This window comes from Rhinolophus ferrumequinum, chromosome 17 (genome assembly GCF_004115265.2).
Source record: "Rhinolophus ferrumequinum isolate MPI-CBG mRhiFer1 chromosome 17, mRhiFer1_v1.p, whole genome shotgun sequence".
NCBI lineage: Eukaryota > Metazoa > Chordata > Mammalia > Chiroptera > Rhinolophidae > Rhinolophus > Rhinolophus ferrumequinum.
Genome location: NC_046300.1, coordinates 14,007,056 through 14,128,951, shown reverse-complemented (window position 1 = coordinate 14,128,951; position 121,896 = coordinate 14,007,056). Strand labels below are relative to the sequence as shown.

The 121,896-nt window shown below is 46.6% G+C and overlaps 3 protein-coding genes across 7 annotated transcripts; all 3 read left to right on the top strand.

Annotated features, from left to right (window-relative positions):
* Positions 1–1,098: 1,098 nt before the first annotated feature.
* Positions 1,099–45,068, top strand: XYLB (xylulokinase). 4 transcript variants are annotated; one of them, XM_033133126.1, is made up of 20 exons: positions 1,099–1,143; positions 1,856–2,065; positions 3,380–3,462; positions 7,602–7,671; positions 9,422–9,502; positions 11,612–11,698; positions 12,287–12,415; positions 13,248–13,313; positions 14,750–14,822; positions 16,511–16,629; positions 19,802–19,883; positions 21,583–21,623; positions 22,156–22,271; positions 23,006–23,121; positions 23,821–23,894; positions 25,830–25,926; positions 31,809–31,867; positions 33,371–33,458; positions 35,898–35,992; positions 40,204–45,066. In XM_033133126.1, exons 2-20 carry the CDS (start codon positions 2,009–2,011, stop codon positions 40,279–40,281), a joined length of 1,611 nt encoding a protein of 536 aa, XP_032989017.1. In that variant the 5' UTR covers positions 1,099–1,143; positions 1,856–2,008; the 3' UTR covers positions 40,282–45,066. The 4 variants fall into 4 exon arrangements, with proteins under 4 accessions (XP_032989017.1, XP_032989016.1, XP_032989015.1 ...); XM_033133125.1 differs by having other exon boundaries at positions 1,138–1,214; XM_033133122.1 differs by lacking the exon at positions 1,099–1,143 and having other exon boundaries at positions 1,823–2,065.
* A 3,401-nt stretch (positions 45,069–48,469) lies between these two features.
* ACVR2B (activin A receptor type 2B) lies at positions 48,470–80,202 on the top strand. 2 transcript variants are annotated; one of them, XM_033133246.1, is made up of 11 exons: positions 48,470–48,591; positions 69,618–69,825; positions 70,186–70,295; positions 70,467–70,594; positions 70,675–70,818; positions 71,337–71,480; positions 71,798–71,946; positions 73,396–73,510; positions 74,240–74,378; positions 74,465–74,595; positions 76,028–80,202. In XM_033133246.1, the coding sequence occupies exons 1-11, from the start codon at positions 48,540–48,542 to the stop codon at positions 76,220–76,222; spliced, it is 1,515 nt and encodes a 504-aa protein (XP_032989137.1). In that variant the 5' UTR covers positions 48,470–48,539; the 3' UTR covers positions 76,223–80,202. The 2 variants fall into 2 exon arrangements, with proteins under 2 accessions (XP_032989137.1, XP_032989136.1); XM_033133245.1 differs by having other exon boundaries at positions 70,443–70,594.
* Positions 80,203–89,123: 8,921 nt separating this feature from the next.
* EXOG (exo/endonuclease G) lies at positions 89,124–115,457 on the top strand. The gene is made up of 6 exons (XM_033133228.1): positions 89,124–89,299; positions 90,921–91,070; positions 94,859–94,998; positions 96,599–96,675; positions 98,523–98,637; positions 113,022–115,457. Exons 1-6 carry the CDS (start codon positions 89,128–89,130, stop codon positions 113,481–113,483), a joined length of 1,116 nt encoding a protein of 371 aa, XP_032989119.1. The 5' UTR covers positions 89,124–89,127; the 3' UTR covers positions 113,484–115,457.
* Positions 115,458–121,896: the final 6,439 nt, after the last annotated feature.

Genomic DNA, 121,896 nt, shown 5'->3' with positions numbered 1-121,896 from the left:
CCTGCCTCCAGCTAAATAAGTGACTCATGTAGCTGAAGTTAACATTTTTAAAAGCTGACTTTGTGTTGATGTCTGGAGAAAGTTTGATGGACTTTGACGTTTAAGCAAAACAAATTCATTCCAAAGAGCTTTGTGAAGAAAGGTGCTTATTTTCACCAAAGTGGAAATACGCCTGTACTGTGTGTGTTTGTGTTCACCTCAGAAGCAAATCTGATTTTAGGAAAATTAAATGTTGGTGTAGATTTCTTCCATTTTTCTGATTTTTAAAGCATTCGTCCCTTGGTTTCTGCTCTCCCCCTACTACATAAGCGTGTGAGGCAGATAATTAAATCCAGGAGCTCTGAATACATGAAAGAAAGCTCTGGAAAATCATGCTCCAAGTTATTAACAATGATCTGTGGGAGTGGGATCTAGAAACTGGTGGTTAGGGGGTAACTTCTGCATTTTAATTTACTTTCCATAGAACCCCTTTTTTCTTCCCTAGGACTGTGGGCCTCCCCATTACTGTGAAGAGACACCTCCAGGGCAGTTTCTGCTTTGTTCCCAAGTCAGTGCAGGGGTTCTGTGCAGGGAGCCAAGTTCAAGCTTGAACCATGACATGTGAAAGACCAGCCTCAGGCCATGGCAGCGCTTCCCAAGGGTTCCCTGAAACCCCTCTACTACTGGGTGCCTATTTTCAGCACATCAACAGGAGGACAATGTGAGAATCATGGATATCTTAGAATTAGGATGTTTGTCTTCATTCCTTGCTAATGGATTGGATCAGACCATAAATATGCAGTCTCCTCATGAAGGCAAACGGGCATTCAGACCTCTGTGGTCACAGTGAAAGGGCTGTTACATGAAGAGAAAGGATGAGTCACCAGAATGGGGTAGGTGCCACAGCCCAAGAGAAAGGTACTCAGAACAAGACAAGGTCTCCCTGTGAGGCAGCTTGAGAAAGAGCCAGTGGCCTTGGCCTTCATGAAACGTTTGTATGTTGCCTCGGCCTTCTCACAAGGCTGCCTAGAAAACCGTTTTGTTTAGTGATTAAATGTGGATAACGGAGTCAAAGTTACTGGCTCTGGGCCCAGCTCTGCTACTGATCTTCGGACCTTGGGTGAAGAGGAGGATCTGGGCTCCAGGCAGTCCAGCAAGAGAAAGGTAGGTAATCAGACCATTGCATCAGGGGCTCTGATGGCCTGGAAAGTTCCTGGGAGGAGCATCTCACCTAGGTGGGTGTTGGCAGGGCTTCGGGCAGAAGTCAGTTCTGGGGGCAATTAGGTGAGGTAGAATGAGGGGAGGCAAATGTGTCCTCAGCTTTATGAAGAAAGGGAGTGGGTCTGAGTTTGGTTCTCATTCCCCCTGCACCATGCTGGGCACACATTAGACCATCAGTACTAGTTGACAGCAGGAACAAATGAGCCCCTCTGTGGGGTATTAGGAGTTCTGGTTTTAAATACAGAGGTGGGATGTGGCCCATGGTTCCCACTCCGATTTGCTGGGTCAGGACAGGGCCTGCTGGAGCCCAGTGCTTCCAATCCCAGGACACATTTCCCTGTGACCCCTGAGTCGCCACCATGAGTGGACAGCTGTTCCAGTACCCAAGACATGACCGTGTAGGTCTCCAGACCCTGGGCCACCAGAGAGACTGGCAGGGAAAAACTAGCTTCAAGGTGAACCCTCTGACCCAGATGTCCTTGGAGAGACACCAGGACGCGTTAGGGCGAGGCTTCTGCAGAGAGCACATTTAGATGGGGAGGAGGCCAGGGTGGGATTGGGAGGGAGGGCTGTGCAGGGGCCACGGACAGGTTGCACAGGTTCGAAGTTCCAGGCCCCGGGCCACATGCGCGGTCCCGCCCCCGTCGTCCGGCAGGCGGCGATAGAGTACAAGGACGCGGGTGCCTCGGCTGCGGGAGTCCGGCCGGGCGGGGCGAGGGGCGGGCCCCGGCGTCTCCGAGCGTTGGGGCGCAGCGACAGTAACGCCGCGGCCAGGATAGACGGGTGCGCTGCCGGCCCTTCGGTGGCCATGGCCGAGCCCGCCACTCGCCGCTGCTGCCTGGGCTGGGACTTCAGCACACAGCAGGTACTGCCGCGGCTCCGGGTCCGGGGGGGGCGGGGCCGCCTCTCCGCGACGCTGGGCGGGCAGGCGGGGACCCGGGTGCGGGGACTCCTGGGAGGAGCCGCGGGCGCGCCTCCCTTTCGGATTACTCGGGGATCCGGCGCCCCTGCCCGACGCCTCCTTCCAGTGCCGCCCTCTCGCTCGCAAGATGCGACAGCGACCGGTCGGCCTGGACCTCGGCCCTCCCGGAAATGGCGTCCTCCCCCTACCCCTCACCCCGTGGCGGGATCCTGCGGGCACGTGGCGGGAAAGTGCCCAGAGGAGCCAGGGGACCCGGCGGTCTCGCGTGCCGTCATTGCCACCGAGTGACAGGGACCCGAAGGAACTCAAGTACTGAAAGACGGGAACAGACAGACTGGTAGACATGCACACAGGCCCAACCAGTGACCAGGAACCAGATCACTGCTCGAAACTTTTTTTTTTTTTTAAGTGAAATGAGCACAATATACAAATGAACTTTGTTCCATCCTTGGTTGGCACCAGCATGCCTCCTCAACGGTGCCCAGCACTACTGGCCAGAGGGCGGGCTGTGCTGCTCCCAGGACCTGGCAGACAGGCGAACAGAGTCAAAATTTGCCTTCAAACTAGGCATGGGGTACCAAAGGGCTCCTCAGATTGGGAAATCACCACAGTTGTAGTCAAGCCCCTCATCTCACATGGCTCAGGAAGGCAGGCCTCTGACAATCCGTGACCACTAGACCTGTGGGACCTTGCACTAGCGAGGTTACCTTGCTGGGCCTCAGTTTCCCCATCTGTCCAGGAAAGGACTTGTACTGCTGAGTTTGGAGGTCTGCTGCATTAAGACACTGTGTCTCTAGCCATGACCGTGGCCACGGCCTATGAGAACAATAGCCCAGGGGCCTTACCTGGTTTCTCAGGTCCCTGTAGATGTGGACCCCCAGAAATACCTCCGAACCTTGCCTCCCATTCCTTCCGCTCTATGACTTTCTGAGGCCTCCTTGCCAGGTGCAGGAAGCCAGCTCATCTGTGAACATCTGTCTCTAAAGGATTTTGGTGTGGCTGTTTGGGGTGAGGCGGGCGGAGATTCCTTGAGCTACGTGGGTCTCAGCTTCTTTGTTTTACTGCATCTTTGGGCAAGTCCCCAGATGAGGCTCTGTTGTCACAGTTACAGTGATGCACCCCAGCTTGCCAGGAGATCTCCAGGCTGAACCACTCACTCCCTAGGGGGCTGGGCTTTACCTGGTGATATTTGTACCCCTGGACCAGTGTAGAAGCTCAGGAGAATTCTGTACACCATTTTTGAAAAATGCCTTCCAGGTGAAAGTTGTCGCTGTTGATGGAGAGCTGAATGTCTTCTTTGAGGACAGTGTGCATTTTGACAGAGACCTTCCAGAATTTCGGTATGTACCTAGTGTACATGTGTGTGGCGGGGTTGGTTTGGGGTTCCTCACTCAGTCTTTTACATTCATTAACACACTGTTATGGCTTCATCAAACTACAAGAGTGGTTGTCTCGGTAGGATCCTTAGCACTTTTTTTTCTATGCCCGGAATGGTCTCTTCTCCATTCATGCCCAATTCCTTTCATTCATGCATGAATAAATGTAGTAGGTATCAATTGAAACTTAGTTTGCGTCAGTCCCTGTGCTGGGTGCTGAAATTTGATGGTAAACCAAAAGGAGACATGCTCTCCCAGGGCTTCCCTTTGAGTGTGGAGGACTGCTGTTAATCAAAGTATCTCGCAAAAGAATATTTGGTTATAAACTCAGAAAGCCACCGAAGGAAAGGAACTCACTTCTCTAAGTGCTTCTTATAAAGAATGTCACCTAGACTTAGAAGGGAGCGTCAGGGAAAGTCCATAAAGAAGTAGTGATAAGCCAAGATCTGAGTCATTGGAGTTAGCCAGGGGATGGAAGGGAGAGAACATTCCAGGCAGAAGGAACAGCATGTGCAAAGGCCCTGTGGCAGGAAAGAGCCGTGCTTATTCATGGAATTGAAGACAGCCAATGTGGCTGGGGAGCAGAGAGGGAAGTGGTGGCTGTGCTGAGTCATATAGACCATGTTACAGAGTTTGTCTTTATCCTAAAAACTATGGTCAGCTACTGAAGGGCCATCTGGATGGGGGTGAGGTGTGACACGGTTATGTTTATGTTTTGAAAAGGTCTCTGGGTGAAGTGGGAGAGCAGATGGGGGTGGCCAGAGTGCATGTTGGGAGATCATTGAGGAAGTTTTTCAAGATCATCTGGATGAGAAATGATGGTGGCTTGGAGGAGAGAGAGCTTGGTGGTCAAATTGACAGGTCTTGGTGCAGAATTGAATGTGGGATGTGGTGAAGTTTCTGGCTGGCCTTTGGGATGGATGGTAGACTGTGGAAGAATTGGTTTTGGGGAGAAAGGTCATGAGTTTAGCTGTTATATTGATTTGGTAGGGTTGCCAGAACAAAGTATCACAGACTGGGTGGCTTATACAACAGAAATTCAATACCTCACAATTCTGGAGGCTGGAAGTCCAAGGTCAAGGTACTGGCAGGGTCACTTTCCTCTGAGGCTTCTCTCTGTGGTTTGCAGATGGCTGCTTTCTTGCTGCCTCTCATGTGGCCATCCCTCTGTGGGTGTGCACCCCTTGTGTCTTTTGGTTGTATTATCTGTGTCCTATTCTCCTTTTATAAGGACACCAGTCATACTGGTTTGCTGTCCACCCTAATGACCTCATTGTAACGTAATCACTCTTTAAAGGCCCTAACTCCAAATACACTCACATTCTGAGGAGCTGGGGGTTAGGACTTCAACATATGAATTTGAGTGGCACACAGGTCAGCTGTGGACTTACTGCTTTTGAGTTAGCTCTGAGAGTTCCTGGTGGAAGTGTCCCTCTATGTCTGTTTTAGATGTCACCTCCTTCTTGAAGCCTTCCCTTCTGACCATTTGTGCACCACTCACTGCCCATCGTGTTGTATTGCCACCTCTCCCCCAAGGCTGATGTACCTCCTTTGAGCTGAGGTTGGAAGCCATCTTGCTTTCATATTTTGTATTACTGCTGGCCACGTATGTTTGTGTCTTTCAAGGAATTGGTCCATTTCATCAAAGCTATCAAATTTGTAGCCATGGAGTTCTTAATATTCCTTAATTGTCTTTTCATGTATATGTGATCAGTAGTGGTGACTCTTCTATCATTTCTGATATTGGTAATTTGTATCTTCTCCCTTTTTTTCTTGATTAGCCTGGCTAGAGATTTATCAACTTTATTGATCTTTTCGAAGAGTTGGCTTTTGGTTTCATTGATTTATTATTTCTTTTCTTCTGCATGCTTTAAGCTTAAACTATTCTACTTTGTCTAGTTTCCTGAAGTGGAATCTTAGATTATTGATTTTAGCTGTTCTTTCTTAAAATATGCATTTTTAATGCTATAAAATTTCCTCTAAGCACTGCTTTTGCTGCATCCCACAGATTTTTTGTTTGTTTGTTTGTTTGTTTTTGTTTTCCCCTTCCTTCCACCTCCCTCCCCCCACGGTTCAAGCAGTTGTTTCTCAGTCTAGTTGTGTAGGACACAGCTCCCTGTCCCATGCTGGTATTATGAGCCTTGTGGCTCCCCCTGGCTAAGGCAGTCGGTCGCCAGTGTTTGGTCCCAGCTGCTCACAGCAGCTCTCGCGGGCCACTCACTCTGGCTGCTGGCCACTCATGGCAGCACACAGTAGCCCACAGCAGCTCACTCTGGCTGCTGGCCTGAGGCAGCCCACCCCAACCTCTGGCTGCTCACGGCAGCCCAGCTCCAGGGAGAGCTGTTGTTCACAATCTTAACTGTAGAGGGCGCAGCTCACTGGCCCATGTGGGAATCGAACCTGCGACCCTCAGCGTTAGGAGCCTGGCCAACCACTTGAGCCACGGAGCCATAGGGCATCCCACAAATTTTGATCAGTTATATTTTCATTTTTTTTTAAGTTCATTTTTTAGTTTCTCTTGAGGTTTCTTTGACTCAGTATTTAGAAGTGTATTTGTTAGTCTCCACATCTCTAGTTATCTTTGAGTTGTTGATTTCTAGTTTAATTCTATTATGATCTGAAACCATACTTTATATTTCTTTTAAATTTTTAAATTCTCTCACCCTCACTCTTCCATTGACTAAGTCAATCAGTTCTCTTCATTAGACATCTTTGGGGTGGGGGGAGGTATCCATAACCAAAGTACTGTATTTTTTTTACTCAAAGTTAACATGTTTAAGATCTTTTAAACCAGATACATACATACCTAGTTCATTCCTCCCTCACCCCCAGATCACTTTCTGGTTTGGGTCTTTTTTCTTTTTTTTTTTACAATTTTATTGAGGTATAATTGATGTAAAATAAATAGCGCATATGAGTATATAAAGTATACAGCTTGATAAGTTTTGAGATATGTGTTCCTCCATAAAACTATCACCAAAATCAAGATAATCAACATTCCTATCCCGCAAAGGTTTTCTCATGTCCCTTTGCAATTCATCCCTCTTCTCCACCCCCAACCCCTGGAAATCACTGGTTTATTTTCTTATCACTATAGATTAAGTTTATACTTTCTGGAATTTTATATAAAGGGAATCTTAATTATGTACTCTTTTTTTATCTGACTTTGTTTACTCAATGTAATCATTTTGAGATTTACCCATATTGTTACATGTATCAAAAGTTTGTTCTTTTTATTGCTCAGCAGTATTCCATTGTATGAATGAATCACAATTGGTTTTCCGTTCACCTGATGAGGGACATTTGGGTTGTTTCCAGTTTTTTTCTACTATGAAGAGGCTGTGAAATTCATGTCTTTGTGTCAACATAAGCTTTCATTTCTCTTGGAAATGAAATACCCAGGAACAGCTAAGTCATATGCTAGGTGTACGTTTAACTTTGTCAGAGATTGCCAGATTATTTCCCCAAGTGCTTATTTTAATAACAATATTTTGTCAATAGGCATTGCATTTACTTGGTACATAATTCAAAAGAAACAAAAGGCAACAGTGAAAAGTCTTAATCCACCTGTGATTTCATCTTTCCTCCTGGCTTTTTTGTATATACTTCCAGTGTTTTATATTGAAATATCAGCAGATACGAATGTTCTTATTTTCTCCTTTTCTTACACACAAAAGCACCTTTACTTTGCTTTATTTATTTTACAACAGTCTGATAGCCAAGAACTTTTCCCACAGATGCAGCACTTCCTGTAGCCACACCTCCTCTACCTCTCCAAGTCCAAGTCCAAGTGGATTTGGGCTTATCCAATTCCACGCTCCCCCAGTCCCTTAATGGTCACTGCACCAAGTAACATCATGCCTGCCTTTCAGGGTGAACCCCTCAGATTTAGAAGGCTTGTTTTTGCTGGTATTTTCTGAGACTTGCCACTCTGGGCAATTTCTATGCCTTCTCTTTCCATTTCACGCTGCATTTGCACCTGTTCAATTTAGAGTGCCACTTGAGGTTGGGGAGGAGGCGTGTCCACAGGAGGTACCCAGGATCTGTCACCGCTGGGCCCCCGCCCGAGCTGTGTCCCACATTCTCTCTTGTTTTCCTTGTAGCACTCAGGGTGGAGTTCATGTCCACAAGGATGGTCTGACAGTGACTTCTCCGGTCCTGATGTGGGTCCAGGTAAGCCCAGGGATTCCTGTACCTCACCTGTCCCCAGCTCATCTCACCAGCAGACCTAGTGATTTGCTAGGAAGCCCAAAGGTGGCAGCTCATGAGAGCATTGTTGAGACCAGATCTTCATGGGGAAATGGAGTCTGCATGGTTCCCAGGGCCAGCCTCAGCTGGTGTCAGTACTCCCGAGCTGAGAGGACTCACAAAGGGCGTCCAGGTTCTGGAGCCACGGAGGCTGGGAGGTCCTCACCATCTTTAAAATACCAAAAGCAGACCTTTCCCAGACACTGCATTCAGCCCCTGTGGGCAGCCTTGTACCCTGAGACCCAAACACAGCCTTGGGTTCTTAGTGCCGAGCCCCCAGACCCCTCATCTCCCAGGGCAGGGGCCCTCAGAATGGTGGCTTGTGACCTGCCCCATTGGGCTTAGATTGGTCCCAAGCAGGTCCGCCCACTCAGGACCATTGAGAAAGGAAGATGCCTCTTGCCAGATCCAGGTGGCCCATGGGGCCACAGGACCAGGGGTGTGGACAGCACAGATAGGCACAATAGAGCTGGGGCTGCCTGTTGCCACAGGGGACCCCAGGCCCTGAGACCGGGCGCCAGCCAAAGGCAGAACTTAATGTGTCTGCCAAAAGCTTTTCTAATCCTCCAGTACCTGTTTAACCAATTCCCTGCACTAAATTCTTTCTGTAAAGACAACTGGTATGATTTCTGTTTTATCAACCTGACCCTGACTACTAGTGGAAGAGGGGGGTAAAGGGTGGATTTCCACCAGACAGCCTGGCTGGAATGTACTTCAGAGCGCTGAGCCAGAGCGAGGGGCAGTGATGGTGGGGATGGGGGTGACAGGCAAAAGTTGGTGTCTGGAGGTCCCTGTGATGATGTCGAGAGCTTCCGGTGAGCCAAGGCCTTAACTTGGGGAGGTGAGCGGTGGGTAGAGAGCCAGGCTTGGGGTTGGGACCAGGGCGACTTCCAAGTCTGAAAAGCCCTCAGGACTGGACCTGTGCCAATCCCTGCCTGATGTTTGGCAAACTGGGCTAGAGTTCACAGCCATAGTCAGGACTATGAAAGGAGCCCTCCCACGGGGGATGGCAGGGTCACGCAGAAGCTCAGGTAGCTTACCTACCCACACAGAAAATCCAGCCTGGGGTGACCAGTTCCTGCTGTGAAATCTTAGGGGAAGTGTCAAGCTTTGCTGGACAGTGCCATCCATCCCACCCACCCATGGGGTCTTGGTAGAAACAAGATTCCAACTGGATGGTGGAGGGTGGAAGGAAGGCTTGGAACAAATGGCCACCAGCTCTACCTACTTTCTCCAACCTCACGCTGCTGGACACAGGGAGTGTGGGCCTGGAACCCCGTTCCGGTGGGAGCTCTCTACTTTGCTCTTCACTTCTTCATTGCAGTGAAGCCACGTCACTATATGGGGGGTCGAGAATGCAAATAAACCAAAATTTGAGCCACCTTGTTTTTGTTCTTCCTGAGTGCATGGAAGTCTCAAATTTGGGGAAGCCCAAGTTAAGGACTGGTGCTTTATAATTCCACTTAACATGTTTGTAGCATAGTTCACCTTTTTTATGTGATTGATGCCTCCTTATTTAATTAACGTATTCCAGTGCTTACAAATCCCAAGGCATCAGTTCTTTCTTTGTCAACTCCGCTGCAACGACAAGCACTTCCATTTCAGCTTTGAGGCTTGTGTGGCTGCCTAGTTCTGTGGTTCAGTACAGTCATGGGGATTCTGCTTTTCTTCTCAGGCTCTGGATATCCTCTTGGAGAAGATGAAGGCTTCGGGCTTCGACTTCTCTCAGGTCCTCGCCTTGTCTGGGGCAGGCCAGGTTTGTCTGCAGCAGCCTCCGTCGACCAAAGGAGGGCGGATACCTTAGGCAGCGGCCCGGGTGGTGGCTCCGCTAGAGGGAAGGTGCTCGTTCTTGAGACCCACTGCACACATTTTGTTGTCAGTAAAAATCTTTATAGCTGTTTTGCCTTGGAGGATGTATGGCTTGGCTCCTTGCAAAAGGATCTGAGAGAGTTCGTACGATTCTACATTGTTCGAAATTGGACAGTGGATGAGGAGGAACTGGGGAGAGGTCTGCTGAGGGATGGAGGGAGCAGTTGACATGAATTTATTATGGCTGGGGGCACTAAAACTGCTTTTCTATTTCCTGGAAGTAAAACAAAGTCAGAAATGATACCGAAGATGATAGCAATTTTAGTAGTAGAGATATTAGTAATAATAACATTGATTGAGCACCTAGTGTATGGTGGGTGCAGTGCTGCGCCTTTTACGTAACTTATCTGACTGAATCCTCATAACGATTCTACGAGGTGGTATCAAGGGGTAGTTAGCACAGGGGTTCTGGCCAGGCTGCCGGCTCTGTCATTTACAAGCAGTGACCTGCGGCCCGTCATCCAGCTTTCTGGTGCCTCTGTACCCTCATCTACCATAGGTCAACGTGAGTGCTAAATACATAGAACAATGCCTCGTACACAAAACCTTACTGTTTTTATTATTGCCATTTACATGGAGAAACTGAGGTGACGTCAGAGAGGTGACGTCACTTGCCCAAGGTCCCATAGCTGCTAGGAGGGGAAGCCAGGACCCAAGGGCAGGTTGATCCTCTGAATCACTTTGCTCCACGCTGGACTGGCCCTGTTTTCACATCCTTGTTAGAGAGTGCGTACTTATTTTTCTGACGATGCCTCGTCTTCCCCTGACCTAACAGGAATTTATTGCTCCTGTCCTTGTTAAACTAAATGGATTCCCTGGGCGATCTTGTCTCATCTGAACCCCAGGCCAGACACCTTCTCCCTCCTAAGGCATCCCCGTCACACCCATGGCCAGGTGTCCTGTGAATACCTCAGACTTGTCATGTCCCAGATGGAGCACCCATCTTCTCCCAGACCTCCTCCTCCTCGGGTTCCCTTTCTCGGGGCATTCTCCCTGTCCACTCAGAGCCACAACCCAAGTATCATCTCCCCACTTCATTCAAGTGTCCCCATGTTCATTTGTACACAACTGTTCTCCAACTCCGCCTCTGTTGCCCAGGCCCAGTGCCCGCCATTTTTCTCTGGGCCTCTACTTCAGCCTGTCTGTCTCCAGCCTACGTTCTCCGACTCCCACGGGCCCCTTCGTACATGTAGCCCTGGCCACGTCTCTCCGCTGCTAATCCAGAGTTCCCACTGCCTCCGATACAAACCCCAGTCTCCTAAGCAGGGACATCAAGGCCCTGGTGCTGTCACCTTCCCTCCTTTCCCTCTAGACCCATCACTTGCCTCTCGCCCTGGCTTTAGGCCCACTGCTTAGAATGCCACCCTTCCCTGCACCTGCCAAGCTCTCTCTCACCGATGGTTACGCTCTGCATGGGCCACCCACACACTTAGCTCTGGGGTCCTTTGCCAATAATCACATCACGTCTTCCTGTCTGTACCCCCGCTGCTTAGCTGCTGCTCCTCTGTGTCCCCACAGCCGTCACTACACCTGCAGCATTTTGTAATTTACATTTGTGTCTTCTTTCCTGGCTCAACTCCCATGTCCCACAGAATAGGGACGATACTATCGTATTTATCTGTCCCATGCCTGGCATGATCTTTGGGCTCAATAAATGTTTCAGTGGGTAAGTGAATGAATGAATGAGCGAATTTCAGGTGATATTACGAGCAATAAATATAAATATAGTTTAACAAAGGCCCCCAATCCAGACCAATCGTTTGTTCTTGGGGTCTTCCTACATGTTGGGAGGTGGACGGGGCACAGTTCCTTCCCATTTTATAGACAGGAAATCCAAGTCTCGTGAAGGGGATGGGCTCTGTGACTAAGAAGGGCAGGGCGGGCCTGGGGCCCAGTTCTTTGGCGTGTGGCCCGGCGTCTTTCTGTGTCTCCAGGAGGTTGTGACACCCAGCAGTGTGTGGCCTCACGACTGTGTACATGGGTTTCCCTTCGACAGCAACATGGAAGTGTGTACTGGAAAGCTGGGGCCAGCCGGGTGCTGACAAGCCTGTCACCAGCCCTCCCGTTACATGGGCAGCTTCAGGTCAGTGTGGCCAGGTCACGGGAGTCTGAGAAACTTCTGTAGACGGGGAGAGGGGCCCTGAAGTCTGGCTTTTTTGTGCATTGTCAGGGTGTAGGAAGGTAGCTTGGGCAGTAGTCCTTCGAGCATGGTCTGCCCTGCCCCCCTGTGATGGGTGTACCTGGTGTCTGGAGCAAGGTTCAGGTGCTAACAGCCCTCATCACACAGGCCCCTTCCTGCCCCGCTCGACTCTGACTTATTCCCCTCTCGGGAACCTCCCCTTGGGACAGGATGTTCCTGTTGATGCTGGAAGGCTGGCTTGGCTTCTGCTTTTCTGCCAGACTCCAAATACCCCAGCGAAGCCGCACTTCCCTGTTCGTCACTAGTACTGTCTGCGGTACTCGGGTGTCCTTATCAGAAGCTTCAATTTCGAGCTTTCTGGGCCAGGCCGAGGTTTGGGCGCGAAGGTGCTTGCCCATAGGTCTTCCAAGGACACATGCAGAGAAGAGGTGCCCATTCTTGCTGTCATGGGCCGTGTGACCACCAGTGCCCAGGTGTCTCCCAGGGTCAGCAGGCAGAGCTCAAGCCTGAGCCTTTGCCCCTTCTTTCCAGGCCTGTTTCTCCATCAGCAACTGCCCAGTGTGGATGGACTCCAGCACCACAGCCCAGTGCCGCCAGCTGGAGGCCGCTGTGGGTGGGGCCCAGGCTCTCAGCTCCCTCACCGGGTCCCGCGCCTATGAGGTAGGTAGTGTCTGCTGTGGGCTGGGGACTGGGTTTGGTCCTGGGAGGAAGGTCTGGTTGTTGGCTCTGGTCCCTTCTCCCTGGGTGTCTGGGAAGACACAGCTGGTGGCCTGCCCCTGTGGGGGTCACGTGAGGCCGTGATGAGCCCTGTGGTGTCACCCCATGGAGCCAGGACTGGGCACTCTGGCCCCTGGTTCCGATCAAGGCCTTCCTGCCTCCTGGTGCTGTCCGTGAAGCAAGGGCAGGCCTCCCCTTGTATGTTCCCCGGTCAGAGCTGAGGTGTAAACATGGCTGTGCTCCTCACGTCAGCTGTGCGTATCGAGATGATGATAACACCTGGCTTTCAGCCTCTCAAACCTGGGGATAAAAGTAGCCCTTACATTTTGGGTAGTTTTGAAGCTGAAAGGAAGCAGTACATGTAAGATCTGTAATGCAATTCCTGCAAAATAAAGAAAACGCTGCTGGTGTCAGCTGCCGTCCCACACCTCCCACAGTGTGGCCACAATTGGCCCAGCTTGGGTTGTGCTACCCTCACTGGAGTAAAGGTTTGGGGGACAGGGCCAACCCTACTTGGGCCACCTGAAGTAAGAAGAATATGGGTGAGGAAAATACCTGAGTCCCCTGCACAGGTGCCCTGGGTCACAGCAGTCCCTGTGCTGTGTGAGGCGCAAGGCTTATTCACTCAGGGTGGTTGGCAGATTTCAAACATTTCCGGATTTGAGGCCTTTTTAAAGCTTTCATTATGCTGACTAATATCCGGAGCATACCACTTTATGGAGTTGATCATTCCACGTAGGATTCGGGTTTTTAAGAATTTGCATTCTTTTTCCAGCGATTTACAGGAAACCAAATTGCCAAGATTTACCAGCAGAACCCCGAGGCCTACTCACACACGGAGGTTGGTTAAACTGGTTAAGCGTTCCTATTTGATCGAAAGCTCACAGTTGAATTCCTTTTATTAATATAATACTTGCCATTAGCATAAATACATCTTGTGTGCATTGGCGGAAAACATTGATTTGCAGACATTAAAACTGATGTATTCAATTTGCTTTTTTCTCATCGTCACGTGGTTTCCAAAGAGGAGGGAAAGAATAGAATTGTGGGAAAGAGAAGTCGGGTTCTCCTGTCCAGAAGGGCTGGCCGTCAGGGTCAGGGTGGGAGCAGCAGGGCTGGCCGTCAGGGTCAGGGTGGGAGCAGCAGGGACTCGCGTCTTCCTGGGACGGCCTGAGTGGGAGACCTGGGTGCCCTATAGGCTCTGTCCACTCAGTTTCCTGTAAGGGAAACGCAGGATGGCTACTACCAGGGTCTCGATCGGTGTAGGGTCAGTGTTTTCTTAGGAAATTCGTGAAGCTGGACTGAAGTGTCCCCAGCGGTGGCGCCTCAACCAGAGCCTGTGTCCAGGAGCCCAGATTCATTCCTTGATGCACAGTTGCTGGAAGTCAGTACTTAATGCCACCTAAAGAGTGGCATCCCTGCACCCTGGGAAGTGATTGCCATCTCTGAGTAATTGGGAAAGGATCAGCTTGTGTTAAACCAAAGTGCCTTCGTAATCTCGGAAGTTAACTTCCAATTTCTTATTTAATGATTCAAGATTACTCTGCAGCATTAGCCATGTAGATGGGGGAGGAGGGGTGGTGAAAAACCCTCTCCAATTTCTGTGTGAAACAAAGGACAAAGGTGGCCTGGTGAGATCAAGAGGTGCCGGCATTCTCTCCGCTGGCCCAAGGGCTCCTGATTTCCGTGTGGAAGCGCAGACCCTCAGGCTGACGTTTGAAATCCATTATCAGTTCGTGGGGCTCATGTCTGGCGTCTGTGGATTCTGAGGGGCTGGCTTTCGCTGATACTTGCTCTGAACCCCTGAGACTATCTCGGTTGGTTCTGAGTCCCGTGGCCACACATCTCACTTCCCTTGTAACTAGACATAAAGACCACAGAAGTAGCGGAAGGAAGTCAGGGCACCATACTCCCCGGATTCCTGGTGGCAAACCCGCTGCCCTGAGCATGACTTTGTCTTGGGGCTTATTGCTCTTTGTCTGTGTTGAACTTGACAGTTTTATGGCTTTTCAGAAACTGCAGAGTGAGGTGCTCTTCCCAGGGGGTCAGTTCTTGGTATTCCAGCTACTCAAAATGCTTTCATTATTGGAGCTCCGCGCTCACAGTTTCCACTTCCCTCTCCAATTTAAAACGCTTCGTGTGTGTGTGTGTGTGTGTGTGTGTGTGTGTGAGAGAGAGAGAGAGAGAGAGAGAGAGAGAAAGGGAGAGAGAGAAGTATTCAGTTGCTTAGGATATATGGAAGTGAGTCATAGCTTACTGTGTTTCTCTCTTTTACAGAGAATTTCTTTGGTCAGTAGTTTTGCTGCTTCCCTATTCCTTGGGTCTTACGCCCCTATTGACTACAGTGATGGTAAGACTTCAGGGTCCTGGGCGTGTGCCGGTGCAGTGGGCTTGCGGGGGCTTCATCCACCTGGGTGGGTGTCAGTCTTACAGCCTTGTCATCTGTTGCCAAAAAGACAGTGTATTAGTTATCTATTGCTGTGTAACAGATGAGCCCAGCACTTAGCAGCTGAAGACCACAGAGGCTTATTTGCCCACAGAGTTTCTGAAGGTTGGTAATCTGGGAGCAGCTTAGCCAGGTGGTTCTGGTTCATGATCTCTCATGAGGGGCCAGTCACGCTGGCACTCAGGGCTGCAGTCATCGGGGGGCTTGACCACATCCAGGGTCATACGCGTGACTGCTGGCCCCAGTTCCTCACCATGTGGGGCCCCCATGGGGCTATTAAGGGGTGGGAGAAGGAGAGAGCAGCCAAGTAGAAGCTGCAGAGTCTTTCATACCCTAATCTTGGATGTGACACGTCATCACGTCTGCCGCAGCTTACTGGTTGTACAGACCTATCCATGTACAGGGAGGTGGAGACCTCACAAGTGTGAACACCAGAACTTGGGGATGAGCAGGGGTCCTCTTGGAACTTGGTTCTCACAAGGAGTCACATTGAAGGTTTTGTTCCCATTTGGGGAACTTGTGACAATTGTGAGCTTCTGGAATCAAAACCTGGACAACAGTAAATGCAAATGGTACCAGTAGAGAAGGAAAGCCGGGGGGAGATTGCTAACGGGGCTCTTGGATGAGGCCAGACTAAAAGGAGTGACCAGAGAGGGGAGCAGAATGCACAGCGAGAGCCCCGACCTGTGACTGTGGCTTCCGAAAAGCGTTGTGGAGTGCTCTGAGCCTCCTGGGATTCCTCTGGAGTTTTTGAGTGCTGTCGTGTGCCAGACATTCTTGTTTTCAGGGATATAAAGTAAGGTGACTAAGATGTGGTCCCTAAGCCTCTCTCAGTTTGGAGAAGACAAGGTTCCTACAGCTGACTCCATAGAACTCAGACCAGGAGAACCCAAACCTGGACTAGCGTGAGTGCCCACCTGTGCTCTCCACACCCACCTGAGGCTGTTAAGTGCTGCTGGGGAAGGTCACACCGCTGCTCCAGTTGGCGTTCCAGGGGGTCACATTCTTCAGTCTCCCTCAGGCCCTCCACTCCGCTCCCCTCGCTCTCACCCGAGGAGTCACCTCCTGATTTACCAGCTGTCTATCCTCCTTTCATGGGCATCTGCATCCCAGCTCCTCTCTGTCTGCCTCCACCTGTGCTGGGTTCCCTCCCCTGCCCCGTGCCAAGGAGAGCCTTGGGAGAAGTAGATTGTTTTAGAAAAGGCTTAGTGAGCTGATCTTGGTGAGAGCGCAAAGAAGTTTGGAGGAGCCTGAGCGCTCTCCTCCGAAAGTTAGATGTGATCGGGAAGTCCCGGAGGCCTGACACACATTAGCACCAGGCTGTCCCTGAGTAGACACCTTGAAACCCCTGGGGACACGAAGAGCAGGGCAGAGCCTGTGAGGAATTTTTAGAGGAAGTGGTGGGGCCATGTGTTTCCAAGGGCCCTGGTGGCCTCTGCTTCTCTGGTTCCAGCATGACCCAGGCACATCCTATACCTTCCATTGGTACAAGTTTGCTGCAAGCAAATGATCTTCTCTCTGCCAGGTTTCTGCATTTTCACAGAAAATCCTTTTTCCAGGTGCTCCTATTTCTTGTGTCCTTCCTTCCTTAGGTTCTGGAATGAATCTGTTGCAGATCCAGGACAGGGTATGGTCACAGGCTTGCCTCGGTGCCTGTGCACCGCGTTTGGAGGAGAAGCTTGGCCTGCCGGTACCGTCATGCTCAGTCGTGGTAGGTCTCCTTTCCAGTGATGGGCTCCTGCAAGAGCTGGCAGCTACTGGGGAGGCAATGCAACTCGCACGCGCGCGTGCACACACACATTCATTTACACGCAGGGTTGGGATTTTCAGCTTAGTGTGAGATACGTAAAGTTAGATGTCTGGATTTGTGCCTTGCACTCAGGTACTCAGGTGAATACTGTGTTTCCCTGAAAATAAGGCCGAGCCGGACCATCAGCTCTCATGTGTCTATTGGAGCAAAAATTAATGTAAGACCCAGTATTATATTTTATTATATCAGGTCTTATATTAATTTTTGCTCCAATAGACACATGAGAGCTGATGGTCCGGCTCGGCCTTATTTTCGGGGAAATGTGGTATATAGGTCACTGTCTTATGGCAGTGCAGTTGGGGGTGGGGGACACTTTGTAAAATTCCAGTAGGAATTATTAGAATAGGAAAAAAATTGAAGGCATAAGTTCTGGGTGGTTGCGCATCTTAGTAAAAAATGCATAGCATGTTGCAATTCTAGGCCTAGGGACCACCAGGGAAGCTTGAAGCAGGCAGTCTGGAGAAAATGGAAAGAAATGCCAGTGAGTCTGGCAGAGCACAGGCCCTGGTGCCCGATGCCCAGGATGGAATCCTGGCTCTGTCCGTAACTGGCTCTGTGACGTTCCTCTCTGCCTCAGTTTCCTCATCACTTCTGTTATTTCTGGAACAATGAGAATAACAATACTTTCTATATCATCAGGCTGTTGTGTAGAATAAATGCGTTGATACTTGTAAAGTGCTTAAGTGCTGGCCGGTTTGCTCAGTTGGTTAGTGCGGTGCTAATAACACCAAGGTTGATGGTTCGATCCCCACATGGCCACTGTGAGCTGTGCCTTTCTTAAAAAATAAAAAAATAAAGTGCTGAAGGTAGTGCCAGGTCTTGTTGTAATAGTAAAAACATTTAAGCATCAGTGTGCCACCCCATTCAGAATAGACACTGCCTGTGCATGCCCTGGTGTGCCCTAGTGGGCCGGCTCAGTTTTGGGCTATTCTGAGGGGAGAATCCAGTCGAGAGAGACCTGGGCCCTGCCCTTAGGGCCCTTTGGCGTAGAGCACAGGCCACACAGCCAGGGCAGTCAAAAATCCTGAGTGGGACAGTGTTGGGTGTGAAGGAAGAAGGAGGGTCCCCGAGGCCTGGGGAGAGTCATGGGGCTGGAGAGGTGGGCCCCGAGGAGAACCAGGCTATCACGAGTACTCCCCATAGGGAGTCCCGGCCGCAGAAGCACTTGTCTGAGATCAACAGCGATACTCTGAAAATAGCCTTTGCCACCGTGAGCAGAACCACAGAGCCACACCATCACCATCCGGAGGGTGCCGTGAGGCCAACACACAGAGCTTAAGGGAGGGCGTCCTGCCCCTAGAAGCAGACATTCAGGACCCGGCCACACTGCTGCACAGCAGAGACAGAGGCAGGCCGAGCAGAACACAGCCAAGCCTCGGGGGCTTTAGTTTCATGTGAGATGGAAACAGCGTTTTGTCCACGGCAGCAGGTTTCGCTGGCTTTATGCCAAGCACAGAGACCTCCGAGGGGAGCCTGTGCAGATGCTCAGCTTGCAGAACAGGATTCTAGAACGGTTCTGGGTTTTCATTTGTAACATCTGCACCATACGATGGTGATGGGGAAAACAAGCGAAATCCATGTTTTCTGTCTCTTTTTTTTAATTTTTATTTTTTAAATTAGTTTCAGGTGTACCAAACAATGTAATAGACATTTACACCCCTCACAAAGTGATAACCCCTGTCCTCCATCGACTACCCCTCTGGCATCGTATGTAGCTTTTACAGTTCCACTGACTCTATTCCCTATGCTGTACTCCACATCCCGTGACTGTGTATATATTTAATTATAATAGTCATTCAATATTATTCAGCTTCAGCTTCAGGTGTCATCTCTTTTTTTGAAGGTGGTGTCCGGATAGCTTTCTGTTGTTTTCTCTAGGAAAATATTTGGTGATGGATTGTAAAGGACATTTCTGGGGCCCCACCTTGCATCCTCCCAGCCTACCTTTTTCGTCGTCCATCATCACCTGGCAGCAGCCTGCCTGAGCTGCATCCATGTCCGTCACTTGCCTCACGCTCTGGGATTTCTGTGACTCCACATTTGTGCTTTGCAAACCTGGAGGCACAGGGAGGACCTTGCACCAGCAGGAGCCTGTGGAGAGCTGCTCCCCTGTCCTGTCCGCAGGCGGGCAGCCCCAAGTCCGCTTCACGCAGCTCTTCAGACGTTGCCCAGTGGCTGAGCCTAGTGGTCCGTGGTGCTGACCAGCTCGACATTACACCCCCGAGGGGCTCTCCCTCCTTCCCTGTTTCACTCTTCCTGGTTCCGCTTTCGTTTCCTGGGATCACTTCAAATAAGCCCCCTGCACACATGCCCAGACGCAGACTCTGTTTTCTGAGGCAACTGAGGGCAAGGCCTCTGTCTCCCGGGAGGTGGCTTATTCTGATGTCAAGCCGAAATTTTGCTGGGAGGAGCAAACCTTTTCTGTCAGACACTGGAAATCCCATTGTTTATTTTAAACTTTTGGAACTAAGAGAAAAGTGGAAAAAAGCTTTCATAGCTATACTTTCTAAAAATTCTCTGTCTGGCCAGAGGGTGTCCCTGCCCTCTGATCCCATAGCCATTTTTGGAGGAGCCCGAGGGTGTGGTTCCTGGGGGAATCCCTTCCCCCACACTGCCTTTTGGGGTTTGTTTTCTTTAGAGCGTTGATCTCTGCATTTATGCGTCTGGTTATTAAATCCGATTGCTGGGCTGATAGACCGTGCATATAAGGGTTTATCTGCTCCTGTGAGTTTGCTTACTGGTGTCCTCCAGTTATCTATTTATTTTGAATGTTATATCCAGACTTTGGAGCTAACACAGCACATAGAAGTTGGGGATTGGTTTGCCCTAGTGACCTTGAATCTCAAAATCAAGTGGCCTTCAAGGCAGTGCAATGCCCTCATGTTCATGGTTCCAAACCTGTGCTGGGCTCCTCGGGCTTTTCGTGAACAAGAGGGACATTCCTGGTTTGCCGCAGGGACTGTGTGACTCCAGGCTCAGCGACCTGGAGCCTGCAGCGTTCCTGTGGCCTGAGGTGTGTGGCCGGCGCTGCTGAGCAGGCGGTCAGCAGGGCGTACTGTCTTTTTCTCCCCAGGGAGCCATTTCTTCCTACTACGTCCAGCGCTATGGATTTCCTCCAGGATGCAAAGTGGTGGCCTTCACGGGGGACAACCCAGGTGAGTGCCTTGGGGGATTTCACTCTCCAAGTGTCCTGACGTACTCTGTGCCAGTCTGGCCTCGTGATGTAGCCCTTCTGTGGCGCGGCCCCTCCCTCCAGGGCTGCTCCATGGCTGAAATCTGGCTCCTAGTACCTGTCCCACCTTGGCCCTGGCTGCTCTCAGAGCAACTCAAGGCTGCCCCTCCACCCCACTGAAACCCATCAGCGATTAAGGCAGGCGGTCCTGCCCACCCCTCCTGACCTACCGATTCTGTTCCAACCTACATCTCAGTGCCTGCAACCCTTCCTCTAGGACACCCCCATCATTTGATCTGTAGGTATGACTCACTTCTCATCCAAACACCTTGCTTTCCTTTCAAAATGAAAATAACTTAATCAGGTCTCATTAGGAACATGGATTAGTTCTTATACCTCCTCTATCGACTAGAAGAATGTCAGGGAGAATAACAGGCCTGTTTTTTAACCCTTGAAGTGTGAGCTTCTGGGCACATTTGAGCGGGAATGACACAGAAGCAGGTTTCTGTCCTTTTGGATTTTGGTTTCAGGCTGACTGTTGGAGATACCAGGCTGGTAGCTCTCAGCCGATCCAGCCCTAAGTCTGACCTTCAGTTTGCTGTTGCCTTAAATAATACATTAGTTGCTCCTTCATTAAAATAACAACAATAAAAAGCAAACAGACTAACAAAAGGCTCATGCTTTTTTCCTTACTCACAAGGGATACCTCTTCATTGCAGAAAAAGAATTTTAAGTACTAACAAACCAAAGGAAGGATATAATGATCGTTTATAATCCCATAACCCAGAGATAACCACAGTTAAAATTTTGATGAATATCCTTCCAACCTTATTTCTATGCCCATAAATGAGCATATTTTGTTTTAACGAACCTGGGCAATATTTTTCGTGCAATATCATTTTAATGGTTGTTTGGGGTTTGGTTGTCCCAGCATTTATTTCACCGGTCCTCTGTGGTAGAGGTTGGCCTGGCTTCTAGTGTTTAGGCAATGCAAACAACGTTGCAATGCACATCCTGTATTGTCCCTTATCCCTGTAGGATAAGTGCTCAGAGGGGATTCCTAGATCCAAGGCTCTGGCACACTGCTGATTGCACCTCACCAGCAATGTTTTGAATACGCCGTTCCTCCTTCACAGTTCCCCTTTCGTTCATGCTCTCAGTGTTTAGTGAGCACCTACTACATGCCAGGCCTTCTTTCAGTTCCAGAGTATATCAATGAACAGGACAGATAAACATCACTGTCATGGCCCTCACGTTGAACAGGGGCAGAAGCAATCAATGTAACCTGCCCCTTTTCATACTGCTGGGGTGAAGGAAAGCCCGTCACTGCCGCCTCCCCTTTGTCTTTCTCTGCAATGTGTGTCCTGGTGTCTTGACTTGGCCCCCTTGGTTCTTCAAACAACTGGGAGCACCAGACAGTGGGCAGGGAGTTTAGACCCCTTTAGGGAAGAGGTCCTAGCCCCAAATCAGAGGCCGTGACCACAGAGACTCTACCTTCTGACCCCTGGGCCCTCCTTTTGGGACCTACTAAGCCCTCAGCTCACTCTGTTGCTGCCTCTACCCTTAACATGTGGATTCAGGTGGGAGATAGGGTCTGTATTCCCAACTGGCGGGTGATTGTCATTTGCTCTGTGGCTCGCGTATGACCTCCAGCTAACCAGAGGCTCCCCTCCCGTTCTCAGCATCACTGGCAGGCATGAGGCTGGAGGAAGGTGACATTGCGGTAAGGTGACCACACCCACAAGTGCAACCAGCTCTTTCAGCCCTGGGGACTGGGATTCTGGGCCTGTCAGAGGGTTTGCGGGTTTTAAAAGGCAGCTGAGAAAGGGGCTAGGGAGACCCAGGCCTTTGCTGAGTCCCCCGTTGGCCTTGACAGTGGTCAGTCTTGGTGGGCACAGTGGCAGACAGGTCAGACATTGGGCCAGAGGACTGTGAGCTCCCCAGATAGATAAGGAAGACGTCAGCCATGCCCTCCTGGGTTTAGTGGGAAAGTCATTCGGGGAACCAGTCATCACCTACACCGTTAGCTAGACGCAGTTGTGGTAAGTTCTAGAAAATCCGTCCGTATGATCCATGACAGCCTGTATGTGGGGCGCTGACTTTGGGCTCATTTGGTGTGGGAGGGTCAGAGAGGTTTCTCTGAGGAAATGGCATTTAATCTGAGGTCTGCAACACGAGAGTGAAGCGATGAGGAGGTTGGGGCGGGTAGAGCTGGGCAAAGACTGAGGTGCCTCCCCCTGCCCATGTCTCCCCAGGTCAGCCTAGGCACCAGTGACACCCTGTTTCTCTGGCTCAAGGAGCCCACGCCTGCCCTGGAAGGCCACATCTTCTGCAACCCCGCTGACCCCCAGCAATACATGGCGCTTCTGTGGTAGGTGGAGTGGGAGGAAGGTGGTTCGGACGGGCCTCGCCCCATCGGGAGCGCCCCAAGTCATTCCTCTTGTGGGCAACTGAGACCCGAGGGGCTCTGCTGCCAGACAGCAGAGCTGGGTGGGGAAGAGCCCAGGACCTGGAGTCCCCTAAAACCCAACCCTACCACCCGCTTCCTGTGTGGCCTGGAGCAGGCAGCGTATCTGAGCCACAGTTTGCTCTGAAAATGGGGAGAATGAGTGTTTACTTCATAGTGTTGTTATGACATGCTGGGCACATGGTAGACCTTTAACAAATGGTAGTAAGGACATCCTACTTGCGTTCTCATGAAAGGGGTGTGCTCTGTGCCCTGACCACAGGCCTTTGGAGAAGCTACTTCCAGCTTTGCTGGAAGCTACTGAGTGAGGTTTCGGAGCCTCTAAACCCCAGGAACCGCTGGAGAATGTGTAGGTCTAGTAAATCTAGCTTCTCCTCCCCGTTGTCCAGGTGGTATGGCCTGTAGAAACCCAGCTCCCTGTCCCTCTCTGAGCTCCTTTATGGCAGCCTCCTCTGTAAACCGCTCAAGACAAGTGACTCCAGGGACAAGAGGAAGAACTTCAGATCCCTGCTGTACAGCATCTGGACTTGTGGTCCAGCCTGACCTACAGTCCTTCTACTTGGGACTTATCATGGAAACACATGGGTCCAGTCAACAAGTACTGGGTCCCTCCCTCAAAGTTGTATATACTTCTGCAGCTTTAAAAATGGCTCCCTCATGAGAGAGAAGATCCGTGATGAGTCCTCTTCCTGTTCCTGGAGTGAGTTCTCTAAGGCGCTACGGTCCACGGAGATGGGGAACGGCGGAAACCTTGGTAGGCTGTTTGTTGATGCCCAGGTCCATGAAGGGGCAGCAGCTCGCTGTGGGAGGGGCAGGGCCTGGGCCACCATGAGTTGGGGTAGAAGAGGGCCAGGGAGAAGCCAAGGGGGTCCCTGTCTGTCTGCACTTCTAGTCCATGGGCCTTACAAGCTGGTGTGAGACCCCGTGTTCTGAGTGAGGTGGGCCATGAGGCTGTTCTTGGCTGCCACTCTGTGCCTGGAGTGGGAGACCAGGCCATTGCTGCATCCTCTGTTGTCCTTGCCCCTGGTGACAGCATCAGAGATGGCAGCACAGCACCTACTCCACTCGGGTACATTTCCATGCACAGCTTTCTGCCCCAGACACAGGGTCCTGTTAGGAAAAGTGCCCGGTGCCTGGAGCAGGCCTCTGAGCTGGGAGGGGATCTCCCTTGATCAGTCAAACCTGTGCTGGTGTTTTAGGGTTAGTGGGGCAGCCACCCCTTGACCTGGCCTGCAAGGTGAGTCTAGGAAGAGCTGTGTAAGCAAAGCTAGCCTTGCCCTTTCCCGTGCCCTCTCTCCTGCCAGAGAGAAGGAACTGAGAGTATTCGCAGGTCTTATCCAGGGGATAGGGGGGCCTGGATAAGTCATTCCACCCTGCCCTTTTCTAAGTTGGTTTAGAAACTCATCTTTTGATTTTGACCAGCAAAAGCTAATCTCTTCCGGGTCTGTTTCAGGTTTCTATTTTGATGTAATGGAGATCACCCCTGAAATTATCGGGCGTCATAGGTTTAGTGCAGAAAACCATGAGGTATGTGTGTTACTGGTATTGGAGCTACATTTGCTCCAATTTTGAGTATTAAATGGAACAGTCACCAGTCAAATTACTTGTGTGCTACTTTTAGGGACTTCGTTCATTCACTCATCCATCCATAAAAGAAACATTTTTGATGTGCTCGAGTGCGCACTAGGTGCTGGGGAGTCAGCAGCATGTAAGACAGAAGCCAGCCTTTCAGAGAGGAGTGCAGAACACCGCAGGGCTCTCCCCTGAGCTAACGTGCTCTCACGGAGAGTCAGAGTGTCATAGAGCCTGTTTCCTCGGTGAGCTTAATCCCACACCACAAGAACTCACAGAGCTTGAGATCATGAATTTCCTCCTTATCGAAAGAGCCTCTGGAATGAGGGGCACTCACATTTGTCAGCATTTATTGGGCACCGTTGAGTTCCAGGCGCTTTGTTGGTGGTTTTCTTTATCTTCCTAATTTATCTCTCAAAGCAACTCTCTGAGGGAGGTATTATCAACTCCTTTACAGATGGAGAAATGGAGCCCCAGAAAGACTAAATAATGCACACAATTCACAAGGGCTTAGGTGATGGAGGAGCTCAAACTGGGTCTTCTTTGGCCCTGAAATCACTTTTATTTTCCCCTCCACCATGTGGTCTTTCCCAGGAGGGATTTGGTCGTTACCTGCTGCTTTGAGGTGACTTTTCTGTGAGATAGTCAGTCACCAGAGTCATCACCACATTTTGGGTGGGACGTGAGAGATGTTTCTGACCATAATGTCTGGGGCCTTCAGTCAGTCTCTGTCAGCAACTGTAACAGAGTTGGCATTGGATTATGTGGCCGATAATGGCGTTCCATGTTAGATTGTAAATGGAAAGCTTCATGTGAAGTGAAGGGGTTCATCTCAGTCTTTTGATGGAAGATCAGTTTGGTTTCTGTTGTTCATAGAGAGAAAATATGCCCGTTCTCTTTTACGTAAATCTGTCTAGGTTTGTCAAGGAGAAGGTAGTTTTCTTCGTTAGTTCCGCCAACAGATACGTATGATTGGTGCCAGGCATTGGGGTCGCAGAGGAGAGTAAGGGACCCTGTTGCTCGCTCCATGCAGTTTATTGCCTCGGAGGGGATAGATAGTAAACAGTGAACAAACATGTCTAGGACGAGAGTGCGTGACCTGTCGAGGAAGGAGGACAAAGTGCCACACGAGAAACCAAGGGTGAGCTGGGGGAGTTGCCCTAGGTGGGGTGACCAGGTGTGGCCTGTCTGAGGAGGTAGCCATGAAGGATGAGAAGGGTCCCCCCGTGGGGAGAGGGGACAGACGTCCAGGCAGAGGGAGCTGATTGAGGAAATGAAAGTAGGTGAGTCAGGTTGATGGAGTTCGTGAGGGAGGGAGCGTCCATCACTGGTCTCAAGCTGGAGAAACAGGCCAGGCTGGAGTCGCCACCCACCGTCATCGGCCTGAAGGACGCCCCACAGTTGTGGTTCTCAGCATAAGCTCCTGGCTCTCACTTAGTATCAACGACAGAGACCAGGCTTTGTTGTCTGATTTGATCATCATAACAGCCCTGAACACAGGCACCACTGTTACCTCAGTTCTGTTAAGAAAGAAAATGGGGCTCAGCGAGATTTATGACACGTATTCAAGATCGCAGAGCTGAATGGCAGAGGCAGAATTTGAACCCTCAGTGGCCTGAGCTCTCTGGGGCTCTGACTCCCCAAGGTGGTACTCATGTAAGTCTGTGAACACATGTGTGCGAGTTGTGTGTTTGTGTCGAGTGTGTGTGACGAGCAGTTAGTGGTTCAGGAGCCGAACTCCTGCATGAGCTTCATCGGAGGCCTGAGTCGTGAGTTCTGAATCTGGGCAATTGTTTAAAGAGACCACACACACACACACACACACACATACACACACACGAGTGGACAATGAGAGGTCTTCACTCTGTGCCCACTTTTTCCTGGAGACAGGTCTCAGCATTCCCCAGGGACGTGGAGATCCGAGCACTGATTGAAGGACAGTTCATGGCCAAGAGGATTCATGCCGAAGGCCTGGGCTATCGAGTCGGTGAGTGAGCTGCTGGTGGGTTGTGTTCTGGGGTGGGGGCCCAGGGTCCCGCTCACACTTTGAGGTTCTTGAGACCCTTCTCAGCCTTCAGGCATGACCTGGCAGGGCCCTGCCTTTTAAGGCTCCATCAGAGGGGCCTCATGCAGAAGGGAGGTGGAGCCTGGCAGTTGACTGGCACTTGTGGGCAGGCATCCACTAGGAGACGGGTTGTTCCTGCTTCTCTGCTCTGTCCCCAGTAGCCTGATGACCTGGCCAGGGGCTGTAGGACATGGAGATCTTTCTGTAACCCTAAGCTCCAACCTGCAGAGGGACTGTTCCAAGCTCTGGACCCTGAGGCCATGGGCAGCACATAAGGGAAGGGTCTGGGCTGGGGGCCATGACTAGACCTTGACTTCTAGCCCGGCCAGGCCCCATCTGCCTGGGGGTGCAGTTCTGGGCATTTCATCTTGGACAGGAAAGAGTGGGGATGTGGAGGTCTGGAATGGAGCGGCAGAACCAGGCCTGGAGGAGGCACACAGAGGGAGAAGGGATTTCTGGGAGCTTAAACTATGGAATGGGCAGCTTCAGGGGGTGAGTTTCCCTTACTGACGGTGTTGGAATGGCCTGGGGGTTCTGCAAGGAACTTGGAATCCAGGTTTCTAAGATTTATTTGAGCTTTGAGCAGCAGCTATTGTCACTAGAGAAGGTGGAAAACCCCTGACGCCTCTTTGCCGGCTAGCCTCCTCATGGTACTTTGGTGGGCAGTCTAAGTTCTACGTAGTATATGTGTTACGTCTTTGAACCCACCAAGTGAAAAGGTACTTTAAAAATAAGCTTTGGGGAAACCTGAAAACCTGTTAGGCAGCCCTCAGCTGCATCACACGTCAGTGAACACATGACAGAACCGTGTTCTCCAAAGACGTACAGGAGACCATGCATTGTGGCTCTGGGCTTGATAGCCCCACCTGGGAAACAACCCAACGCCTGTTGACAGTAGACAGAATAAATGCGTTGTGGGTCTCCAGCCATGTGACCCTGCACAGAAACGAACACAAAGCAGCCTCGACTACACACAACAAATGGAACTCAGCGAAAGAAGCCCAACACAAAGTCCATATGGTAGGATTCTATGTGCATCCGATTCAGAAACAGACGGAACTGTTTGCTGTTGTTGGAAGTCAGGATGGTAAGCAGGGAACTTTTTGGAGTGGACACCTGAGAAGGCTCCTGGGTGCTGGGGATACTCTATGTCCTGGGCTATCAGTGTTTCGTTTGTGAAAATTTGTCAAGCGGTCAGCTAATGATGTGTATGTACATTTTCTAGGATGTGTGTGTGTTCGATAAAATTTTAAATGTGATCATGTGCCACATAATGACGTTTTGGTCAGTGACGGGCCGCAGGTAGGACAGTGCCATCAGATTATAATGAACCTATAAAATTCCTGACATCTAGTGAGGTCGTAGCTGTGCTCACATCATAGCACAACACATTCCTCACGTGTTTGTGGTGATACTGGTGTAAACAGACCTGCTGCGCTGCCAGTCGTATAAAAGTGTTGTACCTTTTATGGTTAGGTAACACAAATACCGTTGTGTTACAATTGCCTACAGTATTCTGTACAGTGACGTGCTGTACAGGTTTGTGGCCTTGGAACAATTGACTCGACCCTACAGCCCAGGTGCGTAGTAGGCTGTACTATCCAGGTTTGTGTCACAGCAATGAAATCGCCTAATGATGTTTCTCAGAACCTGTCCCCTCATCAAACAACGCATGATTGTAAATCAGTGAGCATTATAAACATTCCCATTCCTCTCCATCCTATTATGCAAACTGAAAAAGAAATTCCCCCAAGGGCTTCAAGACTTCAAAGTTCCCTGAGAAATGAGATCAGTTGAGCCGGGCAGGGATGTGCTGAGGTTGGCACCAAGTGCCTGGCATAAAGGGTCCCCTGGCCGTCAGGCGGGGGCATTGGTGGAGGGTGGCCCTGACAGCCCAGTGTTTGGGGCGAGGCCGTGAGGACAGAGAGGTCCTCCTGGGCTCAGGAGGGTAATGTGATCATGTCATTATTCCCAGCCTCTAAAGCATTTCCTGTGCAAAACAGCATAAAATTACTTATCCTCTTAGCAAGCTTAAAAGCAGAATCAAACCTGTCTTGCCAGCTCTGCTGGGTTCCTCTCAAACCAGATCATGTAAATGAATGTGCTTAGGAACACAAAGGGCCGTGCAAACAAGAGACATCATTCTCCCCTCTGCTGTGTGGATGGACCCGCTCAGGTTTCTGTTCATCAACCATAACTTTGTTTTAATAGTGTCTAAGGAGAACAGTAAGACTGGGGATCATGATCATTTTAACTGCCAGCATTTATTAAGCGTCCACTGTGTGCCTGGCCTGGTTCTGTGCACTTCCTCCTTATTACCAACAGTGCCTCTGAGGTAGGCGCTGGTATTACTCCCGCTTCACAAAGTAGGAAGCTGAGCGTTAAGTCACTTACTCCAGGCTGGCAGAGCTTCTGAATGAAGCCAGTCTGGCTCCAGACTCTGGGTTCTTAACCACTGGTCTACCTCTGCTTTACTTAAGGAATGACGGCTCTCTTGATGTTGAGATACTACCAGACATAGGCACCCAGCTGGGCTGGGCTAAAGCCATGGTGCCTTTTCAGCTTATGTTCCTATGTATATTTAATTTTTCTAAGGTTGATTTGTAAAAGCAATAAAACCTTATCATAGCAAGTTTGTAAAAGTAAACTACTTACAGTCCCATCCCATCTTCCAGCCACTTGTCCTATCTTTCCTCAAAAAAAAGACCTAGCCAGACCATCAGATCTAATGCATCTTTTGGGGCACAAATTAATATAAGACCCGGTATAATATAATATAATATAATATAATATAATATAATATAATATAATACCGGGTCTTATATTAATTTTTTCTCCAAAAGACGCATTAGAGCTGATGGCTAGGTCTTATTTTCGGGGAAACACGGTATTATCTGGAGTTTTTCTAGTCTCTTTTATGAGTTTATATTTACATAGCCATAGTCCTATTTCCTTTGTACATAGAAACCCTAAGGTTTATCAAAAGCCTTCTTCATCGGCAGGATTTTGTTCTGGTTGGAAGATGAATCCAGCTTATTTCTCTGATGGACGGAGCTGCCTTCTATGTCTCTATCTCTTTCCATCTCGACCATGGCTGTTAGTTCAGTGGCACTTGAAGTTCCACTTCTCTCTCAGTCCCTCCAGGTAACCCTCCCCTGGTAGAAGCTCGCTTTTGCTAGAGGACAGTTCTTTAACTTGTCAAATGCTGCTGCTTCTCAATGTCAGGGGGTGGAGAGAAGAGACTGAGAGTCGTACAGTTCTGAAGTCATTAGTCTCCTCTCAGCAGCAATGCATGCCAGTGCCTGCATCCAAAACACTCCCCATCAAGCCCCTTGCAGTCTTTTGCTAATCTGATGGGTGTAAACTAGGATCTCAGTGTTGGTTTAATTTGTGTTTCTTTCATTAATGAGTTTGAACAGCTCTTTGTAACTTTGGTTTTTTCCTCTGTAAGTTGGCTGTTTATATCCTTTCCCATTTTCCCCCATGTTGGATTTCCTATCTTTTTCTTACAGATTTGCAGGAGCTTATTGTGTGTTTCAAATATTAGATCCTCATCAGTTTTCCGTGTTGTAGGCTTTCTCTGTCATTTGTCCATTAACCTATTTTAGTGTCAACAAATTAACAGAATTTTGATTAAATTAAATCCACCCATTTTTCATCTTAAATTTTGTGCTTCTGGGATATTGTTTAAGAGGTTTTCCCGTATTCCAATGCCACAAGGATGTTTTCACATTTTCTTCTGTTAGTGTAACTTCCACCCTTAGGACTTTGGTCCATCTGGAGTCCACCTTTGTGAATGGTGTAAATTGGGATCCAGTTTAAGTTTTTTCCACATGGTGGCTCAGTTCTATTTTCCCCCATTACTTGTAGTGCCCTCTTTATCATTTACCAGGTTCCTATATATACATGGGTCTCTCTCTGTACCCCTTTTCCATTCCATTGGTTTATCGGTCTGTTCTTGGGACAAACTGTATAATTATAGCTTTGTAGTATGTCTGTTATTAGTTGGCTAGGGCTGCATAACAAGTACCACAGACTGGGTGGATTAAACAATTTCTCTGTCTGCGTATGGTCTTCCCTCTGTGTGTCCTCATTTACTCTTCTTACTAAGACACCAGCATATTGGATTAGAGCCCACCCTAATAACCTCATTTTAAGTTAATTACCTCTTTAAAGATGTATTTGCCTTTATCTCCAAGTACAGTCACATTCTGAGGTACTGGGAGTTAGGACTTCAACATACGAGTTTTGGAGGACACAATTCAGCCCTTTACAACGTCTTAATATCTAATATAGCAACAGGCTTATAGCAATAGGCCTCCTCACTTTCGTTTTTTCAATATTGTCTTAGCTATTTATGGGTCTTTCTTTTTCGATAAGTATTTTGTAACATGTTTGGTTCAGTTCCTTAAAAAAAAAAAAAACAACCCAGTTGGAATTTTTATTTAGGTTGCATTGAATTTATAAATTAATTTGAAAAAATTGACACTTCTATAATGTTAATTCAACCCATCCAAGACCCTGGGATATTTTAAAATTTATTTAGATATTCTTTTTTGTACTTTAATAGCGTTTCAATTTTTTATTCATAGAGATCTTTGAATTCTTTGCTAAGGTATTTTGTTTGGCTGCATGACATTTCTGGTTGCCATTGTGAATGATAATTTATTTTTTATCCCACTTGCTAGTTGATTATTGATAGAAATGCCATTGATTATTGTAAGCTGATTTTGTACCTGGCAACTTTACTAAACATTTATTAGTTTGCCTATTTTTAATTTTTCTAGTTGGCCTATTGTTTGTAAATAATGGTAGTTTTATCTTCCTTTCAATCCTTATACATTTTACTTATTTTTCTTGTCTTATAGCACTGACTGGAATAACTAGTACTAGGTAACAGTGTATTGGGTAATACGAATCTTTGTTTTGTTCCTAGTTTAGTTATCTATGGCTGTGTAACAAACTACCTCAAAACGTAGTGATTTAAGACAATAATGCACATGTATTATCTTATGCAGTCTCTGTGGGTTAAGAATTCAGGATTAGCATAGCTCATTGGTTTTGACTGAGGTCTCTGCTGAGGTTGAGGTCCGTGTGTCATCTGGGGCTACAGTCATCTGAAGGCTTGACTAAGGCTGCAGGATCTGCTTCCAAGGGGCCCTGCTCACGTGCTTGTTGGCAGGAGGCCGCAGAACCTCTCCCTGTAGACCTCTGCATAGCTTGAGTGTCTTCAAGATGTGGCAGTTTTAGCTTCCCCCAAAGAGAGTGGTCCAAGAGAGGGTGACCTACAACAGAGCACGGTGTAAGTGTCAATGTCTTTTAAGACCTCGTCATGGAATTCATGCTCCATCATTTACACAACATCCTGTTGGTCACCTGAGTCAGGTGAGAGGGGACTACATGAAGGAATGAATATTAGGTGGCAGGGATCATTTGGAGGCCATTTTGGGGATTCTGGAAGGCACACTAGTTTTAAAGAGAGTGCGGCTAAATGTTTCTGTTAATTTAGATATTTGTAAATTTTGGATGTGTGGCCTTTATCAATTTAAGTACGTTCCCATCTATTCTTGCATTGTTGAGAGATTTTGTTTTTTAATGATTTATAAAAATGAAAAGGAAGAGGTGGGGCAGCAGCCTCACAAGCAAATTACATGTGATAAGCCCGCAGAGACAAAGCCAGCTCTGGATCTTTCCCCCAGTCCTGTGTGAGAAGCAAGAGGCATTGGCCCAACACAAACCCTTTGTGGCTGAAGAACTCTGGAAAACAAGCTTTTCTGCTTTTTGTCTGTTCATTTTCCTTGCAGTGTCCAAGACAAAGATTTTGGCCACTGGAGGGGCATCTCACAACAGAGACATCTTACAGGTAAGTGCCTGTAGCATGCCCTGCATTCGGACCTCTTCTACATCTGTTACTTCTAAGAGCTAGACACTCAGCAGTAAGGACTGCCTCTGTTCCCGCTCCTGCAGGGACGGGGAGCTCACAGCTCATACTGTCCCAGGAAGCCAGTTCTGTTTCCGTATAGCTCACAGTGTGAGCAGTTATCTTATACTGAGATAAAATCCACTGCCCTGTCTCACTGCACTCTCTGATACCAGCACTGGCTTTTCAAGTCACAAAAAAAGTGCCCGTCCCACATGGCATGGCAAATCTGACATCAAATGCCAGTGTCGTTGTCTTCCTAAAAGTTTCTCCCTTCCAATTTAAAGACCTCTGATTTTCCCAACCATTCCTCTTACAATAGAGTTGCCAGACTTCGTCACTGTCTTTCCGGTCCTCCGTTATGCTAGAAATAGATAACCAAAAGTGAAATCAACCTGCAAATGTCTGACAATCAGGCTATTACATCTTGGGGCTGTAGAGTCCTATTGGGATTACTGAGTATTTTTGGATGTAGCCTGAGGCTGCCTTAGCTGTTTGAATAAGCGCATCTACTCTTGACTTGTAATATACCTGTCTTAGGTAAGATTCTCTAGAAGCAGAGTCTGAAATGGCATTTTGTATAAGTGATTTGTTTGAGAAAGTTCTCCAGGGAGAAAGGGAGGGATGCAGGCAGGGCAGGGGAAGAAGGGCAAGTGAGGATGCGGTTTTGGCTGGAGTGGCTTCAGCTCCATCCCTTGGGGTGACACGGAACATGAACTATACCACAGACTTGGTTCCACCTTAGGGTAAGGGGTCCAACTGGCTGCCCTGGGGAGAGGTGAAAACAACCTCTTGTGAGAGGCAGCCTCTGTTGAGCCCAGAGCAGTTCTTTTGAGGAGGGGCACATGTGAGTTATTAGCAGCCAGTACTCACAGCAGGGGCGGGGATGCGGGGGGGGGGGGGGCACACGGTCCAGTCAGGGGATCTGGACGGGGCATCAGCAGCATCTGCTACAATATTTCTGGTTAACTTAAGACCCCCCCCCAAGGCTTTTCCATGTGAGTTCCTCTTTGTATACATCCTCCATTCTAACTTATGTAATTTATTTCGGGGACCTAAGTGGAAAAGTTTATCCCTATAAAACATGCCCTTGTTAGGTATGTTTGTTTGGGCTTGTTAATATGAGTCTGATACCCAGCCATCTCCACCTTGACTGTTTGCTAAGCATACTTCCTAAAGCTTCCTCGTTGGTCTTTGATAAAATGGTTAAACAGTGCAGGGGCAACCTGGCCTGCTGTGGCTCTCCACGAGGGGCATCCCCTAGGTCATCCTGGTAATAGTATCACCCGGGCAGCATGGCCGGGTGTCCTTCCTTTAGGGCAGCAGAGGTGAAATGAAAGGCATCAGAAAGAGTATGAGGAAAGAGAGCCTGGAAAATGCTTGCCAAAATGTCTGTGTTCCCTCTGAGGAATGACTCACCACAGTAAGAATCTCTGTCCTTTCCAGGTGCTTGCGGATGTGTTTGGCGCCCCGGTGTATGTCATAGACACTGCCAACTCAGCCTGTGTGGGCAGTGCTTACAGAGCTTTCCACGGTAGGTGATGGATGGGGAACAGATGCCTCTGGAAGAGGTTGGGGCACTGGTGGGGCTGAGGCGGGTGGAAAGGGGAGCTTAGGATGTTTCCAGTCTGTAAGGACATTGGAGTCTTGGGGGCTGTAGCTTCATTTATCTCCCTCCCAGCACACGAGAACCAACCCAAACCCTCTGTTCCTTTATTCTCGACTTCAAGTGGAGACAAAGAGGCAGGGTCTTAAGTGAATGAGGCCTGGTCGGAGTCAGGCTGAGCACAGGGACATTGGGAAAGAACATCCAGCATGCTGAAGGCACGCAGACTTGGGTCTGGACTGCTCGTGGGCAGGAGCGAGGGATGAAGTCCAGAGCCATCTTTCCAGTAAGAGCAGGAAGTTGAGACAAAGGTGAGGGCTGCTAAGCCAAGCCTTTCAGGACCCTGGACAGCTCCATGGAGGCCCATTGCTTTGAAGGAGGCCTCGCTTGAAACTCCAAATAATAAAGGAATCTTTCCAATCTAGGCAAGTTCTGGCGAGAGCAGCACATGCCCACAAGGGTGTTCTTCCTCCCGTTGGGTCAGGTTGCTCAGGCTGCTCCTTTGGGCCACCCGTATACCTCAAGGGCTTTGTCTTCTCTCTCTAGAGGGTCCATTCTTCACACGTTTCCTCTTACCTTTTTCACACACCTGTTAAACTTCTATTTTTCTATCAGCATTGAGAATTAATCAGGGACCCTGTCCTTCTCTGAATAATTAATGTCTTTTTTTATCCCCCTCCCTCCGCACCCTGTTCACCTCACCACCCCCTCATGTCACCTCCTCTGTCAAGATCACTGGGTAATTTATTTTCAGATTGTTATGTTTTTAATTAAAATTTACATCACAGTGGATTTTACTTACATTTACCTATGAGGTTTTATTTCTTTTTTTTTTTTAATTCCCTTCAATTTCTTTCTCTTTCGTTTCTGTGCTAGTTTTGTTGGAATATACAACCTAGATATGTTTTTAAGAGGGACTTCAGTAGGTGATAATTTTCTGAGGTCTTGCAGGTCCAGAAAGGGCTTTGTTTTGTCCTCCCAAAGAATGTTACCTTGGCTGGGCAGAGGACTCTTAAGTTCAAAATACTTTTCTTAGAACTCTGAAAACTCTGTTCCATAATCTTCTGGCCTTAATTGTTGCCCATGAAACGCCACGGGTCCACTTCCCACTCCTCCTTCTGCCAATGCAGGAAAAGAATTACGCGTTGGGGACCCCACTGTTATACTCCACTGCATTTCTTTTTCGTTTTTCCTTTTCTGTGCCCATTTAGCTGTCAAATGTTACCCGAGGTACCACTCTACTCTGTCCCCCAAAACCAAAAAGTGAGCTAAGTCCTAGCAAACCAGTTCCCACTCTGAGGCCTGTCAGCCACTTTGTTTAGAGACCTGTTCTCCCCAGCTGGGTCCAGGGATTAAGCTCACATGCAGTCTGTGAATGAGAGGAGAGGGGACTGGAGTATCTCCATCAGTCTCTCTGCTGGCCGCCCTACCACTCATCCCATTTGCTCATCCGTACAGCTCTGAGCTGGGATATTCCAGCATTTGGTTAGACGACAGGGTCTCCCGTCCTCAGTGGGCCCTCCTTCACTCTTGGTGGTGTGTTTCCCTCTCAATCTGATATTACTCCTTAAATTGCCTAGAAATTCCTCACTATTTCTTGCCCACCTATGGCAACCTTCCCTCTTTTCCAGCTCTGCCACTCATTTGCTTGGTGAGTGTTGATTGAGTGCCTCCTGTATGCAGTCAGTGTGCTCGGCACTAGGACTCTAGTGGAGACCCAGTCCCTGGTCTCAGATAGGTTCCGGCTCAGCAAGGTAGGGACCTTCAGCAAACCTGTGGCCACGAATTGTGAGAAGTGGTCTGACGAAAATGGATGGTGCTTAGGGATGGAGGGTTAGGGAGCCTCCCCAACCAGTGATGGTCTCTGCTGCAGCTTATCGGAGGAGAAGGAAATAGGTACATGAGAAGAGAAGAACATTCCACATAGTGAAAAGGCTCTGAGGCAGAAGGAATGGAAAGATGGCCAGGGCGGCTTGCATGCAGTGAGCAATGGGAGGGCAGAGTAATGTGAGAGAGGAGAGGATGGCGAACCCTTCCCTTCTGTCAGATGTCAGGGGTCAGCCACCGATTCCATGACAGGTGCTATCAGTGAGCAAGACAAACTAGGCCCTGTTGAAGAGGCCTGCGTTTAAAAGATTTCTTTTCTCTCTCTTTTTTAACAGTTTTATTGAAGCACAGTTTATAAGACGTAAAAATTACCCAATTTTCAGTGTACAATTCAATGATTTGTACTAAATTTACTGAGTTGTGTAACCATCAACATAATCCAGTGTTAGAATATTTTACCACCCCAGAGATAAAATGCTGTTTCCGGTTAAAGTTCTCATTGCCCATGTGCACTGATGTGAAATGAAATTTCCCTTCTAGGCCTTGCAGCTGGGACAGACGTGCCCTTTTCAGAGGTTGTGAAGTTAGCCCCAAATCCCAGATTAGCTGCTACACCAACCCCAGGAGCTTCTCAGGTGAGAGACCATCAGAATTTGGTCAGAGCATTTGCATTGTGAAAACCAACCAGGTTCTTTTTTTCTAAAAGGTAAGTTTTTCTTTTTCACCTACATTAAAGTTGCTGTGCTTAACCAACAGGGAAATCCAACTGTTTTTTTTTAATTGTCGAGGAAACAGCAAAAGAAGCAAGATTGCCAACTGAGATTCACAGATGCTGCTGATTTTATAGCCCCAGGGGACAGATAGATTTCTGGGCATATCCTCATTGCTCCATATGCCTCAGGGTGGGCACTTCCATTGCACCTGGGAACAGAAGCCACTGAAAGACTGTCACTTAAGCACAGGGCATGCTGGGTTTCTAGCACTCACATCTGAAGTCTGGATCCAAGACAGCTATGCTATCCCTCAGGCCAGGAAATCCTTGTGAAGGCAGCCCCCACTTGTTACAGGTTGGGCTCCCCGGAAAGCAGACTCAAGGATGTCAGTTAGGATGCAGGAGATTTATGAGGGGGTGCTCTTGGGGTCTATGTTTGTGGAAGGGAAAAAGAGGAGGCAGGACTGGGTGGAGGGAGGAGGTAAGCTGCAGCGCCATCTCAGTGGAGTCCTCAGCTCGTCCTACAGGAAGTTCTGAAGCTGGGATGAGCCTTTAGAGTTTGGGTGCAGGGGCCAGGCCTTTGTAGCTCATGTCAGTCAGTCATTGTGTGCGGGCTGCAGGCAACCCCGAGATGGGGTAAGGCTGCTGTCCGTAGCCGAAGCCATCCCCAAAGTGGGCTGTTGCAGAGGTCAGGGGGAGGAAGTCCTCCATTCCTGAAGGGCCATCTGTGTGGTACATCACAACATCCGCTGCACCAGTCTCCCTGTTTACAAAGCATCTTGCAGCCCAGGAGCAGGGGTGGCTCAGACACAGGGCTCTATTCCTCACTGTCCAGGAGGCAGCTTGAGTTTCACGTTTGCCTCAGTTTTCCTTGGCCCTGAAGTGGGGTGATGTGGAGTGGGCCCAGGTGGGTACTGTGTACACCCTATGTCACAACTGAGGGACTCTGAGCTAGAAACCCCAACCTTAATGAAGGAGCTACAAGCAAACCTGCCCAACCTTTACCCCCAAAGGAGGCATTATCCTTATTATCCTGGTCAGTAAAAAAACTTTCGCTCTGCCCCCAGAGGGCAACACGACCTTCTAAGGCTGCTATACAAACATCCTTGGAAAGATAGTCTGGAACTAAAGCTGTCCCCAGTCATATATATAGAAGCACTGTGGAGAATTGTTCCCAGCATATCTTGGAAGCAGAAGCTCATGCTTTCCAGGTGACCGGATAACCCACACACATCGGTCTGCCCAAGCTTCGATTATCTTCTGTTGTGTGTCCTTACGTTTAAGAGGCAGCTCAGTGCAGTAGAAAGACCCTACACTGAGATAAAGGGCCTTTGGGTTCTGAACTTACTCTGCCTCTCCCTCACCATCTGACCTTCATGTGACCTCGAGCAGCACTCCTCAACTCTGAACCTCTGTTTCTTCATCTGTGAAGTGGGGACATCTGTCCTGCTTTCTTTCAACCTTCTAGTTGCGAGGCTTGAAAAGAATTCTTGACTGTAATGGCTTTCTTACATAACAGGAGGTCTGAAGGAAGCTGCCAGTGTTGGTTCATCAGTGTCAGGGCTCCGGGTCATGTTCCCTGAAATTCTCTAGATCAGCACTGGACATTGGGGACATCATGAGAGTCACATATGTCATTTTCAATTTTCTAGTAGTCTCATTAAAAAAAAAAAGTAAAAAGAAAGAAATGACTACTTTTAATAATATATTTTGTTTAATCCACCATGTCCAAAATGTTGTCATTTCAACATGTAATCAGTAAGAAAAATTGCTGGTGTGAGATTTTACTTTTCGTGTGTATGCGAAGCTTTTACAGTCTGGTGTGTACTTAGAGCAGTGGTTTCATTTCAAGCACTCAAAGGCATATGTGGCTTGTGGCTGCTGTGTTGGATAGTGCAGCTCTAGGCAGGTTTGTAATCAGATGGCACAGGGTGCCTCCAGCTGCCCTAAACATCATGTCCCCCCACAACTGTATTCATGGGCAGGAATCAGAGCATGGCATTGGGTAGAGAATCTCTGCTCACACACTTCTTGCTCATCAGGAGAGACATCCTGGTCTGTTCCCCTCAATTCCTTCAGCAGACTATCACTTTGTCTTATGGTCAGCCTCGGTTGCAAGAAAGGCTGGGGCAGGGTCTGGCTCTTTCATCCTCTCTGGAAGGAGCCTCCAAGGAAGAAGGTAGTTGGGGAAAGATGTAGGGAAACAAACAGCTGTATCTGCCTCATTACAGGTAGCAAACACTCAGTGTGTGTACCGCCACTCACCCTGGCTTGCTCACGGCCAGTCACGAACAGTCATTATAAAGCTAAAGAACTCTACCAGTAAACCCAAGTGTAACCTCAGAATCTTTCTCAACACCAGGTTGCAAGCCTGGCGAGTCTGATTGTTGGCGTAAGTGCCCTATTTGGGGACTGGATTGTAAATTCCTGGAGAGCAGGGTGCCATCCTCTGTTTTCTCTCTGCCACCTACAGCAGTGCTTTTCTCAGGTGGAAACTCAGAACCATGACAGTGTTTTCTCTCAGGTCAGCATGTTACAATTTCCTGCTTGGAGAGGAAATCAAAGCCCCCGTACTTTCTCTGTGTTCACAGACAGAGCTGCTCTAGCTACATCAAGAGTAGGCCCTAGTTGTGTGATCAGTTACTAAAACACTTGACTTTGGAGCTAATTAAGCCAAATTTCAGAAGGAATGGGATTGACGTGAACTACTAGTGGCATTTGTGAGTCCCAGGGAAATCTGGGTCCCTTGGGTATTGCTTGTCTGTAAAACAACATGTGCTCACCTGAGGGCACCTGCATTTCTCAGGTAAGGCTTACAGAGCCACAGGTGAAAACAGCTTTTAAAAAAAAAAAAAAGGAACAAAGAATAAGAATGTGGGGTTGTGTTCCTTTGTGTTCTTTTTTCCCTTGTTGGTTTTTTGGTTTGGGTTTATTACACAACACACACTGTGTATATCATTTTGTAGTCTACTTCTTTTAAAATTCTACATTACAACCTAAGTATTTACATTCTTAAAAATGTACATACACATTATTTTTAGTGACTACATAATATTCTATCTGGCAAATTTTACTTGAGCATTTTCCATGTCTTAGAGCAGTTGCTTCTAGTTTTTCAATTATAGTTAACCCTGTGTGGGTAAATGGTTAACAAAACCCTTTCCTGTTCTGTTAACTTTCTAGCTCTGCTTCCTTTGAGATGTAATAAAATGGAACATCAACAGTGTTAACTAAGCAACATTGCTTATGTAAAAATGGCCTTGAATAGGGAAACTGCAGCTGGAGTGGGAAAGCCATGAATATTATTATCTGATGGGAAGTCATACTTAGAGATTCCCCAAGTGCAGTGACTTCTCACGGGCATGTCTCTTGCCTATGGAGTTGTCATAAGAATTGCTCCTGTGGGACATGAGGTTTCAAAGCCAGGGTGATTCCTATACCTGTTCAAAGTGGATTTCATCACCTTGTACTTGAGCTTCACCTGGGGGACAGGGAGGCTAACAGACCCTTCTCAGGATCTGTGCGAACTGCTGTATGGCCCACTATATGGTCTCCTACCGAAGAGGTGTGCCTGCAGCCACTGTGCCGACAGGTATGTTTTTCTAATGTATCCTCTTGAGAGGCAAGGTGTGGCCCATGGTAATCTTATGCGTCTGGATGTTGAGTGATAGCTAAGAAGACCCTTTGTAGGCCTGGCACCTGACATTTAGGGTTAGTTCCTTACGAGTGTTGCAGAAGTAGAATAACTGGGTCAAAAGCTATGGGAATTTTCAAGCACCTTGATACAGATGTAAAGTCAAGTTGATTTCCAAACGGGTTGTACCGCCTACTTCCACCAGCTGTACAATGAGACCGCCATTCCAGGTATCTTCACCAGAGTTGTGTTCACAATTTTGTAGGTTTGATAACAAAAATGGGCTTCTTGTCATAATTTTCATTTTTTTAAAAATCTTAAGATGTTCAGAATTACTAGCATTTCCTTTTGGTGTGAGTTGATGCTTCCTTTCTTTTACCCAGAAGAAAAAAATTAAATTGCTAATAAATGGGATGTAAAATTTTTAAATTGCAAGTTGCAAAGACATGGAAGAGGCACCTCCCCCACCCCGTTCTAAACTGTTCTTTCCACCCCTCCAGGTGTACGCTGCCCTCCTCCCAAGGTATGCCCAGCTTGAGCAGAGAATCCTGTCCCAGCCCCGGGGGCCTCTGGAGTGAGTTCTGCAGGCCCTGGAGTCCCTGTTGACCCTGCCTGCCCAGACCTGCTGATGCTTCTTGGAGGTGTGGCCCTGGACAACGCGGATCTTCTTCCCTTTCGCGGTGGCTCTGCTGCTACCTGACTCTTGCCATGTTCCAGCCCTGCCCAGGACCACCTTGAAAGCCCACCTTAGTACATATTTCTGAACATAAATAGGCTGTTTGTGTCCCTGTGCCCTTGTATCAAGGGCAGGAAAGCGTCTCTCCTTTTCTGTCTTTATCTCAGGAAGCAGGATAACACTGAGTCTGGATATCGTGACTTTTTCCTTTCCAAAAACAGAAGTGAAGCTAATCTAGGGACCTAAAGCAGGATTGGGGAGACAAAGCCGTCCCCCTTCCCATGGCGCCAGCACATCCCCTTCTCCAACCCTGACTCACTGGCCATTCCTCCCCATACCCGGACCCCACTGTCCATCCTTTCCCCAACCCTGACCCCCAGCCAAGTCTTTCATGCCCTGATACTCCCCGCTGCCTGCTCCCTCTTCATTTCAGGCACTGAAGTGCCTCCCAGTTTCCTTTTCTGTCCTCCCCATGCTCAGTCCTCCAGGCTCTCACCCATCTTTTAGCATCTGTCCTCCCTCCCCTGCCCACCTGGTGTAACTCACCCCTTCCCACCCAAAAACACCTGCCGGGCCTGGTGAACAGGCTTCAGCTCTGCCCACAGGCTGCCTGACTCCCAGGCACATCAGACCACGTGGAGGGGCCATCGCCCAGGTAGCACAGTTTTGCGCTTGTGTGCGTGCGTTCGTGCTTGTGTGTGTGCATGTGTGTCTGTGTGTGTGTGTCTGTGTGTGTGTCTACTTTCAGTTCTCTTGCTGAAAAAATTGGGTCATTTATCTGGGAGAATTTCCCAAACTCTGGATTTTGTTAATTCTATCCCTGAGGTGTCATTTAACATGTTCTCTATTTTCTATATTTCCTATAAATTAGTAGTTGGATCTAATACAGGATTTCTTACCCTCAGCACCCTGGGCATTTTGGGCTAGATATTGATTTTGTTGTGAAGGGCTGCCTTGCTCGTTGTAAGATGTTCAGCAGTATCACACTGGCGTCTTCCCACTAGATGCCAGTATCACCCCCTCCCCCCAAGTCATGACAATCAAGAATGTCTCAGGGCATTGCCAGATGTCCCCTGGTGGGGGTGAGGGAGCAGAATTGCCCCTGGTTGATAACCTAGAGGCTTGATCAGATGCATATGTGGTTATTTTCCTTTATATGTAAGACAGCTTCATAGATGGTGTTATGTCCTTCCGTTAGGAGGCAGTTGTGTCTGGTTTTCTCACTCTTCTTTGATGTTCACGCCTAGCTCCATTTTCACTAGGAATCAAATTTTGTTACCTCTCTTTGTTTATTAGCTGGGATTCTCCTACATGAAAAGCATCCCCTAGCCAGTTATCCAATGGTATTGTTTACATAGCAGAGGCAGAATAGATTCTGTCCTCTTTATTCACCAGTTTTCAAAATAATGAGTTGATTCCCAACCATCCTCTAACAGCAACTAGATTTTTATTTGTAGTATCAGTACGATCCACTTAACGTATTTTATGTGTTTTAACCCATGGCAGTAACTATTCTTATCCTTCTTTTTGATAGCCATTCTCTCCAACTTTTCTCGTGCTTTCCTGATCTCTCTCATTCATTCTTTCTTCACCGATACTTCTGCTCTGTCTACTTAATTATTGCTGGGCCCCGAATCTCTGTCCTCGTTACTCTTGCCTTCCCATTCTGTCTTATCTTGTTGGATGATTTCATCTATTCTTGGGCTTCAACTACTACTTATATACCAGTAACACCAACATCTGTGTTTCTAGCCAGAAATCTCACTGCAATATACCAATCTCCACTTATCTTCCCTTGCCCTTCCACAAACCTCCCCCTCCACAGTCCCTGTTTCAGTGAATTGGCAATATCATCCTCCCATTCGTTCATTCGGGAACCCAAATTCAAAACTCTTTTCCCTCTTTCCCATCAATCCCAAGTGATTTTGGTTATTCCTTTGGTAACTCCTAAAGCAGTTCCTTTCTCTCCATTCCTCCTGTTTTACTTTAGACCCCTTTATTCCTTGCTCAGATTATTGCAAAAGCCTCCGTAGAAAGTCCTCTGTGATCTGCCTCCTGCAAAATCCTCCAGATTTTTCTTCTGCCACAGGCCTTTGCCTTTGTTGGCACTTTAGTTAAACCAAACTGCTTATGGTCTCACCCAGAGTGGAAAATGCTGCAAACGGGTCTGAAACCTGGTGGATCAGAGCCGTGGCCTGTGGGAAGTCAAAAGGAAGGGGTTTCGAAAATGAGTGGGACCAGAGAGATGACATCATCTTGAAAGGGAGTGGTGCCCCTTGCAGGCTTGGCGAGTAAAGGGGAAAAAAGGAAGCAAGAAGCTGATGATGATGGCTTATCAATAGCAAGTCAAAGATTCAGAAGAAAATGGACTGTTCCCCGCCATGGCCACGTAGACGTTCCTTACTAAAGAAATGTTACATTATTGACCAACAGAAAAGGGCTTTTTTGGACCAAGAAGCAGAGAAAGCCACTCGATTCATTCTCCATTTTACCTCTGCCCCCATAGAGTTGCCTGTTATTGCACGCATGCCAACATAAATAGCAAAAGGAATTCACCATTTATACAAGTATAGGAAGAAAACGGAGTGAGAATCATAACTTTTCAAGCTGATGAAATACTCAAAAGGAAAATGGGACAAAGTAAACAACCCTGAAATACGAATTTTAAAATAATTAAAAAACAATTGTGAATATAAAAGAATACCACAGATCAGAAATTCAAAAACTCAGAATAAAAATGAAAAAGCAACAGGCATATGTGAAAAGGAAACTGACCAAACTTGGGAAAGAGTTTGAATAAAAAGATAAAATCATCATAATTATGAAGACTGCATTACAACACATCTAAATTAAAGTAAATATGACTGCAAGTACAGTAAAGCATATAGAAGAAAGGAATGAAAAAAGCTAAGACCGCAAAAACAATATAAAGGAAGAGCTAAAAAGGCCCAGAAAGAAAATGATGGATAAAAAGACAGGCAAAAAAAGATTAACAAGTAAAATCAGAGTTCCTGAAGCCAAAAGATAAGACAGTGGAACAGAGTTAATATTTAAAACTGTACCCCAAGAGAAATTTCTGAAAACTCGAAGACCTGAATCTGTATCTTGAAGGGGCCTATCTTGTTACTTGGAAAATTGTTCCAGAATGATCAACTAAGACATATCCTAGCCTAACTATTACACTTTGAAGGTGAGGAGAAAACTAGGTCAAAAAGACCTAGTCTTTTGCAAAGGAAAAATCAGGTTGGCATCAGACTTCTCAAAAAGCAAGTAGCAGTGGAGCAACATTTTCAAGAAACTTAAAAAATTTGAACTAAGTGTTTAGTATCCAGCTAAGCTGTCCTAAGTATCAAGGAGATCTATCTATCTATCTATCTATCTATCTATCTATCTATCTATCTATCTATCATCTATCTATCTAATGTTTTAATCATGCAATAGCTCAGGAAATAACCCCTTAGGATTCTACAAAGACAAACTTCATCCAAGTAGGAGATGATTGGGGAAACTTCCACAAAAGGACTGGTAGTGAGCATTGAATATCTTTAATTTTAGATCTGAGGTCAAAATGAACGTAGGGATAAGGGTGAAAGAATAGTATCAAATAGTCTATGTTTTAACAAGGTAAAAGCAACACAACTATAAATGAAAAGGGAGAGAGGAAGCGGACAGTACAAAGAGCTCTTTGTTGCCAGAAACAATATGTGCCAATCAAACAGTATCACTTTAGGTTGACAGAACAAATAGTTGAGGCTTAAGGAAAAAGGGAGACAAAGCATTATATAAAGATAACAGTATAGTATAAAGATAGTCACTAGGATAAAAGTAGACATCTCCCTCAATGCCCAAACAGACAATCATAAAGGCACTAGATCACATAGTGAAAAACATGCAGTAAATGTAACATCATACACACAGCAACTGGAAGGACAAGCAGGCGTCAAATTAGTAAATGGAAGGACTCAACTCCTCTATTAAAAACTTTCAGATTGGCTCACAAACCAGTATCTTACTGGCTGTTATTTACAAGAGACACATTTAAAGTAAGTGACCCAGAAAGGCTAAAAAGGAAAGGGATGGGCGACAATATAACAGCAAATACAAATTATGAAAAGCAGATTACAGTATCGATGTTAACAAGGTAGATGGAATTCAGGAAAAGATTAGACACGACAAAGAAGGACACTGATGTTAAAAGCCACAATTCAAAATGAAGACACACTGGTTATGAATGTTACAGCATCAGCCGGTTGGTTTGTCAACTTCAAATGATAGTCTTTGATTCCCACCTAGAGATTCCAACAGAATCAGTATATCTTCTGAATATATATATTGAACTTTGCACTTTTAAGGAATAATAGATAATACACCTTTTATCCTCACAAAGATTGGCCGTTTATTATACTGCAAAGAAAACATCTAAATTTCCACAAGATAGAAATAATACAGTTTTTAATCACAATGCAATAAAATGAGAAATTAATAAAATGTTTTTTAAAAGTCACACCTAGAGAAAGACTTTCTGTGAAACTACTCTTGGGACAAAGGAATATAAACCCAAATTTCAGAGTTTCTAGAGAATGATTGGTAACAAAGTCTAATTAAAACGGTAGGTGAAATATAGTTTTAAAATACTGTACCATTGATAAAAATAAAAGATGAATTTAAAATACTCAAAAAGCAAAAAAAAAAGTGAATAAGAGAAAGGGGAAATAAGTAACGACAATCACACAAGTGAGGAAAACAGGAAAAAATAATAAATGAGTGGTATTTTGATTATTTGAAACAATAAAAATAAACTAGCTAAGAAGTAAGGAGAGGCAAGCAGAAATACACAAAATAAAAATAATAGTGAAAAATTAACATTGGAACAAAATATTAAAGAGTATTTTCTACAATTCTGCAAATAAATGGGAAAACCTAGATGAAATGGTAATGACCTAGGGAAATATAATTTACCAAAATAACTAGTAGAGACAGAAAGTTTAAACAAACTAATTTTCATAAAGGAAACAGAAAAGATTGTCAACTACCCTATAAAAAAGACACTACAGTGTTTCCCCGAAAATGAGACCTAATCGGAAAGTAAGTCCTAGCATGATTTTTCAGGATGCTCGTAATATAAAATAAGTCCTACCATATTTCCCCGAAAATAAGACCGGGTCTTATATTAATTTTTGCTCCAAAAGATGCATTAGGGTTTATTTTATATTACGAGCATCCTGAAAAATAATGCTCATTTTCCGGTTAGGTCTTATTTTGGGGGAAACACGGTAGGTTTCACAGGGGAATTTTACCAAACCTTCATGGACCAATCAATCCCAATGCTATATAATGTATCCCAGAACACTGGAAAAAAAGCACCAGATTATTTTTACAAAGCAAATACAACATCGATCCCTATACGATGTTGCAAAAATGCCCCAATTCTTCACACCTGTATATCTATATTGCCATGGAATTTTGTTGTTCCCTCCCTCTCTGACTTGGCTCAGCTACGCAAGTTTGGCCAATGGGATTTTCACAAATATGGTGTAAGCAAGGACTTGAAAAGCCGTTATGCCATTGAAATTGTTCTCACTTTGCTCTGCCTTTTTCATGAAAAATTTGTGCCTAAGCTAGCCTGACCAAAGCCATCTGGACCATCCACAGGGTAACCGCCCCAGACGTGTGTGAGTCCAGATGAGACCAGAAGAACTGCCCAGTCAAGACCAAACTAAATTACCAGACTGCAGATTCATGAACTAAATAAATATTTATTACTTTAAAGCATGGAGATGTAAAGTGATTTATTACACAGCAATAGATAACATATAGAAATTGTTGCCAAGAATAAAAACGAATATATGTGACATTGAAACTGGGCTGTAGGTGGAGACAGGAAAAATGGTGAGGAAATTATTGGAGGCTGAAAAAATGCAGGCAAACTGAGTACCTGTGGTGACTTGGAAGATAAGTGTACGTACTGAACATTTTGGCTTGAGAAATTCCTAGGCAGAATGTTGAAAATGTCAGCTATTACTCAGAAAAGAACTAGCCAGATTTCAAGTAGAATTTAGAGGGAATATAAAGGTGCTAGAATGAAAAAATAACTTTCTCATCTCCATCCCTTTAAGCGAATAAAAGATTATCAAATTTAAGACATGGCTTTAAGTAAAAATCAAGGGCTGAAAGATACTTTAAGACCTTGGAAAGAATCAAGGCACTGTCTAGTAGACCCAGCTGATTTAAATGACTTCCAGCTATCAAGATTCTTGTCCCATAGCAGCCTGATATAGCTAAAGTATTAGGGATTGAGAGAGAGAGAGAGAGAGCGCTGAAAAATAATTGTGGGTATGGCTTTTGGTGCATAGAGTGGATTCAAATCAGACATAGAAAATTCACAGAACTTTTTAGGAAGCTACAGTAATAAAAGTGACATCAATGTAGTTAGAAAGGGACTAAAGGTAAAACACTGGCAAGGAGGGGCTGTCATTTCAACATAGAATTTTCCAGAACTGGAAGGAACCTTTAAAAACCCAGAAATCTTTCAGGGTAGTGACTCCAAAGTGTGGTCCCGGAAGTGTTCCTGATGCTTTGGGAACCTGGCGATGGTGGAGCCTCATTTCAACTTCAATCAACTTCTATATGGTGGAGTTTTACATAAAATTTTGTTTGAATAAGGTTTCTACTATTTAAAAAATGGAAAGCCCGGGAGTCCAACCTCTTCACTTTCTGTGTAAGGAATTTGAGACTTAGAGAAGTGAAATAACTCAGACTTCCAGCACCTCCTGGCTGCTCCTGCGCTAACAAAGTCTGTGGCAAGTCAGGAGAAGAGGGAGGACAATTTCTGTATCCAAGGATCTTGCATCCCATCCCTGAGCTGTGACGGGCTTTTCCTCTTTACCTGGGAGCCCCATCATGACCCTCCCAAACTGTGGTTGTGTCATAAAGAAGGTGGAATCTGAGATGGAGAACAACCACCCCAAGAAGGAATCTGGGGTGAAGAGGGATAGCGAAGCCATTCTCTAGACAAGATCTTCAACTGCGGGGACTGGCGGCAATTGCGAACAATTTTGAAGGTGCAGATTGAAGAGGGTGGGGGAGTGCAGAGGCCCAAATGGAGTAGTGGCGGGGAAGCAAGTTGCCAAGGCCCTTTGGCATCGGCTGCTGCTCTGCGAGGCGGGGCTCGGCGCCCTCCCTCTCTGGGATGGTTCCGACTTCAGGATCTCCAGCTGTGCCTTTGTGTGTGTGGGGTGTGGGGTTATAGACGTGCGGGGCCAGTTGTCATTTCAGAGAAGTCAGCCTTTTCCTGCCGATACAGACATGACTCTCCTATGGTTCACTATGACCCCCACTTCACAGGTGGGCGCGAAGAGGAATCCAGGCCAGAGTCCTAGGGCTGTTCACCTACTTTGGGGTCGCAGGGCAGCGTTCGGGAACGTGGGCTCCAGCGCGCAGAGCATGAATCCACAGTGCCGAGGGTACAGGTCCCGGAGTCCGGGACAAAATGGTCCAGGGCCCAACCCCGCCACCTCTGCAAGCGCGCCCTGACTGGCCCTCCAGTCTCTAGGATTCCTCGCGTCCTCAAGGAGGGCGCGGGCTGGGGGCGGGGCCTCTTTGTTGTTGTTTCTCTGGAGCCCCGCCCCTGAGGGGGGCGCGGACCACGCGGCCAGAGGGCCCGCCTCCCCTCCCCCTCCCCGCCCAGCTCGCCCGCCTCTTTGTATCCAACATCCGGGTTTCCCCGCTGGCTCGGCTCCGCGGCCGCGGCTCAGGAGCCATTTTGGACTCGGTTCAGCTCCCCTCCCCCCACCCCTCCCCCCGTTCATGGCCCCTCCGGACTCGGCCCCTGCGCCGGGGGCCCGGGCCCAGCCCCACCGCGCTATGCCTGAATCGGGCGCGCCCCGGCCCGCGCCCCACCGCCGCCCCCCGGTCCCCGCGTCGTCCCGGAGCCCGGGCCGCAGCCTGCGCTGCCCGCAACAGCCCTGAACCCGGTCTCGCCGCCCGGCCCTTGGAGCCAGCACGCTGCCCGGGGACGAAGGCGCAGAAAGTGCGCTGGGAACGAGACCTAAGGAAGGAGCGAGAAGGAGAGCGCAGCCGCCGCCGGGCCCTGCGCGCCCCAGGAGCGCCGCGCGGCCCTGCCCGCGGGCTCCGGGTGTCCGCGGGGCGGCGCCGCGGAACATGACGGCGCCCTGGGCGGCCCTCGCCCTCCTTTGGGGATCGCTGTGCGCGGGTAAGGACTGGGCGCGGCGTGGGGGGCGCGGGGAGGGCGCGCGGGGCCAGCCTCGGGCGACGCGTGGTGTTTACCAACAAAGGGAGGGCCCCTGCGGCCTCCTCGCCGCGCCACCTGCACCCAGCTGGCACCTCCCGGGGCGGGGACTGGGGGCGCGCCGGGCGCCCCGCTCGCTGATCTTGGTGGGGGGAATCTTGTTTGTGCGGCGGTCTGCAGGGCTCCGGTTCGCGGTGGCGACCCCATGATGGGGGCCGAGACCCAGGGTCGGGGTTCGGGCTCCACGGGAGCGTGGAACCCAGGGAGAATGAGAGGAAAACCAGAGCGTAGGGAAGGTAGCCAAGCGGGGCGGGCAGATCTAATCCCAGGATGTCGGGTTTGTAGGTGCAGCAGCAGCGGCTAGGGGGAGGGCTGCGCGACCCTCAGTGCCACTAGGTGTAGCGAAACGAGGGGCTTGCTTCTCGGAGGGGTCCCCTGCATCCCATTCCACTAGGGTCTGTGTCGTATTGCAAGGCGGGATGCTGGCACCCGCTCCCACCTGCGCCCGCTTTCCCTGCGATGGGGCCAGGGCGCGAGGTGCAGCCACTCCGCGGGACCGCTTTGTTTTGGGCGCCTGGGCTGGGAGGTGGGGCGAGAAGAAAAACCAACAGGTCTCTGTTCGCTCTGGCCTCTGGGAAGCACGTGGGGTGGGTGGGTGGCTCGCGGGGCTAGCGTTCGGCTCGCGCTGGTGTGGTTGAGGGTGTGTGGGTGCGGGTGTATACTTGAAGTGTTCTGCCAGGAAGGTGCTTTTTCCTTTAGGTCGAAGCACCGATTTCTCTCTTCTAGCGGTGCTGAGGCGCGCCCAAATCGGGTGTGCGCGCAGGAACGGGCTCGGCGCTCCGGTTAGGATGGCTTCAGGCAGCCCTGGGAAGCGTGCAGAGTCGCGCTTTGAAGCTGCAGGGAAAGTCTGGGGCGGTCTGGGCCGCTGGTGCGCGGCAGCCGGAGCGCTGCGTCTTGCGCGTCTTTGTTCCCAGCCCCCATTACACATGCAGCGCGGGTCCCTAGCTGCCCGAGGTGGCAGCAGCGCGGAGTCTGGGAAACCCGCGAAGGGCGGGGCCGGGCGTGCAGGGGCGGGGCTGGGATCCCCGCGCTGCCGGGAGGGTAGGGATCCGGGATCTCCATCCCACTCCCACCCCCGACTCTGTCCGCTTCATTTGCAATGTAGTTTGGTTCAGCTGTCTACATCAAAGCAAGTGAATTCTCTGTGTGGGGCTTGTTGTTGCCTAACCTGCATGCAAGGACCAGAGGATAGAGACCTTGTTGGTATCTGGGGGAGGGCGTCATGGCTCTTTTGGAACCGTTAACTGTGTGGTAGAGGCGGCGTGGTGGTGTTGACCTTGTTCTCCTTTTTGCCCCTAGTCCCTTTTAAGTGCTGCTTTGAGATGCTTTTTCCCAAAGAAAGGATGGCATTGGCCTGTAGAGGGGAGAGTGGCAGCAAGCTGACTTAATAGGCACGCACAGTTCACCTGGCTGTCTCTAGAACCGTCCTGGACATTCCTGGGCTCCCGAAACCCTCTCCTGATTTGTCTCACTATCCTCACCGGACTCACTTGCCTCTTCGATTAGGCAGGGCGGGATGGATTCCCCCCTCCCCCAAGCGCTGTATTTCCCTCCTTTTCCCTTTGCTCCTCCCTCCTGGCTTGGGCAGTACCCTGCAAGGTGGGGCAGCTGGAGTTAGATTGAAGTCGACCAACCTGTGTTCCTACCTTGGGAGAAAGGTGAGGGGCATGGTGTTTCTTGTGGTCACACCAACCAGTCCTTTGGTGGGCCACTGCTCTGACCTGTGAGGAACCGTGGGAAGAGCTGGCCCAGGCGCAAGTGGGGACAGAGCTGGCCCTCCTGTTCCTTTGACTTCATGGATGCCCTTTTTGTCAAGCTCCTGGCTTGCTGTTAGAATTACTCCCACTCCCTGTGGCATACCGTGTCCTTGTAGAAGGAAGATCTTTCAGAACAGCTCTGTCCACCAGAAATACAGTGTGAACAACACACGTAAGTTAAAATTTTCTGGTAGTCATGTGAATAAAAAGAAAAAGAAAGGAACAGGTGTGTCTTAGTCTTCTCAGTCTGCTGTAACAATACCATAGACTGGGTGACTTAAATAGCACTATTTTCTCACAGTTCTGGCGGGTGGAAGTCCAAACTCAGCCCCAGCCTGGTAGGGCCCTCTTTCTGGTTGGCAGATGGCTGCCTTCTCAGTGGGTCCTCACGTGGCTTTTCGTTGGCACTCACTGGGGGAGAGATTGTTCCTTTTCCATTCACCCCATCATGAGGGCCCCACCCTCATGACCCAATCTAACCCGTATTACCTCCCAAAGGCCCCATTTCCAAATATTGGGTGTTAGGGCTTCAACATATCAGTGTGGGGGTAGCAAACATTCAATCCGTAACACGGTGAAATTTAATGATGTGTTTACTTAGCCTGAAATATGCAAAATAATCATTTCAACATTCATCAATATTAAAACGAGGCATTTTACATTCTTTTTTATACTGTTTCAAAATCCAGTGTGTATTTTATAGTTAGAGAACATGTGAACTCACACTTTCCACATTTTAAGTGCTCAACAGTCACATGTGGCTCATGGCTACCATATTGGATGGCACAGACCTAGAAGAAACGGCAGAATTTCTGTTGTGATAATGGTACATGTTCAATTACTGCCACAAGTCCTTTGTGTTTTGTGCCTGTACCCGTGTCCTTGGGAAACAAGTTGTTTGGAGCTTGCATTGCTGGTTTGGATCTTGCATGTGGTCATCCCAGACACACATCTGTGTATCCCACAGAGCTGCTGATCTCTGTCTCTGTACTGGACTTGGGGTTCAGATCAGGGCGCGTGGGGGCAGGGAGTTCTTTGTGGAAGGTCAGGAGCTACTAGCTGGGCAGGAGGACCTAATTCTAGTCTGTCCTCTCAGGAAACGCAGGCCTTGACTGCTCCAGCCTGCCCTCAGAGGCTGGTTACTCTGACCCAGAGTTGTCTGTTTCCTCAGGGGAGAAGTGTATGTTTGTGGGTGAAGTGATGCCCAGGCCCAGTAGTGGTAACTGTCAAGGACATGGACCGCAGAGCCACGGCCATTGTATCTGCTGGGCACCCCCGCTCTGCCCTGCCTGGCTGGCTGGGCTGTGCTTTGGGAGGAGTGATCCCCTTCCTCAGCTCTTGGAGGCTCTTCCAAGATACATGATGTGAGAAACTTGCCCATCCCCCAGGCCTTGGAAACGTAAGACCCAGAACCCCATGGCCTCCCACAGCTTGGTGGGCCTCTGTGGGGTCTTTCTGGGCCTGGAGGATCCCCGTTAGGACCTGGACTTCCCCTAGCACTTCACCCAAGGAACTTGCTTTGTAGGGACCAGTGGAGAGCCCCCGTCCTACACCATGATTCTTTGTATCATGTGCTCCTCTGAGAGTCTGATGAAAGACGTGGACCCTTTCCTCAAGAAAATACAGATAAGTGTGTGTGTGTGTGTGTGTGTGTGTGTGTGCAAGTGTATGCACAGGTTATCCATGCACACGCACTGATCTGCACTGATACCAAGAACCTGTGGTCCCCTGGGTTGGACTCTGAAGTCCTGGTAGCCTGCACGGACCCATTGTACCAGTCCTGAGGGGCAGCTGGCTGTCCTTGGGGCACCCTGGGTTTGTTCCCTTCTTGCTGCTTCAGCTTAACCTATTCTAGTCACTGTACGTGACTTCTTTACTTCTGCTTTTTGTGATGCCGCCCAGTGTTCAGATTCCAGCCCTGGTCCCCTCCTCCCCTTCCTTCTCCCCCTCCTCTGAATGCCAGTGCATTCAGCTCCCAGCCTGGGAGCTCAGGGTAGTACAAGTGGGGACAAAGGGACATGAGGTCAGAGTTTAAATCCACCTGCAGTTACTGGCCTGTTACCGTAGACTGTGATCTGGGGGCTGGGGGGGTGCTGGTCTGGGTGATACTTTTGAGAATGACACTGGATACGCAGCCCTCTGGCAGGGTCCTGGCTGGGTGAGCCTCATTCTAGAACACGGTTTCTCAGTCTTGACACTGCTGACAGTTTGGACCTAATGATTCTTTGTTGTGTGGGTGGGGGTGGGGGTGGGGGGGGCTGCGAGCAGAGCCGTCCTGGGCACTGTAGGATGTTTAGCAGCATCCCTGGCCTCTACCCGCAAGATGCCAGTAGCACTTCTAATCGTGAAAACTGAAAATGTTTCCAGGCATTGCCAAATGTCCTGGGTGGGGCGGGGCTGCAAAATCACCTCTGGATGAGAACCTCTGATCTAGAATGTTCTCATGCTTTTAAAGAAACAGACAGTTGTGAGAGGTAGGGTTCTCTGTGGCTAATACCTACCCCCCCATCAGATTCAGGGTGGGATGTTGGATTTTCCTCAAAGTCTAGATTTCGTGCTTTGATTAACCTGCTCATTGTGGGCGAATTTGGTTGGAACTTAGTGGTTTAGGAGCACTGCCGGCCACCGAGGAGAATCCTGGCGTCCTTGAGTTTTCCCAGAAGTGGTTCGGGTTTCAGGGAGGCAGCGGTTGTGGGTGGCCGGGCAGCGTGCCCGCCCGCACCCGCCCACCCGCCTCTGACCGCCGCCTGGAAGTTTGCGCTCCTGCCTCGCCCTCCCTCCCTCCCACACGCGCAGAATGTCAGCGAGGGCCCGTTGCGGCGGCCTCGGCGCCGCCCAGCAGTCCCTGTCTGCTCACCTGGGAGCCGCGGGAGCTGAGGCGGGCAGCGTGGGCCCAGCGGAGCGCCGGGGCTTGTAGCAGGACGCGGCGGGCATGCCCTTTCCCCTGAGCGGGCCGTCGCTGTGGCGCCCTGAGGAGCCGCAGCAGCTGTGGGCCTGGAGCTCCGAACCCGGGGACGCCCGGGCAGGGGGGCCGCCTCTCCCTAAAGGTACGGGCACAGGTCTCTACGCTGGCCTCAGGGCCGGGCTTCCTCCTCTGGACCTGGGGAGGTGTAGTGGGCAGAAGTGCCCGCAACAGGTGCTAGTGCTGGAGGCCCTGACCCAGGGGGTTTGGTCCCTATGGGCTTGGCAGGCTGGCGGCCCCTGTGTTTGTTCCCCACTCCCCCTGGTCCTGTTCCCAGCTCTTTTAGGGAGGGCTTTCTGGGGGAGCTCCTCTCTGATCTTGCCCAGTAAGAGACAGCTTGCTGCAACGGGAACTGGTTACAGACTGGGCTTTCAGCGCGGGAGGAAGCAATCTTAAAAGCTTCAGTTTTCCAGGTACTCTGCATCCCTGGAGTGTGAAGGACTTATTTGAAAGGATTGCTTGCAGGGGCTGCGAGTTCCTCGTTCTATGTCCTTTTGGCCTTTCCCAAAGGAACTTGGTTGCCGTCTCAGAATCCTTTATCTTCTTTGCCCTCCCTCTCATTCTGTCACCAATTTTTTGTTCCAGAATAGACACCTACCCTCATGTTTAGGGCTCCCTTTTTGGGCTGTATTTCTCCACCAGACTCATAGGCCTATCCCAGGCTGAGAGGTGCTTGTTCCTTGTGTCCTGTTGGTGCTGCTCCTGGACGCCCCTAGTTGTTAGCTAGGGATGGGGGTGGGGAAGAGGAGATGCTGCTGCCTTCTTGTGAGTCTGTTTTTTAAGTTTCTCAGCGGTGTCTGCCTACGACATGGTGGATACTTGAAAGCAGCTGAAAATGCAAGCTGGGATTATTTGGGGGTCATCCATGCCTCCTCCTGGCCAAGGATCAGTGGTGCTTCCCACCTTAGGACAGCCACATGCTTTGCCCTGGGTATTGCAGTCCCGCTGTACACATGCGTGTGCTTTTTCCAGACTCTCTCAGGGACTGGCAGCCCTACTTGGGTGTTTTCATTCATGGACTCGTGATCATTGCGAGCCAGTATTGGAAAGGAAGCCTGTTCCACTGAGCAGATGTGTGGCTCCCCTCCCAAGGGGACCTTCTGTAGGGGCCTGGCTTTCCGCACAAAGGGACTTCTCTTTGGCCAGTTTCTGGTCTGGAGCTGAGGTGTTCTGTGAGGTGAGCTCATGCTCTTGTTTGCAGACGTTCCTCTGCCCACTATTTAAGTTCCACTCTGACAACCAAGGAGGCTAAAATTAGTTCTGGGGAAGGAAAAGGAAGGCTGGTTGGAAACCCAAGCCCTTGGCTGGAGGATGGAGAAGGCTGCTTCCAGGTTTTGTGGCTGATCCTTTCTGAAGATGTGACCAGGCCAGCTGTTGTCTGTCCATCTGAAGAGAGGGAGGGGCCCCGGCTTGCCTGTTAGACCTGAACCAATGAAAACGGGAGGCTGACTTGGAAGCTGCCTCTCTTGAGTGTTGATGCTGGGATGAGTTTTCCTTCTGGCTTGTGTGGTGGTGCACAGTGTTTTGAGGTATGAGGACAATGCCTTTTTATGTCCAAGTGTCATTGACAGCCCTCCTTTTCCCACACAGATTCAGAAAGCATGCATGAGGTCTCAAAACCTTGGGCTGGTAGCCATGGGTCAAGAAACCCTTTATGTGCGCTTTCGGAATTTTCTTCTCACCCAAGTTTTGACATTCCCTTCAGGTATTCACAAAGCAGGTAGACCAGCCCCCTTTCCCACCCCGGAGCTGCTGGCTTGGGTCAGGTGTGGGTTAGAGAGGAGCCCTGCGACCCAGGCATTATAAGGAGGTCCAGCTTCTCTGTGCCCTGAGCGCATCGAGGACCAGGGTTCATCTGCTCAGGGACTTAGAACACAGAGGGGCAGAGAGTTAGATGAATTCTAGTTTTCTTTCCCACCTGGCTGGGCCTCCTGTGAACCCTCCACCTGAGAGCGGGTCCTGAAGGGCCACTTGGGGAGAGACAGAGAGCCAGAGAAATGTAGTCCTGTCTTCCTACCATGAAAAACCACTCTCAAAGCTCCTCTCACTCAGGGCTCTCCTGGTTAGCTACCCTGGGGTATAGTTGGGGGAGTAGAGGTCACTTTGCCCATAACTTCTTTGCCCATTTTAACTTGCATTAATTGTTTGTTTTACAAATAATATACATACAATTGCAAAATTTTAGATGTTATAGATAAAACAAGGGTCTCCCCTGTGCCCCATCTGAGTTCCCTTCCAGAAGTGAGCCTTCTCAGGTTGGTGTATATTCTTTTAGACATTTTACCTGTGCACCTGTAGAAGTACTTAGAAAAATAGAGGTGGTGTTTTTTTTTTATTTAGCCCAAAGTGCTATTGCCTTTTTTCAAATATTTAATTGAAATATAAAATGCATGTATAGAATAGTGTGATTATCATAAGTGACAGCTTGATGAGTTTCCACAAACTGAATACATCCATGTAATCAGCATCCAGATCAAGAATCAGAAACTTACCAGCCCCTCCTCCCACTAAGTCCTCTCTTGCTCCATTCCAGTCTCTACCCTGAGCCCCACGGGTAACCACTATCCTGACTCCTAACAGTATAAGTTAATTGCCTGTTTTTGTGCTTTATATGGATGGAATCTTACAGAATGAAGGGTTTGTGTTCATCTTTTGCTCACCATGTTTGTGACTTGCTTGTGTTGTTGCATGTCCTGGCTTTTTAAACTCAAGATATGTTTTGGCAGTTTTTCTAATACATGTTGGATCTACCTCAGTCTTCTTCATAGTCGTGTAAAATTTCAAAGTTTGGATATAGACTACATTTTACCTAGTCTCTTATTGATGGGCTTTCTGATTGTGTACAACTTATATGCAGGTTGTTTCTCAAAGGTAGATGACAAGAAGAGGAATTTCTGGGTGGGAGGACAGGTATATTTAAGATTTTAATAGATCCTGAGAAATGGCTCTCCTGTCCCGCCCTCCCCTCTCTGCCCCCCCCCCCGCCCCGAGGCTACCCAGGGGATGGTAGTGGGGGCAGAAGCTGGGTGAGAGGGCAGGTGACCCTCTGCAGCAACCTGTGAGCTTCTCTTCCCCTCCAGCAATGCTAGGTTACAGACCTTGGAAGTAGCCCGCTTCATGAAGGGTGCTGGCTCAGGGAGAGCGCTCACGTTCGCTGGCTAGTGTCTGCGGAGAGCCAGAGAGGCTGCTGCCTGTGTCTGTCTCCTGGTTACTGTGCTGACAGAGTCGGGGTGGGGGCGGGTGGGAGGTGGGTAGCCAGGATGTGCAGGTCTGGGTTTAGGATGGCGTGTGTGTGTGAGTGTGAGTGTGAGTGTGTGTGTGTGTGTGTGTGTGTGTGTGCACTCACTCGTCGTGCTCCATGCTGCTTCCACCCTCGAGAGACTGAGGCAGTCGCTGAAGCTTGTTGAGGAGCTGTGGGTAGTGGCGTTGTGGTGACCTCTGAATTTGACAAGATCTTGGCGTGGCAGGATCCTCATTTCACATGTGGTGATAATGGGGGGTGGGGGTGAGAGAAACCCGTAGAAGAATTATTTTAGAGTCTGGTGACAGAAGGGGCTCTGGTGAGCTTCATTTCCTGGCTGAGTACATGCCTCGTTCCCTCGCATAACCTTCTGCCACAATTGGCTGAAGAAGTAGGGAAGTCCATCTGAGATGACTTGTTCTCCAAAGCCCTTGCTTTCCTAGTCTCCTTCAGTATATGGACTACTCCTTGACTACGATTTTACTGGGATTCCTTGTGTAAGCCCACTTGTCAGGCCCTGCTTGTGGATTTAGGTGACGTGGATTTGTGGTACTGTTTCTAGCACAAATAATGTCACAGTCAGCTTTCCCACATTGTACAGGTGCTGTGCAATGTCTGTGTATTAGCCGGCTAGAACTGCCGTAACAGAACACCACAGGCTGGGGGGCTGAAAGACCAAGATCAAGATGCTGGAAGGGTTAGTTTCCAGTCAGGCCTTTCTCCTTGACTTGCAGATGGCTGCCTTCTTGCTGTGTTCTCACATGGCCTTTTCTCTGGGTGGGTACACTCTGTGGTGTCTCTTTCTCGTATAAGGACGCCAGTCCTGTTGGATTATGGCCCCACCCTTATTACCTTATTTGACCTTATTTGACCTTAACTAACTCATGAAAGAACATACATCCCGGTACACTATACTGGGTTTTAAAGTTTCAACCTCTGGGACACAATTCAGTCCATAACAGTATAAAATAGTACAGTTGGTTGAGAGTGAATTGTTTTCCTCTTCAGTTATACTTTGGAATAGAAGTTGCTTTTCTCAGGACTCTGCCCTGGGGTCTGTGTTCTTAACACTTTCAATGGGCGATCTTATCTACACTGGTGGTCTCAGTTTCCATGTATGTGTAAATGTATGTACACCCTTTGGGTGTAATATGGTCCTGAAAATATGTCGGAAAGCTGGGTACAAAGTAGATGTGGAGGTTTCTTCTTCTGATAATCAGGAACACCTCTTTCTGAAGGTACCTGGAAAAACTGGACACACTAAGAAAACATCTCTGGTTGAAAGCATTATATAGCTAAGAAGATAGTGAAGACCTACCAGGCCAAGATGTCTGTGAGAACAGAGACTCTGGTTGGTGACTTTGACATTTGAGTCTGTTTTCTGTCCTATATGGGCAACTGAGAGGCTGAGAACTGCATGTTATAGCCTCGTGGGGCTAGGAAGACAGGAATTGGAGTTCTAAGCACAGGGTGGGTATAGTGAACCCCTCCTTCTGGGTTAAGATTCCATAGACATAGGGTTGAGGTGGAGCCAAAAGACAACAAACTCTAAAGTTGGATTAAGATGTTACGGAATAAATGGTGCCTTTAGCTGCCTGCTAGAAGCACATTCTAGGAATATAACATTATTTTAGGCCTCAGATGATTTCTACAAACAATTGTGCACATATGATGACTGATTGATCTTTTAAAATAAATAGTCGGCAGAAACATCGCAGTGAAGCAGACCTGGATAAGCTCCAGATTGGAGTTCTACACATACTGAAAAATAGCAGTGTTCACTATGGTCAAGGAGATGAAAGTGCGAATTTCAGCAGAAAATATATATAACAGAAAAATATATAACAACCAAGTGAAAAATCTGTTATAGAACTGACCTGTAGACCAACAGAAAATAACTCAATGAATGGTTTCATCAGGAGATTAGATGCAACTGAAGAGACAATTAGTGAACTGGAAGATTGGTCAGAAGATAATATACAGACTGAACCATGGAGAGACAAAAAGATGTATGAGTGTACTATAGAAGAGAGGGAAAGACACATAGATGAAGTGAGAAGGTTTAAGATGCATGTAATCAGAGCCACAGAAATATAGGACAGAAAATGAGGCAGAAGAGATAATAGCTGAGAACTTTATAAAACAAATGAAAGACATAAGCCACAGATTCAAGAAACCCTGTGAACCTAGGTAAGATAATAAATAAAATTTCACACCCATTTCTATCACAGCTGAACTTCTGAAAACCAAAGACAGAAAATCTTAAAAAGCAGCCAGAGATAAAAGCCATTGCTGCCAAAAGAGTAATGTATTGACAGGTAACTTCTCAAAAACCCTGGTAGCCAGAAGACAATGGAATGATAGCTTTAAGTGCTGAAAGAAATAATTGTCAACCTAAAATTCTATCTCAAGTGTAGCTATCCTCCAAGAATGAAGGTGCCATGTAAAGAGGGTGTTCTTCAGAAAGAAGGAAAATGATCTAGATGGAAGGTCAGATGCAGAAAGGAATGAAGAACAATGAAAATGATAAATACTCAGATAATTATTTTATGAGAGAGATGTGTTATTGAGTTTGAAATACATTTAAAACAAAACACCTGACAACAATGTTATATTGAGAGTGGAATGACAATGAAGTTTAATTGTTCTAAAAGGTCTCACATTGTCCAGAAAGAGGGTATAACTACCCATTCATATTAGATTTTGATAAGTCAAGAAGGCATGCTGTAATTTCTAGGGTAACCACCAAAGGATAGAAAGATTATAACTTTCAAGCTAATGAAAGGGACAAATGGAATAATAAGTAATTCTCAAATTGAAAAGGCAATAAAAGAGATAAGGGAAGAAAGAGCAGGAGAGGTAAATAAACTAATACCTTCATGAACATAAAATGCAAAAGTCCTTAAAATAGTCACAAATAGAATCCAGCAATGTGTAAAAATAGTAATACATAATGAGCAAGTGTTTTTATCCCAGAAATGCATAGTTGATAATAACAATTGAAAATTGAATCTACCATGTTAACAGAATAAAGAAAAGCTATGAAGGTTATCTCACTTGATGCAGAAAAAACCTTTAGGGTTTAATCTGTAGTTAACCCTCAGAAGAAAACAATTTGGAGATGCAAGGGAGCAAGAAGACTGTCTTGAAGAAAAAGGACAAGTCTTTCCTTTTTAGGTGCCTACTGGACATCAGGAGTCATAGCAAAGCTATCATAATAAAATGGTAAACTTTTGGTGCAAGCTAGCCAAATAGACAGTGGAATAGAATAGAATAGTATTCTAAGTTCCAAGTGTTGGCTGCTGCAAGTTCAAAGCCATTCTGATTCCCAGTCCTTTATAGGTGACATTTCTCTCTTGCTAGACATTTGCTGTAGGGTCTTTTCTTGCCCCCACTGTTGTGAAATTTCTGTGCTATGCCTTGGTGGGGGGGTCCTGTTTTCATCCACTATGCTGGTCTTTGATTTTTTTTTTCCCTTTTGTTTTCACTTTCTGGAACTCCTATTATTTAGGTGTTGGACTTCCTCGCCTGAGCCTCCAAATTTCTTGTCTTTTTTTCTCTCCTATTTTCTGTATCTTTGTGTGTTTGCTTTACTTTTTCATGAGATTTCTTCAGTATTATTATCTAATCCTTCCAGTTTTCATTGCTGCCATCATCTATATGTATTTTTAATTCCTGAGAGCTCTTTTGTTTGTTTTTTTAGCATTGCCACCCTATCCCTTTTTTTTGGGGGGGGGGTTGCATTGCCTTTTATCTCTCTGAGGATACAGTTTTTGAAGTTGTCTTCTCTCTGCACAATTTCTGTTTTCTGCCAGTTGGTTTATTCCTGCCTGTTTTTCTCTCTTGGCTTTCCTAGACTTGTTCATATTTAAAGATGGACCTGAATACTGATTGAAAGCTCTGAGCTTGTTAATGGAATCTGCCAACTGCAGGATGATCTGATCAGGTTATTTTTGAAGCTAGTTAGATTGTCCTGAGAAGTATCTTCTGTTTTCTGTTGAGGGGGTAATAATAGGCCTGGCTGCCAACATCTTGGGAGCCACAGGGGGAAGAGAGCTGGGGGTCTCAGTATTCTGTATTATCCTGTAGTTTTCTTGTTTTAGTGTGTGGTACCTGTACCTTCAAATTTGCCTACTCCTCCCTAGCCAGAGGCTCTCTATTTTATCTTCTTTAGAAAATAACCTTCTAACATCTGCTGGGTTGGAAGAGGGGCAGCCCCCATCATGGTGAGTGGCAGTAAGATCTGAGGGTCTGGCAGTCTTACCAACCAACCCTACTGCATTTGGACTCATCTGTACCCCACTCTTCCAAAGGCATCTGGTGCCACAAATTCCTGAGTTTTGGAGGGTTCTGTGATGGAGATCAGATTGCTTCTCAGCTTTCCCCACAGCCAGCTCAGGCGTCTGTGTGCTCATTGACCACTTAAGTATCGGCTTCCAACTTCAAACTTTCATTTCTGTTTCTCTCCTGTTCTCATTGTCCTTATGAGTTTATACCTTAAAAAACTTTACTGTGGCTTTAGTGGAATTACAGGAGGGAGCAAAAGTAATATTTGTGTATACTCATTGACCTTTACTGGAAACCCTCTCTCCAGTGTTCTTCAGGAATGATGGGGCCGGGAGAAAGGCAAGTATTCCAGGGAATGGCCCTGGATCCATACCTTGTTCTATAGGAGGAGGGTGCCGGGGACTTGTTTACACAGTCGTAATTGGAAGTGACCTGAGGTGACCTGGCTTGATTCCATATTCTTAGGCTGGGCTTCTGAAGGCAGGTAGAGCTCCTCCTGTCACCCTTGGAAGTTGCTCCTGGACTTCCATATCTGGCAATAATAGTGAACAAAACAGCTGAAAAGCCTCCTCATGCAAGACACTTAGAAATACTGGGAAAAGTATAATAAATGCCCTTTTTAAATGCATATGCATAGCTGCATATATACGAGAATAAGGGAAAAGCAAGAGTGTGCAGGAAACGAGCTCCATACCTCCACTAGCTAAAGCTGTTGGTTTTGGGGGGCAGGGGGTGCTTTGCCTCTCTCTATAATTTGGAGATAGGTGTGGGTTTAGTAGTAGTGTCTGAGACACAGGAGATAAGAAGTGGAATTGAAACTGAGGTTTTCACATGATAAGACTTCCACAGGAGTATAACTTCAGTGAAGTATAGACTAGAAGAAACATCCTTTTGCTGACAAAGGGAATAGATAAATTAAATTGTCTTGGCCTAGGTTGTTGGGCAGGGGTAGGGTGGATACTTTCCCATGAGAATGTATAAGCAGAGTTCTGCTTAGATGAGCTTGGAGTTGAAGTTTATACCATCTGTGTTCTCTGGGAAAATTGAAGTTGAGAAATTAAACTGATTTCAGATTCATAATGTCTTGGAGAATTTGGCAGAAGTAAAAATATAAATTATCTGTGGAAGGTTGCCCCCTAAAACTTGGCTTCACAGTATTTCCACAGCAAAGGCTCCATTGAACATAAGCTCAGTATCCAAAATTCCAAATCATGCAAGGAAATAAGACACCATGAGTGAAAATAATCAGAAATAACAAATGGCAGAAATAGATGTTCAAGGAGTTAAATTATGGAGTTATAAAATAGGGATTTGGAAGTATGACAGAGAACAGAAGTATCAGAATTGACCAAGAAGGTTTTTTAAATAGAATTTCCAGAAATAAAAAAAATTGATGAATTAAGTTTATGAATTAAAGAAAAGCTAAATAGCAATTAGACACAGCTAGAGAGAGAATTAGTAAACTGGAAATTAGACCATGTGGACTTGTCTATAATGGTATTTAGGCACAGAATTGGAAAATATGAAAGCAGAGTTAAGGACTGGGTAGAATGGGAAGGTCTGATATACTTGTAATAGGAGTTTCAGAATTGGGAGGTGCAGTATACAAATTGATAAAAGCCAAGAATTTTTCAGAAATGATAATCGACATGAATTGTCAGATTAAAAGGATATTCTTCCAAGCAATTCTTCCAAGTAAATTTAAATGTATACTTAGACAAAGTTTGTAGTGAAACTATAGAGACAATCTAAGAAAGCAGCCAGAGGCAAAAGACAGAATATCTTCAAAATTAAACTAATAGTCTTTTCAGCAACAGTAGTAGAAGCTAGATGACAGTAGACTAATACTTTCAAAACGCTGAGAGAAAATAACTCAACCTAAAAGTTTATGTTTTTCTAAACTGTCAATAAGGAAAAGTGGCAAAATAGCATTTTCAGAAAAGCAAACAAAGACTTCTCTGCCAGAAGATCGTTACTGAAGGAGGATGTTATTCAGGAAGGGACAGTGGTTCCAGAAGGAGGAACAGAGATGCAGAAAGAATGGATGAGCAGACAAGCCAATGAACATACAGACAAATAAAATATTGACTGTGTATAACACAAATAATATCTGTTTTGGGAGGCAGATAAGAACAATAACATTAAATACTGAACACAAATGTTATGTTAAATTAATTAAATATAAGTTGGAAGGAGGTAATTGGAGTTAGAACAATTAGGTTCCTAGGAAGGACAGTAGAGATATTAATTAACTTTAGGCTTTTAGCATAAATGTACATATTAAAATGTAAAGGCTAACCTGTAATAGAATAGAAATAAAGTGAAATAACGTCCAGATCAGAAGTGGCCAAAATATGGAATTAAAAGAGATAACCCAAAAGTGGTAGCAGTAGAGAAGAAACAAATTTAAACATTGAAGTAATCATAAATGTAATGGGACTCAATTGTAGGTCAAAAACAGTATTAGACTGAGTTGGAAAAAAAATACAGAAACGTTTAAAATAAAAGTTGAGATAAATTGGGAAAATATTAACCATAAGAAACGTCATATAGCTACGTCAGCATCAAAATAGTCTTTTTGGCAAACATAAAATAAATTTTTTGGCAAAGAGCAAATGAACAAATGAAGAGGATTTCTATCTAGTAAGAAAAGTTCTATCATCAAGAATATATAAAGAGGGTGGACAGATGGCTCCGTTGGTTAGAGCGTGACCTCTGGGCAACAGGGCTGCCAGTTCGATTCCCACATGGGCCAGCGAGCTGTGCCCTTCGCAACTAGAATGAAGTCAATGAGCTGCCACTCAGCTCCAGGGTGGCCAGATGGCTCAGTTGGTTGGAGCGCGGGCTCTCAACCACAAGGTTGCCGGTTCGACTCCTGCAAGGGATGGTGGGCTGCGCCCCCTGCAACTAGCAATGGCAACTGGACCTGGAGCTGAGCTGCGCCCTCCACAACTAAGATTGAAAGGACAACAACTTGACTTGGATAAATCCAGAAGTACACACTGTTCCCCAATAAAGTCCTGTTCCCCTTCTCCAATTAAAAAAAAAATCTTAAAAAAAAAATATATATATATATATATAAAGAGTTTCTATAACTCAAAGGAAAAGTAACCCAGCAAAAATGGGAAGGGATGTGAAGAGGCAGCTCTCAGAAGGAGAGGCTAATAAATTCAAAAAGATGATCAGTCTCACAAGTGATCAGGAAATGGGGATCAAAACTGTAATACACCTTTGCATACCAACCAGGTGAGCAAATATCAGGGGAGTGAGGGTGTTGGGAACATAAACTGGTACATCCACTTGCAGAACAGTTTGACAGTATCTGTGAGTGGAAGATGCTCGTAGTCTGTGACCCAGCATCTCTAACCTGTGGGTATCACCCTAGAGAAACAGCACACACGAGCACAAGAAAACTGGAGGATTCCTGGTGGCAGTGCTTAAATCAGCAAACATTATAAATTACCTAAAAGTCCAACAGGAGGATGGAGCCTTGTGGTCGGTGATGCAGTGGACTGATACACAGCACCGAGAATGAACGCATTGCAGAGCTCGTAAAGGACGAGTACTCTAGAGCCCGGCCGCTGGGGTTCCAACCTGGTTTTGACGCTTAATAAATAACTTGAGTAGGTTACTACACCTCTTTGTGCCTCGGTTCCCTCCTCTGGGAAATGAGGACCCTCACAGGCTTTCATGAGGATTAAATGTTGTTATTTGTAAAGTGTGCAGTATGGTGCCTGCTATGTGTTTGTAAGTACATGTGTATCAGTTTGTAAGGCTCACAAATACAGAGGGTGCCAAAACAATGTATACACATTTAAGAAAGGAAAAAACTATTAAAATTGTAATAATACATACCGACAGCAAAAGATGAATACAAGTCACGTTTGACTTCTGCAATTACGAAAGGTGCTCAAAGTGGTTACCATCAGCATCCAGACACTTCTGATTATGACGAACTACTGCGTGAGCAACGTTGACCAGAGTGTCTACTCGTATACACTTTTTGGCACCCCTGGTATATGGGTCAAGGGAAAAGAGCAAATGTGTCAGTCAGAGATTGTTTTTGGCTGCTACAAACAGATACTCAAGAGTTAACTATTCTCAAATAAAATGTAGGTAGGTTTTGGATTCTTTTCTGCCCCGTGGTACATATGTGCCACTCTGCAAATGTGTGCATACTTGTGTGTGTGTGTGTGTGTGTGTGTCTGTACACCTCCCGCTTCAGTTTTCTCCCTCGTCACCCTCCCACCCCCGTTTAGGTTTCCTTACTCCCCACAGCCCAGTCATCTTACTCTGCTTGTGGAGAAGATGGTGAAGATGCTGTCACCACATGGCAACGCCCACGTGGGTGGGGCTGGGCACCTGCCCCCTATGGCGTTCTCCACGAGCCAAGATTAGAGTGCAGCGGCCTGCTGGCTACTGGGGTCCACAGTTCCTCTGGGAGATGTCGGCTACTCTGGACACACCCCAAGTCCAGAGCTTGGGGAGTCCCACGGGAGGCATGGCTACTCCAGCTTCAAATCCTCTCCCCAAGGCTCTGCCTTAATCGCCCCTCACTTATCCATCCATCCGTCATTCTTCCCTCTCTCTGAGCTTTTGAGTCCCTCACAGGCAGGACCCTGGTAGGATTTCCCTCTTTCTCCCCAGTGCATAGTGGGGTGGGACCAAAGCCAACTGGACTGCAGAAACAGACCTCCCAGCGCTTGTCCTTGGGCGTCAGAACTGGTCTGTTTAGGTCAAGCTCCCTGGATTGTTGGTTTAGAGTGGAATCTGCATGTATTCTGGGTTTTTGTTTTGTTTTGGGGGGAGGGTGGTTGGTGGTGGTGGTGGTGGTATGTGTCCAGGAGTGGGGTTTTTCTGCCCTGCTTGGACTGAGGGCTTGGGAAGCTTGGGGGCTTCTTTTCGCCAAAGTGTAGGCGCCCCTTGGAACATAGGGGCTGCCTGTTGGGGAAACTGCTCCTTGTATACCTGGTTCCTTTGGAGGCCAGCATTTGTGTTGGCTGTGGCTTAGGGATCCAGCGAGCCCCTGGCCCAGGTGTCTGGGGGGCAGGCACCCCTTTCTCAGGAGCACCGCTTCCGCTCCTGCGGGATGGAAGTCGGGGAGCCTCCTGTGCGTGGGTGCCTTGGCTCAGTGAGTGTGGGCTGGAGCCCTGTTCTATTAAAAGGCGGAGACAGCCTTGTGGTTGGAGTGTTGCCAGAGGCTATAAATAGCTGAGTGTGTGCAGAAGCAGAGGGCCAGGGAGGAGGGAGGGAGGCGGGAGGGGAAGGCCTCTGGGTCTCCAGCTGGCAGCAGAGCCCGGGTGTGGCGTGGGAGGCGCATGGAGTCCGCCCTTTCCTCTGGACGCCCTTAGGCTCTGAATGCAAGGCTCTCTGGGTAAGTGTTGAGTGTGCACACTCCCCACTTGATGGGGCCCTCCAGGGGGGCTTGTGCTGTGAAGGATTGTCTGAGGCCGCAGGGGTGGGGTGTGGCTTTAATATAACAGCTGATATGCCAGGCATTGTTTTAACCCCTCTTGAACTGCGTTAACTGATTTCGCTCTTGGAACAACCCCAGGAAGGAAGTTTGGCTCTTATGTCCTTTTCACAGACAAGTAAACTGAGGCACAAGGTGGTTTGGTAACTTGCCCAGGGTCACATAGGTAGGAAGCATCAGAGCCAGGATTTGACCAAAGTCTGACAGTTCCTAGCTGCGTTTGTCGGTTACCTATAGGAGGATCCGGTCAGATAGAGGTCTGGTGAAATCCCAAACCCATGGGTCCTACCCCAGAGCCTTGAGATTTGGAGTTCCCAGCCCTGTACCCTTGGGTCCTGCCCACAATGGCCAGAGGGGTCCCTGCCTGACCAGTGGCCTAGACAGGAGCTGGGCCGCTATCAATGTCTGTTGCCTCCCTTGTTCTGGCTGCTAGCCTTGCACTGGGGGGCTTGTTGCTTGTTGTCTGAATGGAGATGGAAACTCACCTGAGGACCTGAGAGCTTGGGCAGCCAGCTGAGGCCACCCCGCCTGGTGTCCCCTCCCTTTGAAACCCTGCCCTAGCCAGGAAATAACTAGGTTCTTCTGTCCGTACGCTGGCCCTTCCTTCCTTCCTTGCTTTCACCCATCCATCCATCCATCCATCCATCCATCCATCCATCCATCCATCCATCCATCTATCCATCCATCAGTCATGTGTCCAGAACTGGTTCTAGCACTTAAGACAGTAAGGCTTCTGTTTTCATCAGCTTTGCAGTCTTGTGGGGAAGCCTGATATTTAAAAAGTAATTGTCAAGCACATTCATAATGTTTTATTTCTTAGATGAGTGTTCATTATGTTATTTTCTCTTGGGAATTATCTTTGGTTACATTATTTTTACACTTTTTGAATGTCTGACACAATCCTTGAAACAACAACAATTTGTCAAGGGTAATAAGTTAGATTTTGAAGGAAGCACAAAGGCAAGTGAGAGTAGAGTTTTCCTGGTCTCCAGGGAGAGGGAAGAGCTGAAATTTAAAGGGAAAAGTGAGGAGCGTCTTGCAGCCAGAGATAGTCACTTGTGCTAAGCCCAGAAGCCTAGCACATTCCAGGGTCTGGCAGTTGGTGTGACTGCATTGAGGGAAGGCTGGTGGGGAGTGCCAGCTCCCCTCTACCCTACGTCTTAGTTTCTGGGGACCCCAGTGGAATTGCTGTTCATGCCATGGGCCTCCAGGCTGGGGGCCCTGTGCCGCCTGGACTGAGTACTTTGTAGGGCCCAGCCCCCAGATGCTGCTGCAGGTCGATGAGGGGCCCATGTGCATTGTGGGTACAACCTGGGTCCTTGCTCAGCCTGGGGTCGCCTACACCCGCCCCCCCCCCCTCAGGTTTTCCCCTCAGACCTTAAGCCTTAAGCTGGCTGCAGAGCCCGGCTGGGGAAGCCAGTGGGCAGGAGCCCCTCTGTAGACTCTGAATCCCTTCGTGTGGACCGGGCTGTGTCCTCGCTGTGTGGATGGTTGGGAATCCACTCTTTTTCTTCTTACTTGTGTCGAATCTAGGCCCCATTGGGTTGGATGGCCAGAACCATGGCTAGACACTGGCATTCTGGTTGCATGCTGAACCCTTGGGTCCTACCTGGAGCTTTCCGATTTTGCTGTTTGCCCCTGGCCAGGCCCTTTTAGATGGAGCCCTCCATCGCTGATGCAGAGAGATGGTGTCTGACCAGAGAATGGCTGCTGCTCCGGTGGGGGGCCCCTCCCACCTGATGGCACTGTCCTGCTCCCTGGATGTTAGGGATGGGGAAAGGGAAGGGGAAGCCTTGGACCATGCTGGGATTCAGGACCCTTTGCCTTCCTTTGGGGTTGGGGTGGGGTCTTTCTCTTCTTGCTGCTCCAGCCAGCCTTTCAGGCTGATGGATGGTGAGGCAGGGCTCCTGGCTGCTGGCGGGCTGGCTAGCTCTCCTTCAGTGGGGGTGCCTCTGACCCCTCCTTTTTCCTGGACTGGGAATAGTTGTAGGGGAGACCAGCCAAGGTTGGTGTCAGGTCACTGACTTACAGTAGGCCCGGGAAGTGTGGCGAGGTGTGGAGGGGGCTTGGTGCAGGTTTCCTCTCCGGTGTGTGCGTGGGTCTTTGGCAGTGAGGTTGTAAATGCCACTGCTGCCCATGATCGGATGCCCTGTAAAGGGACGATGGCAGTGCCCTCCCAAACAGAGGCCTGGGAGCACTTCAGCCCCGGCATCAGAGCCTCTTCCCAGAGAGCCTCCTTTGCTTTCCTTCCTCCTTCCCGCGGGACTGAGGGGCCTAGGGGCAATGGGGCAGACCTCGGGGCTGGGACGGGGCTTGTTTTGGCAAGGAAAGCGAGAAAGATGGATTTGGTGAGAGTTCGAGGTCACATTTGAAAGGGCAGTTGGGGTGGAAGTGTTTGGCCACCTGGATGGCACTTGTGCGGGGGGGCAGAGGGCACAGGAGTGGGCAGGGAGCTTCCACAGGGGAACTCAGGAGCCCATCCCATAGGGAATATGTCCTCCTGCTTGGGACGCGCATTCCCTATGACTCTGGAAGCCTTGCCCTGAGCACGAGGGCCTGACTCTGGATGACCTTCTCCAGCCCTGCTGAGCACCAGGAGTGGTCGTTGGGTGCCGAAGGGCTACTGCAGGGTCCTTGCTTTTCATCCAGTCTGGGTAGGAGGTGTGGGGGACACACCCGCAGTGTCTCCCTGGGGGCTGTGGCAGGTGTGGGTCAGGACACAGACACCAGCAGCCAGGCCCCCGGAGCCTGTGTCAGAATTATCTGAGAAAGACAAGTGATGGAAAATGTAGATTCTGCCCCCAATTGGTGGCAATTGGATGTTCCAATTGGATGGGTCTGGACTCCCAACCCCTCTGCTCACAGCCATTCTGATGTGCACTGCGGTTTTGAGGGTCCCTCCATTAATTGCTGCTGCAGGGAAGCAGCCCCCACCCAGGAGCCTCAGGCATTGGTGGAGTCCCTCCATCTGGCCATCAGCCTGGCTGTCTGTTCATCCTTCTGTGGTGTGAGGTCTGCTGCTTCCTCCCTCTTGACTGGGCCCGGGGGCAGCTGCAGTGGGAAAATGAGATGGGGCTGGTGCCGGCTGGCACACAGTAAGCTAGGAGGTGTCAAAAGGGTGGGTAGCGTGAGGCCTGGCACCCACCACCCAGCCTCCCTCGGGGTGGGTGGGGTGCTCAGCAGGTCTCTCACCTCTGGGGCGGGACACAGGTTCCGGGCGTGGGGAGGCTGAGACGCGGGAGTGCATCTACTACAACGCCAACTGGGAGCTGGAGCGCACCAACCAGAGCGGCCTGGAGCGCTGCGAGGGCGAGCAGGACAAGCGGCTGCACTGCTATGCCTCCTGGCGCAACAGCTCCGGCACCATCGAGCTCGTCAAGAAGGGCTGCTGGCTGGACGACTTCAACTGCTACGACAGGTACCGCTGGCGCTCGCCCTCTGTCCCCGCCACCCTCTCTAGTCCCACTGAGCCCGCCTGCGGGGGCACTGCCTGCCGGGCCGCACAGCTGCCAGGGTGTCTGTGAAGCCGAGCCTGGCATTTAAGGGCGGGAGGGGAAGATTTGGACAAGTAGGAGTGGTGCAGGGTCCCAGCCCTTCTGAAACTGTTTGCCCCGCCCCAGTCCCCAGGAGGCTCTGAGTGGGTGTGGACCCTTGCTTGCCCCTCCCGTGTCCCCGGTCATTCTCCATGAAGTCCACTGTCTGTGGGGAAGGGTTTGGCAGGGCGGGCCCTAGAGTCTTGTGTCCCTCAGCTGAGGGCATGTGGGACACTGTGCCTCAGGCAGGAGTGTGTGGCCACCGAGGAGAACCCCCAGGTGTACTTCTGCTGCTGCGAAGGCAACTTCTGCAACGAGCGCTTCACCCACCTGCCAGAGGCTGGGGGCCCGGAAGGTGAGGCCGTGGGAGGAGCAGGCTTGGGCCTCTTGGGTGCCGAGAGCTCAGCTCCTGAGTTGGGTGTGAAGTGGCTGCAGGGCTCACTAGCCCTGGAGGTGTAGGGGTGGGCGGGCTGTGTGACGCAGGGCTCCGTGTGTCCCCCAGTCACGTACGAGCCACCCCCGACAGCCCCCACCCTGCTCACGGTGCTGGCCTACTCGTTGCTGCCCATTGGGGGCCTCTCCCTCATCGTCCTGCTGGCCTTCTGGATGTACCGGCATCGCAAAGCCCCCTACGGCCACGTGGACATCCACGAGGTGAGGCCGCGGGCTCGGGGCAGAGCAGGGGTAGAGGTGGCGAGGCCAGGACACGCCCTGTAAGCCCTGATCTTTCCCAGGACCCTGGCCCTCCGCCCCCATCCCCTCTGGTGGGCCTGAAGCCACTGCAGTTGCTGGAGATCAAGGCTCGGGGGCGCTTTGGCTGTGTCTGGAAGGCACAGCTCATGAATGACTTTGTGGCTGTCAAGATCTTCCCCCTCCAGGTGAGTGAGCGAGGGGCTCCAGGTCAGCCACCCCACTGTGGCCGGAGCTCTCCCACCCCAGGGCAGTCCAGGCCCCTACAGGTGGGATGAGAGAGAAGTGGGCCCCACTGGGGTGGGGAAATTCATTGTAGGACTGCGGTAGGGCTTTGCAAAACCTTGATCCACTCTGGTTTTCCGGGTTTTGCTTTTGACATCAGGTCTGGTTAGAGGCTGTGGACACCAGAGGACCCCGAGCAGGTGCCCAGAACCCTTAGCAGAGCCAGGCCCAGCTCTGTCTCTCATTTGTTGGGTGATACCAGGCCACTCACTCGCGTCTCTGGACAACAGTGGGCCCATCTGTAAATCAGGCGCTGGCCTTAAGAGCTGTCAGGGATCACCGTTGTCCTGTGCTCCAGAGCTGGCTCAGTCTGGGTCTTCTGCCTGCCTCCCATGTAGGCCGAGGCGGGAATGGGGTGTGGAGGGTGGTTCTGCTCAGGGGGGTGGGGCTGCAGTGAGGTTTGGCTGCGTCCCTGCCTCAGGACAAGCAGTCGTGGCAGAGTGAGCGGGAAATCTTCAGCACGCCCGGCATGAAGCACGAGAACCTGCTGCAGTTCATTGCCGCTGAGAAGCGAGGCTCCAACCTCGAGGTGGAGCTGTGGCTCATCACGGCCTTCCACGACAAGGTGAGCCGCACCCCGCGGAAATGGAGGGGCCCATGACCGCGGTCCGCATGGTGGCTTTCCACAGAAGGTGACCCAGCCGTAGGTGTGGATGTGTGTACAGTAAGAGCTCCTAACCCTGGGGTCGGTTCTTAGGAATAAGAAGAACGCCTCGTCATTAGCGCCTCTGACCACCCCCAACACCTCCTGGCCTCATGTACCTTCCTGTCGATTCCCACCTCCCCGGAAAGGAGTGCAGCCTCCCGGGGCCAGGAGACCAGCTGGCCTGGTCCTGGTCTGTGCCCAGAGCCTGTGCCTAAGCTCTGTGCTGTCCCCTCTAGGGCTCCCTCACAGATTACCTCAAGGGGAACATCATCACGTGGAACGAACTGTGTCACGTGGCAGAGACCATGTCAAGAGGCCTCTCCTACCTGCATGAGGACGTGCCCTGGTGCCGTGGTGAGGGCCACAAGCCGTCCATCGCCCACAGGTACCTGGGTTAGCAGGTGTCCTCCCTGTGCTCGGCCGGCAGCTGCAGAGAAGGCTGGGGGGCAGGAACAGAGCCTGGGGAGGGGGTGGAGGTCTCGGTTTCATCAACGTGCCTTGCCACTCTGCGCTGTCAGAAGTGCTGCTCACGTGGACTTGGGCCCACCTGCCGCTGCCCTTCCCCTGCCTTCCACCTGTGCTGTGGGCACGGCCTGGCCTCCCAAGCCAGTTTTCTGGTGCCCTCCAGTGGCCACATGAGGGAGTGCTGGCTCCATTACTTGGGAGAGTTGGCCCAGCAGTTCTCAGACTTTTTGGTTTGGATCCTTTCCACTCTTAAAAAGAACTTTTGTGTGCATGGGTTATGTCTGTTGGTATTTTCTGTATTAGCGCACACACATTCCATTAACTGTCAGTGATGGCATCACGTGGATGTAGCCTCCACACACACTACTCTTGAGAGAATGAGCTTAAAAAGAGGCAAATAATGGAGTATTATGAAAATAGTTTTGACCTTGCAGCAGATCTCCTGAAACAGTCTCAGGGGCCCTCTGGGGTCCCTGGACTGTACTTTGAGAGCCAGCATGTCAGCTCCTCGTCTTAGTGCTCACTGAATGGCAGGCAGTGCTCTCAGTGCTTAGAAATAGCGGCTCATTTCATCTTCACGACTGCCCTGGGAGACAGTCCCACCTTACAGATGAAGGAACTGGAGTGCAGAGAAGATGCGTGATTAGCTGTACCGAGTTTACTGTGGTTCTGTGGCGACGACGGAGGGGAAGGAGCCTCGAATTCCTGGCCTCAAAGCTAAAGGGCCCCTAGTGGTACTAACATTATGTCCTATAAGGTTGACTGTATGAAAGTACCACTTTTGTAGGTCAAAATGGTGGTTGGTGGACTCTTCCATGTGGTTCAAGCCCACGCGGTTGCATAGAGTGTGCCAGGGGTGGCCTTAAGTTCGTGTAGTTACTACTCCCTCTGAGTTTATTTCTCACAACAAGGCCCTGGGGAAATTGAGGACTGAAAGTAACTCTGCGAGTAAGGGGTGGGGCTGAGCGCACTCGCCTGCTCCCAGCTCTACCCCTGCCTTCGTGGTGGGCTCGAGCCCCTCAGGGCCTGCACAGAAACCCAGGCAAGTTCGTTTAAACTTTTGTGCTCATGCACGTCCCAAATATTGTGAATCCTTCTTAGAAAAGTCTCCTCCCAGGCCAGTATGCCTGCCTTCCACTCCTCTGAGCATGCAAGGGCTGTCTTTGACATGGTGGGGACTGGGGTGGGGTTTGCCCAGCCAACCGGGGTCCACCCTGGTGCAGACCCTGCTCCCCAGATAGGGTGGGAAGGCCCGCTTTGGGCGCTGTAGGGTATAGGCGTCAGCATCTTGGGAGCCAGGATAGGTGGCCAGGAGCAGGGAGTCTGGAGCATGATGCCCATCTTTCCCTTGGTCCACGTGTCTCCACAGGGACTTTAAAAGCAAGAATGTGTTGCTGAAGAGCGACCTCACAGCCGTGCTGGCTGACTTTGGCCTGGCTGTTCGGTTTGAGCCCGGGAAACCTCCAGGGGACACCCACGGGCAGGTAATGAGCCTCAGGGGGCGCAAGAGTGGGGCGGGCCCAGGGGTGCACACTGCCCTTCTGATGCTCAGCTGGCAAGGGGCAGGGCAGGGTCACCCCGGAGCTCAGAGCTGCCTGAGGACTCCCGAGGACAATGCTCTTGTTCACCCGTGGGGACAGCAGGGCCTCACGTGTCCTGGGACGTTCAGCTGAGAAGCACGGAGTCCCGGTCGGGGCTTTGGCTACTCGTCCTTAAAGTCTTTCTCTCTGTCTCTTTTTCTTTTCACTTGTAACTATTAAGCTAGTTAAAATAGGAAGAAATATATTAAGAATCCAAACCCCAAAGCCTAGAAAAAGTAACTGAAAATTAAGCTTAGGTAAATCATCTTGAAACAGTCACTGTTAATACTGAGTATTCTCCTCGTTCTGTTTTTGGTCTTGATCTCAGTAAAATACACATCATCTGTGGAGCCTTTGTGGGGTGATGGAGTGAAGAGGCAGCAGTTCCACAGTAGTTTACTGCTGTCTCAAGTGCATGATATTTTTAAATTATCACCGAGGTTCCGTTTACACTGGGACCTCTCGCGACCCTCCCAGGAACGTGGCGAATCGAGGATTGCCATCATTTTTGGTGTCCTGCTCGGAGTTCTGCCATCTGGGGCCCCGTCTGGTGCACACAGGATGTCGTTTCCTGTCTGACTGTGAGAGTGTCTGTGCGTGCTTGTGACTGTGGACCCTCCCCGTCCTGTGCAGGTGGGCACACGGCGGTACATGGCCCCTGAGGTGCTCGAGGGAGCCATCAACTTCCAGAGAGACGCCTTCCTGCGCATTGACATGTATGCCATGGGGCTGGTGCTGTGGGAGCTTGTCTCGCGCTGCACGGCTGCGGATGGTGAGCGGGCGGGGCCCCGGGGTCCTGGGGGTGGCGGGGAGCTGCGGGACCTGGGGATGACTGCGCTGGGCTCTCTCTCACCCCAGGACCCGTGGACGAGTACATGCTGCCCTTTGAGGAAGAGATCGGCCAGCACCCGTCGCTGGAGGAACTGCAGGAGGTGGTCGTGCATAAGAAGATGCGGCCCGCCATTAAGGATCACTGGCTGAAGCACCCGGTGAGGGGCCTGGGTGGCAGGTGACTGCAGAGGAGCGGAGAGGGGAGCCCCTCTGCATGTGGGGGGCCTGGGATCAAGGGGTTATGGGCCAGAGAGAGAAGATGTGTCAGAGGCCACTTAGTACGCTTCCTCCTTTACACTGGGAAAGCAGTAGGCACGTTCAGTGCTCTGTAGGACGGTGGCTCTGGGCTTGGCCCCAGAGAGTGATGGGGCCTGACAGCTCCGTCAGAGCCCAGGTTGCCCCCGGGTGGGTCACTCGTGCAGTGGAGCCCACTGGCCCTGAGTCTGACCCACCTGGGTTTGAATGCTGGATCTGCCAGTCAGTAGCTGGGTCACTTCTGGCAAATTGCTTTATTTCTCTGAGCCTCTGTCTGCTCAGGGTAGTATAGTATAGGTTTAATGAGTTATCATTTTAATTTGCTTGGCAGGACACCCATCACATAAATGCTTACTATTCATTAGCTCTGATTAAATGTTCTTTGCCTTTATCATTTTCTGGGCATGGGCTCAGCTACATGGCATCTGGGCTCCTCCAATCCAGGGATACTATACAAAAGACCCCAGCCACGTAAACCGTTTCCTGTCTTGGAAGGATATTTGCCCTCAGAAGCATTGAGCCCCTCTCCCTGCCCACCCCAGGGTTAATTCAGAAAAAGGACAGCCCTGGGGCCACTGGCGCTCTACCATACATCTATGTCACCAAGGGTCCAGCTGTTGAGGCCAAGGTCATCTATCAAGCTGCTCCCTGGGACCCAGGGCTGTAAGTGGAGAAGACTTGAAGCGTGGAACGATATAGGCTGGGCCAGCATCTGTACCTTCTGTCTCCGACTTTCTCAGTCTCCAAGACAGAGAGCTGGGGTAGCCAGTCCAGTTCCCTGAGGAGGTGCCCAAGGCGTGTGTGCCCTTGTACTGAGCAGGCCAGAGAGTTCCCAGATGTGGGCATTTTGTCCATTCTTCTGTCTTTCCCAGCTCTACGCAGTTGATTCCAGCACAGGATGTCACACCACATTCCCTGGACTTCAGGGTGGTGCCCAGGGGCTGTGGGGAGTAGGGCGGGACAATGCCCGCCTCTGGCCCCCACTGTGACTGCCACACTTTGGGCCCTTGCATGATTTGGGCTTCACGTAAGATTTTGTTTGAGCATCGCTGTGTCTGCCCCAGCAGGGGCCTGCTCCCCACCTCCTGTGTTGAAGTTCAGTGGCCGTCCTGTTGGGGCTGTGGAGGAAGGCCAGTGGGCTCGGGACGGGGACTGCCAGGAGGGGGCATCCTGCTTCCTGCAGTGCCCCCAGGCCTCCGCTCACTGCCTGCTGCTGGGGTTGGGAGTGGTGGGCTCTGCCTGCTTCTCGGGGACATCCTCGTTTGCTGTCCCCAGGCTTGTCCTCACTGAGGCGCACTTACAGGGGTGTCTTTTCCCTCTCCTATCACTGTGCAGGGCCTGGCCCAGCTCTGTGTGACCATCGAGGAATGCTGGGACCACGATGCGGAGGCTCGCCTGTCGGCGGGCTGCGTGGAGGAGCGGGTGTCCCTGATCCGGAGGTCGGTCAACGGCACTACCTCGGACTGTCTGGTCTCCCTGGTGACCTCTGTCACCAATGTGGACTTGCCCCCGAAAGAGTCAAGCATCTAAGCCCAGGACACGAGTGGATCTCCCGACTCAGTGGATCTTAAGAGGAAAAGGAAAAAAAAAAGTTGTGTTTTGTTTTGGAAATCCCATAACACCACCAACAAACACATGAAATGCAGCTGCTATTTTACCTTGACTTTTTATTATTATTATAATTATTATAATTATTATTATTAATATTATTTTTTGGATTGGATCAGTTTTACCAGCACATCGCTCTACTGTATCGCAAACAGCGGACGCGTCAGCAGGCGTTGAGGTGCTGAGCTGTGAACGCAGAACCAGCGCCTGCTCAAGAGCCCCATCACCTCCTGTCCTTTGGGGGTTCATTGTTCCCGCTTTCTCTTTGTTTGTCGTCTCAGAATCTGTGACACAAAGAAACCCATCTCCTGTCTTAGGAAACTTAATGCTGCAAACTCTTCCTAGAGGAACCTTTGAAGACTGTTACATAAGAACACACCTTCCTCAAAAGAGGAGTGTCCCTTTGCCCTCATCCTCCTGCCTCCCTCCCTTTTATTGTGTTTTTTTCTCCCCTTTGAGACAGTGAGTTTAAGGAACAGCAGATGTGTCTTTCACGGATTAACGGGTGTTGTCCTGACCGAGGAAAAACTGGGATGAGGACAGGATGGTTGGACTGGAGTTGGCAGGGGCGACGGAGCAGGGGAAGGGTCTGGAGCAGAGCTACACTGGACTCGGGCACAGTTGGAGCACCATCCTTTGCTATGAGGCTACTTCTCAGGTAACCAGGAATTGAGGGGAAGGACCGAGTGGAGGCCGAGCATTAACGGCAAGCGTGGGGTTTGGAGAAAGTCCAAAAGCAGGTGTGGCTGTGACCCATCTGTTGGCCCTGACCAGTTTTTTCCACTCACTTGGGCTTGGGCCTAAGACAGAACATTTTTTTTTCTGCCCTACGTTAAGGTTAGGTAAGGGTAGAAATCACGGTTTCGGGAGTACATTCTTCATCCAACATGATGCTGTAAACATCTTTAATGGGGCAAAGTTTGAAATACATGGCTTCCTCCTGGAGCAGTTCAGGGAAATGCCCACAGGGCAGGGGTGCCCTGCACAGCCAGGGCAAGAGGATTTCCTGTGTGGGGCCCACTGAGGCCTGCCTCTCTGGCGATTCTGAGAGTCCTGCAGCGCCGGCTCTGCCCCATGTGGTGACATTACTGTCCTTTTTGTGGCTCATGGATACGGCTTTCTCCGGACCCCTTACAGTGGTGCATATTCTAAAATCCCTTTCTCTATTATGCCATAACCTTGCTCTAGTCAGTGAATGTTCCTAATGCTGCTGTTTCAACATTTGAATTTCTTTTAATTTATGAAACATGCAAGATTTTAAAAAAACAAAAGGTATACACATCCACATGTACACACACGCTTTGCTATGTGGCTTCCAAGGTTTAAATTTTGAAAAGTAAAAGAATTAAAACTTCACGACCACAGACCACCTCAAACCAGAAATACCTCAGAATTTTCTACTTGTGTAAGTTTTATTATATATTTTATTAGTTGTGTTGTCTTGTAATAAGTATATTTTAATGTAAGTTGGCTTTTATGACAAGAAAGTTTAAAAGAAATAGAGAAAAAGAAAAAAAGTTTGAGTCTTCTAGGTAGTGCTACCATTTTTGTTTGATAACGCCCCCTTGTAAATAAATAATTGTCATCAACTGTAGGTTGGCTGTCTGGGCCAAGTCTGGGCATTCATCACTCTTGTTTGTGAAGGCTTTTCCTTCTGGTTTCTTTAGACCATTTTATTTTAAAACTGGATCTCTTAATATTGAGGGGCGTTGGTGGGCAATGGGGAGAGGTTGACTTGGGTGAGAATGGGAGAGGGGCACCTCCTCTTGGGTTATTTGGAGGTTCAGATATTTCCATCAACTTGATTGGTTGATGTTCAGAATGACAGGTAACCCCACTTAAACTTGATGGCCCTTAGAGACCTGCATGAGGTAATTTTACTTGAGATTTAATTTCTTAAGGAAGTTAGCAGCGGTGATAGCGGAAGAGATCCTTGGTGTCTCGGAATCCACACTGACTCGGGAGGCAGTCTGGCTAGAGTCGCATGTCTGGAGGGGAGAGTTCTCTGCCTGTTGCCCCGGAGTTGGCAGTCTAAGAGGGCACTGCTTCCCTCTCCGCACGCTGTGTGCAGCATCTGGGGCCTGCCTCTTGTGTGTGTCCTTTTCTCTGAGTGTTTGGGCATAGGGTGCTGTGGGAGGTGAGTTTGCTTCCCTCTCCGAGCTCAGTTTTTGCTTCATGGGTCAAAATGTGAGCTGGCCAAGGTGGTACAGGGACAGGTTGCTGTTTTTTTGGTTGGTTTTTTTGGTAAGCTATGATGTCGTTTACTTTTTTTTAAAAAAAAAACACTATTTTGTGCTGTGGTATTTTCTTCCCTTGGAATAATTTTTAACAGCAAAACAGGCCTTACAGCAGTTGCTTTTCTTTTTCACTTATTTCTTTAAGAAGCTTTAAAATATTTATTGAGAAGTGCCATATCTAATTTCTTTAGCTTTCTCCTCAGACAGTGCCGGGCGTCTCTACTTTTCACCCTCAGAAGAAACAAACCACTAACAAATGTAGCTCATTTACTATGGGAATGATGGGATCACTGATCCTACCCAGGGTGGAATACTAAGCGCCAGCCTTTCCATGTGGGGTCAGATTTCCTCTGGGTGATTTCTCTTTTGTGTGCTGGCTGGATTCTTGTGAGAACAAGCTTTGACCTGGCTGTGGAGGGTTGCACCGTTGCCCTGGTCTGGGCACCTGCTGACCAGGATGCAGTGCAGACACGTAGGCCTTCCTGGTGGCCTGCATGCCTTTCATCTGAGTGGGCTCCCTCTTTGCTGACCCTGTGCTCAGCTTCTGTGGCATCTCTTTGGGGCCTTGGCACCAGAATGGAGTGTCAGGAGACGGTACCTGTTTGGTGTGGCCGGGGAGAGGGGAGAGTCGTGGGGGGTGTGTGCCAGTTCTTTGGACTGCAGGCTGCCCCTTCCCTCATGCTGTGTAAAATGCCCCCGTCAGGCAGTATTGCTAATGGCTGCTGCTGGCCATAAGAAAGCGGGTGATCTCTTTCCAGGGCATGCCACTGGAGCCTGGGTGTATTTTTTGCCTCAGATCAGGTGTTTGTCTCTTTGTTGTCGTGTATTCTTTGGGGAGTGAACCGTCTAGAATGCAGGTTTATAGGGCTTCTGCCTATGCTCTTCTCCACAAAGATTTATGTGACATTCAGTACTGGGCAGCTCAGATAACGACTTTTATTTTTCTTTCCTCACGCTCTGTGGAAGACTGGTGGCAATGGAGTCTGGCATCATTTTCCCTGCCCATGGGAGAGGCTGCCCCATTGACAGTGGGAGGGCAGCCAAGTCAGGGGAAGAGAAGTAACCAAGGGTCCTTGTTCCTTCCTTTTTAGTGTGCTGTCACCCAAGCGGGCTCCTGGCTGTAGGATGGGATGTGCAGGAGAATGTATTATGTTTGAAAACACCCCTGATTACTGTGGGAAGATATCCCTAGCCAGAGAATTCCAGGAATGAGCAAGAGGAGGAGGAAGCAAGTGGGGACAGAAACCACTGTGTCACAGTGTCCTGCAGAGGACTCTTGCTGATTGAGGGGTGAGAGGTAGGCAGGGAAGGCCATGGACAGTCACTAGAGCATCCTGGGGCTGGCACGAGCTGGATTTTCTCCTGGGACCATTGGTCCCTATCAGGAGTCTTTCTTTGAGTAAGTTACTCAGGGCAAGGGCTGCAGATGGACTATTCTTAGGAGAAAGGGAGACCTGGCTATAGGGAAGGTCGTGAGCCATATCACCCTTTGTCGTTCAGCTTGGCCTTGTCCTGTTGGCTCTTGGTCGGTGCTCAGCTCTGCCAGGGGAGGGCTTCCCCCGTGTGCCAGCTGCTCCTGACCCTGTCTGGACCTGGCACATGAGAATACACAAGGACTTTGTTCAGGCTTGAACATCTTCAGGAGCCTTGCACACCCCCCCCCTGCCCCTGACACACACACACACACACACACACACACACATTTTCTCTCTCTCTCTCTCTCTCTGTCTCTGTCTCTCTCTCTCTCTCTCTCAGCTAAGGGACAGATCTCTCATCTCCAGGCCACTGAGATAGTTCTTCCATTGCCCCTCGGGGGCCAGCTAACCCTCTTGTCATGCATGGCTTGTATGCTTTAGAAAGCAAGACGGTGATCCTGTAGTTTGCTCTGTCACCTTTCCCTCCAGTTGGCTACATTCTTGCTCCCTGCCATCCTGCCACTCTGCACTGGGTGGTTGGACTGTGTGTGTGGTTTCCTTGGTAGTGGCAAGCCCAGCTGTGTATTGAATGTCTACCATATACTGTGTGCGGCTCAAAAAGCCTGTCATGTGGTCCCTATGCTCTGAGCTATGAGGGCAGGGAGCTGGTTGTCCCATCCACTGTGGGAGGATTGGATGGTCCTCTTGCAAATGGAATTTTGCACCATGTAAAATCCCCAGCACCTATTGGTAATAGAAGGGTTTGGTGTTTTCTCGTAATATAGTAAGCATAAGTATGTAAGTTTTTAGGATTGGTACTGGAAGTCCAATAGGCAGGCATTATTCCTGAGAACTTGACTCACTAGAAAAATATCTAAGTTGGAAAGCATTTTCCAGAAGTTAACTCAGTTTGATCGTCAGTTCCAGCTACTTCAGTAGCCTGTTGGGTTCTTAATGGCTCATCTTTAGAGAGATGGCCAGGCGTGGTTCACATTTCAGGGGCACTAGACCACACCTTTCCAAGAAGCACAGTGAATTTACTCACCTACCCCTCATCCAGGGTTAGCAGCCAGAAAGGAAAGGGCACGGTGGGCTTTTTCTCCTCGTTTGGGCGATATCTACTCTCCTTGGTTAATGACTGTTCACAAAAGCTGAACTAATAAAATTCTCAGTAGCTAATGTGTTCAGCCAACCGTGTTTCCCCGAAAATAAGACCAAGCCGGACAATCAGCTCTAAAGCGTCTTTTGGAGCAAAAATGAATGTAAGACCCAGTCTTATTTTACTATAACATAAGTAATATAAGACCCGGTCTTATATTCATTTTTGCCCCAAAAGACAAATTAGAGCTGATTGTCCGGCTAGGTCTTATTTTCGGGGAAACACGGAAGTAATGGTAAGTTTAGGTCTTGACGAACTGCAATGTTTTGGTAAAGAAACAAGCCCAGTAATTCAGTTGAAGTTTTTCTTCTCAGTCTAGATTTGTGAACATTTAATAAATTCAGGGTTATACCCATAGTTCTTTACGACTCCTGGTAGTTGATTTGTAACCAGCAATCCACCTATGAATGTATCCCAAACTCTTAGAAAGCTTGGAAAAGTTTTTTAAGATAATGATTTAGTTTTGTAGGTAAAAGAAACTGAAGTTTAAAACACACACACACACCCCCTTGGAAATTCAGTTCACTCAACCACATTTTAAAAACAACTAGTGGGTCCCAGAGACCCATAAACTATCAACTCATCAAATAAAAGTTCAAATTATCTAGGGCTATTTTGGGGTATTCCTATTTTATACTAATTTTGGGTCTACTGTAAACTCTGGTTTGGATAAGATTTTGGATTGAAAGGATTTACCATATTTACATTTTTACCAAGCTTTTCCATTTTCATGAGGGTATCTTCCAGGTGTGAATGAAGCAGGACTTTGATTGTGGTACTCCATGTATCCCTGTAGTGCCAAAATCCAGTGATACTTTATTTGCTCCTATGGTAGCGCGTAGAGATAATACAAGTGGTTTTTCCTCATGAATTAAAATGCATGATCTATAAACGCCAGTGTGTGGTGATGGCCCTGCACTGCCCTTTTCTTTCCAGGAGTGTCTGGTTTGACTGGGGCCTAGGCAATTCTGAAGAAATATACACATGGATAAGCGTATGTTTGCAGTGGATTATACAAATGTGGGCTTTTATGGATATCTGTGGAAAAGTATCACATTTCATTTTCAAAGTTTACATTTTGAGCTCACAGTTATGAAAAATAGGACCCATTAGCTAATGCTTTTCAGGCAGGTGAGGATGGGTGTTTTGCAAGTGGATGAGTTCCCTCTTGAGTCCTGCGAATTTCTGCTGTTGGTTGGGCAGGGGCTCATTTCCTGACTGTCCCAATCACGTTTGCATCAGAATGTTGTTAGCTAGCATTGTAAATAAAGAATAGGTTATATAGTAGAGATACGACACTTGAAACTTTACTTTAAAAAAGTCTATAGCTCTACATATATATTTAGTTATATCACCTGACAGATTCTTCTGCACAGTGTGGAGATTGTTTTATACCACAGATTATTTTTATAAAGTCTAGTGAGTTTGAATAAGAATGATTTTGTAACCAGAGTAATGAGCTTTACCTTTCAAGATAAATGTACACTGGAGTATGAGTGGTGTGGAGCTTGTACGTAGCTACCCTCACATGAATGCTCATGGAACACTGGCAGATGGGAGTCCAGTTGTGGGTCCTGTTTGGCCCAAACTCCACTGTGGCTGCGGAGGACAGTGATGCTTTGGCTCGGCTCCTAGCAGATGGGGAGGGGGGAGCCTGGGGAGGAGGCATGAGGAGCCTGTGGTGTGTTTTACATTGGCGCTTCCTCCTCAGATTTCTTTTGAACAAAGGGTTCTGAGCTTAAATATTAGTTTGTAAGCTCCTGCCATAAGATGTAGAGGTGTGAGGGTATTTTGGGCGATAGAAATTGTATGGGGGTACAGTTGGGGCGGGTTGGGACTAGAATAAGAATCAGGCTACAGATTTTTGAAATTTGAAATAAGGACTTGGTGATTTGAGTAAATCACCAAACCGAGTTATCTAGGACCAAATTACCCATTTTTTAAGACAGAATTTCCAGTTGAGTAATTATCTACAAAGGGGGTGGGCGGGGAGGGTGGTCTGTGGACATAGTGATCAAATTAAATGGAGAGCTGCCAGGCACATTTTGTCCTCTCTGATCAGGGTGGTGTGGAGGTGAGAGTAGGTTGGCTCCTGTGTTAATCGAGTGAGTCAACCAGTAGCCGGTCAAGAAAGCTCAGATGCCCGTGCCAGCAGGGCATCTTTCAAATGTCTACACAGGTTTCCCATTTTTCCTACCAAGGTCAGCATCACTGCCATAATATTGAAGGCGGTCTTCAAATTAGCCTTTTTATTTTGGGGTAGAAAGTGGATGGTGATTTGGGTGAGCCTTTTTGATAGGGATATAGGGGGAGTGAATAATGATCCTAATTCTGTGTGCCGTAATTGCTAGTTCTGAGGCCCAGCTGAGGGCCTGTTCCCCACACCCTACCTGCTGGCTTCCGTCGGCTGCGTTCACAGGTGCAGTGGTAAGGGCAGTTCTGTCAGGAGAATCCCTAACGTGTCATTTTAAACCCACTGTGCTGCTTATTCAGTCTGGTTTAGAATAAAGTTTTACACTTTGCCCCTTTTATACTTGGAGTAAATTTAGTTTCAGCAGATCCGTAGCACTCCAGGAACCAACCTATCGTTCCTTTCCCTGTTCCCTGTAAAAGAACATTTCTCTGCTCTCCAGCCCGTCTGAATGTAATTCTGTTGTGCCTTTGTTTTTGTCATCTGCCTCCCCCAAAAGCAACTGCTGTAAGCATTTTTCTACTTGTCTTTTCTAGCCCCAAACCCCACCTTTTTCCTTTTTCCCAGCTGTAATTCCTGGATGCAGTTCTGTGTTCCAGGTATTTTAAGAACCAGTTACCTCAGACCTCATGTTGAACGGTGTCACCATCTGGGTCCTCTCAATACTGCAGGCTTGTAACATACACAGGCAGGAACCCTGCCAAGTGTGGGCACTTATTTGTTGTGAAGTAAAACTCTTCCCAAGTACTGAAAACAGGGGCTTCTGGCAAGCTCTTGGCAGCACTGTGGTGGGATGGGTCTAGAGTGTCATCTGAACGGTGCTTCCAGTGTTCCCCTTTCAATTCTGCCATTTTCAGTATTCTCGTGTCTGAATGGGCAAAGTGATTCAATTGACTGGTCTTGCACACAAATTAGTTCCAAAGATGAGCTCTTTGTAACACATTTCCAGTCGCTAAAGCTCAAATGTAGAACATTCCTTTAAATGGCAGGTTTAAAAACCCACCATCCACCGCAGTGCATTTTGGGAAGATGTCTGTAGCATATGTTGCTGTGAAATTAGGCCTTGCGGGATATGGCTGTTTGTCATTTTGATGTATTTTAAATAAATATATATATATATATATTTTTAAAAGAGTCTTTTTTACCAGTTCAAAAAGTTTAATTAACCAGCAGTCACCACATCTGAATTTTTGTCTCTGGGGCACAGAAGGCAGACCAAGACGAAAAGTGGTAACTCAGTCATTCGAATGTGGGCTGCCTGCCTGGGCTGTCCTGCTGACGGTGGGACACAAAGGTCATTGTGTTCCCATAGGGTCTGGACGCAGCCCCTGAAGTGTTTGGTCTCTGCCCTGTTCGGAGGACTGTTGACTTTAGTCCCTGCAAGTGCTTTAGCCCAAGTGGGGTTTCCTCAGAGCACTGCCACGACTTAAGTGTATGTTTAGCCAAATAATTTCTCCATAAGGGGAAAACACGCTCATCCAAATTTGACCAGCAATGACAGATGAGAGTAGGAAAGATTAGGCAACATCTGGGTTTTGATTTGGAAAGTGTCCAAGTCATTATCAAATGAGAGCCGGTGATCATACAGAGATTCCTAAGAGACCTCATTTGAAAGTGTTAAGACCTCCTGTGAGGGGAGGAATTGTTAAAATGCCAGCGGCTTTTCCCCCCATTTTTTTCCCCTAGAATTCTGTAAAAAAAAAAAAAAAAATGCAAAGAAAATTGAGTGGTACTTGAGAATTGAGGGTGAGGGTTACCGCAGATTAGAAACATACTTCTATTATAGATTTCAATTTCACGCCACAAATCCACACAATGCCATTTTTCAACTGTACACGAGAATCTGCTTATGAATTTGACATGATCTTAACGGTAGCGTCAAAGGCTGAATTTTTCACCTGTTAATATTTTTCCACATTTGTCCTTGAATCCGAATAACTATACAGTACTGTAAATTCAACTTAGATCGAGTTTGATGTCAATTCTTGTGAAAAGAGCTTCTGCATGTAACAGACACATAAAGAACACAGCAGAGTATACAATTTGCAGGACCAATTTTGGAACAAACACAAAAATGTCACCTCTCATTTGCCATCTTATGTATCAGTTTTACCACCTACTTCTAAATTTGTACATTATTTGTAAGGAAAAGAAGGAAAAATCCTAAGACTTGTCTAACTTAGTGGAGAATGTGTGTGTTGGGTTTAGGATGATAGCAAAGTCTTATTGAGCTGTGTTATCTAACTTGTATATAAAAATTGTAATTAAAAGTTTGGATTCACCTGTTTCTTGCAGTTTAAAACGAGTAACTGCAACCTGGAAATGTGACTAGTATATGATTTAAGGCTGTAGAAGTGAGGAAGCTCTTCAAGTGCTAAAACTAAAGACTGCTAGTTTTTGGCTCAAATTCAGTAAGTACTGTTTGTAAACCGGGAAACGTGGGCTGTAAATGTAATAGGGTCACTTCTCACCCTTGTAGCTATAAAATAAAAATTTTGTAGAACAGAAATAGCTTGTACTACTGAATTAACAAAAGTTATACTAAAGTATCATGTTTTTAAAAATATATATGTATACAGAGTTAAGCTTGTTGCTGTTACCCTGTCTGGATTTGAAAAGTGTGCTGATATATATTATATATATATGTAAACTATATATATATAATATACATGCACACATCTAAAATGGCCTAAAGCAGACATCCATGTAATTACAGTTGCAAAATGAAGACATTTTGGAAAGAACATTGTATCATAGTTCATTCATTTGCAGTGGATCTTTGTTCCTTTTTACTGTGGTAATTTTAGAAATGAGTGTCAAGTTTGAAATTAGATACGCTAAGTTGGGGTTTTGCTGCTTGAACTCTGCACTGGGTCCTCAAATAAACCGATGTGAATGTAGTTTTTTCCCCTTGTGTGAAGAAGCAGCCACACCCCAACAGAATAGGAGGAAAAATCTAGAATTATTTCAAGTTTTATCTTTTTGTATATGAAAATAAAATAATAATAATAATAATAAAATCCTGTTGTCTCTCTTAATCACATGGCAGGGGGCCGAGGTTTCTTCTCCTGGGAATTAGGAATAAAATAGTGTTCTCCCACTTACAGTGCCGACTCGAGCAGCCCTGTGAGTTCCTGCTTGGAACACATGAAGTTAATAGTTGAGTGCCTAGTCTACCGTGGTTCTGTGGGCCTGGAGCTAAAGCACAGGTCTTCATTGCAGCTCTTTAGAAGCCCAGGGCCCAGTTGGAGACATTGTGGCCTTCTTTTAAATGGCCTTTCTTGGGATCTGGGGTAAGTTCCTGTAGGGCAGGGATGTATTTTGCAAATCTCCAAGATCCCCCACACACATACCCCCCAACCCCCAGTCTTAATGCTTTGCAGACAACCCCCAGCAATATTTTGTAAGTGGAGCAGAGAAGCCTAGAAAATAAGTTCTATTCATGACTCCTGCAGAAGACAAACTCTACCATTCCCAAACATGGCAGAGTACCAGGGTCAATTGCTGAGCTATTAAAAAATATATTTCTGGGACACTACCCCAGATCTGAATCAGCAAGCCAGGTCTTACACATTTTGGAGTTTCCTGATTTATCTCACTAAACGAAAACATGGTTCCCTGTAATAAAATAATGGTAGTCTCTGATACCTAACAAAGAAAACAGGAAAGCCCCAGAAATCACCTCACTGCTTTCTGCAGTAATGTAAAAGAATGTTTTGGCCCGTGAGTAATTTGGTAAGTAGAGAAACACCAGCTTTGAATTCTTCTAGTGAGGTCAATGCCTTTTCACTTACCCTTTATTATGAGGATTAGAACAACTTGCTCGGAACTCTTGGGGAACAATATCTGAAAAGGGGCCCCTTTAAGGAGCAGTTGGGAAGTTCAACTTTTATTAGTGAGTACCCCTAATGATGACCACAGAGGACAGGAAGGCAAAGGGTTAATTTTTGCATGAGGACCTTGGAGTTGGAAAGGCTGGAAGGTTGGACTGCAGGGGTCATCCGGTCAAATTTTCCCTCAGCAAAGGAATTCTTGCACCAAAAGCAATTGGACAAGGAAGCTGATCTATAAAAGCAGGCTTGCCCAAGTGAGCAGGTGGAAGAGGGCTCACAGGCCTTCCCTTAAGTTTCAAGTACCCCTGTGGAACACTAGGGGTCCCCTGATTACCGTTTGAAAAATACTGGTCCACTCCCTTCATTATAAAGGTGGGCAGACAGGCGCAGAGGGAGGTATCCTACCCAAAGTCAGGTAGCCATTCCAATTTTTAATCTCTTGGGGCCAAGTGTGGGGTACAGTTTTCCAAGTACAGGATCTGGATCTGCATGAGGAAGTCACCTGCCATTTACCCCGCTAGTGTTTCGCACAGTGCATGGCACTTGGGGGGCCTTGGAGAAATACCTTTTAAGAAAATGTGTATATTTAGTAAATTCTGGTGGAAGCTGCCCAAGTAGCTTTGAAACCTACAGATACCAGTGTTGCTTGGTTGTGTGTGTCAGGACTCTCGGTTGTAAATGATTGGGGGGAGGGGTGGCGGGGGGTTACTGGAAGGATCCTGGGGCAAGTAGCCAAGCCAGGCCAAAGCAGGATGCGTCTGGACTTGAGGAGCCTTAGAAGCTGGGCTCACAGCATTGCAGGCCTTCACCTGTGTCTCAGTGGCTTGGTGCAGGACCAGAGGCATCTGTGCCTTTGTCTGCTTAGCAGGAAACAAGTCTGTAGACAGTAAGCTCAGAAAGTTCCATATGTCACAGCTTTCCTCCCTGGAGAGAATTCCAGATCTAAGAGCCTGAAATGGCTCTGCTTGACCTAGCTCAACCAATTAGGGTCTGAGGTCCAAGGGACCAAAGGACTTCATGAGCGGTATTCCTGAGAAGGGGGCATGAAACTACCAAACAATGTCCACACTGCTTCAGGTGGTGGTTGGAAATGCCCCCCCCCCGCCCCAGTTTAGGAAGCGAAATCCACACGGACTGCTGGGGATTGTGCTGCAAAACGAAGAAGACCCATTCATTGTTGAGTGGGAGCGCGTAAAACATACTGTCGGTAGGCATTCAGCAATCTGGATTTCATATTTTATCAAGAGAGAGACGACTAAATAAAAATTGTTAATATTTACAGAGCTTACATGCTTCAGGTTCGACCCAAAACGCTTTAACGTGGTTAATCTCCTCTAATTATCACAAAACCCTGTGGTCTAAGTATTATTATTCCCATTATAAAAAAAAAGGAAACGGAAGCCTAGAAGGCTGAAGCAACACCCCCAAGGTGGAAAGTGGTTGAGTGGGGATCCGCACCCCTGCACTCGGATTCAGGGTCGTCGGCCACCATGGAGTACGCTCTTGTTAAGAAACGCCTTAGGAGGTACAAAGCTATTATTAGAAGTTACGATTTGTGTATCACGTGACTTCAAAGTCAGGTCTCAGGAAGACATTCAGTGCGGCACAGGTTTTGGAATCAGACCTGCCTTGGAATCTCGGCTCTGAGGACCTTAGTGTAACCATGCGCAAGTGGTTTACTCACCTGGTAAGTGGGGCGAGAACAAAGGTATTTCCTTGTCAGGACTATATACACACTATTGAGCCCTCAAAACGTCATGCGTCCCCCATCACCGGGTCAAGTGGACCAGCGGTGAACGGGCGATACGCTTGGGTTTCCAAGTTTGTCACCAGGGAGCGCGCCAGGCCCGCAGCGAGGACGGCGTGCACTCACTCGCTCTCCGCGCCTCGTCTCCTGAGCGGCTCAGGTCGCGCATGCGTATCTTGGTCCTGAGGTTGTGATTGGCTTTCAGGCGTCAGACGCAGTGTGCGCCTGCGCGACGCCCAGGTGCTATGGGTAAGATGGCTGCCAAAAGTTTTGCATCCCGCTTCAGAGGCTCCAGGCGTTTTCTGAGTGGCTTCGTGGCAGGAGCTGTAGTGGGCGCCGCGGGAGCCGGGCTCACGGCCCTGCAGTTCCTCCGGAGTCAGGGCGCTGAGGCAGCGTTGGCGGTGAGGGAGCCAGAAGGTAAGTCTGTGAGTTCCATCTTCCTTCCCCGATCCAGGTATCGTGGCCAGACTCCTACCACGGGTGGGAATCGAAATTCTCCACGCGCGGTGTGGGGACAGACTCCCAGAGAGTGGTTTCCAGGCTCTCGGCCTTACGTGGAGGGGTGCTGGCTCCGGTGGTAGATGGCAATCGGCTGTGACTAGTTGGCCATCAGCTGTTACTGGTCGGCCATTAGCCACTGCTACAACTGCCGTGGCTGAGCTAGCAAGCACGGATTGCAGCTAGCAAGTGGTGGGTTGGCAGAGAAGCCCAGGGCAGATTGTGGATCCTATGGCTCCTGCTTCCTGTGTCTCCAACCCAACACCAGCGAGAATATAGTGGTGTGACACCCCATCCATGGCTCTGTTGGTGTTTCTTTTTGGCCTCACCATATCCCTGCATTCTTATGCAGGGAGCCGGGCCAGAGACCCCGCGTGACAGGGGGCTTTCTCCATCCATCCGGCCTGTGATTTTCGGCCTACCCAGTCTCCTTGGTGGGCTTCCTCTCCCCGTGTCGCGTCTAGCTTGCCTCCTTCACTAACTTCTTTCCCTCGGGGCTTGGTCTTATACCCCCAAAGTATTTATCACGACATGTATGTTTTAATGTCTGTCGGTCGCTGGGTTGTTAGCTCCATGAGTTAGGACCAGGTCTGTTTTGTTCCGCACCATATACACAGCACTGTACCTGGTACATAATAAGCGTTCAGTAAGTATGGATGAATGATGAATGAGTGAATGAATGAATGGTTTTAGCAGATTAGTTAATTGTTCTCATTTTATCATCGTTCAAATGAATGAATACCTGCTAGCTCTTCTTCAAAGTATATAAATCCTCACGTTGCCAGGAGTACCTTATATTGATAAAGAAAATGAACTCATGCTCATTTTTAAATTTTCCCTGACAAACTAATTTAATTTGCTCCATCTGTCACATGGCATTTAGCAAGAAAACTACCATACATACTTTGGTTGGTTGAAAGACTGGAGAAGGTGTCAAGAAAGGATTATTTTGAAATCAACTCCCTGTGAAATGTGTCCTTGGTTTCTCCCACTACGTAGGAAAAACAGTACCAATTTTACCACTGTCTTACTGCAGCGCACAACCTCTGCTTCAGTATCAGAACAATGAGGCAGAGAGAGTGTCAATGAATGATGGTCTTTTAAAAAAAATTAGAAAGACTTTGCTTTTGTCCCCACACTAACTCTTAAAACAATAAGTAGTTAGGCTCTTTCCTATTCAATCATATGAATGACTAGTAGTGACAAGAGTATTTCCTTTGCTGCTTTTGTATTCACAGTACTTTGTGAAGAGAGATTTGAAAATTTGTTGTGAAAGACCAGTAAGATCAGTTCCTTATTTAAAAGTTAATGAGATAGTTACAGTTTATCTTGATATAACTATACAACTGATAATAAAACCAGTATTTTGTCTACTGTCTCTCCTTTGTGTTATAAGTAATTGCAAAAATGAGATCTCCTGGTTGATTAGACTTTTGAGCCAGAGCCAGTCCTTTGTAAGTCTTACTTTACTTATAATTTTTTGTTCCTAATAAGAATCATTAACTTTTTATTTTTGTCCCCCCCGCCCTCCCATTTTTAGGTTCGTCAGAAAAGGCTCTCTTGGAACAGTTTGGATTCCCTTTAACTGGAACAGAGACTAGGTGTTACACTAATCATGCCTTGTCTTACGATCAGTCAAAACGAGTGCCTAGATGGGTTCTTGAACATATATCCAAACGCAAGATAATGGGTAGGTGGTTAGAAGTAAAAGTATTGATAAAAGATTAGAACAAGGAGAATTATTGATCATCTCAACCTTTTTCACATTATAGCACACTTAGAAAATGATGATGTTTGTATGACTCACTATATAAATGGACCCTGCCTGGCAGACCCTTCCCGGCTGTCTCAGGGGCTGAGAGAATCCGTATCTTGACATGCGCGTTGAAGGTTCTGTCATAAATATTGCTGCGATGAGCACCATTCATTCATTATCTCCGCAAATGTTTTCTAAGTCATGTGTCTGACACTGTGCTAAGCCTTGGGGATATATATATATCAGTGACCAGAGTAGAAGGTCTCTACCTCCATGGTCCTTTGAGTTGGGGAGGGGCTGGGTTGACCTATCAAGTACACAATCATGAATGTATAATTACACGTAATAACTCTTTTGAAGGAAAAGTGATTGCAAGTTGGGTTTGTATAATTAAGAAACAGTAAATGATATGAGAGATTATAGCAGGAGAATCTGATTTTGATTATAGCGAAGCTTCTCTGAGAAAGTGGCCTGAAGGGTGGATGGAAATTACCTCAGCAGAGGAGTTGGGTGAGCCATGCCATATGGAGAAGAACATTTCAGGCAGAAGGAAAAGCACAGGTGCATCTTCCAAGGCCTCAATGTGAAGAGTTTTGTTCCTTTAGGAACAAAGGAACATGATGTGAAATGAGACGGGAGAGTTAGGCAGGTGTGTAAGTCTGTTCATGTGTCCTCAGATGTTGGTAGATTCCTGTAACTATGATGACCAGATCTTGATATTTATTGTCAGATTGATTTCTGGGTCGATTATTCCAGTACATTCCTGTCATCACTATTTGTCCTGTCTTTCCCGGCCCTCACCCATAGTGGGTATTATCAAGCTTTAGCAATTTAACAGCTGATTTTACTTGCATTTATTGGTTGCTAGTGACGGTTAATATTTTGTGAATTCTTCTTTGTTTGTGAATTACTCTTTACCATTTTCAGTTGGGATATTCTTTTTTGAATTGATTTGTAGGAATTCTTTTATATATTAAGGACATTACCTTTTGTCCTAGTTGTTTTATTCCCATTTGGTTACTTGCCTTTTAATTTGCTGTATGACCCACAGATTATATCTCCTTTGGTTTCCATGCATGCTATGTTTACATATGTTAAAATGCTGATAGTAAAATGAGCGTGTGCCTTCAGGTAGTGCTCAGCAACCAGCAGAATGGCGGGAGGCTTGGACTGTGCTTGCTGCTAGCGGGAAACTGATGGAGGTGCCAACTTTATCATTGCAGCTGAGACTTAATTGTAAATTTACATCAAGAGAAACTCCTTTGATTTAGTCTCAAGCCTAATGAGTTTCCTTTAAATATAGAAATTTTCCCAAGATAGAAGGAATTTTGGCTTTACAAATTAATTTTATTCTGCTATTCAGTTATCATTTTCAGAGGCATGTAAGCACTGAGTTTCGTATTATAAATTCTGTGAGTGGTTTAATTTTGAGGAGGTGAAATCAAGCCAATTAATATTTGAAAACAGGAAGCAATACTGTGTTTCCCCGAAAATAAGGCCTAGCCAGACCATCAGCTCTAATGCGTCTTTTGGAGCAAAAATTAATATAAGACCCGGTCTTATTTTATTATAAGACCACATCTTATATAATATAGTATAGTATAGTATAATATAATATCAGGTCTTATATTAATTTTTGCTCCAAAAGATGCATTAGAGCTGATGATCCAGTTAGGTCTTATTTTTGGAGAAACACAGTATAGCTGTGATTTACTTGATTTTAGTGTAAAGCATCTTGTTTTTAGTAATGACAAACTAAGTTATTCAGACTAACTCTCCTGCTGAAAACAAGAATGTTATTAGCGGTATGTAAAAAGTATATATATATATACATATATATATATATATATATATATATATGTATATCTATATATCACTTGAAAAAAAAAAAAAGAGCCAATATGACAGTGGAGAATTGCCAGGCTAATAGTTGAGGGAAAGCCAGAATCCAGAGAGGTAAAGGCCATCCTGGCAAGCAAAGCCACATTGCCTCTGGTTCTGCAGCCTTATTATAGGGTGAGGGGGACTAAAGCAAGACCTAGAGCTCATCCAAAGTAGATTTTCTTCTAGGAGACCCTTCCCACATTAACCTGGAACCCCAGAGGGCTGCACTTGTGGGGAAGGATGAACCAGAACTAACTTGCCTGCCCACCACAGGGAGGGACTACATGGAAGGTTGTCTTGGCCCTGAGCAGAGAAGAGTTAAAAAGGAAAATGAAAAGCTTGTTCTGGAGAAGTTGAGGCCACAAACTGGCCATCATGCAGACTTGTAACCCAAAGCCATGCAGCCTTTGTAGATCAAGGGAGCTTAATCCCTAGGCTTGATTTAGTATGGTCCTCCCCTGCTGATGCCTCCGATGGAAGTGAATTTATATTCTTTTTCCAGGAAGGCATCTTCATCCTAAGCCTTTAGAAATTCCCACAAATGATTTTTCAAGGGCAGTGAGCACCAAACAGGTATACGAGGAAGCGCTTCCAATGGTAATAACACTTGGAAAAGTTTATTAATGCTTCTTATGTATTATCAGTCACTTTTTCTTTATGAAGTGATTCTAAAAGGCTAGATATCAGATACTTTACTCAGAACCTTGGGATCTCAGAATTAAAAATTTTTTTGGCTGTCAGCTATAATTGAAAAATTAAAAAGGTGAAGGGGAATAAGAGGTTCAAATTTCCAGGTATAAAACAAGTAAGTCATGGGGATGTAATGTACAGCATAGGGAATATAGTCAATAATATTGTGATAGCCTGGTACAGTGTCAGATGGTTGCTGGACTTACCATGGTGATCACATATAGGTATATAAATGTTGAATAACTTGTGTATACCTGAAACTAATATGATATTGTATGTTAGCTATATTTTAGTAAAAATCTTATAAAAAATAAAGTACAATTTTTCTTGGCTGAATGAAATGACATTGGAATCAGTGACTTCATTGATCTCCATTTTATACTTTTTTGAGTAGCAGCCTGATTATATTCGAATATGTCTTCGTAATTTTTGTTGTTTAACAAGATCTGTCCTAATGAGAGTGGAAAATGTAGTGTTAGGATTTGCTGATGTCCATTGTGGCAAACTAGTCTGGAGGTATCAGGATATAAGTAAAATTGAGACTTCTTTTCTCCTATGTGATACTCAGATATTTTGTTTCAGGAATTTCTGGGTTGAGCTCATAACCTAAATATTTGTTTTGTCGTGGCTTAAGAGGCAGAAAGCAAGATATCAGAGACACTTTCCCCCTCCCCTGGGCTGTGCCTGCCCAGAACAAATTGTTTTGTGTCTATATATATCCATTATTTCAGTACATATAAACTTGTCAAATACAGTTGTCAAAATACAATACATGGGGGTCTTTTTAAAAAGCAAGTGTTTATTTAGTAGCTAAGCTTTCTGTTTAAGCAGCTCAGATATTTGATTGCGCATTGTTTTTATGTAATTACTATCCAGGGGATTTTTTCCCCCTTTAACTTGAAAGGCCAGAACAAAAGTATATGAGAGAGCTACACTGTATGAAAAGCATTCTTTCCTAGACTGGTCCTTGCTAAATTCAGATGAAGTATCTGAACTATCCCAGGAACTTGAGATATGCATATGGTCACTGAGCACTAGCTGCTCAGAGATACTGGCCGGCAGCAGTGAGCTTGCCTTGCTTAGATGTGAGGGAACATGAGGGATATTTGTCCACTAAAACGTAATGCATTTTCTATGTTTTTCTTTAGGTGATGCAGACAGAAAACACTGTAAATTCAAGCCTGATCCCAACATCCCTCCAACCTTCAGTTCCTTCAACAAGGACTATATTGGAAGTGGGTGGTCACGAGGACACATGGCTCCTGCAGGAGATAACAAATTCTCATCTGTAGGCATATTTTTGTGGGAGGGATTGGGAATATAGCACTGCTATTGTACCACGGGACTTGGGAATTAAAAACCTAGGAGCCAAACCTTAAAACGAGAATTTCTATACTCTGTTTTGTATTTTTCTTCCCGACATTGATTTCTTTTTAAGCTCAGGTGCTGAGACATTTTTAAACAAGTTGAATGAGGAAAACTAATGCTATGTAAAAGGGAACTGGAAAGCCAATACGCACTAAAGCTACTCATTTTGAAAAATTTCAGATCTGTAGGAAAGTTGAAAAGAGTACAGCAAACACATTTTGATATATATATAGGTATAATTTTAACCATTGCAGACATCGCAACACTTCATTCCAAAATAGATTGCTCAGGAGATTATCATTTAAGAATGAGGATATTTGTAGATATAACAAGAGGACAATTATACCAAGAAATGTGTACAGAGGTATTTTTGTATATTTGTACAATAATATCTAATATACATACAATTCACATTTCAGTTTTGCCAAATTGTCAAAATTATGTCTTCTACAGCTCTTTTTGGATCTAGCATCCAGTTATAAATCATTTATTACATTTAGTTGTCATGTCTCTCAAATCTCCTTTAATTTCGGATAATTTCTCTCCTTTAAGATAATTTCTCTGCCAAAAGGAGAGATGTCTGTTATGTCATTGACGTTTATTGCAGGAATTGTTGGTGATTATTGTCATTGAGATAGTGGTTCTCAACTTTGGATCATAATCATCAGAGCAAGTTATAAAAGTTTCTCATGCCTAGACCTGTAACCTAGAGCAGCTAAATGAGAAACTCTAGGGGGTGGAACCCAGGCATCGATGTTATTAGAGCTCCCTGGTGGGTTATTCCAGTGTGCATCCCAGGGTGAGAGCCACCGCTTGACGCGACGGGCCCGGGCGGCATTGGCAGTTAGCGTAGATTAATGAAAGGAGACACAGGCGTGCCCCAGCGATGCTGGGGGTTCAATTCCAGACCGCTGCAGTGCAGCAAGTACCACCATAAAGCCAGTATCGCGATGAAGCGAGTCGTAATCTGCTGGGGGAGGGTCTTGCCTTGAGTTTGTAAAAAAAATGCAACATCTGTGAATTGCAGTCAAGGAAAGTACAATGAAAGGTGGTCTGCTTGTACAGTGGTGGAGCCTTGTGTTTATGGGTCAGAAGTGTGAAATGAATGAACACATAATGGCCAGAAATTCAGAGGAGCAAGGAATTTTTCTCAACCACTTCTGGACTAATAGGTTTGCACTGTGCTACTTAAATAAAATTCCTGAAAATCGACCTTTGAGAAACTCTTTACCAGAGATTTAAAACCAGAATTTACCCTTTAGCTTTATATTGGAAACTTTCAGTTCTTAGAGTCTACATTATAGGTTTGAATTTTGTAAATTATAAAGAGAGCTAGGACACCAAACTAGTTATTTTGTTATAGTCTGTATTTTGAATAATCATTGAAATCATTGAGCTAGTCACTGTAATTGCCTAGAGCTAATGTATGAATAAGGAACTAGTTTTCTGTGTCTGCTTTGTAAAACTGCTCAAAGGGAAGGCATGTCAGTGCACGTTACTGTTTTTATTTCTTTTCACAGAAAGCCATGGCTGAAACCTTTTACCTTTCTAATATTGTACCTCAGAATTTTGATAATAATGCTGGATATTGGAACAGGTGAGGGGTGAAAGTTTTTAAAATGTGATTCTGTGACAGATGAGTGATGTGACAGGAGAATGTACTAGTGTGCTTAACTGCTTCTGTCTTTGTTTTTCAAAAATTGTTACTGAAGGTAGTATTTTCATGAAATACTTCGGACTAGTTTTCTTTGCTCTATTTTGGGAGTACAGTTTTCTATGGGAGTACAGACTTCAAGACAGCCATTTTGATCATGTTTGCCACTTCAGAAGTGAAGTTCTGAAAGAAACTATTCAAAATATTACTACCGAGGCAGTAAAATATTTTTGAATATGTCCAAAGGACACTCTATTTTACTCATATTTCAGGACTTGCTAAGCTTTTTTATAAAAATAAATCTTGGTACAGTTAAACATAGCCATTAATCCATTTTTGATATCCCCTAAGTATAAAATCATCTGGGTCTTCTGCATTTTTCTGATAACTTTTAATCAATTCTGTGAGGGGCTCTCTTTGAACATTTAAAACCAGCACTGATTGAGGTTGTTCCAAGCTGTTGTGTTTTCCCCACAGTTCTTTGTGGTTTAAAATAAGAGAGCACCTGCGTGCTAAAGAAGACTTAGGTAATTATCAGTCATGGCCCATTTTTGTTTTGTCTACATACTCTCCTTTCCCCCACTCAGATTATTTTAAGCAGGTCACAGATATATTATTTTATCCATAAAAATTTCAGTATATATTTGTAGAGGTAAGGATGCTTTTAAAATAGAACTATAGTACTTTTAAAGTAGAACTATTAGTGCTCCTCAAAAATTTAACAGCAGTTCCTTATTACTAATTTTATAAGTATTCGAATTTCCCTGATTGTCTTTATTATTTATTTATTTATTTATTTTGGTTGATTGGTTTGAATCAGGATCCACACATAGATTTGGATGGTATTTCTCTTTAGTCTCTTTTAATCTGTAGGTTTCCCTTTGTCTTTACAGATTATTTGTTGAACATCTGGGATATTTGTCCTTTTCATATTCTGGCTGATTGCATGCCTATGGAAACATTTAACATTTTCCTTTTCTAAGGGTTATATTTTTGGGATGAAAACTTTTCCTTGTAATTGGGCATATACGCTATAGGATATAATGTTGATTTTACTTTTTAGATAAGGAAACTGAGGGATGATAACATGCATTGTTATTTCATAAATCTCTTTCAACTGCATTATGAGAGTGCTTATTACAACTTCTTGCCATTTTTATCTAATAAATAAACAAAAACATTTTTTAACTATAAATCCCAATGTTGTAAAGATTGCTGTGAAACTGCTATGTGCTATGTCATGTTTGTAGTTTATAGAGTAAATTGGGACAATCCCATTAAAAATATTAGTTTTATACATAATTAAGTGTCATTAAAATAATTAATTAAGGGATTCTTGCCCTTGAAATTTATCCTAAGGAATTAATACAATGTTGCATTACATATTAGAAATATTTGGATAAACCCAATTGTCCCACAACAGGAATGGTTAAATAAAAAGGTATATCAACATGTTGGAATGATACATAATTCTTGTAAAAAGTTTGAGAACTACAGTGTAGAAAAATAAGGGAGAAAACAAAACAATTTCAGTTCTAAAATGTACATGGAATGCACACACAGGAAAATGTAGATAGTTGTATTAATGTGTGTGACTTTTAAGTTTTTTTGTGTAGTAAACAAGCTGGGGAAAACATTGCTTATATGCTTATAATGTTTTGTGCTATATTCTCTTGTTTAATTTCTCTAGTTCAGTATTCTTGACATCTTTCCTAGGGACTTGATGTGCTTTGCTTCTTTTCTGCATTTAAGTCTGAGAATATTATAAAATTTTTTGCCTTGTTTTTCAGAATAGAAATCTACTGTCGAGAGCTGACAGAGAGGTTTGAAGATATTTGGGTTGTGTCTGGACCATTGACCTTACCTCAGACTGGAGGCGATGGAAAGAAAATAGTTAGTTACCAGGTAGGGACCTGTTTTAACCTTCAGGCTTATGCTGTTTGTATGAGATTATTATGTCATCCTGTCTTCTACGTTTCATTTCGTTTATTGAACAGTATTTATTGAACACCTGGTGGAAGGAATGATAGGCATAGAGGATACGATGGGTTAAAAAGCAACCATTACTTCAAGGAGCTCACGGTTTAGAAAGGGAGGCAGGCAGGTTATCAGTTATGTTAAAATGTGATATGCTGTCACAGAGATAGGCCCATAGATGAAATGGTGTCAAAAAGGACTGACTAATCCTATTTTTGTTGGTTGGGAAGTCTTTAACAGAGGAAAACATTTGAGCTAGATCTTGCCAGATGAGTAAGAGTAAACTGAGTCGGGGTGAGCATGGAAATGCCAGAAGGTGGAGCAGTATGAGCGTAGGGCATTCGTGGTCAGCAGCGTGGTTCTGGGATTTAGGTCCCATTGATGAAAATGAGCTTATGTTATAAGAAGTATGGGCGGCTTAAGGAATGAGGTTTTCTACAACAATAGCTAGAACAGGGGCCACATCATAGAGGGCTTTGTATTCCAGAAAGACTTAGATTTTAATTTTTAGACACTGAGAAATCATAGGTTTGTTTAAATGTGAGACACGTGATTTGATTTGGGCTACATGAAGAGTATTGAGGCAGCATGGTGTAGAGAGATGGGGAGGAAGGGGGTGTTTGAAGGAGAGCTTAGAGGCAAGGAGGTGAGTTGGGACATTGCTGCCATAGTCCCTATGAGAATAGACAAGGGGCTGAACTTAAGCAGTTGGAGTGAGGATGAACAGAGAAATACAGGAAAGAGTAACCATGAATTAACTTTTTGAGTGAGGAAGAGGGAAAAGTTCAGATGACATCCAGATTGCGGTCGGCTCATTGAATTGACTAAATGGGAGGAAAAGCTTTTCTTTTAGACACTTAGATTTTTTTGAAAGGATGTATATTTTTTACGTTCAAAATATTTAAGAACTTTGTAGACTGAAGGAAAGAGATCAAAGATATAAGAGAGTATAGTATTGTGAGAGCTTTAGACGTCTATTGCTGTCTAAGATTGAGGATTCTGCCAGGACGGTGGCGGAACTGACACACTGAGATCTACGCAGGGTAGGAAAGGAAGTGGGGTGAGGAGGAAGAAGTGATAGAGTAAGTAAAAAGAGAGGGGTGGAAGGAGGTCTATTTGCAGGGAGCACCTACCTCAGCTCTAGGAATAAAGTAGATATGTAATAAAGGCTGGTTAGATTAAATGATTACTTAAGAGGGAGTCTGATAAAATTGAATGACCTGAGAAACAGATTTAGGAAAACAAAAACAACTTTAGGGTATATTCTGTCCCATTGACTTGCTTGTTCTCGGCTCACCTGGATCAAATGTGCAGTGATGTATAACTATCCAAGGTGTTCACACAGGTGCTCACACCCTCAGGCTGTGCCAGTAGTTCTCATGGGAGTGAAGGAGTGCCAGTGGAGTTGGCATTTTAGGAGGATTAGTCTCTCCTTTGATCAGTTTGTTAATTTAATTTTGGTACTTTTTGTAATAGAAGAAAAAAGTGGCTTAAAGAGCTCCCTGTAAGATTACTTTTCAAATATTAATTGTTCTTGAGCTTTGTTAAATCCTTACCATTGGAAAATGGGCTCTCCTAGCTTTGACTTCTAAACCTTAAGTGATAAAGTTTTCATAGAATTGCTTTGTTTTCATAGAATTGAAAGATTTATATGACTAGCTTACTGTATAGAAGAAAAATTTACACAGTTTTAAAGGGAAAATTAACCAGTAATTAAGAGCATTTCACTAAACAATTTTTTTATGTGTGGATATTTCTAAATATGTGTTGGCCAGATGCAGTAGTGGAAAGTATATTATTTTTCTTAAGTTGAATATAGTTTTCAGAAATAACAAGTTATAAAAAATATCATATTTCTGCCAGAAGGGCCTAGAAGCAGTGATATGTTTTTAGCAATGAGTTTTTAGCAATTGAGACCAGATCTTGGTTTTTAAAAAACCATCTCCTGCTGAAAGAACTCAGCACCTGGAGAAATGGCTGATTCCAGGACTGGTACAGAGAAAGTTCAAATTGGAACATCTTGTGCCAGAAATCAAGGAAGTACTCAAACAAATGATGAGGACATGTCAAAAGGGCATAGGAATCAGTTTGAAGGAGTTCCAACTTATTGTCTAGAACTGTATGATATCAAAATAAAATTGATTATAGATCTATTAATTAAGAATCATACTTTCAATAAATAAGGAAATATATGGGTGTAAGGAAAAGTTACCGTAGAATGTCAATTAATAAATTTGTAAGAATGAAAGCGTTAGAAAAATCATTTGTAGTCATCATAGTAATGCTTCAGACAAGATTCATCAGTGGATGCTAAACGTAGTGAGTGAAAGTTTTATAAGGAATAGGACATTATAAATAGGACACACATATATACATAATAGGAATAGGATATATATTTCCTTATATACTCGTATGTATGTATGCAGAGGGTGCCAAAAAATGTATACACATTTTAAGAAGGGAAAAAACTGTATTAAAATTGTAATACTCAATATATACCGATAACAAAAGGTAAACACAAGTCATGTTTGACTTCTGCAGTTACAAGAGGTGCTCAAAGTGGTTACCATCAGTGTAATTTTAATACAGTTTTTTCCTTTCTTAAAATGTGTATACATTTTTTGACTCCCTCTGTATATGTAAAAGAATCTACCCACAAATTATTTATTCGTAACAAAGCAAGAAGTGACAACTTTGCAGTGGAGAAACTCCCGTTTAATCGTGTAATCAAGGTTAATATTGCATGTAATGGCACTTACGAATAAACCGTACTTCCTGGTGTGACACACTAAGGGTACAATGTCACTTCTGTGCTCTTTCTTCCAAAAAGCCTAACACTGACTCTCATCACGCAGAAATACCAAGCAAACCCCAGTTGAGGGACACTATGAAACCACTGACTGCACTCTTCAAAAATGGTAGTGTCATGGAAGACAAAGGCTGAGGAGCTGATTATTCCAGGCTGATAGAGACTAAAGAGTCTTGAAAACAAAATGCATCGTGTGATCTTAGATATCTGAGATCCTAGATCAGAAAAACAAAAGTTACTAAAAGGGACTTTAGTGGGACAATTGGCAACATTTGAGATCTGTTGGTTAGGTAATTGTATAATTAATCCAGAATGAAACAAATATGTGTGTGTGTGTGTGTGTGTGTGTGTGTGTGTGTGTGTGTGTGTGTGTATGCATAAACATTTTAGTATATCTTTTCTATACCAAATTACCTGTTACACCGGAATATATAAAACTAACCACTAAAAACACCTAGTTTCTCCTTGTTTATTAGTGAATGACCTTCAAGCATGTTCAAGTAGCCTTGAAGTGAGTTGCAAGAGACCTGTCAGCTCTCCGTACCCTAAGTGTCATAGTGATGAAACACGTGAGGGCAGTTAAGATCAGCTTTCTGAAGAGGGTACTTTGAGGAATAGTTTTGTTTTTATTTTAAAGCCTTACGGGCCTTAGGTGTTTTCTTTCAGATTCTGGGCCTCTGACCCTGTATCATTAGTTTTCCACATCTATGTTAGTTTTCTAGGACCCGTTCATGCTCACGCTGGCAAATCTTTAGTTCAGCAAGTCTTCAAGTACCTGTCCCATGGGAGGAATGTATATGTATATGGAAATGACATACCTCAAACTACATTCTTGATTATTTTCTCCCTTCTTTTCTGTATTTCACATCGTGGATCATACGGTAGTACTGTGTTTTAACTTTTTGAGAAACACAGTGTTTTCCATAGAAGCTGTACCATTGAACATTCCCACCAACAATAAACAAAGTCAGCATTGAGTCACTTTTGCAGTTTTAAAATACCCTACTTGGTTTTAGCTCTTTTGCCAATTGTTTATGAAATGCTTTATGTTCCTGTCTACAGCTAGAGCCAGGGCTTCCAGGTGGTGTTCTTCCTGGTGGCTCCGTTCACTGCGAGGTTGGCGTAATCTGTAGCCTGGCTAGAGCACAGGTTTCTGTAGCCAGAGCAAGGGCATTAATGAGTAGAATATAAGGTAAAAGGGATCGGCAGAAGCCCATCTTTGAATAAACTTAGTAAGTTTGGGTCCTACTTAGTAAACCTGGCGCTGGGTGCAGGGTAATACCCGTGTCTGAGTTTCTCTGTATGTTACTGTGATATGTCGCTATGCTCTGTGGACTGTGGTCCAACTTGTTACATTACCTGTTACAACACCATTCCTTGGAATGGTGCGGCCAATTTGGGAGATTGTTTTGTGGTTTTTTTAATGGACCTCACGTGAAAAGGGTTGCTGAGTTATCACACCCAGTTTATGGTACATTATCATCGATTTCTGTTAGATTTCTCTTGATATTTTTCTATCTTTTGTATTCACTCACCACTTCTTTCTCACTCCCCAACCATTTACTGTGTGGTCTTTTCTTTAAAATGTGGAGAGAAGTAATGACTTCCTACTCATAATCCTACTAATTAGTAGGAAATTCTTCTCATTAAACAATCTGCTAAAGAAGCCTACGTGTTTCTGGATTTAGGAGAAGCTGTTCTTTTTGTCATCAAAAGGCGTGTATGACTGTTTATGGTGACAGACTTTTCACAGACCTGGCTACTGCCAAGCAGGGTTTGCAAGGACCAGAGCCATTCTTTGATTCATAACTTGTGGGTGTTATTAAGTGATGGCCAAAACACGCATCTTTCTATCTCTATTCTGAGCTTGTGGCTTTAAAAATCATGGACTTGCTAATAGGGAGTGTGAGAAATACAGATCAGGGTGTTTGTGTGTTCTCTGATACGTGTACCCATAAACCTGTGATTTCTAAGGTTCTTTTTTCCCCTCCTTTCTCATCCTCAAACCTCAGAGATCAGGTGCCTTTCTATTAATCTTAGGCTTTTGAACCTATTTTTCCTGAATTATATATTATGTTAGAAGTTGTGAAATTAATATTTGATTAAACATAGTTTAATTTGATGCTTTTCCCCCTCAAGGCATTGAAGCCATAATCGCCAGTCTTTTAATGAGCCTTGAATTTAAAATTTAAAAATTTATTGTTATGGCACTATAATACACAGTAATGAAAACATTAAACCTTAAAACATAAAAGTACATGACATTGTAATAAAATAGAAATGGTAAAATACAAAATGAAAAGCTAAAGTCTCCCACTTCTGGTCCCAAACACACTGTCCAGTTTTCCAGTTCTTCTTGTGGTTTTTTTCTGTATCTCAGAATGATGGGAGTTAAGCTGTATTTCTCAACTTTGATCTGTCAATTTTCAGCAGTCTCTATTGATGCTTTCTCTTTGAAATGTATGAAAATTTGTTTATTTCACTTCACACACTGCTCCAATCTCTGCCAGTCACGTTGGTTTTAGGTCTTCTACTGGTAAACTTTACATTATATCTTTACATAACATGCGTTACCTCTTGATGTATGACTTATATATTGTCAGGTTTTATGACATTTGACATTTACGCTTGCTAACTATAATTTAGTCCAAGCTTTCCCTATACCAGAGGTTGTAAACAGAGGCCTCCTATGACACATCCAGCCCACTGAGGCATTTGGTTCACACAGTATGTCGTTTTGAATTAGTTGGTAATGTTTAATAATTGGGAGATTTCACATAAGTCCAAATTTTAACTTTTCTTAAAAAAATCAGATGACTGGTCACACTTGCGTATATTCCCAAAGGCACCATTCACGAGATGAGAGCAGCAACTTTCTCCTGAGCATGTTCTTCAATTCACCATAGTCCTTACCTGGCCCGTTTCACCCATTTATATTTCCTGTCTAGCCCTTGTTGGTCTCTGAGTTTATAATCCTGGGTCTATTGAAAGTATAAAACCAGCATTTATAGTGTTATGAATGTGTAAGTAGTATGTTTGGACTTGTAAAGAAGTAGATATAATCCTATATCATTAAGTCAGTGCCACTTGAGAGAGAAGTATTACCACTAACAACAAAAATCTGAGAAGTGGAAAGTAAAGGTAGCAGTGTATTGTAATTACTATTATTAAAAGTGTAATAATATGCTTTTACTTTCTAATTCAGATCATTTAACCTTACACTACTTTTTTAAAAAGTACATCAGTTTCTTCTTGAAGACATTATTCTCGGAGCTCTCTGGCTTCTGTTCTAATTTGAGCTACTTGTTTCCTCCCTCCTTTTATTCACCAAATATTTATTAAGCTTCCGCTATGTCCCTGGCCCTGTTCTGTGTGCTTCTGATACAGCAATACAGAAGGCTGTGTTTTACATGGAGGTTACATTGTAGTGGAAGAGACACCCAGTAAACAAAATGCCACATATTAGGTTGGTGCAAAAGTAATTGTGGTTTAAAAGGTTAAAAATAATTGCAAAAACCACAACTACTTTTGCACCGACCTAATAGAAAAATAAAACATGGTAAAGAGTTATAGTGGGGTGGGAAGGAAGAAAAGGATAGGACACTCAGAGAAAGTGAAATTAAGCAGAAACCTAAGTGAGGGAGCAACCTATATGAAGAGTTTTCAAACAAGTACAAAAGCACGGGTGAGAGTTAGCTAGGCATGTCCAGGGAGCAGTAAGAATGCCAGCGACTAGAGCAGAGTGAGCGCTGGGCAGAAGGAGGTAAATCAGAGGCGGACGATGGGAAGAAGTCCGGGTTGTATAAGTGAGACGGGACACTTTGTCAGTTTGGCTGCGGATCGTGGCATTCTCTGGTTTACATTTGTAAGGCACAGCCTGGCTGCTGTATGTGAAGAACAGATGGCTGGGTGGAAATGGGGGACCAGTTAACAGGCTAATGGAATAGTCTAAATGAGAAATACAAATGAATTGAGCCGGGTGGTGGGGGTAGAAATGAGGAGAAATGGTATAATTTATCATGTGCCGTGCAGGTAGACCTGATGGGGCTTCCTAATGGATTGGTTGTGGAGTAAGAGGGAAAGCATCACGGATAACACCGAGGTTTTCAGCCTGAGACCATGGAGACCAGAGAGGAGCGCGTTTAGAGGCTAGAGAGAAGGGTTGTGTCCTGGCCGTATAAATTGGAGATTATTTGATGTGCAAGTGGAGATATTGAGTAGTCAGGCTATGAGTTTGGATCTCAGAGGAGAGGTGGTTTGGGAGTGGGCAGCACAGACATGGTATTTAAAGCTATGATGAGTTCATGTCAGTGAGTATAGATAGGAGAGAACAGATCTGAGGTCTGAACCTTGGGCAATTCAGACATGTAGAGGTCGAGCAAAGGAGAGAGAAGGAGCAGCCTCTGAGGTAGGAGAAAAATCAGGGGAGAGTGGTGTCCCAGGAGGCCAGTGACGAAAGCATTTCAGGGGAGGAATGATCAGTTGAGAACTGATTCAGGATACAATCCAGGATCATGTGTCACATTTAATCGTCATGTCTCTTCACCCTCCTTTAATCTGGAACAGTTAGTTCCGCAGCCTTTTACTCTTTAATGACAGTTGACACTTTTGAAGAATACAGGCCCGTTGTCTTTTAGTGTCTTCTTCACACTGGCTCTGTCTGTTGTTTTCTCGTGGTTAGATTCCGTTACGCGTCTGGCACAACAGCACAGAGGTGACCTGTGTGCTCCTCAGTGCGTCACATCGGGACGTGCATATGATGTGAGTTTGTCCCCTTAATGGTGATATCAGCCTTGAGCACTTGGTTAAGGTGGTGTGCTCCAGATTTCTTCACTGCCAGGTTAGCATTCTCCCCTCTGAAATTGACTAGTAATCTGTGTCAGTACTTTGAGACTGTGTATCCTTTTTCTCTTCATACTTTCACCTGCTAGTTTTAGCATCCATTGATGATTCTTGTCTGAATCATTGATTACTACAATAGTTGCCAAAGGATGATTTTCTATGTCTTATTCCTTCTACATTTATTAGTTGACATCCTACTGAGAAAGCGCTTTTCCTTCTTATTTGTTATCAGTGTGAACTCATGGATTCTTATTTTATTTAGTGAGTTTTAGTCAATTTACTGTGTATTCATTTTGTTGCTCAAATTTTCCCATATTTGGCTAGCAGGAGCCCCTTCAAGCTGTCTCCTGTGTCCTTCTGATATAGCCTCATCGTTGATTTACTTTCTACTTTCTGGCGGTAACCGTGATTTTCCAGGCTTATCTTGGCCAAACTCTGGGATCAGCCATTTCTCCGGGAGCCCTAGTTCCTTTAAATGGGGATTGGAATTTAGAAACCAAGATCTGGATGACAAGTTGATTCTTGAGTGCTCGGTCTGCCATTTGGCTTGTCGTGTGTGTTCACCACATTTATTTTTAGCCTTTTGTAGTGAGTGGAGAGAGCCCCAAAGAGCAAAGTATGTGAATTCTGTTGCCTTTAGTGGCTCATCGTTGGGAAGGCCTTTTTACTCCATCTACAATGTTCTTATGTTTTGTTGAGAATGAGATTTATGGACCGTGGTCCTAAAGAAAGCAGATTACTGTGTGTGTTATGTATGTGTGTGTAAAGCTGAATGTTAATAGGAGTCTGTATCTATGTAGAGGCATATAGTTTTTCATTCTTTCTTGGAATCATTGAAGTGACATCTACTTTCATCTATTTTATTTTTCACTAACAATTTCTCTGTAATAATATAGCTTTTGTAAGATTTGGCATTATTTTTCAGATCGGACTTGGCCTCAGGTGGAATTCTAAAACTTAAAAATCTTTAGCATATCTATTAGCATATATCTTTACCTAAAGCAAAATATAATCCTTTAATAAATGAAATTGGAAAAATTGTCTCAACTTGCCATTTTAAGGATTTAGTTGGGCCAAAAATTTTATATGTATGCATGTACATATATACACATAGAAACTTGGGAGAATTTGGTTGAGAAAAACAGACATGGGAGGTAAAGCTAGGCAAGGGGAAAAGATAGGACAAGGTAGGATATGTGCTGAGAAACAAGTAAGTTCCTGACATGTGGGTTAGAGTATTCATGTAGGGAAGGAGACAAAAATAAAAGGAAAGGTGGTTGGGGCCAGCTGACAGAAACCTTGAATGCCCAGATAAAAACTTCAGCTGTTTTCTAGCAAATTGATAAAAAGCTGTGGATAAAATCATGTTCTTTAGTGATGATGAGGAAGGGGGCACCGTGTTACCCAGCCCTAGAGACTGGTCTGTTCCTCTCAAAGAATAAATACTTGAATTGTGAATTCTTGTTTCCAAGGGAATGTCTTATAATTGTGCATGGCAGTTCAGAATATCTGGGAAGTATTTTGTTTTCTCAGATCCAGCCATTTAATATTTACTACTTATTTACTACTATACTCTTAACCTCATTTTAGGAGAATGTGGCAAATAAAAATGAAGGTGTTCATTTAGTTTTCTATCTATACATGTGTATGCTTTGGAGGAAGTGAAGCAAATGAACTGGCATTTATTGAGGGCCATATGTACCACACAGTCTGTAAGCAGCTTTATACATGCTATCTTGTTGACTCCACAAACAGCCCTTACTCAGAAGTGTAGTGGTTATCTCTTTTATAGGCAAGGAAATTCAGGTTTTGAGGGGTCAAATCCAAGTCACATAGCTACTGTGTTTCCCCGAAAATAAGACCGGGCCTTATATTAAAGTTTGCTCCAAAAGACACATTAGGGCTTACGTTCAGGGGATGTCATCCTGAAAAATCATGCTAGGGCTTATTTTCCAGTTAGGTCTTAGTATTGGGGAAACACGGTAGTAATTGTCAAAGGAGAGATGCATATATGGGTTTGTCTACTTGTATGAGACTTGCAATTCATAGCATTGTTCTTTGAAGCTCTCTAAAGTCTCCAGTAAAGGGATTGCTGTGCGCTTCATACATAGAAGCTTAAGGCAAAGAGGTAGAAGATGGTGTGATAGAGATTGATTATAAGTGATATTTGCTACCATGCAAAACTAAGAACAGAAAATGGGCCAAGAGGAGGATTCCTGGGAGCCAGGCAGAAATGTCTCTTAGAATATGTAGGAAGGGATCACAGCATCATAGGGCTTGAGTGAATGTGAGCCTAAGGGAAGATTAGTGCAGTGATTTTATCAGAAGTGAGTCCTCTGACAGCTCTAATCAGAATCACCCCCTTTATTATAGCTGAGGTCATCCATGTGCTTTCTCTGATGTGCACGTTTCAAGAAGAGATTGATTCCAGACAAGTGAACATACCTGAAGATTCTGGCCTGAGCAGTGTAACTGACCTGACAAGAAAGTGAGCTTCAGATTTTATGAGCCGGTGCTGGTGGTAATACCGTCAGTAATGTTCAACAGCCTGTTTCCTTCCGCAGCATGACTTTCCAAACCTCTACCAACTGCTAGACGGGGAGGGAATTGAAAACTCGCCTCCAGGGACCTTGAGGCATCACTTGAAATGGTCAGGGGGTAATTTTTTTGAAATCTCCTTTTTTTCTATAGACAAATCTTTTCGTTTCCATACCTATTTGCTTTGGTTGAGAAATAAATTCTTTTACTGTTTACGAGTCTCCTTACCCCACCCTAAATCGGGGAAGGTGGTGCTTGCTTTACTGTGACTTGGCAGTGTCCCGCCCCCTTGCCCAGAGCAGGCACCCCGGGGTGAGAGGCAGTCTCGGGGTTTGTGCTGCTACACAAGCACCTGCAGAGGATTCATGGGTAACACACGGGCTGGTCCTCCACGTTCCTGTTAACTTCCTCACACGTGTGACTCCCTCACTTTTCTTGTTTTTCATACACCCTCAGGTATGGATTCCCTGTTTATCACACGATCTTGGTTTCTTTCTTTCACTTGAGTGGCATGATTTTTTAAGGGCTTGGTCTCTTGGTGTGTCCAGTGGTTTTATTTTTGGAATTTCTTTTTTTGTCCTGCCGGGGGAATGCAACCAAATATCTTATATTTGTCTGATTCTACCAGGTTGCATACATTTTCCTCATGATGCCACCTAGTATTTCATTTGAGGCACAGTTGACATGAAAAACAACAGACTTGGCTGTTGTTTGTGGCTAGTCTCTTCTGTCACTGAGTCCGCATGAAGGCCCAACTCTGTGTATGTGGAGTTGTGGGCTGGGTGCAGGCGGAGGAGGCAGCAGATTGTCATTTCTGGCTCTTGCATGGAAGGAAGGAAGCTCCGGCCAGCGTGTATGAAAACTAACTTCAGGTCACGAGTGAGTGCTAGCTTTATGACTGATAATATACATACGTATATATTGTATTTTCTTGTCACTCCCAGTTGATTTCCAGTTTTTGTTACAATCTTGACAAGAGTTCAGTGCTTTTGGTATTTTAACAGTAGCGAGGATTTCCTTTGTAAAATATTTTTATATCTAAGTCTTACATGAGAAGGATTGTAGCTGACTTACTGATACTAAAGACTCGTTGAGGTTAAGTCCTTGAGTCCTTTGCTTAGGGCGTCAGCCTGCTTTCTCTCCTGAAACCCTGGTGTCTGCCCTTCACTAGTCCTATGTGGCTTGGTCACATCTTCCCGCACTGTCACTTGCAGAACCATCTTTTGTACCAAATGCAGTTGCATCCCTATCTTTTGAATGGCATCCACTACAAAAGTAAATTTTTATATAAATCTTGCAGATTTTAAAATCTTTTTTTAACTAACACATCTTTTTTTAACTAACACATCTTTATGTCTTCAGAACTATCCTGTGAGATAGGCAGCATTGGGGATTGTCATTCCCTAATTTATGAATCAGTAAAGAAGATACCGGTGAATGGGACTTGCAGCTTAGTGGCAAAGCCAGGACTTGGCTAGGTCTCTGGGATTTGAGTCTACTGAAGCATCTGCTTCAGTACTCTAGTAGTTTCTAGAAGCATTTTCTGAAAGTCTTCCAGTTTTACTAAAAGTGGAAAAGATATATGATGTAGGTTGCGTTGTCTACAAAGAAGATGATAACTCTAAAATATTTTAGAATCTTTTTTAAGTCTTAAATTCAAGGAGGAAACAATGGGTTTTCTGAAATTCTAAATAGGACTGGTACCTAAGTTAGACAGGTTAAAGATATTTACCGTGTTTCCCCGAAAATAAGACCTAGCCAGACAGTCAGCTCTAATGAGTCTTTTGGAGCAAAAATTAATATAAGACCCGGTCTTATTTTACTATAATATAAGACCGGGTATAATATAACATTAACGTAATAATATAATATAATAATATAATATACCGGGTCTTATATTAATTTTTGCTCCAAAGGACACATTACACCTGATGGTCTGGCTAGGTCTTATTTTCAGGGAAACACGGTACCTCCTGAGAACAAAGCACACTGAATTAGAAAGGATAGCAAGTAGCTACATTTTTATTTTTCTCTTTATTCCTAGGGATAGTATTTTATCCTTCTTTGTTGAAATATTGTAAGGTCACGCGTGGAAGAGTCACACCTTGTGGTTCTTAGTAGGAATCTCTGTGTCCATGAGATTTCTCAAAAGAAGTAATAGAGGTCTTCTAGCAATTGTGAGATTTTTTGAAAACCTAATACAAATGGTACATTTCCTTGAGGTAAAGCCCTGAATCTTAAAATGTCAAACTTCTTTACTTATGGCTGGAATTTAATGAACTTGAATAGAAGTCCTGGTTGGCAGCAAATGGACACGACCAATTAATTGTTTTTGAAAATTACCATTTGTAGACGAAGAGTCCATGAGGAGAGAAAATAATCAAAGAATGGTCCCTAAGGCTCCTTGCAGTTGAAGTCTGAGAACTGTGCTGCAGTGATGGAGAATATCCAGCAGATGGCACCAAGGATTTGCTTAACTGTGGCTCCCCAGCCAGCGCCGGGAACACTTGAAGCCCGTTTATTACACTTCTCCCCCTGGTAAACTGTGGCTCGGCTGCAGCTGTGCCCTCAGCACTGGTCCCTGACTTCCCTACACCCAGCCCCTTAGCGTCGTGGCTTGTGTTCTGTATTGGTGCCTCCCCACATTCTACCTGCCATGAAAGCTGGGTGTTGACTCCTCTAGGTGGGAAGATTCTTGAGAGCAGGCACCAGCTGTATTTAAAGCTTACTCCTTTCTGTGTTTCCAGCAGTGCCAGGCACAGGACCTCTGAGCTGCACTGTTCTTGAATTAACATCTGTTGGTGATCTCTGGGCTAATTGTAGACCTCCATGGAGTTCACCTTCAGTATATATATATATATTTTTTGCCTTGAAGAGTATGTTTATTTTCCCAGCTGCATAAATGACTTGTTGGAGGGGTGTGGGAATTTTGTGTCTATAAATTGTTTAGTTTCATAAGCTTTAAACAGCACACTGACCACCACTTTGGCTAACTTCAGAGACAGCTCGTTACAGCAGTCTTTCCTGTGGACGGGTCTTCCCTGCAGCTCGACAGTTGGTTTTGGCAGTGGGACCTCCATGCCTGCCAGACAGCAGATGGCCACAGGCGTCTTAGGTCGGAGCTTGGGAAAAGCAGAAAAGAACCCTTTGCAGCTCTCATTCCCCGGCCTTCTCTAGGTTCTCCACGGGGCCTCCTGAGGCAGGCAGGTTTGCCCAGGAGGCTGCCTCAGCAAGAAAGAGCCTGGGGGAGCCTTAGCACCACAAGCACAGTGTAGTTGCATTGTGTCATTTTACTGAAGACCATTAAGGAAACGGTGTTCAGTTTTTTTCAGAAAACATAATGGCTTTGAAGCCAATTGGAAGGAAATTTGAAAAGGGTTCATAACAATGTTATTTCATTATTATGGCCAACCTACACAGGCAACCAAATTGTTTTCAACCCCAACTCTGGTTCTGGCTCCTTCCTTGTGTGGATTCCTTTCCAAAGTGATTTGATGACACATTCAGAAGTTCTGTGTCTGATAGCAGGCCCGAGAGTGTGCAAAACTCTGAGCAAACAGCATTTACATTTACTTAATTTAATTTAAAAAATGAGCCACAGTCTAGGCAATACTGGAGACGGGAATACTGATATAGTATATCTGGCTGCTTCGCCAAAGGCTATTTGCTTAGCTCCCTAGTGAATTTGGTAAACAAAGGCTATATTTTTATTTCTAGAGCTGGGAGTTCCCAAGCTGGCAGTTTTGACCTTTAAATGTTTAGAGCAACAGAAGTTCTGATTATGAGACGAAGCAAAAATGACAGCTTTTCTTGTCCATTAAAAAACCCAGGACTCACTCATCACATTCCTTTGTCTTTCAAACAGAGCAGAGAATTTGACCCCTGCTCTTTGGGATGGCATTATTTTAAAGAATGTGATCAGAAACTTGTTAAGTGCTCATCTTCTTTGTGAATTTGTATTTTGGTTTATTATTACCTTTGGCAGTTGAATTTAAATTCATGGGGATAGGGTGGGGTTATCCTACAAGTGCATTTTCAGAAATGTATTTAAAGTCTTGTCAGCAAAAATTTGGGAGCTGCTAGCGTAGATAAGCATGACTAATATGGCTACTTTGCTTTCCAGGTGATTGGTGAGGACAATGTGGCTGTCCCCTCGCACCTTTTTAAGGTGATCCTGGCTCGCAGAAGCCCAGTGTCTACTGAGCCGCTGGCGCTAGGGGCCTTTGTGGTTCCCAATGAAGCCATTGGCTTCCAACCGCAATTAAGTGAATTCCAAGTGAGCCTTCAGGACCTAGAGAAATTGTCAGGACTGGTGTTTTTTCCTCATTTGGATAGAACTAGTGATATCAGGAATATCTGTTCTGCGGACACCTGTAAGCTCCTGGATTTCAAGGAGTTCACTCTGTACCTGAGCACGAGAAAGATTGAGGGAGCCCGCTCGATACTCCGACTGGAAAAGGTCATGGAAAACTTGAAGAACGCAGGGATTGAACCCGATGGATATTTCATGAGTCGTTATGAGAAGAAACTGGAAGAACTGAAAGCTAAGGAGCAGTCAGGAAGCCTGGAGAGAAAGCCAGCCTAGTCTTGATCTCAGAAGTGTGATGAAGCAGGCAGGTCCTCTTCAGGCTGATGTAGTTTAGTGGCTTTGCTTTAAGAAATGATGGAACCTTGAATTTAAGACTAAACTCCCCAAAAGATGAAAGAGCTAAAATTTTGGGGGGTAGTATTTTATTTGACATGGGAGCTAATTTTTAAGGACACTGTAACACCTGCAGGGCAAGGGCTGCTTTTGTGGCAGGTTCACGGGAGGACTGTGTACGTACACGATGACACTGTGTTTGTGTCCCTCTGAATGTATTGTACGTGAAGGCATTTTATTTTCATGTCTCCAAATCGTACAACATCCAGTGTATCTGCTTAGTGTTCCTGGAACCCAGTATTGGACATTTTCTTTCCCTAGGACCTGAGTTGGTCTTAGAGATGGCTTTTAGCTATTCTCCATGCGTGATCCTGTCCACATGCATTGTCTGTTTGTTTCTTGTTCCTCTATCAGGGACCTGCCGTTCCTGCCATATAGAAGCACTCAGCAACTTCACTTTCGCTCACTTAGTGTGTGCCGTGTACTAAGCTCAGTGCTTTACATGTGATATCTTACAGTGACCCTCTGAGAAATACCCCTGTCCTCGTTTTACTCATGAGGAAATTGAGGCTTAGAAATTGAGCTTAAGTATTTTATTCAAGGTTTACCTGCCCGAAGAAGTAACCCACCAGCAATGAGGCACGCAGGACTAAGAGAGGAAAGCATGAGGTACATTCAAATCTTCCCCTATTCAGAGGCTTTGACTCAGACATACATACCCACTTGGGTGTCTGTGATCCTGGGGTCTGCTTGGTAAGAAGGGTCTGGTTTCGTGTCTGTCAGCAAGCCAAAGGGACTTTAATGTCCCCTGATTTGAACTCTCCTTAGCTCTTGGGAAGAAACAGTCACAGGCATTTGAAAGTCGGAGGACAGTGCTTCGTGGGGTTCTCAGAGCCCTGCCTTACTGGCCTCCAGAAATGCAATTCTTTTAGTGACCAGATGGTGCCAAATTGATATGTTCCTTGCTTTCCAGGAGAGCTTTTTATTCCCAAGATTAAGGGACCTAAGGAGGTCTGCCCATTGACTCACCGGCTCATGAATTGCTCCCCTTGGTGCCTGCATGTCTGCCTGGGTAGCATAGGGCAGGTGGTGTTTGGGCTAAAGACCCAAAGACGTTTGTCTCTGGGGGAGGCGGGCTGTGTTTTTGAGCCCAATTCCTAGACTTGGGTTTACATGGAATCCTTTCATGGGCCGTCGTAAGTGCAGACAGGGAACTGACTTAAAATAGGGCGCAGGAACTTGTGTCATATCACTGCTATCTTTTCAAGTAGCATTACAATTTGTGTGGAGCTTTTGTGTTTGTGTCTAACAGAAATGCCAAGGCTTTAAGGTAAAGGTAAGACGATAATGATTAATCTTGTTCTGTGTTTTTTGGGGTGTAAAAAAGAAAGTCAGGGGGTCAGAACACGGTAGCCTGATTAATACCATTCTGTTTTATCACATTGTTCTGCGTAGCTTGTGCCAGTCCTCTGCTCGGGGGTAAAGAGTCAGAATGTCACTGTGACCAAAAAACTCGGTTACTTTCTCATTGTTGGAGAGGTCGTGGTGGAGTCGGGGTGTTTCTCCAGGAGCCGGAGTGGGCAGCTCTGTGGGAGAAGTCCCATCTCTAGAGGCAAGCCTCTGTCTTCCTTCCCGCAGGCCTCTCACTGTGCTCTGTTCTGACCTGAATTTCCAGCAGCCTGGGAGTTACTTCCCATGCTGTGTCACTCCTTTCTCTCCACCTAGATGGTAGAAAATCTTGATTTTTAAATCAATACATTATAGTAGCTTACATTTTTAGTTCCTATGGAAAATGCTACCCGATCACTGTGAAAAAGAACTGTTATTTTAATATTGCAGTTGTCCAATCCTTTTTGTATGTAAAAATTTTGTTGGTATACAGCAGTGCTGCTCAAATGTTGTCTCAACGTTTCAATTAAGAAGACAATGAGGAAAAACTGAGGGTTGTTAGATGGGCGGGAGGGGTGGGGGGGGGGGGGGGGGGGTGTGGGGATTGGAGGGCAGTCGGTGACCACAGGATGGCCACGGGGTTTGAAAATTAATCTGGGGAACGTAATTTGGTGGTTACCAGAGCGTAAGGGGGTTGGGGGGGGGGGATGAGGGTGAGGGGGATCAAATGTATGGTGATGGAAGGGGAGCTGACTCTGGGTGGTGAACACACAGTGTGACTTATGGATGATGTGATACAGAATTGTACACCTGAAATGTATGTAATTATACTAACAATTGTCACCTCAATAAATTAAAAATAAATTAAAAAAAAATATATATATAAAAAAAAAAAAAAAAAAAAGAAGCCCTCCAAACTGAACTTTCAAATGTGAATATTGGGTAGAGCTTAGAGTTTTGCTCTGGCTCAGGTCACTTCACTTCCCGCAGTGGCACTTGATTATTTGGACTCAGACTCCCTAGGAGCAGCAGACGCCCTAGGTTTCTCCCCAGCTTCATATGTGTGTTCCTCTGATCAGAGAAGCACCTCATTATGGAGCCTGAGCAAATCACCATCCAGTCTCCCTCCCTGGGTCCCGCCGAGTTCTCAGGCTGAGCCTGGGCCCCTGCCTTCTGTTGTGTTTGCACCCAGGGCGTCCTTGGTCTGAGGAAAGGCTGGAAGAACAGCTAGTCTGGGTGGGCTCTGCTGCCGGAAGCCCCCTGTGGGTGAGGGGGCTCACTCCCTAATCACTGCCCCCTCACAGTGCCATCTTTATTTCGGTCTCTGGATTGAGACTGTGACACCAGTATTGGCAAAGGTGGAACTTACACAAGTGGCAAAGGCAAAATGGGTGTGCTAGCCCCTTAAATCACTACTAGCATTTCCATTGTACCTTGACCTTCAAACAACTGCAAACCTCTGTTCCTCCTTAGAGCTTGAAATAGAGCCCAGCAGGAGAGACAGAGTCTGCTCTTGAGGGAATGGCTTCCTACAGAGCTGGCCCAGCCTGCAGCCCTGCTGTGGGATGACCCTGAGTGTTGCTATGCCACCTATGTCCCCGGCTTCATCCGGGTGAGTACATACATGTCACTGACTTCCACATCACGAATCTGAAACTTCCCGTCAGCAGCCCATTCTTGACTCCTCCTCTTCACCCAGGCTCTGCTGTCCTGTTCCCTGCTCGCTCCCTTCCATCTCCACCCCGTGTACCCCTCCTGCTCTGGGCCCTCACAGCATACGCCACCTTTTAAAATTCTTTCTGAGGGAGCTGGTCGGGGGAGGCCTCACGACAGGCTTGGAACTCCTGCTCCTCCCTGCTGCCAGCCCAGCCTCTCAATCTGGCTTGCTTTTCTCGATGTCATCATGGAGATTCTCAGGGGATCCAGCGCTGCTTCTTCCAGTCCAGCCCCACCTCCAGGGACCGACAACCCCTCTGGTCATCAGAGAGGGCCAAACAGGACAAACTGCACTTCGACCTGGGTCCTGTGTAATTCGGGCAGGGGAGATGTGGATGGGCCTCTCTTTTGTGTTCCTGAGGGACTGGTCGGCCCCTAGGGGTCACTGTGACCCAGTGCCACACGTGGCGACTCCACACCAGAGAAGGCACAAAGTCAGCCTCAGGCGTCAGGCTCCAGGCTCTCGGGCTAGACGGCACAGCAGAGGTTGTCTTGTCCTGTGGGCCTCATGTTTGCTTCACATCAGAATTACCAAGGCAGCTTAATTCCCCCCCCCCCATTTTGTTTTGAAAATTTTTAAGCCTGCAGAAAAGTTGAAAGAAGAGGACAATGAATGTCCTCTCCCTCGATATTTTGCCTCATTTGCTTTATTTTTTCTTGAACTATTTAAAAGTAATTCATTGTTTAAAAAAAAGTTGTAGGCAGGACGCTTCACTTTTTAATACTTTGGCCTGTATCACCTCAGAATAAAGACATTCTCCAATATTTCCAAAATACTAGTATTATCACATCTAAGAAAGTTATCAAGAATTCAATATCATCTAATAAGCAATCTCTCTTAAAATTTGCCTCAGTATTCCCAAAATGTCTTTATACTTTTTAAAAAATCCAGACATCAATCATGGTTCCTTTATTGTATTTTGTTAGGTCTGGTTTCTCAATCTGCAATAGTCCGCCTGGTGAGCTTCCAAAAAATACAGATTCTCCAACCGATTTCAATTCAGTAGGTATGACGTGAGGCTGGACTTGTATAAAGAAGCAACGCTGGTGATCCTGATGACTAAGCAGGATTTGGACCCCGACCATGCCCTACTTGGCCCCCCAGTCTCCCCTAACACACGTTCTCTAGAAAGGAATCCTCTGCAAGCAGGTTATCTTTTGAGCTTGTGAATATCAGGTGACAACTGTCTCCCATCCCTTTGAGCCCCCAGGTACCCAATCTCCTTTGTAGTAGAGCTTCATAAATTGCACTGAAACCTTCCCTATAACTCCTACCCGTCAGTGATGTGCCCTGACGGCCATTCCAGGCTCCACAGAACTGGCTGGCACCTGCTTTCACCTGATAGTCCTTTAGAGATAGGAAGCTCCTAAAGAGGTCAGGACATCTCATTTCATGCTCAGGCGTTCATGGATTTCAGACCCTTCATCGTGATTTTACACGCCCAAGTGGTGTGGCAGTCACGTCTGGGCAGAGCATTCAGGATGTGGGGAAAGCCGTGCTGAGTTGAGGGGGGGATTGACCTCCCTTGTTAAGGACACTGCACTTTTCTCACGGTACCACTGGTCCCTGCGGAACTTGCTCTTTCTAACCGCTTCGGGTTTTGTTCACATGATCTACTGTCAAGTGACTTTCCCATCGTGCACTTAACGAGTCAATTTTCAGAACTCACATATGGGATTTATGGATATGTTCAGCTGTTAAGATTTCATTTTATTATAGTTCTTACATATCTTCAAGCAAGTTCGCGTTCTTGATCCTGATTTGGCCATCTGACATGCTAGCTCTGCCACCCAGCTTTGAGACTGCAGATTGGATAAACAAGCCTTCAGTGTGTCCATAAAAGCATTGAACAAGACAGAGCCAAGGAAGGGCCTTTGGAAAAACACTCATTTTACCTGGCAACCTGATTCACACCCCCAGCAAGTTTCCTGGGATAATAATGTACTCTGATTTTTCGATAGAGTTCAAAACACTGTTTAAAAACACTAAATTGCAGAAATAGGTCTCCATCACAATTTATCTGTGAGTCACTCTGGGACAATGAGAGTGCCCCCCGCATTTCTGGGTACACACAGCATGGCTGGGCCAGCGCTGTGGCTGCCTGTGGTATGTGGGGAGGCACACTTGGGTCCCCATCCCACCTTCCCACCTACCAGCTGGGCAGCCAGCCTTTGACGACTGGCTTCATCCTTCTGAATTAAGTCCTCATTTGGGGACGGGTTGAAAATGACCAGCAGGGTTGTTTGAGGATTAAGGATTAAGGTAACATGTAGTTTGCAAGCCTTTAATAAATGGTAGCCAGTGACTGAATTCTTGGCACTGATTCTCAGTGACTACCATGGGCAATGTTTGTGTCCCCCCAAAATACGTATGGAAACCTAATCCCCAGTGGGAATGTATTAGGAGGTGGGGGCTTTGGGAGGTGATTAGCTCCACCCTCATGAATGGGATTAGTGCTCTTATAAAAGAGACCCCAAAGAGCTTCTTTGCCCCTTCTGTCATGTGACAAATCTGGAGTGATGGCGGCACCCGAAAGCAGCCGGCAGCCGGCCTCTCACCAGACACCAGATCTGCCAGCACTTTGATCTTGGACTTCTCGGCCCCCAGACTGTGAGAAATACATTTCTGTTGTGTATAAGCCACCCAGTCTCCGGTATTTTGTAATAGCAGCTCAGATGGACTCGGTGACAAAGGTTATCCTGTCCTGAGAAGGTGAAGGACAGAGCCTGACTAGTATGTTGTGAAGCTCCGGACCAAGTGGAAGTAATTCTGTCTCTGCCCAATCCCAGGATGGGATCACGCGTTGCTACCAACCTTTTGACCCTGTCAGTGCTTTGCAGTTTGCACAGTGCTTTCGAGCTTTTTCAGTCTACCGTTCGAATAGCTGCTCTTCTTCCCATTTCACAAATGAGGGGACAGACGCCAGGAATTGACGTATGGAGGTTCTCTGGCGCCCTGTCTCATGATTGCCCTCCACTCCCCAAGGTTTCGCAGTTACATTAATTTGCTTTGTATTTCAGTCATTCGTGCATTTACCCATCTTCGTCCTCTAAGGCCCTGCTAACTTCTGGAGGAGGCAAGTAACAGAGTTGACAACTTGCTGGGGTCTCTCTAAATAGTACCTGCTCAAAAACTGATTTGGAGTTAGCAACAAGGCAGCAATGTTGAGCGTATGCTGCTTGAGTCGCAGTGTGCTCATTGTCCCTGCGAAGGACCTGGGAAGGGTGGGGACTGGATCAGTTCCCCTGTAGCGACCATTTAGACCAGCTGAGGACCTAGTGGGAAAGCTGTGGGTAAGACACCTCATAGTAGCAGGAAGGCACATCCATTGGTCTGTACGCCTCCTGCCGGGTCTCTGACTGTGGGCTTGTAGGCAAGCTGGTGTGAGGACAGCGGAGCAGGAGTCCTGTTTTGGGCAACACCCCCAGGGCCGAGCATTGCCTCCCGCAGGCTGAGTTCCCAGGGCACTTTCCCCAGAGCCCTTCGCGAGGCTCTCCAGGGTCTGCGCTCTGGTCTGAGGCCAGACCAGAAGCCTGGTGGGAAGATGGGAGCAGCAGGGAGGCAGGCAGAGTGCTGAGCACGGGCTTTTGCATGTTTGGCCCTGAGGGAAGCAGAGCTAAACTTAGGTCTTCCAGCTGTGAGCAGGTGTGGGACCCCGCCTCCTCCCTCCCCCCAACCAGGATCTTGGAATTCTTTTCACTGTCTTCCTCCCCTAGCCCTATTTCTTTCATAGGCATGAGAGAGCTGTCCTGCCTCTGGCGAGGACAGGGGTCCTTTCCACCAGAATGTCCTCTAAGGCTGTGGGCGTGGGGACAGTGGCAGGCAGGGGCTTTGAGTTTGCCAAGCCTCCCCAGCCCTTCAGAGACTTGGGTACAGCTTGGGCCACCAGGCAGGACTGATGGTTTAGTTCTCTACCACCACTCAGGATGGGCCCCTGCCTGCACCCCACTGGCCTCTTGATTTATGTGCTTTGTGTCCCTTTCACCTCCCTGCCCACCATTTCAGAGGGAGCCTTTAACCCCTTGCCATCCACTGCCATTCAGACAGGTGGAGATCTCGGGTCTCATCCAAGTAAAGCCCAGGACAGTACGACGTGTCTGCCCTCGCGCTACATGAGGCTGAAACTTGGATGGACTGGTGGTGTTCAGGGCTAAATGTGTCCCTCAGTCCCCTTCACTGTGGCCCTGGGACCGCAGACTGGGGCTGCGACCCTTGCATGCTCTGGTCTTGTGTCTGAGCCGAGCCTGTGTGTACTTGAAATGTGATTTAAGGTGAGGCTACTCCCCTTCGTTTCCCTGTCTGTAAAGTGAAGGCGGGGCTGGACAGCCTCCAGGGTCTTCCCTGTGGGGTGTCTTAACCATCCAGGGCAGAGCACTCCTTCCAGAAAGGAGAACTGCAGGGGTGGTTTGCCGGGAGGCAAGCTGGGGCAGCTGGAGGCCGCAGGGGATAAGTGGACTGAGGGGCCTCTGAGGAGGTGTGAACGAGGGGGGCAGAGCAGGGGGTGTGGACAGCCCTGTCCCAGCCCTATCTCCCGTCCACGACACCCTCTCCACACCCCGGACCCGATAAGCAGGTGTGAGCCATGGCCGCCTTGTGACAGGCCCTTCAGCAGGGAGGGGATGGCGGGGGTCCACTCCACTTCTGAATTCAGATGTCGCATCCTCCTCCCCACCCCCATTTCCCTGCCAGACTGGACAGGCCCAACCAAGCAGACATCCCCCCTGACACTCAGCCCCCTGCTTTGAGACTTTGTCTCTGCCAGAGAGGCCTCTGCTTCTTCGGGTGGTAGGGAATGGACCTCCCTCAGTCCTGTCTGGCAAACTGTCGAGGAGGACGGTCACCCCCTGGCAAACTTGCTCCTGCCGTGACTACCCTGTTTCCCTGAAAATAAGACCTAGCCCAGCCATCAGCTCTAACGCGTCTTTTGGAGCAAAAATTAATACAAGACCCGGTATTATATTATATTATATATTGTACCTGGTATTATATTATATTATTAATCAGGTCTTATAGTAAAATAAGACCGGATCTTATATTAATTTTTGCTCCAAAAGATGCATTAGAGCTGATGATCCGGCTAGGTCTTATTTTCTGGGAAACACGGTAATGCTGGGCCTGGCACCCCCAGTGCTCCTCACTGGGCACACCTCAAGGCTTGTCCTCTTGTCTCCTCACCCCGTCTCCTCCAGTACCTGTAGCCATCGGCTTTCAGTCATCTGCCCTCAACTCTGGCTTTGGGGCCACTGTTCC

Bases quoted from the DNA above. Each gene is read 5' to 3' on its own strand.
- XYLB (XM_033133122.1), top strand. From the start codon at position 1,826: ATGCGCGGTCCCGCCCCCGTCGTCCGGCAGGCGGCGATAGAGTACAAG. The intron at 13,314-14,749 runs GTTGGTTAAACT...TCTCTTTTACAG, and splicing joins AGGCCTACTCACACACGGAG to AGAATTTCTTTGGTCAGTAG. The intron at 23,122-23,820 runs GTAGGCTGTTTG...GGTCTGTTTCAG, and splicing joins GGGGAACGGCGGAAACCTTG to GTTTCTATTTTGATGTAATG.
- ACVR2B (XM_033133245.1), top strand. From the start codon at position 48,540: ATGACGGCGCCCTGGGCGGCCCTCGCCCTCCTTTGGGGATCGCTGTGC. The intron at 71,481-71,797 runs GTGAGCCGCACC...TGTCCCCTCTAG, and splicing joins TCACGGCCTTCCACGACAAG to GGCTCCCTCACAGATTACCT. The intron at 71,947-73,395 runs GTACCTGGGTTA...GTGTCTCCACAG, and splicing joins AAGCCGTCCATCGCCCACAG to GGACTTTAAAAGCAAGAATG.
- EXOG (XM_033133228.1), top strand. From the start codon at position 89,128: ATGGGTAAGATGGCTGCCAAAAGTTTTGCATCCCGCTTCAGAGGCTCC. The intron at 91,071-94,858 runs GTAGGTGGTTAG...GTTTTTCTTTAG, and splicing joins ATCCAAACGCAAGATAATGG to GTGATGCAGACAGAAAACAC. The intron at 98,638-113,021 runs GTAGGGACCTGT...TTTGCTTTCCAG, and splicing joins AGAAAATAGTTAGTTACCAG to GTGATTGGTGAGGACAATGT.